Source organism: Camarhynchus parvulus, chromosome 7 (assembly GCF_901933205.1).
Source record: "Camarhynchus parvulus chromosome 7, STF_HiC, whole genome shotgun sequence".
In the NCBI taxonomy this organism is placed as follows: Eukaryota; Metazoa; Chordata; class Aves; order Passeriformes; family Thraupidae; genus Camarhynchus; species Camarhynchus parvulus.
In genome coordinates, this window is record NC_044577.1 from 19,334,908 (window position 1) to 19,471,223 (window position 136,316).

Here is a 136,316-nt window from a genome sequence, read left to right on the forward strand (position 1 = left end):
CTCTCCCCAAATTACTTGGTGTCATTAGGGACATGTTTTTGGGGGGGAGGTCTATGCTGTAGATAATAAAAATACCCACACATAGGCAGCACCTGTTTTTCATTGTTACACTCAATTACTTGGCTAACTTGAGATTTTCTTGCATAGCCAGCTGGGCAGGAATAAGAGTTCAGTCAGCTGTGGTGTGCCATGTTTGGTTTTCTTTGATTTACACTAGTTTTTCTTTCTTTAGTGTAGTTGAACCTTTTTTGACTTTCAGGCTAAAGCTCCTTGTCCAATAGAAGTTTAAAGGACTCTTCAGTGAAGTAAAGGGTACACTAAGGTACCCTCTCATTCCACTCTTGTGCCACATTTTTTGTAATTCATAAAAATGATAAGAAATCTTACTTTAAAAACAGAAGACCATAGAATGTACAAAGTAACAAATTTCTCTAAAATATTTTAGAACTCTCAGTTTTCCCCCATACCTTTGAAATAGTGATAAAACCTACTATGCTACAAGTTGATTATATGTGACTTATGCTTCAGTCTAGTGTTTAATGAGAAGTGGGTAAAAATCTCTGCACAGAATCTCTTCTATCCTGCCCTTGCAGTTATATTTACTTCTTTGTAGTTAGTACACAGACTTGCCAAATCACTGTGCAGGTTTTTTCCGTCTCTCAAGTTTGATCATGGCTAAATGACTACAAGGCAACAGGGAATTGTTGTTTCATGATGTGTCTTAAACAGAAAGTTCAGAAAGCTCATGGCAAATATTGCTGAGCGTGAAATCCCTGCTCTGAGGATCATCCATCTCATTGCTGCACCTCCATAATTTCCACACAGTCCACCAGGTCTGTCCTTGTGAGCTGGTAGAATGCTTCTATATACTTTTAAAGCTCCTGTAACTGAGCAGCCTAACTGGAGCTACTGAGGAACTTAAGCAATTTATTGCATTTAGCTTTTGCTTAAGAAAATCTATTTAATATCTTAAATTTTTTAACAATAGGATTATGTTTTAAAATAAGTATTTTCTTGATTGATATCAGCTTTCTGTCATTCCTGATAAGTCTTCTAGCACAGTCATTGTGAGGCTATTTTATGTGCATTTCAGTCCTCTGAAAGTGGCTTTCTTTGTTAACCTGTTCTTAGCAAAAGTGAAAGTGGAAAGAAATCCTACACAGATCTCTTTGCTTTTATAGAGAACAAGGAACAGAAATCTATAACGACATAACCTGGATTACAGCAACTTGTTCCTCATGGTTATGATAAAAGGTGACCCAGAGATGCACATTACCTGTCTACTTTAGGGTACCATATGTTCTCCATTTGTATTTGGCTGACAGTTCATAAATGTCCTTGGGAATATATTGCAGGAGGAGGGTGCGCCAAAAAAAAGTTTTAATGTTGAGTTTTAACAAAAAATCCCTTAAACTTGAGTTTAAATAAGAAGTTTTGAGTTACATGAAAATCTCATTACTGTAGGCAGTGTTTTGGGAGCTCTGATTTGCAGCCACATATAACTGTTACAGCTTCAGCTTGGCAGGGATATATGAATCAGCACACAAAGCAGTATCATTTTGTGAACTTGTGAGCAGAGCAAGCCTTGGCAACATGTGTTACATATCTGGGTGGGATTCCCAGTATTATGGTGTGATTCACTCAAATGGGATAACTCTTTAATTGGTCAGTTATTAAAAGCACAGCTGGTGACAGTGGATGACCACCCCTCAAACTCTAGAGGCCAGAGCTCACTGTTCTTGCTCACTTACCCTCCATTATAGAGAAAAAGATTTAGGATGCCTTAATTTTGCCTTTTACATCTCTCAGGAATGGCTGGTGAAATGATGTATGACATTTTTTTCAGCATGAGGGATTTTATCCATTATACTGCTGCATCTAAGTTAGAAGGGAGTTCCATACTGAGGGATCTTGAAACAAGTATACTGTAGTTATCTCAACCATCTTTTTGAGACTGTCATGAGAAGGATTTCTGGTTAAGTTTTCCACATGAAAGACAGTATTACTAGTATTTATTGTTTACATTATTACTGTTCTTTTAATAGTTATTGCCATGTGCCTTCAAAAGGGAAAACAAAGGAGCAGTTATTACTCTTTTGAATATATTAATATTTATTATTATTGCATCAAATAATTATTATGATGAGCATGTGACTATCTCCTGGAGGTAAATGCATTTTGTATTTAATCTTCCTGTAGTTCAGCAGATGGGAGCTTCAGTGTGTTATAGTCTGGTATGCTGGGATCAGTCAACACAAGTGTAGCCTTGGTTGTCAGTTTTGACAATATTAAACAATTTGAAAATGGGTGGATGATTTAAAATTGATACTGTGTATGAAAAAGATTAAAAAGATCCCACTTTTTTGAGGGAAGCAGAAATCAATGTGGACAAGCCTTGAGCTGGCCTAAGCAGTTCACCAAAGCTCAGTACAAAGACTAAGACAGGCTAGTCCGAGCGCATTGGGTAACATCTGTGCAATAAAATTGTGATCTGAATGAGGTATTAGTATCAAGACAGACCTTAAAGACAAAGTCAAGAAAGAAAACAAAGTCAAAAAATGGCATAAGGCATCTAGTTTAATTTGCTTCATTACTGAAAATCTTTCAATGGAAGGGACAGGGTTTGTGCACCTTCTAGGTGGTCATGGTGGGGAGCATATTTGCTCATGGGGTCTTTCCATTAAACTTTTGTAAAGATATTTGGATTGAAATGTCACTGAATTCGCTTTCCTGCCTCTGAGGTAATTTGCCTCCTTTCACCTTCTTCCTCATTGAATAATTTCATCATAAGTCACAGTATATTTGTATGCTGGCGATGCTCTAACAGAGGACCTGTTTTCCAGTATATGCAATGATGTACAACGTTTTTTCTGAATAAGATTAATTTACAACTTCAGAGGCTGCTTTACTCCTGTCAATTAAGCCTGGTATGTCCTTATTGTCAAGAAAGGCAGTCATAATTTTTGTAATCTAATTCATAATCTTAATTTATATTTCCAATTTATAATTTTTTGTAATTTAATTTATAGGGACAGTTAGTTCTTTCTTCTTAAGAAAGCTAATTATTTTGTGATTACTAATCAAAGTTATGGCTAATTGATTTTGGTTAGCTCACCAGTGAAATATTAATTCTGTATAACCACAAGACAATTAAGGTGCTAGGAAGGGAGAAGGAGATCTGTGAGCTCTTAAAGAAAAGCCTCCTTAGACAAAGACAGTGTTAACTCGAGGTGGTAGTCCTTGGGCATTAAATGTGTTTAGGGCCTGCTGCAGAAGACATGAAAGTGCTCTCTGGTCTCTGCTTATACAGAATGAATATTTCTTTTAGAGCTGGAGGTAGAGGGAATACTGAGCCTTACTTTTTAGCAGCATTTAGTTATACTCTTTTAAGCAGGTCATGAAATAATATCCACAGTCTCATTAATTTTCTGTAAGACCTCCCACCTCATAGAGTCAGTGTGGTGACTGTATAGGCTTGAGTTAAAATTGATTGGATGAGTGAACTCATTTGTAAGGCCTCACAATTTTTCTACTTTGTCATTTTTACTGCCAGTCCATGGTATTTTTGCTTTCAACTCCCCTTCTGTATTGGAGGAATAGGATTTTTACAAGAATGTGATGAGTTTTCTGCATTGTGTTAATAACCCCAGTGCAGCCAGTGGTCCTGCTGGGATTCAGGATTTTTTTAAAATGTGAGGGCTGTTATTTAGAGTGCATGGGGACGTCATTTCAGACATTAGCATTACTTTTGGTATGAAAAGGAAACCTTAAAAGTAATCCAAGAAGAGTTTGATATCAGGATTGGGATTTTCAGCATGCATCAAGGCCTCCCTTCTTGCTCTTCCTTGCTTTCCCAAACCATGCAGATTGGCAGCAATGCTGTTCTGAGGCAGCTGTGCTTTGAGTGTGTCTCCTAATCCTTGTCAGCTGTGGCAGGCAGTCCCCACCACAGTGCCTATTTTATTTATTTATTGCTGCACTCTCTCTTTCTTTAATTAGAAAAACAAAATGTTTGGATTCACAAAAACCTATTACAGATTTCCTTGTTTTCTCTAATAAGGTTTAAGTTGAGAGTGGTTTTTCAACAAGGAGAGTAATAGGGAGAATACTAAATAAGGAAAAAGTAATAATTCTGTGAGTATGGCTTTCCTTTCAGCTCAAGTTGTTCACAGGCTGGGGTAAGCAGCTACCTGAGAATTGTGGCAGGGAGAATACACCAGAGCATTTATCTTAAGAATTAAAAAATAATAATCTGGCTTGCATAATACAATAAAGCTTTTAAAAGTGAAAGATACCTAAGGCATTAATTTTTAATATTTTCAAGTGAATTTTGTAATTTTTATCATATATATCTAGTCCTGTATTTGTGTGACACCCATTTGTCCTATTAGGGGCTGTTGTGCTTTGACCCCAGCCAGCAGCCAAGCCCCTGACAGTCACTTGCTCACTGCCCACCAGCAGGATCAGGGAAAGAACTGAAGGATAAAAGATACAGAACTCAGGGGTTGAAGTACAGGCAGTTTAATGTGTACCAGAAAAGCTGTGCACACAAACAAAGCCAAACAAGGCATCCATCCAGCAGCTCCCATGGGCAGGCTGGCGCTCGGCCACCTCCAGGACAGCCAGGGCTGCACCACACATAACAGGACTTGGGAAACAAACACTGTCAGTCCAAACATCTCCCTTCTTCCCCAGGTTTGTATGCTGAGCATGACACCCTATGGTGTGGGATGTCCCTGTGGTCAGCCCAGTCCTGGCTGTGTCCCCTCCCAGCCTCCCATGAGCCCTCAACTTCCTCTCCAGCACGCCCTATGAAAAGCAGAGAAGGCCTTGTCTCTGTGCAAGCCCTGCTCAGCAATAACAAAACATCTCTAATTATCAACCCCACGTTCAGCACAAACCAAAATACAGCTCCCTACCAGCTGTTGCGACAAAAATTAACTCTGCCCCATCTGAAACCAGCACAAGGGCATGGACATAGTATCTAGCAACAATCGAGGATGTGCAGCTTTTTCAAGTGAAAAAACCCCTACCAACTTGCCCAGAGGTTGCTGGATGTGAAAGGCCCTTCCCCTCCTCACACATATGAGGCTGTCTTTGTGTGGCAGTGCTGCTGTTGTGTGCAGATTCCAGCGTGAGGGGCACGACTGGCCACCCCCACCCACAAAGGCAGCAGCACATCAGGAGGGGAGCCCCCATCCCAGCAAACGGGGAGGCTGACACCTCTGACTACGTCATTCCCTCATGGGAAACCGGAAACCTTTTTCTGTAAGGATTTTTTGTTTTTAGTGTACGTTATCCAGACTAGGATGGAGGGTGATTTGGTGTTTGGCTAAGGACTTTGATATAAATGACATATCCTGCACTGTAAGAAGGCCCCTCATCCCCCCCCAATCTGTGCAGGTCCCAGCACCTCATGCTAAGGCCATTCTGTCACAAGTGACTCCCGAAATAGCCACATCTGCAGAGCTATTGGGAAGTTGGGACTGTTGTCAGCCCAGAAGTTCTGTGCTTTTAAATGCAGAGTGTTTAAGTGGTTTAAAATTAGTTCAGTAGAACTGTAATCAGAAGCATTTATATCTATGTGAATAAGTACTTTGCAACGCTTGACAGCAGTCGGGCCACTCAGAGTGTGTGTGCCCAGATCCTCTAGGAGCAGAGTGTCCTTTTGTAAGCTCCCTGCCCTGGAGACTGTGTCCCTAATGTTTGTAAAGAGCCTGGTGTAAAACTGCCATGAGCCTCCTTGGAGCTCCTCTGATTTGCTGATGCTTTTGTAAAAAAAATGAAGCCATAAAATGAGACCGATGGCATGTAACCTGGGGACCAGTCTTTTACAGGCATTGTGATTTAACTTAGTATTCATAAAGTAAACATGTCATTAGCATGAGACTGTGAAAAAATTCTGGTTGGCTTCATATGAGAGAGATGCAGAAACATAAAAAAAACTGCCTAGGGTGTCTGTTTTCCATTTTATCAATGGATAGGTAATGTTTTTCTTCTTTTTTGCTGCATTAGGAAATTGATATGTAAAAGAAAAAACTGAAAGCTGGTTATGTCCACAGTCTTTTGGAAAAAAAAAATCTCAATTTAAACTCCTATATTTAGATAATTTATAGGGAGAGGGAGACATCATAGCATAAATTCAAAATTTGACTTTAATATGCCTAAGGGGAAAAGACACTGATGAAGAGTGCAGCTTTTAGTCAAGAAGTAGATGTTGTAGGATTCAGTGTGCCAAAGCAACATTTTTCAGTAATGCTGCTGTTACTGAAATTAGTAACTGCTGTGCAGTGATAGAAATACAGTGGTATGGTCTGTAGAGTTTTGCATGTCAGGTAGCTTTCTCTGTGGTGTGTTATTATATAAAATATATTAATATATAAAATAATATTGGTGTGTTATTTTGCTGGACTTGTTGATGTTCCTAGCTGCAGGTTTATGTTAAAGATGTGAGCTGTAATGGATGCTTTTTAAAGTAAAATTTATAAAATTGTTTTTTCTAAATCAGACAAATTCTCTGATACAGCTTCTGGAGTTGTTGAAAGTGAGAGACACCCTTCAGGCAACAATATTGCAGTACAGATTTCTGGGTGTCTTTGAGCTGTACCATGAGCAAATTGCATGCCGTGTCAGCAATACGTATGTATTCTGTGTGAGACTCCAGGATGTCAGGACTTTGAGCTTCTTGAATGCCTGAAATTTAACTCTATTAGTAAAATGTTGATCCAGTTATGTGTGCAATAAAAGTGTTGCTGGAATCTACTTAGCTGCAACTCTTCACTGCTTTCCTCTTGCTAAACCTTCAGTGATGAGGTGCAGCCTTCTTGCTAAAGAACATTCACGTTTCAGCCTGATTAACATTTTTAAAATATTCATGAAAGAGACCCAGAAATTTTGCTGACACTGTTTTTAGAAGAACTAAATGCTCTGGAGCACATATTGAATTGTATGTGGCTGCTGTAGTAGAAAAAAATACCCTGGAGATGTCTTTTTTTCTGGGCTCCATGACAAGTCTTACGTCCATCTGCACTTTAGTTTCACAAGAACATAAATATCAAACTATTTTAACTTGCACCCATCTGGAAAGTATATACTTTATGAGAGGAATGACATTTTTTAACGGTACTGTATTCATAGGTTATGGATCTCATGTGGATAATAAACTTGAACCCTACACTGTATCTAGTATTACATTATGGAAAAACTTGTCGTTCAGGAAAGTTTTTAGATTGTGTCCTTGCTTTATGAAGAACTCAAAAAAAGGACAAAGTTCACCTTGCTTGTAGTTAATACTTAAAAGCCATCTGAATTTAGAAATTATGTTGATGTTTTCCTATGGAACTATGAATTATCTGTTTATACACATAGAACTGGTTGCATCTTCAGATGGGAGAGAAGAAAGCATTCTCTGTGCCCTTCTCTGTGCTGGTTGGAGTGAATTCTCCCCACTTCACCAAGAGAGTAATTAGCTCTGGGGTTGCCAACAAAAATACAAAAAATTATTGTTTGCTCCAAAATAATACAAAGTAAAAAGTATAATACAAATGCAAAGTATTGCAAAGTAACTTGGTGATTATAAATTTGGACTTGATGATCTTTAATATTGACATGGCAGTAGAAGCACCAAGGTTGTGGATATAGTCCCTGTATGGGCCATTCACTTAAGAGTTGGGCTTGATGATCCTTGTGAATCCCTTCCAGCTCGGACCAGTCTTTGCTTCTGTGACCTTGAGGGTCTTTTCCAACCTTAATGATTCTATGATTCTATGAGAAAGTGATGCCAAATTATCTTGTCTGGCAAAATGAAGTATCAGTAAGTTAGGAGAATACACCTTAACAAATAGGAAAAAAAAAGAAAATAGCAGGTTAAAAAATAACAGTGAAAAAGACAGGAGGAATTTTAAATATGGAGAACAGGAACCAAGAAGAGGAAGTCAATTAATGAGTTAAGAGACTGGCAGGTGTCCTTGCTATGGAATTCCATGACTTCTCTCATAGACTAGCTTTCTTGTGAACAGAAAAAAATGGTAGAGCTAAAGTATATGCCTGTTTAGGAAACTGAATAAATTTTCAATACAGTGATAAAATATCCATTTATTTTGTCTCCCCACTTCCCCCAAGGCAAAACAAACAATAAATTACAGAAATGCCTCTAGCAGAATTTTCCTGTCAGCATTCTAGGAGTCAAGCCTTCTGCAGACAGGTTGTGCTCCTCTTGCAATTCAGACTTTTACCTATGGTACTCATTGCCTAGGGAAAATACTGTGTGTCAGTCGATTTGGTTTTTGTGTAGTCTCTTCACCTTTCAGATGTTCCTATCTACCTCCATGCTCATCTTAAAATCCTCCTCTCCAGCTCTGGTTGCATTTTGCTTTTGCTGACAACAAGCTGAGTAGTTCTTCTCTAGCCTTTGATTCTATAGGAAAGACTCTTCTGAGTCTACTCTGAATGTATTTTAACTATCTTTAAAAAACAGAAAACATGGTTTTTGTCTCTTCAAATGTAGTTGACAATATTTCCTTCATTCTGGTCTAAAGAAGATAAAAATTAATGGAGTCTGAAGTCTCTATCAATGCACTGGTAAGGACTCAGATTTCCCTTGAGAGCCAGAGAGTTCAATGTGTGTGATTCTTAGGATAGTAATGTTATTACATATGTAAAGGTAGAGTTGATCACACAGCAAAAAGTAATGTCATGTCAAGGTCGTTGGAGTGTATATGTGAGAAGTAAGTATTTCTGATCTATCTCTTATAACTCTGTGGTCTTAATGTATCATTAATACAGATTTCCACATGTAAGATCTCTGAGTTTTAATAAAAAGTGGGAAAGGGCTTGAAGATGACATTAAGTTTCATGAAGGGCTTAGGGCAGGCATAAATGTGTGTATGGAATTAAGTATAGAAGAAACTAATTTTATCTTTCCTTATTAAGTATTTCTAATGGATTTTCCAGTCTAATATGAACCAGTGTGATTAGATAACATTAATAATGTCTTATAGGGTCTTTTTTCCTTTCTTGCTGTTCTTTGATATCAGATCATCTATATACTAAGAATACTGCATGAGTAGGTATTTCAAACACTGTCTCTTTTATGCCCATTATCCTTTCTATTTGTCTTTCACGTTAGCAAAAAAATATTCTGAAAACCTGATTTGGTTTATATTAGCCCTATTTAATGTAACCCTCTTGTAAGGGTTTCAGGCCGCTGGGCTTGTGGCAGCTCGCCTCCCCTTGCACAGCAGCTGCCCCTCAGTTAACCAGTTAATATTTCTACAATCCTCTGATATTGCGGGGAAAAACATTTGTGCATAATGTTGCTGGTTGATAGGTGTGATTCCAATCCATGACTAAGGGCAAAGCACAGTTGTTATTCCCACATTGCCATTAGGGATTAATATATTATTTTAACATGTTCTCCACCCACAGAAGTTTCTCAGTCTCTTCTAATTTGCATGGCATTTTATAAACAGCTTTTTAGGAAAATTGAGAGCATTGAGGAAAAAGAAGCCTGGTGCAAAAGGCTCATATCATGTTGCCTGCCACACACAACAAAAATTGCAAGTTAGAAACCAGCCTAGCTGTTAAGGAATTAAAAGTAAAGGTAAGCATCTATTTGAGGGGTGTAGTGCATCCCATAATCATTATACATAACTGCCACTCTGTGAGCCAAGCAGTGTTCCAGCAGAAAGAAAGGGAACAGTTCAGTATGTAGAGACAGAATCTGGGAAAATACATAGGGGTTATTAAAACTAGCTAAAGAAAGTATTTTCTAAGTCTGCCTGGTTTGTTTGAGATTAAATCTCGAATGTGATGATTTCGGGGGGCACCTAATCTCTTTTCCCTATTAATATTTTTGCTTTGAATTAAGATAACTCGAGAATTCACAGTAATTAAGACCTCCTTTATTAATGCCATTGTTAAATTTTCATATTCAGAGGGCTGGGAAGAACTTGGAAATTGCAACAGGAAGAGAGGTTGAGTGAGCAAGAAGTAGAATACCTGGTAACTAATGGGTGAAAACTGAGAAAAAAAAATTGGAGTATTTGAATTTTGCAGTCCCATTTGATTTCCAGACTAGATTTATGCCAACTCAGTGCAGTTTAGAGCAGCCTTGGAGATAATCTAAAGTCTTTCAACTGTCCTCTAAATAACAGCCTGCCAACAGAGAAGACAGAAAGTCCAGCAGTGCCCCTTGTGCTTCTGTTCTGAGGCTGGAAGCTGGAATAGAAGTGCCAGCATTGTGTCTGCCAGAGGGACTGTGTATGAGTTCTGCAACCACAGGGAAGTTTTTTGGCTGGGGAAATTGAGTTTGTTTCTGATCTCTATGTGGCTAGAGCAACACAAAGGGATTGTGACTCACTTGAGGGACTGAGATTTTCAGTTTCTTATGTATATTTGATACATTTTGTGCTGTCTTATTTGGAAATAAATCCAGGCATGTACAGAAAGGAGCTGTTCAACATTACTTTATTGCCAGAGCTCCAGCAGCTTTCTTAATACTGTGCAATATTTTATGAGTTACCGACAAATTCACGGGCAGGCTTGTCGGGCTGACCATATGGTTGGCTATAGACAAACCTACCAGTTTATTTGCTGGGTCAGTTTTTTGATTGATTAAGGTAGTATCAGTTAGCTGAACTTCAAGGTCAGTTATCTCAGAAAACACTATTTTCTGGTGGAGCCTCCAGGCTGGCAGTGACAAACACCTGAATTGAACCAAAGTTCAGCAATTTACCTGGAAAGTGTCAAGTGAACAGCTGTACTAGGGCGCTGTGGAGATTTCCCTCATCTCCCTAGTGAATATGGCAAGTGGGACAATATTGTGTTATACTCCAGAGAAATAACACTTGGCATCAGGTTTGGCTTGTTTTTCTTTATCCTATTTCTGTGGTAGTACATAAGAGGACATAATTTATGCAGTGTGTCAAAACATAGTGGATTTATTTTGACTGTCTGATGTGATGCCTCTGTAGTTGCTCCAACTTAGCAGCATTAGTGTTCTGACTGTCAATTGAGATTCCTAGTAGGAAAAGAGGATCAAAGACTTCTACACCATAGCTTTTCTTCTTGGTCCCTACCCTTTCTGACACTCAGACTATAAGTGAAAATGGGAGCGATTAAGAACTTGCACTTGTTCTGTGGCTTGACTTTTATCCTCCCTCTTCTCTCCCCTCTGTTTTGTGAATACTTGAGGCCTACTGCAAATTGTATTACTTTTCCCTAGCCTATTGGACCCCAAAGGAAGGAGGACACCATCTGTATGGTAGCTACCAAGAATCATTTTTGCATAATTTGAGACCCTTGTGCTATCTGATATGAATGGCCTGAGTGAACCTGTTCTCCAGCTGTCTGGGAAAGGCTTTAATTTTATGATTTTGTGAGCAGCAACAGCTTTTCCATCAGTTATGATGTTCTGTAAAGTCAGTGCCTAGTGCCTTCATGTCATCTCAGAAAATGTGCACATAGCCTAGGGTTCTATATAAGGATGTTTTGAGCTCCAATGCTGATTTATTGTAGGCAGGTACTACTTGAATATCAAAAGGATGATAATGAAAATTAAAGGTATTATTACAAGATTAGATGGGAATGGTCTTGGACAGCTGAGTCATATTTGAGATAGAAGGTGACTTGAGCTGGTTACAGTAGAGGTACTCTTGGAAACTACTAAAGAAGAAAATACTATTAATATGAGTGAACTATTGCTTCCTTTTGGCAATTCAAGAACATCAGTAACGTGTATTGTGAAGTTAGATACTATGTCACTTGCCAAGTGTCACTTAGCACTCTTGGAAATACTGCTGATTTATTAATATATTGTCTGCTGCTGTTTATATGATCAGTCATCTGCTCTCCTTGAATGTCTTACATCCCTCTGGGAATTAAAGCTGTTTTTCTACTCATGCTAATCAGAAGTTGGTATACAAAGTATTGCTGCTGTCAGGGGAACTATAGTGAACAAGAAACACTGAACATGATCTGTCTGTGAATCAGCTCCTACATGTCATCTCCTTTTTTGCTTTTTCATCTTTATTTTCTCCCTCTTAAATAGTAATCATCACAAAGTAGTTCTTCAATCAATTATTATTTTAAAGGAAACAGGAAATAAATGTGCATTTTTAAAGCAAGATCAAGAGGCACTTGTCTCTAATTCATCAGAAATTTTGACACTTTCTGGTTGGGACACTTTTATAAGCACACAGCACACTGCAGTGATTTTGTCTATGGAGAATTCGCTCCCAATGCCCTGCTTCATGGTGCTACTTATAAGGCCCAAGTGCTGCTTTTTTACTTTTTAGACATTTCTTGCAGTAGTTAGCATATGCATTCTGAAATAGTGATCATTTCTCTAGTGTCAATGTTCTTGCCTACAGTGCATTATAGATACCCTTACTCAAACGATTTCAGTCACCCTCAGTTAGTAACTATTCAAAATACTGGTTTGGTTTCTGCTATGGTGTTGTCTTAGTGACAGTAACTTTTCTCTGCAAGGATTCATTAAATTTCTTAAATATGTTCTTTTTTATTCTGATCAAATATATAGTAGTAAAAATATAATTACTTTTGGTATTAAAATAGTAAAATAATAAATTACTGTGAAATTTTTTAATGTCAGTTACACAGAAGCATGTTCAGCATAACATGGATTATATATGTTGTTTCTCTTGCATTTTAAGATCAGTTCTTAAAGCCTTATGGTGTCTTAAAGTAGACATCACTTTTCTTTTAGTACTATCCAATGTTTGGCATTGGCTCAGTGATAAACCTATCACTTATGTGTCTTTAGAAGCACTTCTCTATTACAACACAGTCCAACCAGGTGTTTTGTTATTTGGAGTTATTTAGCCATACCAATGGAATATTAGTTCCCTACATGAAGGTGCAATTAAAAAAGTGGTTAGCAAAATTTACTGTTTTTCCATCTTTATCACATATATTTTTAGCTGTTGCTAGTAACTGCACAAAGCAAATGTTCTATCTAAAGCTTCAGGCTAAATTTTGACACTGGCTCTTCAGATTCCAGTCTTAAATTTTGACCCACATATGACTCAGAAAATTATTTCAAACTATAGCTAAGCAGCTGAATAAATTTTTTATGTTAAATGGATTCAATTATTGCTGAGATTATTTTTTTCGGTACCTTTAAAGACTGTTTTATTCTTTCTCTCCAATCTTCCTTAGTTGTCTTTTGGCCACTATGCAGGGCAAAAAAGTAGGCTTGACAGACTTTTCATTTATCCAGGACAGCTCTAAGATTTGCCTGTGCTCTGGATCTTTCTGCTGTCTTTGACAAATTGTAGGTTTTTTGCTGCTTTTTCAGCATTACTTTACTCATTGAATGTTGGGAATGCCTGTAAAGCATGTTGTGCATGAAGTGAGGAGGTGTTCAATGATCGTATTGCCCAACATTTTAATACCCATTTTCTATTTCAAGAGCTGATCTTAAAACAGCTCCAGCTTGTTCTGAAGACCCTCACAAGTTACAAGTAAACAGCAAGTAATTGGCCTTTGAAGGTATAGTTGGTTTTGTATTTATAAGATCCAGTCAGTATTTTTGGTTCAGTAACAATGTAGTCAACTTTCTATCAGTAAATAAATGTAGAAGAGTTTCTCATTTGTTAAACAAAACCTGTAATTTCCTTTGTAAGTTAGGAGCCTCCTGGATTCTGTATAGGGGTGTCATTAACTTTGACCAATATGGAATTAGACCTTGATGTGTTATTTTTTTGTATTTATTGGTCAGTAATAAATTTGGGAAATAAATCAGAAGAGGGTTTATGAATGTTGTGAAATAGGCTAAGAGGGTGAAGAGACTTCAATGTCTTGCATCAGGACAGAGCTTGCTAAAATGAAATAGATTTGGTTTAGGAGAGAAGCTGAAAATCAAACCACACATGGATCTTGCAATAAATAATAGTAAATTTACTAATGTGCTGTGTATGTGATTGAGTTATCTGCCTTGTACTTGATTTTGAATTCGTGGTTAATTCATCTATAGAACTACTTTTAGATTTAAAAAACAGGTGCACAATTATTTTATCTTGTCTCTGCCTGCTGGGAAGAGAACTGAGCGCTGCACAGGACCTTGTTTATACTAGAGCATGTGCAGCTGAGCCGGTTTTAGAAGACCAACGTTTTTGGCCAAGGTTGGCTTGGATGTTAGCAATCAGGCCACTTGACAGAAATTTGCAATGATTCATACTAAATGCTTGAAAAACAATTGTTTGAAAAAGGCATACTGAACAGAAGGAAATGGCCACTTGGTAAGTCCACAACAATTGAGTTCAGAGATTTAAAACAAAGAAAATGTTATCAGCTTTAACAAGAATCAGAAAGTAGAAACACTGCACTGTAGTGATAGAGATAAGTATAAATGTTTAAACTCAACCATTATAAAGAAATGGAACATTGTTTAGATGATGAAGCAGAAATAGTTCTGTGAGTAATGCATTTTACAGCAAGGACCTTTGTAACACTGACCACTGACATCGTACTCATTGAAACAATAGTTGTTACAGAAAGAAATTACATAAAATGGCACCAAAAAAATGTTTATGCCCCAAAGGAATAAAATTGAGTTACAGTCTGTTTTAGACCATAGACAACATGTACACCTATGGAAAAAAACACTTAATTTATCTGGTCTAAACAGCAGACATAAAATAGAATGCATCAAAGCATCATACAGTTTTCCCATCTAATTAATCTAGAAATCAGAGAGATCTTCAAACTAAATTTTCAGGGGACCATGAGATCCTGACAAGAAAAGAAAGTAATGGTTGTAATTGCTGCTTCTGTTGAATCTCTAAAGATTACTTATATCTTCTTGAGGTGTACTTTTGTATATACAGTGCCAATTTCAGAAAAATTGGTGCATCAGAATATATGTATTGTATTGTACCCAAAGATGTACATGCTATATTGGAAATTTTCTGCCCTCCAATTTTTTTCTTGTTGAAGAAGTTCCTGTTCTTTTGTACTTAAACAATATTATATTAGAAGCTGAGTTTCATTTCTATGTAATTTTTATTCATAGCAAAGAAAGTGTTCAAGGTTCTCTTGCTGAATGTAAGAGAACCATAATTTTCTTTTTAAGGTTTTCATTTTCTTCTCTTTTTCAGAGAGAGTTGAGATATAAAAATAGAAATGCATTTAATGGCGCAAAGTGCCAAGGGGCTTACAGCCTGCAATTTAATGTTTTATTCATAATTTTCCACAATAATTGTAGTTATTTGTTGATCTTCATACAATTCTTTTCAATATCGCTTTGAATTTAAAATTAATGACATGAGGTTTTTTCCTGGAGTTTCAAGATCAGTTTTCCAGTCATAAAACCAGATATCCATATGCAATTCACAGTGAGCACTTTTTGCAAAGTGCTCAACTACATGAATTATTTAATACTTTACTTCATGTGTTTTGTTTGCGAGGACTGCTTCCTTTCTGTAGACAGTAATAACCTTGATTTCCTTTTCATATGTATTAAGTCTAACTTAGTACTGGTTTTGTGAGCTACCTTAGGTTGAATGACTAAATAATTGTGAAGGTCATAAAGCAGAATCACACTTTGCAACTTAACCTGCTCTGCAATACTTACAGTGTTCTTGGGGTTACACTGAGTGATAACTTTTCAAGAACACTAAAACTAGGAATCCATTACTTTATTATGGGAAAGATTGCATATGTACAATTAAAGACTATCCAGACTTAGTCTCCTCCTAGAGCTGCAACTGAATGAGGATTCAGAGGAAGGACTTCTGGATGATGATGTAAAAAATCACTCACACCACAGGAAGACTGGGATGAAAAAAACTTACATAGTTCTATTTAAAGCATGTTATGCTTTGATGGGATCAGGTAATTGGGATATCAACTCTCCCTTTCCCTGCCTTTAATGTTTAGGTAAACAGAATACACTGTTAGCAGTTAGCCCTGATTGACTTATTCTAGTTGGTTTTTATTCATCTTCAGTGAACTATTCTTAATGTTGGAGATTTTAAGGAGAGACCATGATGGTCATTTTCTGCGATGTCTTGTTTAACACAATGTGTATTTTCTCCATGAATACCACTAAACTGTAGCCAAAAAAGCTGTGCAGTTACTTTGAACAGTCCTGTTTATCTTAATGTTGACATCAAATTGTCTTATTTCCATCCCTTATGAACTAATGTGTCCATTATTAACAACTATAGAGAATTTGTCAAAAAGTTGCGTGGGCACAATTTATCTGAAGGAGTAAAATTATCTGTATCAGTTGGAGGTATACTGCAATGGTAGAAAGAACTGTCCAGGGATAAGAAGAAATTGATAGAATATTGTATATGAGATCTAACATTAAGTAAAAATGGAATTATTATTAATTATTATATGGGTGTTTAATTTTTTTTATCTTCCTCCTTTTCCTCTCTCCCTCCTCCCCATCCTTTTCCAAATGTGATAAATTTTGCATTGAGATGCTGAGGATGCTAAAGCTGATGTGGCTCAATGATTAACATTTCAGTGAATAAAGTATGGCTTTAATTGTTGTGTTTATAGTATTGTTTTAGGTCTGTGCTAAGTGTATAATTCTTGTATTTCCTCCATTCCTGAATGGAGGAAATTAAGGCAGAAGAATAATCCTTCTTTCTGTCTCAAGCAGTGAAGTGCATCCTGGGTTCTGGGGTTTCAGGTAAATATGTGGGTGTTAATCTTGTTTTGTCATACCCAATTCCTGGCTCATAACTGGAAGTCAGAAAGTGATGTTAAAGGTCTTCCCTACCTGGAAAACAAATTAGTTAAACTAATAAACCTTCTGCATACAAGTACTTCATGCAAAACCAGTTATGAAATCATCTAAGGTTAAGCTGAGCCATATAATATACATTGAGTGTGGAAAGCAATCTAATCAATGACCTGTTCCTTCCCTGAGACAATGATCAGGGAACATAAGAACACATAACTCTTTCCTGAATTAGATGCTCAGTCAAAGAATGCATTTCAAAATACATTTAACAGTTGAGTAATAGTGAACATATGGTAAAAAAAAAATACTCTTAGCAAGAGTAAGTATTGAGAACAGAGATTGGCAGATAATTTGAAAATGGCACTCAAAACCAGAATATATCTTAAAGCCTCAGCAAGAGAACTAAATTGGATGTAAAATAAAATTTTCTCCATTTCCCACAGAGAATTATAAAAAATACTGAAATCAGTGACACATTTTATTAAAATGCAGCAAATGCCTCTTGAATTAAATTTTAGCATAGGAGAAATGTCATTGTGAACTTTATATGTGAAATCTTACTCCTAAATAATTTCTGTCAGTGCTATAAGACATTCTAATATCAGATTCTTTGTGTTAGCAGTGCAGCTTTCGAAATGGACAAAACACACCATACTACATAATTTTAAAATTAATGGAAGATCTTTGTGTTGTCTTTTGCACAAATACTTTCAGAAAAAAAAGAGTTATTATGTAAAATAAGATGGTTTGGGAAGATCTTGTAGGTGTATGCTTACATGGTAGAGCAATGCCAATTTCTGCTCTACTCTACATTCTTTTTGATAAAGTCCCAAGTGTTGAGACAGATGTGTGAGGGCTGTTTCCTGTCCTGTGTTATATTTGTACCATGACTATATTGAATAAGTGTGCAATGTTTTTTTGCCACCCGTTTTATAGGGGAAGGACAGAGCAAGCAAATGTAGCAAATGTAGCAAATGTAAGAGAGAATTTGGTTATCTTTCTATGCAGAAGAGAAACTTCTGCCCATATGAAATTGTATGTGCCAATGCAGCTTCAGTTTATATTCCGGGCAAAATCCTTAAGTTCTTACATCTACAGCAGAGGTGCTTTTGGTAACCAGAGGAGGTGTTTGAACTTTCTGCTTCTGTTCAGATTCCTAAAGCTTAGGGTATTTTTACACTTTTTTCCCAGACTTGCAAAGACTAACATTTTGGATGTTCGGGAATTCAGAGTTTGTAGCCTAGCTGAAGATTTAAAAAGTTAGCATTGGCTCATTTTTTGTTTTTTTCTCTCGGAGCCTGCTATTAGTGAAAACGTGGTAACTGCATTGTCCCTGTAGTGTGAAATAAATGGAACACTCCAAAAAGCATTAAAATAACCCAATGACCTTAAGGATGTATGCAGAAAGAAGCCTATTTAAATGTCTGTAGAGCACATTTATATTTTGGGGGGTTTTGGTTGTTCTGTTTGTTTGTTTTTTGTTTGGGTAGAAATTTGACATTTTATTTCCTTTGGGCTTCCCTATAGTCTTTGACCTTCAAGCTTCTATTCTTTCTTTCTGGTAACAATTATATGTATGCAAAAGGAACTGATGTATTGATGAGAACAAGCAACCAACCTATATTTTTTGGTTGTTTTACCAGTAGTAAGGGATGGAATTTTAAAAAATCTATTCCCATTATGAATTAGTTACTAAAAATTACTAATGGCAAAATGGCTTTAGGAAAACTTAAATACACATATCTCTAATGGTTTGCTGAAGTACTTTCTTGCAGCCACAAGCTGCAACATCATCAGGTCAGGTGGGCATTTCCTCCCTCAACTTAGTGGGTAGCTTTGAAGTCAAATTGTCATGTACAATGGTCTGTAATATTCATAGAAATATGAAAGGAATAATAAACTCTGACTTAATTGAGCACTAGAATTTGAATTAGGCACTTTAGCAGAAGAGCTGAGATGGCTCTTGTGACCCTTCAGTGCTGTAGCACATCTGATCTGTTATCATATTCAACTTCATCCTTAGTCTGTGCTGCATTTCTTAAAATCTGTATTTTGTATTTATCCTGAGGAAGGGGAAAGAGAAAAAAAATCCATGTGTTTTGTCTTGTAGTAAGAAAATTGCTTTGATATATCTTGCTAGATAGAAGCTGTCAAATGGAGTTATCGAGCAATGAGTAAACATTCATTTGGCTGAAATCTCTATTGGAAATTAATAGCAAAAGACTGGAAATTAACAGTGAAAAATGTAGTAATCAAAGTAAAAAAAACTAGCAAAGTCTTTATTTGGTATTTTGTTAATTCTTTTATGAATTAAAAAACATTATTATTCCTTTTAAAATGCTGCTACTACAGGTATTAAAAATCAGCATAAATTGGAGTTATTGTAAGGTAGATAAATTACATGATCAGTGGCCTGCCCAAGATCAAGATTGTGGTAGAGACTGATCAGGCCTAAAATCCTCCCCAGGTCCCCTGTAAACTGTTCAGCAATTAGTTGGCACTGACATAAGCAGACTCTGTAGTTACTGGGGATTGTTATTGGAATGGGGATCTTTTCATGCTAGACAGCATAATTTTTTTTCCTCAACAGAACATAACATCTCTAGTATATCTGCAAATTTGTCACATTTTTGTTGGCGCTTTTTTATTCTTTATTTTCTTGGGTAATATAGCTATTTGTTGGAGCTTGTTGTGTCAGTAGGAGCTTAGATGATTTATTAATAATTTTAATGGTACTTACAGATTTTTAATAAATTATGAAATAATAAACCCTTAAAATATAATTTCAGGAAAGGTCATTTTTAAAGAAAATATTATTTTCACTAGATTTTGCTGAAAACACAGGAAAACAAACCAATTTTGAAATCCTAAAAGATTTGAGACTAAATTAGAACAGTGTGTAGAATAAACCTCTATGTGTACTTTAGGTCTAATTTATCAAATCATACCATAACCTTAAATGGGAATAAAGAGATCTCATTTATTTTGCTGGCAGATTACACATAAACTACTTATGCTCTTAAGTAATGCATTACTGTTGATAATGGGTATATAAGCATGTGACTCTTGGGGATGGTACCCTGCAGGGAATTGGACTTGGGGGTCCCTTCCAACTCAGCTTATTCTGTGATATATGTGATACTAAGGTAACACATAGCTACTTAAAATCTGTGTCCCAACAATTACTAAAACTTCAGTGGGCTAAACTGGAAAGGGAAGCACAGATAAAGCACCTGGTTAATAGTATTTAAAATGGCAGCCAAACAGTTGTGCGTCTTCCTGCACAGTGTAAGCAGTGGTTTTCATAGGCTTTAGAAGGCTGAACTTAACCTCATGTATGGGAGGGGCAACATAACCCTTTGGAGGATGTTAATATACTATACAGAAGTACTTCAATGAGTCTGTTTGTCTTTTAAGTTCAGTAAATAGTCATAAAACTGTGGAATTATGTTAAAATATATTTTTTTAGGGACACGCGTATAGATAATGTACAGTGATGTAGTTTCAGTCCAGTATAATGAAAGTTTGACAAGGTCAGGGAGTCTTAGGAGTCCAGGCATGGGTGTGGTTTGAAGCCTGCTGAGTATGAGGCATCACAATGTCAGAATACCTACAGCTTTCACAGCAATCAAAGCTAACCATTCTTTTTGTTATTGTTTCTCAAAAGAACTGACCTAAAATTTAAAAGCTCAGTTGTAAATATTATCTGCTACTTCTTCTGTGAAAGAATGAGGGTGGATTACTCTCCTCTTTAAAACCTAATTTAGCATCAATGCATTTCCCTGACCACATGCTCTCTGTTCTTCTTGCTCTGGTAAGCTTGCCTAGAAGCTGATCTGCATTGGAGCTAATCAAAATGCTTTACTTCACCTCGCCTTTGTCAGCATACAAAAGCTTATGTCAGGAAAGCTTTCAGAGGTAATCAATCCAGAAAAATAGATCAGCAAAAGGAAAACATGGTGAATAAATATTTCATTGCACTATGTAAACCTGTTGTTTTAAATAGCAAAACAAACAGCTTAGGCTGTTTTCTTTACATATTTTAATTATTCATTTATTTTGTATACAGGCAATTGATGTGTTCATATGCAAGTATCATTCCAACAATTGGGATGATTTGTGCAGTGTTCAAAAGCATTAAATTCCTTGACCTCTGTCATATTTTGGTAACTGCTTCCCAGAATGGAGTGATATGTCCTCTCACTAGAGCATCCTTTTTCGTTAATGATTATTATGGCCATTGCAATTTGTCTCACGTTACTACATTTAGATGGGCCATGGGCTTGGCACCAAAGATGATACAATCTTGGCATCCTAAACACTATGGATTTATGCTTGAAACAGTATTTCCCTGTCTTACACTATTAGGAATATCATTGTCAAATGGGGAATCAATGGTGGACATGCACACATATGTCCAATGGTGGAAACACATGCCTGATGTTTAGTGTAGAAGTTTCTATGGCCTGTCAAAATTATTGTGTGGGTCTGCAGCTAACAGGAACATATATTTTCCAAGAACTTTTCAGTGGTGCCCAGCAGAACAATGAGGAGCAATACCCGTAAACTAAAACACAAGAAATTCCACCTCAACATGTGGAAGAACTTTTTCACATTGTGTGTGGCAGAGCACTGGAACAGGCTGCTCCGGGAGAACATGGAGCCTCCCTCTCTGGAGACATTCAAAACCCACCTGACCATGTTCCTGTATAACCTGTTTTAGGTGACCCTGCCTTGGCAGCAGGGGGTTGGAATAGATAATGCCCAGAGTTCCCTTCCAGCCTTGATGGTTCTGTGATTCTTGGAAAGCACCCAGTACATCAGCACAAAAGTGTGTTTGTCCACTGGATTTAGTCATCCTGATCTTACCATATCAACAGTTGTAGTTTCTATCTTCTGCCGTTCTCATACTCTTCTCTTTTACTTCCAGTTGTAGCCCAGTGCATTGGCTATATAGAAAGTCTTGAATTAAAGGAGCTAAGATATTCCATACAAGCTGTCATTCTTGTCCTGAAGGTTATCTTGCACATTATTCCCTCTTAAAAAAAAATAATCTCTGGGAATTACTCCCTCTTCTGGACCTTCTAGGGCTTTACAGATTTTAGGTTAGAGTTCTATCTACTCTGCCATGCAGATTAATTTTAAATCACTTCAGGAAGGGTTAAGGAACATAAAAGAGTCTTATTGTCAGTGGATTTCAGTGATTTGGGCTTTAGTGATTTGCACTAATTAGAATCCTTATGTGAGTAAGCAGTTAAATGAAAATGTTTGTGAACTCTCAATTATTTACATATTTTCTCTGAGAATATGTCTAACTTCAACATGACAAATTATTCTGCTCAAAATTTTATTTTGACACTGAGTCAGTTAGAATCTCTCCAGAGGACATTAATGCATTTGTCCCCTAGCAATACTGAGAGAAAAAAAAAAAAGATGTAGAAACCTCAACCAGAAACTCATATCCATGGTTAAATGATGGGATTTACTCTCCTAACCAAAGGGTTATCCATTCAAAATTCTCTACTTAGTGACTATGGACTGGCTAATCACCCTAAATCACAGGAATTTAAATTCTGTCAGGTACAGAAAGTGAGCTGTCCCCAGCACTGGGGAGGTATTGACTTAACTCTTAGAGTCAGTTGCTGAGGTGTGGTGATCAATTTGAGACTTAGATCAAGTATTGTCTGAACGAGGACTCTATGCTCGTTATCAATTGTCTACAGGCCACATTTGAGGTTGAGTCTCCAAATTCCAGAGGATGTAATTGCCAAATGTAGTTAAGTGTTTTCAAAGCCCTAGCAGACACTTCTGTGCATCTATGTGGCTCTAGATGAAGTTGAGGGCAGAACTGGGAATGGATCCAAGATCATTCAATGCCTAGTCCAGCCCATCAGCACAAATCATCTTCCTCCTGAAATTTGCTTCAGCTGTGCCACAATTCTGTGCTCAATTCATTAATTTTTAAAAACAGGTACTATATACCTTAGAGTGAGTTTAAGATTTAATATCTTATTATTTATTGATTACATTGAAATCTTCATAAAAAACCCTATATGGCCATGAATGTGCCCTTAAACTTACTTGAAACCAACGTATGACTTTGCATAGTTGCTCCTGTTTTCTCCAGTGAGAGAGCAGTTTCATATTCAGTATGTCCACAGTGTTATTCAAGCATTCTACTGACTCCACAAACAACATTTGTAAACAAAACAGTACAGGAGAGAGCACTTTTTCAGACAAGACAGTCTAGTGAAACCAGTAATAATTTTCAACAAGTGCACATTGTAAGGCAGAGCAGACATATACAGAGGACATCCATATTTTGTTTTAAATCTGATCCCACCCTGTTTCTACAAGTGATACCAAGTGTTTTGCCTCCCATTTTCATGCTTTTAGAATTAATTAGAATGCCCCTGATAGTCCTTTCAGTATTTTAAACCTTCTAAAAAGTGTAAGTGTATGAAAGAGTATAGTTTACATTACTATATTTTTCTCAGGAAAAGCCTTCTGTTTAGAGAAAATTGATAGAAGGTACTGACTGTATACAATCCATGATAAGTGTTGCTGAAACTGCAATAAACATTGCAGATTGATTTATTGTGATAATAGCAATCTGAGAGCTGGATAAAAATGAATAACTTTTGCTGTCAAGGTCAGGTGATAGCCCAGATTCTATTTTTATTAATTATTTAGTCTGAATGCCTAAAGACAGTGTGTCCCTGGAGAATTAAAAATTCTGGACTGAATTCTCCAGGGCAAAGTTTCAGTCCTGTTGCTCCAGGGATAGAGAAAGTTTTACACTTGGGATCTTTCTCATTCTCAGAAGAAAATATGGTAATTCCACAGTATTGGAATTACCTTCTTAGAAAGCATTAATAAATACCTTAATTAGATTCATGAAATTGTGGAAGGAATCATGTAAAGTTCTGCACAACAAGACATTAAAATATACCTGAGATTGGGAGAAAATTCTTATTCAGAAAAAGACATACATTGCAAAGGAATAAAATATGGGAAATTTGAGTAAGTTTGTAATGATCCCCACAGCTTAATGGAGAGGACACATTCATCCAATCATGGCTTTATTTGAGGTCACATGCTTCTGATATATATAAATATTTTAATATATTTTACTAAGTCTATATAAGCTGTGTATTATTCTAGGTTATATCTTTGGAAGTCTGAAGGAGTAGTACTGTAAAATTTTACTTATATACAGTTGAGTAGAGCTTAATAGACTAAGTTGTGTGTGGAAGATTTCCTTCAGCATTAAAAGGAGTTGTGATTTCATTGTTCATCTCAGATGGAATTGGGTTAAGACTTCATTTATCATAAGTGTCTGTTCCCTGCTCTCATGTTCCTCAGTACGTCTGTGTCACAGGAGATGTTGCCTGACAATTGCCTGACAATTGCAGAGTTTGAGGCTCCTAGGACCATGTAAAACTTTTTTTCAACCTTGACAAAAGCTGCTCAGCTTGCTAACACATTATATTTCTTTTTCTCTTTTCTTTTCTTTTTTCCCTTTGGATCCTGGCCTGATTAAGAGGGTGGTTTTATCACACAGGATTTTGTAGTTAGGTCGAATTGGAATTCTCCCTTGTGGAGAATGTGAACATTTGATTCTTCTTTGATTCAAAACTCTCCCTTAAATTCCTTTTATTCCTTTTGTGGTATGGCTGAACAATAACATTGGTTTGAAAGTGTGTGGCTTTCTTTAAACTAATATTTCCTTTCTTGCCCTTCCTGTTTTCACATATATTCAAAACCCAAAACCAAGACAAACCTGGTTATTTTTAGAGCCAACTTTTTAATCATAAGTAGGATGTTCTGGAATTTCAGTGCACTTCAAGGAATTGCAGAAGCATAGACTGGATAGTGCTGAATTAAAGTGTCAGCTCTATTGTCTTCTGATCAATAAGATCCCTTAAAGAACCCAGAGACACTGACAAAAGAAGAAAAGTGAGTCATTTAGAGAGAACACTGTAAATGCAGCAGTCATGATGGTTTGAGCGCAAAGCTGTGAGTAGAGCTTCAGTAAAAGAAATGGAGGCAAACACAGCCCCAAAATAAATAAAATATCCAGAAGATGTTGGAGGTTTTTTTATTGACTGTGTCATGTACCACACAAAATAGCAATAAATTGTTTTTTCTGGGTATCCTAATTATGATATGAAACAGGAAGTAAGGCTGAATGGTTTGATAGATGTGAAACACATGTTTAGCGAGACAAAGGATAGTAATGAAGGATAGTAAATTACACTGCTGTTTTAATAGCCTGTCACCAATGGGATATACTAAGGCCACAGGAAGTATTTGCGGGTGAATGCTTTTTCTTTTTTAGGAAAGAGAATGTAGTTGGATGACTCCTGGCTAAACTTGTCATTACTTAGCTGTGAGCCTTTTCTATGTATCATTAACAAAACTCTCCGTCCTTGACCTTTCTGTATATTTTCATTTCACATTTTTGCAGAAGAAAGGGGTGGGAGGGAGTGACAGGAGAGAACAGAAATAGAAGGGGAAGATAACAGTAAAGGAGATGGTATTTAACAGGTATTGAGAAAACAGATATATTTGCTGTTTCTGCCACTAAATTTAAGTATGACTGGACTAGTAAGATACTGTTTTGGGCTCTAATATGCTGGAGTCTATGTCTCTAGGGTTATTTGTCTCTAGGTACATGAAGAACAGAACAGATGTAAATACATTAAATCTCTTGTTTGCAAGTAGCTTAGACTAGCCACCTTTTTAATGGCTGCTCTTGTTGATAGAAATGAACCTCATTTGGGTTCTGATCCGGCAAGGTCCTGAATTTCATTGTTATCTTCAAGCAAGAGCTGGGTTCAGCGGGTCCATGTGCAAAATTAGAGGTATGCCCAAATGAGTGATTGAATGACAGCCTCATTAGCAGTATTTTGAAGTGCTTAAGACCTTGAGTATTTCATGAGTCACATTTTGAATAGCTATGTTTATTAGAATTAAAGAATTTTGTTCCATCTTGCATGTAAAAAAGAAAATAGACTCCTAATACTATGCAAATACACGTTATGATTCATATCTGCAACAATACCAGCAAGGAAAAAAAAAGACTGTGTAAAATGAAAGAGACAATAAGATATGTCAGATAAGATTTTAAAAGCTTTGCCAGTGAGGAAGAACTGAAAACCCTACACTTGAAACCTAATGATAGAATATTGGCTCAAGTGTTGTAATTACTTTTGCAGCATATTTGTCAAGACGTTACTAGAAAAAATGGCTGCTATTCTTCCTAGAATCTGCATTACCTTGGTGGTTTTCTCTGTTCTACATATAGGACCATGCTGAATTTTAAGAGATCTGAATTTGGCTGAGGATGAGCAAGCAGCTGTTACCTTCAAACATTCTTCTTGAGAATTCAACAGGAGGTCTGAGCAAAAGAGAATATCTGATTAATCACCTTATCCCAGATCAGCCACAGGAAATCATTGCTTCTGGTATGTCTGGGCTTGACAGATGTCTGTTGGATTATTGTGCATTACTGTTCGAACATCTCTAAAATTTCCAAGATACAGATGTAAGAAGCAGCATAAAATGTCAAAGTCACACTTTTTTGTAAGAAACAGAATAACTGAGAAAGTGACATGAGACAAGATCCTTCAATATGTTAAAAATTTTCTTGAATATATAACTTTTTCACATGTTACAAACCAACAGCATGAGACACTGCTTGATGTTGGCTACACAGGGCAAACTTGGAAAGCACAGCACAACAGCAAAGATCCTTATCTGACTTTATGGGACACAAACCTCATTTTTAAAGAACTGGCTCTGTAGCCTATCTACATCTTGACAAATGATTAAAATGAACCAGCTGCTGGTTTCAGATACTTCTTTCCATGCTTTAATAAATTGTACAGTTGCTGTTCAGAAGCTTTATGCAACCCAATGTATTTTTCAAAGTCTAGAAAGAAGGCTGGTCTTGATGTGCAGGATGGGTCTGACTTTTGTAATATTGTAGGGATCAAAAGCAGTGGTGCCAGTCACAGCTGAGCCAAGAGGGAGCCTGGCTGAGCCCAAAGGTGCCCAGGGGAGTGATAGGAAAATGGCAACCCCACAGCGCTTTTGTTCCCAGTGGTGAACATCTTTTGCGGGTGAAATACCTCCTCTTTTTGTAAGGTTTTGCCGTTAATGTTGCTGTTGTTATTGTGCATGTCTTATCCTTGCTTTGTGCTTTCAGTAAATTGTGACCCCTACCCATATTCTCTGCTTTACCAGAAAGGGCGAGAGAAGGGGAGTGGTTTATTTGGAGTTTAATTTCTGTCTGATGCTAAAGCCAGCACAAAATGTCAAGCACTACTATGGATTCACGTGGACTTTTAGTAGCCTTTCCATTGGCCAGTGGGCTTAAAGTATGAGTATGACAGAGAGAAATAACTGTTTTTTCTTTTGCAGTCTCCAGTGTGAATCTTTTGGAAGAGGAAGGAGACAACTAATTTCAATCTAAATAGCAATTCATTTATTAAAAATTATATTACTCTCAATTTTAGAAGGCCTAATGAGCATGGATATTTTTTCCTTAATATATAGCCTTAGAAATGTTTGATCTATTCTTTCCCACTCTCCCTCTTAGACAGTACATGGAATAGGTTAAGGCTAGATTAAGAATTTGGACAAATCCTTTGCTTTCACTAAAAGCCCTATAGATTTTTCCATTATTTTTGTTTCCCTGCCATCCCTTTTCTACTTGTGATGAATGTTGGTTTGTAAAGAGCTTTTCTACTATGCTTTGTTTGTAAAGAACCTTTCTACTAGGCTTGATCTATTCTGTGTAATGAATGAATTTATCAGATAGGATATTGTAAAATAGTCCTGAGCAATGTTTATTCAGTGAGATCCCTAGAGGAATATTCTTGGGGCAAGAATAGGGCCAGAACTGTTCAAGGAGGGTATCAAAGGAAACAGTAAGAACTCAGACCCAGCACACTTTGCAGTTTGAATTTAGATAAATACTGAAACAACTACAAGAAACAGTTTGGTAAAATCAATTTATAATTAAAATATAAATTAGTAGTAGGTAATTTGCTGGTTTGTATTTAGGGTTTTTTTTTTCCCTAAAGCTTTCTTATTAGCATTTTTTTCAAGCTCAGGATTAATTTCTGTTCAAGCAAGAATTCACAAGAATAGTTTTGATGTTGTCCAGCTTTTTGCAGTAAACATTACATATTTTTATCCAAACATCCTTTGTTTATATTTTCTGTGCTTTTTTCTCAGTTCAACACAGAAATACCTATGTTCAAGGTAGTCAGTATTGAAGTGGTGGCTCTTGTTTTGAGAATCCTTTGGACTGACCCTCTGGTAAAATCATGGTTTGTTCATTATGGGCAAATACTCTTTTATGAACAAGATATTGTGTTAAGCATTTAAGATCTTAGTTAGCAATGTACACAAAGTTCTCTTTATGGCACTCCTTTATTCAGGCATGTGATATTTCAAGCCTGTAATTCAGTACTGAATCTTGATTAGCCCTGGATTCACATCTGGTTTTGTAGATGGGTCTGAGGCCACCCGTAATATTTAACTTATTTTTATGTCAGTCTGTATTAGGGATCAAAACAAATTCAAGCAGATCTCAAAAGAATGAGATAAGGTGATCCTCTGATCAGTTTAAATCATATTTTAACTTTAAAAAAATCACTGGCACAATTTGTGATGCAGATACATGCTCCCCATGTCCTTACAAACAAAAGTCCTATTGGCTTCAGTTGCAAAAGAAATGCTGAAGGGTGAAAATCTTTGTGTGAATACAGAAATGTAGGAAAAGAATGCTTCTGGGAGTCTTGAGGATTATAAGAAACAATGTATAACAGAAAAACAAAATTTAGGGGGCAGATATTGTAAATGTGTTCTTTTGAGATTTGGACCATAGCAGGAATGTTTCCTGGGAGGCTCTAAATGTCAGTGTTACTCATCAGTTTATGAAAAATTACAGTTTATGAAAAATTAAAAAGCCCAGCTGCTTTTTAAAGATATCTAAGGCCAGAAAATCAATTAGTGAATCAAGATAAGTAAGCATCATCAGCCTGGCACTTTGTTGGAACTTCAGTTTTTTTTACCTATGTTTACAGCAGAGACAGTAATCTCAAGTTCATAATCTTTATTTAGAAGTAGACATTACATATCTGTAAAACCCAGAAAGAGCACTTCTGCCCAGGTTGTTTGACTGGGGGAAATTAATCCAAACAAATAGATTAACATTACACTCCCATGGCAGTGGATGTAGTTAATGAATATGACAATAAGCTGAAGCACATCTAATCAAATTGAAATTAAATCATTATAACCAAATGATAGTGTATAACTCCAAATTTTAAATGGAATTACATCAAATAATGATTTAACATGAAATACAAGAGTAATTTCTCTTGAACCATAGTCAAAGATGAAAGTTTTCTGGTGTATTATTCACTTTCACAAGAAGAGTGTCAAAATTCAATCACCCTTTTGTTTTATTGATAGCCAGAATTCCATTAGACCTGGCCAGAGTAGAGGGAAGATGAAACATGCCAGCTTTTTATCTCTGTGTTCATACTTCTTGCAAGTAAAAGCATAAAATGGGATTCTGCAAACTTCCTTGCTGTCAGGATTCTAGTGTGCCTTTCTACAGTTTAACTGCTAATCTAATCTATGTGATAGCTACAGTTACAAATTATTGTTTCCATGTTTTGCTATCCTAGGTCGACTGCACCGGTACATACAGAATTTTTTGCCCAATATTTGGCATGATTCTCTCCTGAAAAATTCAGCATTTCATTGGGAAGAACAAGAATTCGAATCCTGATATAATCAGGCTGTTCAGGTAAAAATCTCCTTTTCAGCTCTGGTGTCTTCTGATGGCAGCACTGAACCAGTAATTTCTGATATACTTGGGACAAGAATAGATATGTTAGTAATGCTGCTGAGGGTCAGTGTAGTCAAAGAATTCAGTGCTCTGATGCTATTGAGCACTTGTTTTATTGTATAGCATAGTTTAGGATCAGTCAGTCTTCTCTGTGACATCAAAGCTTTATCTGATTGCTTGCATTCTCTTTAGATGGTTAAAATGTAACTAAAAATATTTTGCCGTTTGGACTGTGTAGTATGTTATATAGTTTTATCAATATATCAATCTTTGCCAAAGATACTGAGATATCAATTCTCAGCAAATGCCTTTATAAAAATTTCCATGTAAATGCCAGTTTTATATATAGACACATGAAGTCACAGGGCTCATCTTAATCATAAACCCCATACTTTGATATCATCCCTTTCTCTCTCTTTTTTTTTTTTTTCTGTGTGTATTTTTGGCAATCTTCTTTGTAATTAGACGTTTTAGTTAGTAGAACACAATGCCACATGAAGTGGAACCTTCTGAAATGCAGTACAATTAATGCAGGCACATATGAGTATAAGGATCCAATGGCCCAGAAGCACCTTAAGGCAAAGTGCTTTAATGGATATATATCAGGTAGTAACATTGAATCAACTTGAGATTCTTTTTTTTTCCATAATTTGTGTATTTGGTGCTCATGTTGCGATAGAGAGTGTGCAGTAGGACCATGCTGACATGGAAGAGGGGGATACTGGTGCTTCATTGGTACAGCCCTGCTTCTGGCTCTGCAACACTGACATCACACAATGGGCTGAAGGAAAGAATTCATGAAAAAGCATTTTTGTCTGCTCTAGATCTCTTATTTCTTACTTAGTGTTAGATTTATTTTTACTTAACATCCTTATTTACTATATGCAGAAGAGGGATTGAATGATTATTTATTTAAGAACTGAAAATATTTTCTATATGTGATTTCTAGAAGAGTATTTAAAGAATTTTCAGGCTTAAAAAAATTTTAGATTTTTAATCTTCACACCACTGCACAATCAAATATATGAATACATAATTACTGAAACTTGGATATGCTTTTCTGTATGTATCTATACAGTGTTACAAAGGAAACCTCAACTCAGGGGGTTGCTTTCACGTGATTTGGACAGAGATTTCTTTGTGCCTAGCAAGAGCCCTTATGTATGTTAAAGAAACAACAGCTATATAGAGCTTATCTAAAAGATTTTTAATAGACAAAAACTGATATTTTTCATCTTTCATATAGTTTCCAAATGAATAATCAAGAACAATGTGAAGCAAAGGGCAGTGGGTGAAATTCTTAAACATCTAAAGTCACTGGGAATTGTATTATTGATTTTAATGGAACCAATATTTTAACTTATCCATTGAAGTTCCAACCCTTATGAAAATGCCACAGACAGGTCATTAATCATAACCATGTAGGGTTACACTAGTACAAAACTGTACTTTGACTTCTGATATGAAAAGTTATTGTTTTATTTGTACCTGTGGGAGGGTCTGGTAACAGTACTCACAAAAAAGTTAAATTAAAATGGGGCTTCTTATTCAGGATGGAAAATACATGGCGATTGCAGCAAGAAGTACTTCTTTTTTTGCCTTTTTTCAAGAAATACAGCCTAAGCCTGAACCTAAAAACATTAGCTTATTTCTTCATATGTCCTACAGCTCTTGTATCAACAGCCATTACTTTGAGGTTAAGAAACATATCATGCTAAATATGAAATTAATATGGATTATTTGAAACAAAAAGGTTATTTTAAATTGCCACTGTTGACAAATATGTTAAATCTTTAAAACTGAAAGTATGCACTTTTTTAAAACAACTATGAAATGCCATTAGTTATTTGGAAACATTTCCTGCTGATAGCCAAAATAACATAAGGGAATATTAAATAACTTCTGAATCATGGGGTTCATTCTTTATTTTCCATTGTAAATTTCTGAGGCACAAACTAGATGATTTTCAGTTTTATGAAAGTACTTTAAAATGTTTTATTGGATGCTAATAGTAATTACACTATTTCTGTAACTGCCAAGCTATAAAGCTAGGACAATAATAATTATGAAAATAAATGCATAGAAAATTAGGAGAGTATCTCAATTTTTCAAACTGGATTTTTACTATGCTGTTTTTCTAATGAGTTGTCTATTACTGCTTTCAATATTAAACAGATTCTTAGAAAGTATGATGATTGCAATGATATAATTATCCAGGATAACAGACTGAACTTTGAAAGATAAGGATGGCTTACATAGTATTATTTGCTTCCAAACTTGAAAAAAGAAACAATCTTGAATATGCTTTGCAGGCTAAAAAGATATATCCTAGGGAAAATATTTCTCCATTAAACAGTGATGGAGTAAGTGTTCTGGGATAGAAAAAGAAGTTATTCTTCACCAAATTGTAAGTATTTACAGCATTCTAAATTTCATTTATACCATTCAAATAAAATCATCTTCTTCACTGCAAAAGTACTCAAATATGCAAAATTTTGTCATATATCTTGAAAATTTTAGGTCAGTTTTGAACTGTTCCAAAAACATGGGGAGACTGTGTCAACTTATTGTAGGAAGGCAGATAGAAAAAAGTCTAGTGTAGCTATATGAAACCCTTTGAGGGGATATAAATAAAATATAGCCAAATAATACTGGTGACTTAGTCAGGAAAAATGCATTTATCTTATTCAGTCTACAGATTCATCTACAATCTTCATCACTCAACCTTTTCACTTAGACACAGTTGTAAAAATAGCTTTCAGTCTGAAACACTGAAAAAGCTGACACAGCCAGAAGAAAACCTTTCTCAGTGATTCTATGATTTTAAAAGGATATTATGTAAAATTTCCAACAGCAGTGGAAGCAATCTTCATTCTGTCCCACTTCCTTCAGGCACTAATGAGTGTTGTAATTGATTTTGTCCTTAGTTTACTAATAATCCTTTCTGCTCCAAAAAAAAGAGAAGTAAATGGTGACAGAGATACTATACCATTGTGTTTAATTCATGAGTATAGATGCAGGACTCTACTATTATTCAAGTACAAAATGCCATGAACCAATAGTGGAAGATTCCTGCAGTGAAGAAAATTTCAACCCATGGCAGCAGGGTTTCACTATGGCCAGGCAGATAATGAAATGTCACCAAGTAGGAATAGTAAGAAGCAAATAAGATATGTTCAAGTACCCAAAACAACTGTGGGACAAAAGTTCTTTTCTGTATATGTAATGTTGCTTCTCTCCAAAAATATTTCTCCTCTTAAAAAGTGGCCACGGGGGAAAAAAATCAGGCAGAAAGCACCATTTTAATTTTGGTGCAGGTGACCTAGTGCTTCCAAGATGTGTTTCTGCTCCAGTTGAACTCCCTCTTTGGAATGCTGCTCAGGCAGCTGGTGTATCCTGCCACTGCAGCCATGCTCATCCATCAAACTCAAGGAAAAGGCCTCTGAGATTTCAGTCTGGTTGCTTAGGTGCAGACCCAGCATCATGGATTTGATACAGTTCTTAGGTAGTGTTACTTCCCAGTCTGACACATCAGCACAATTACTTTAAAATACACTTTATTTGAACATTTTTATGGCTGGCCATAGAAGTTAAGCAAAGACACTGCAGTGTTATCATTCTGAACCATGGCATTGCCCTTCTAGGAGAAGGGCAATTAGGCTGATTCACATAACAGAGCATATAGAGGCTGCTTCAATCTTCATGCAGGAATTACATGATAGTTACACCATAAAAAATTGCTTTTGTAGTTTTTCAATATTGTGTTACAAAATAGTCTCTTGTGAAATAGTCTTTCTGTGCTGTTACTTACTTGATAGTTTTCTGATTGCTATGGTAAACAAAAAATAGGCATCAGCAAGATGCACAATTAAAATGAACACATAAAAGGGGATTACTTTAAAGCAGGATTAAGAGAGGGGGATTCTAAGTCTAGCTATATAAATAAGGACTACAAATGTAACCACATGCATTCATTTATCTGATTGGCAGAAATAATGTAGCAGCCAGCTGAGTAGTGTTGAAATGTTTTCTCATATTGTGCACTTTATCAGATGTATGCTAAAGAATTCAATTTCTATCCGGTGTTTCCTTATGCACTATGTTGCTGCAACTAGCCTGAAGAAAGGGTATTTGGGAAGTGAATCTATAAGCTTTGTTTTAAAAAAATCTCAGCATCTTTCTGCCCTTCGTTTACACGGATATACTGATTGAAATAGGACAGACTGTGAGTAATTTTGGTTACTAATTCAACTAATGCTCTACTAGCTTTAGATTTCTTTCTGTTCTGTCACATTATTTCACCTCTGTGTATGGCCATGCCGTCTCCTCTGCAATTCTGGACATACAGGTGGCTTCCCTACCACTCTACCTTGCCTGCCTTATCTCCCCAAGGTTGTGACAATATTAAAAGGCAAGAATTCTCAAAGATACAATTACTTCTAATGGAGAAATAGACATAGAAGAAGTCAATCTGTGTAACAGTTTTGGAGAGTGTGCTACTATGTCGTAAATGGCTCAGTATTATCTCTTTAAGGTAGTACTGGAAAAAGTGTAGCTACATTCTTACTGCTGTCTAAACCCACATCTCTGTGTATGTGAATTGCCTCTCCTGCTGTTCAGAATTTCTGTCTATGTAAAAGATGCAAGAGAAGTCACAGTGATTTGAGAGGCTTATTCTATTATCAGAATAGAACTGACCACCCATATCCAATCTGGAAACCGGGCTAGCCACAAAGATTGATTTCTTCCAAGCATGCATCTGTCAGTAGGAGAAGGCAGCCTGAAAAACACTACCCTGCTATTTGTGAAGAGCTTTCAGAGCCCCATGCTCGGCTGAAGAAGCTTTGAAAAGCAAACTAGCTGTGCTACATGTCAGAGGGAAGCAACAGCAGTTACCTTCGAAAATTTTGACCCTAGAAGGGCAACTTTAAAAGCAGAATTCTGAAACAAAGTACTTGATGAAATACTCTGATTCACCTTTTGCTTTGTCCTTTGATTCCTATAATGTAAATGATAAGATAAAAGAATGAACTAAAGGATATAACCAGCCCATCAATAAATGAGATACAGAAATCCAGCTGCTTGCTACCTATGTTTTGCCTCTGTTCTGGCAAACAGATTGGCAAGGTCTTTAGTTAGCATTAAATTCAACTGGATAGTTTAAAAGACTCCATGACGACTAATTAGCTGAGGATCCATTCCCAATCTATGCAAGCATGAAACAGTTGCACAGTGTCTAAGAATGAAGATTCCTAAAACAATAAAAGTAATTTAATCCTGACATTCAAAAAACATGGAATGGGTTTATTCCCAAAGACAATTTCCTTAATAGCCCAGTATCTGTAAACCGCTGTAGTCTGTGGATTTGAAAGCCAATTTTCTTCCTTTTAATTGTTACACAGCTGTAGCAACAGGTCATACGGTCTTTCTTCTCTTTTCTTCCATGGTCAGTAAACCAGAATACATTTAAAATGATGACTTAAGTGCCTTAAGTAACACCCAAGTCACTTGGCTGAAACCAGAATCGATGGAAGATGGAACTGAAAATAGCACTTCTAGTTGTCTTTCTTTTTGTGAAGTTTCCTTTCAGAAGAGGGATATCAGGCTGTTTCTTCTTGCACTCTATGTGTACCAATCTGAGTTATCTGAAAAATTATCGTATGCTTATTTTATGTGAATACTTAGCTGCCTATTGTCATGTAAAACCATGCTCAATATATAAAAGAGTTTGTATAGCATTACAAGAGCATTTTCAGTGCGGTTTTTTAATACTGGAAATAACAGACCTTAACAATTATGCCTTTCTATATTATTTTCTCCTTTGAATGACATACAAACTTCAAGTATTTCTAACAGTTCTGTCCCATCTGGATGCTCTGGTGACCAATGACTCCTGCACTCAGGCTCTGGTCTTTCCATTTCTGAGGGCACTAATATCATCTAGACCCTCTGCAATTAGTTGCCTGGAACTTTTAGATTCTTAATAGCTGACAGATTTACTTTTATCAAATCTGGCCAAGATTAGTCTTTCTATTTAAAAAATCATTGTGAGGAGGGCAGGGAAGCAAAACCTATAGTGCATAATTTTTCTTGATATCCTTAAGAAATAAGTCCTAAAACAATGATGCTAGTGCTATATTTCCATATTTCTATCTTAACATATGGTGATTGACTTGTGGACCTTCTTTTTTCTTGGTGTCTTTGAAAACCTTTCATATTTTCATATTCTGGTGACAACAGGGATCTTTTCTGTTGACTTGCTAGCGAGAAGCTGTGCATCCAACACTTAGGAAGTGCAAACTTGGGAATTTCTTTCCCCTCCTTACTCTTTCTGTACCTTACAGCTTCTTCTGGGAAACCCTTGGTGCAGAGATCCTTCCTGTCTGATTACATCAACATAAACTTAGGCAGGTCAGAAGGGAGCAATCTTTCAGTTTAGTGGTGATTCATGAAGTGATATATTTCCTTTGTGTATGGGGCTGTGACCTAAATTTTGCCATTTTGATTTTTTACTATTCATCTGTTTTACATGTGAAGCTTGTGTATTCAAATGATTTCTAAACAACGTGGGTTCTGATGTTGGAATGAAACAAAAATGTTGTGGTTTTGTTCATTAAGTATTGTTTCTGCTCATATAGCAGTTATCAATATTTTTTGTGATATGTTCTTTCCAAAATTTTACTGGAGATTGACATTCTTGCATGATGTTCCTAAACGTGGTTAACGTGTCCTTCTTGTTTGGAAAATCACCAGCATGAACATAATTTCTAATTTGGATATGTGATGTGCTGAAGTTAGTGGAAAGCTGTTTGTGTTTTGCAACACTCAAAAGTCTTAAAATATGCCTTTAATGTATCCCTTTAAAATAACTCTTTAAGTATCAATTCAAACTAAAACCATATGCTAGTCTATCTTTGTAACTGTTTTTCATAAGACCATATGCAGAGAGATATTCTGCTAAAAAATGTAACAACAAATATATCTGTGTGCTTAGTTGCTGGGGTATTAGAAACAGCATTTTTGGTTTATGTCAGTTTAGCATTTATTCTTGCAGTCTCTTGTCTGTTTACATGTATTTTTTCCACAAAAGGTACCAGTAAAGACAGTGAACACTACTTTTTTTGTTACTTTTTTTCACCCTGTAAGTGGCCCATGAAGCTTTGGTGAGACAACCAAATCTTGTATAGAATTTTTGTGAGCCCCTGGTTCAGAAGGTCAGTGTTGAAATTCTACTCCATTTTGCAAATGTATGGCTGTATGCTGCCATCTGTCTGTCCTGCAGCTGGGAGTTAATAGTGCACCATTAATGTTATGTACCAAATTGCAGCTATTTTTCGTGTTTCTGAAAAGCTGTACAGACTTCTGGTTTATTATTTTATCCTATTTCAAAGCAGGTTTTTGGTCTGCTTTGGCTCTTTGCGGGAAAGCAAATTGCAAGGCTGAAAGGTTTGACATTTCTAAACAGGTAATTTTTTCTCTCCAAAAGGGTGTAATTTTTCTAATTTTTATAGAATGCAAGAACTACTGAATTAGTATTGTCTGTGATATCTGTCATACTCACAACTATTATTGTGTCACCAAATTCAAAAAATTGGTACCAAATTTGTGTACCACCAAATTCAACATACTATGAAATGTTAATTCAAGCCAAAGCCAGTGATGTACTTGTTATTAACTAATTTATTGTAAAATTCTTGAGACTGAATTGGGACTGACTAGCAACCTACTAATTCTGTACATTAGAGACTATTACGTATTATTGTTGTGACAAAGATTGTAAAGCAAGAAAGAAATGGTATGTTTTAGTTTAAACCCAGCTGGAAACTAAATACCATGCAGATGCCCACTCACTCCCCTCCGTGCCTGCCCCCTTTGTGGGGAGAAGAACTGGGGGGAAAAAGCAAAACTCATGGGTTAGACAAGAATAGTTTACTAAGGGGAAAAATTATAATAGCGTGAATTATAATAATAACAATCTTAACAACAATAATATTACTTAACTGATATTAATTGATAATTATTAATAATAATTGTCATGAAAATGAGAGAGAGAGAAATAAAACCAAAAAGAAACAGGACACAGCCGCTCACCACCCTCTGATGGATGCCCAGCCCACCCCGAGCAGTGATGGGCCCCTCCCAGCTGACTCCCCCAGTTTCTGTGCTGGGTGTGCCCTCCATGCTGTGGAATATCCCTTTGTTCTGTATTGTTATGTTCCTGTGAGGAATATGAAGGTAATAAAATCAACATTTGTTCTGACATTTTTTAGGGACATATGCTCTTAATAGTATTGCTAAATTTAATTTACACAGGCTGTTTTTAATTAGAAAACTAAACAGAGGTTTAAATTTTGATTTTTAAAAAATGAGAATTATCAATTAACATGAATGCTTTTCAGTGAAGACTGGTTTTGTTTCAAAACAGTTCCACTTCCTGCAAATAACACAACCAGGTTGTCAAAGCACCTTGATTATTACTGGTTTAGAAGAAGGTACTTTATTGAATATAGGACTAAATATAGTAGGTTTATTGTTGTTGTTAATATCCTTTTTTCTTTCCAAGTAGATCGTGTTCCTTGTGTTTCCAATATAGACATTATGAAAAATTCACAACAGGGACCTGTAAACCCTGGGGAAATGTTATTCAAAACGGACTTAAATGGTGTAATTTTAAGTAATTTTTTTACAAACCATATTTTTAGTGATACTCACCCAGTAACTCTGTCTCAGTGTATTTTTTCATGAAAATCATGTGAAAGGTATTTCTTTCCTAGTTAGAGCTTGATTCAGAATGCAGTACCTCTGGCAATAATAGCTCAAGCAGTCGCTTGAGTGCCTTCAGTGTTTAAACAGCTGCACAGTCAATTTCACTCAGTATAAAAGTATCCATCATCAGCTAGTCCATTTTGGTTAAACAGACAGTGGATGTTACACAGCCTAAATAGCTGGGAGGGTAAATCACATAATCAAAACGTGATTCTAAATAACATGGCTCATCTGAAACTGTTTAATCCTATCTTCGGAGGCCATTGTAACAAAAATGATGATTATATTGTATTTATCAAAGCCACTGAGAGTTGTACTACTTTCTGTGGAGACCACATGCTTTTCCTTTGTTTCAGATCTTGTTTGGGTAAAATTGCATGCTTTCTGCCCAGTAGATTCTGTATGTAGCACTACTTAAAGTTACTGTAAAAACTCAAGAACATATCCAGCATAAGAGTCTGAATGAGAACTTCTAGTGCTTGAAGGATTCCAAGGAGATCATCTGCCGTGATCTCCGTGAAGCTTCTTGCATCCTTAGCCTTATCTTTATCTGTTCTTCATTTCTAGATTGCCTTCTTCACAGCAGCTGTCTAAGCATTCTTGTTCATAATGTTGTTGTAGTTATCAATGCAGTGTTCTGTTTAAGGATCACAGCTGTACTAAGAGATCAATAGTGGATTTTTTGGTTTTTTCCTGGGATCACAAACTCTGCTAGTAGATTTTCATCAGTGCTAGCAATTAAGTCAGTAGAAGGAGTTACAAAGATGAATGAAATAAAATGAAATGAAACTAAATGAAACAAGACAGATTTAATTTCATACCCATGGGGGAGCTTCACAGTTTCTGGATTTTCTTTTTGATTGAGAGTGAAAACCTTCCCAGCAGAATGAAATCTGAAAAGTCTGACCAGATCTATTTTGAAGTCATCTTGAACTGTGTTCTCTAAAAGGCTCCCGATTACATAGATATTTTTTTCCTCCTCATATCTTCTATTTCCAATGCAAAAATTGTGTATTATTCTTTAATTTTCCTTCCAGTCTTCCTTCTGGTTTGTTTGCTCAAACTGGCTCTACAGACTTTTCCTTCTGCCTGAGTACTACAACTTGTTCTTTCTTTCAAGATGCACTCAACTACTCATGCTGTATTGAAAGCACGATGAGTAAATGATACTGTTTAAGGTTCTTGTAAATGTGTATAATTTTATCTGTGAAAATAAAGCAATTTCACTGATCAGCAATTTATCTTCTAGTACCAGGAACTCTGATTTGTGCATGACAGAAGTCCACAGAACAGATCAAAGTGCTGTTTTTTTCAGAATGCTTGAATGTATCTTTTTGCACAAGAAAAGAAAGAAAAAAATAGAAAAAGGATCTGTTTTCAGCTAACTGTATTTCAGCAATCATAATCCTTTGATATTAATCTGGATGCTCAGGCTCTCCAGCAACACAGCAATCCTCTTTGAGGATCTAACTGTCCTCATAACACAAATGCTCCATTTATTTTTGTTTGGTTTCAGCCTCTGAAACAAAAGCTAGCCTAGGCAGCCCTTGCTAGAAAGAATATTCCTGCTGGAGAGGGACTGCTAGGAAATAGTGTCTCATTAAGTTTTCCCAAGACTTTCATCTTGCAATTACTAGAAGAAAACTCAAACCAGCTCACAACTCTCTTACACATAAGCCTTTTAAAGTGTAATCCATTTATAAAGCATTCCTGGTTGCTGCTGTTTTCTTTAATGTGGGAACCCTCTTTGTCTCATGACCTGTGAGTCTGCTTTCCATCTATTTCTGTGCCTCTCTCTGAAAGTGTGAGACCAGTTTAATCATAAATGAGTGTTCTTGTCAGGCTTTCCAGTTGCTGAGCACTCATTAAAGCAAGGCGAGGTGCTGTACAGATGAAAGTTCTGTTATATGAAGGTTAGTACTCTGGCCTGATAATATTGGATAGGCTGCAGTAATTAGTGCAACTAACAAACAAAAGTATTAAAATGTTTAACCTTACTGGAACCAACCAGTAAGGTTGTACCATGGATGTGAGTTATCTTGTGGTGTGATTTAGCCAATCTCCTGCCACATGCCTTCCTGTCCTACTGCCTGAACTGAGTGAAACTAAGTGAGAATTTTGAATGTTCAGTGCTGGAGAGAGGAAAGGCATAAGCCAAGACAGGGGCTATCTCTTCCCTGTCTTCCTTCTCTCACATTCCTCCAAAGTCAAATTTTATAGCAGTCCTTTCAGCTCACCTGTCAAATTCCTGTTATTTTTATCTTTCATGTTTATATAGATAAGGTGTGTAATCCACCTCTGCTGCTTGAAAATGAGATGCTACTCATGTCTGGGTAAGTAGGTCAAATTCATCTTTTTACGATCACTAACAATGTCTTCATGGCCCTGGTTGTACTCCTGTCAGCTGTAATGCACACGTGGAAGCACTCAAGGTAACATTAAAGATAGATGGGATAATCACTGCAGCCTGCTGCTGCACTGAGATATAGTGCTGATGTCCCAGGTTTAGCTTTTGTATTTCTCAGATTCTGTGCTGCTTTAATGTGTGGGTTTGGGCTTCATATTTGGGGATAGTAAGCTCTCTTCACAGAATGGGTAGACAAAACAAGTCCTTCTCTAGCTGGGGACCCAAGGACAGCCAATCCAGATCTCAGGCCCAAGAGCATAAACAATGCTGGACTGAAGAGAGAAAAACAAGAAGGATGGGACTTCATGGGCTGGAGCTGTAATTGAACAATTAGCTCCAATATGCAAATGGACCAGAACTTATAAAAGTGTGAGACTCCATGACCATTTGTCCATTTTGTCACCCTTTTGGGTTCACCTGGGGTGTAGCCCTGGCTGGGCTCTTGTGCTGCCCAAGGTGTATCCATTGAGGCCTCCTAATCAATACCTGTTTTATTCTTTAGCTCTGTCTAGTCTCTGTTCTGAGTCAGCCTTCACAAGGCACCAGTGCCTTTTCAGTGCAGGTCAGCTTGCAGTGGGCAACAAGCATCGTCACCATTCCTGTCTTTGATCTCAGGTGTGAATGAGTAAGTATTGAGACTGAACTATCTGTCTGCCCAAGGTTCCTCCTTGTCCTGGAGATAAGGAAAGCTTGCTTTGCTCTAAATCAGAGTTATCCATCTTCAGGAAAATCAGTGCAATGCCTTGCAAGACAAAGAAGAGCTCTGTGGAAGTACATGAAGTAACTGTACTTCATAAAAGGACAGGAATTAAGTACATTATCAATTGCTGGGTTTTTGGCTTCATGGGTAACCTAAGGGTTTTGCATGTTCTTCTTGAGGAAAAGGGAAAAATCCAACACCATGAAACAAATAATTTGTTTCATATTTATAATAATAATAGTTGTAAGTTTCTTAGGCTACTAGTATTTTTGTCCTTTTAATTTAAATGCTGTATTACACATGTGGTTATCTACCAGGTGTTAATAGTCATATTTTTTAACAAAGTTGTTACAAGGATGATGATGGAAACAAAATACACAGAAGGAAACAAAACACAGAGTGTCATCTATTACAAATTTTTGAGTCTCAGGTGGCAATTGCTGCTGGTCTTACTCATCGTAGATAAATTTTCCTGTTTTAAATACTCCTAAAATACTCAAGGTTCCCTAAAACTTACTTATTTTTGGTCCTGAAAGAAGAGCTGCAGCTAGTTGTTTTTTATTCCTATAGCAAGAAGGAAACTTATCAAGGAGTCTAGAAAAGGTGATGGTCTTAGAATTATAAATATTAGTATAGTAAGTATTGTTAGTAAATAAATACCATTTTTTGCTACTGGATATGTTTCTAAGTTGTTCTAATTTCCACTTCTATTTGATTTGGGCCATTTAAATAACTGTGTGCACCTTGGTCTAATGAGAGCAGAATGTGGAGAAGAAATCAGGCTAAATAAATATTAAGACTGAGAAAAGTAATTAACAGTACTCTGCTAAAAAAAAGTGAGAAAAGGTAAAACAAGCATCTGAAGAAACTGTTATCCAGCTTAACACATCAGGACATGAATTTCCTTTCATTTGACACATTTTCTGACAGCAAATGGCAGCAATTGGAATTAATAATCTTTAATAGGTTATTAGCTTGGATGAAAATAATTTTCCATTAAAAATTGGTAATTATATCCCTAAAATTCATCAGAGACAACCTGCATCTTCTGGAAACAATACAAAACAATCTCTGACATTAAAAGTTATGATTAAAAATTAATGAACAGTTCAAGATCAAGTAAATAAGTTTCATTCTTATGTTAAAAAATTTTCAATACATTTACTATTCTATTCACATATTTAAAGTTTTCTATTTATTATGTCTGTGATTCAAGGCATGGAAATGACTGTCAGTTTTTTCATTTTTTTCTTAAATCAGTGATTTTTTTGTTTGAACTACTGCTATTCAATAGAAGTGCATCAGGGAGTGATTAAGAGAGGCTCCCTTTGGTATTTCATAGAAATGGCAGAAGTCTCTTCTCAAAAGTTAGCTACAGTACATAAATCAGGAGTAATCATGTACTCCTCAGTGCAACTACATCTGTAAGTAAGATCAAATTCTAAATGTACAGGGACCTAGACAAGGCAATGGCTACAGATCAGACTTCATTTTAAGGAAAGAAAGAGAGCGAATGCAGTATCTCTGTAGATCTCTCTAACTACAGACTGGTGAAATCAGAAAAAACAGTGGAACCTTTTGAAATTCAACAAAAGCAAATCCAGAGCCCTGCACCCAGGAAGGAGTAACTCCACACAACGGCACGGGCTGGGGGCTGACCAGCTGGGAAGCAGCTCTGAGGAGAAGGACAGCCAGCTGTCCATGAGCCAGCAGGGCCCTTGTGGCCAAGAGGTCAGTGGTGTCCCGGGGTGCATTAGCAAGAGCGTTGCCAGCAGTTCAAGAGAGCTGATCCTGCCCCTCTACTCTGCCCTGCTGAGGCACATCTGAAGTGCTGTGTCCAGTTCTGGGCTCCTCAGGACCAGAGAGACATGGAGGTTCTGGAGCAGGTCCAGCAAAGGGATACCAAGGTGAGTAGGGATCTGGGGCACCTCACTCAAGGGAAGGCTGAGGAAGCTGGGCCTGTTCAGCCTGAACAAGACTGAGAGGAGCCTCATCAGTGTTGGTAAATGTCTGAAGAGAGGCTGTCAGGAGGATGGATCCAAGCCCTGCTTGGCACTTCCCATCAGTAAGGGGCAGTGGGCAGAAACTGATGCACAGGAAGTTCCACCTGAACACAAGGAGGAACTTCATTGTGAGGGTGGCTGTGCATGGAAACAGCTGCCCAGAGAGATTGTGGAGTCTCCTTCTCTAGAGATATTCAAGAGCTGTCTGGACACAATCCTAGCACTGTGCTCTGGGGCACCCTGCTTGAGCAGGCAGGTTGAGCTCAGGAATAGATGACCTCCAGGGTCCCTTCCAGCCTTACCCATTCTGAGATCCACAGTGGACTTGGCAATGTGTTTACTGGTTTGCTACAAAGGAAAGGTACATATTGTCTTACCTTCAGTGTAATGTATAGAAAATGCTGGTAAATACTTTCCATAGAATCACAGTCACAGAATTGTAGAATGGTTTGCATTTAAGATCATACAGTTCCAATCCCCTCTGCCATGGGCAGGGACACCTCTTGCTAGACCAGGTCAGAGCCCCATCCAGCCTGGCCTTGAACATTGCCAGGGATGGGGCATTTAGTGACTTTTTCTCTCACTGTAGTCTCCAGAGGGTTTTCTTCCCTCCTGGAGCTTTTAGACAGGCCTTTCTTAAAATACGTTCTGCTGTTAGGTGAGGGTGCCCTCTGATGGACACTGTTAGCACACAGTCCTGGTGATTGCAAGATGATTTAGTGGGCTTAGTAGACTTGGTTTATTTTGCAAAACAGCACAGTGGGCACACTAACTGCAGCAGGTAGACAAGTAACAAAAATCTTTAATTTAGAAAATAGACACTTTCTTTGAAGTAATAATTTTGTTTCTTCATAGTATGGTCCTCTGAAAATCTTTCTCTTTATGGAAATTTTGCTTTGATTTCAATAACAAATTTCTCTTTAATTTTCAGGTATAAATTGTGAAAGTACAATTAAAACTGATGGAGACAAAAATTAGTCAACATATAGGGAAAAAGACAGTAAATATGAATAGCTAGGGTAAGACTTGGTTTAAACAAATGAGTTTTGAAAAGCACCTAATCTCTGCCCACATTAATTTTCAATATTAATTTATTAGCATTTATTTAGATTTTAAGTCAGAATACATATATGCGTTTCATATGTGTTAAGTATATTCAACTTCATCTGCATTACTATGTGTGTTTTCTTGTTCAAAAATGAGATAAATGCTTACATTGGTGGGGCTGTGAAATGGAGATTTCTACAAACCCATTTTAAGAGTAGAAGTATTTACTTAATTTCCTGGTAAAATTTATTTATTATTAAATACATCTTTATTTTACTTTCTACTCTAAAAGTGCTTATAAAATGACAACTAAAATGTGAATAATATTTTTCATTGATCCACACTTTTCTGGTCTTTTATATCCCTTCCTCTCAAATGTTACAGATGTCACAGACATACACAGCAATGCAGAAGATTTTTCTGCTGGACATATCAGGATAATGTGACTGGAAAGATACATGAAAAATCCGTGTCACATCCAGGTGAGATTTTATGCTGTAATTCAGGACAAACTAATCAGTTATGATACTGAAATACTGTATCAATATTTCTTTTAATATTCAGAATTAAGCAGATTTGCTTAGATATTAGTGTGTAAATGAATTGCTTAGCCAAAGTTTGAACAAAGTACGTTTTTCTGCAAAATACTTTTTTTCATCCACTTTGTGCCTTGTCTTGTTTTATTGTGAAATGGCAAAGGAATGTGTTTCAAAAGTGAAATCAGTGATCAAATGCTGCAAGCATCAAGTTATCCAGTGATGTTTTGCACTAAATGCTTAATTTGATCTCTCTACAGTGTTGGCTTAGTCACTCATATTGAAACCAAACATCCAGCAATACAAAAGATGTTCTAAAAATACTAATTTTCTTTAAAACTTCTTATAGTCAACAAGAAGTCAAGAAGTTCAATTCAGCCTTCTGTAAACAAGATGCATTTGTGGATGGAAATTCCATTAAAATAAGATGAATAAACAAATATGCAAGTATTGAGCACGAAGTTGGAGACCACTGTTGGTGGGCAGGTGAAAGAATGAAAGCAGTACATTAATTCCCTTGATTCAAAGCATTGTCTTGAAACAGTGCTTTCTGTTCATCCTCTGAGGCCACTGACACTGCAGCCCAGTGAGACCTTTCAGATACTGCTTCCACATTGCTTTGGAATGGGTGTACTACAGGAAAATGTGTAATTGGAAGTTTTGCCTGCTGCTTAATTTTTCACTTTTTTGGTTTTTTTAATAGTTAGATAATTTCATAGCCACATTTTAATTCATTAGTAGATTTTAAAAGATCTTAATATGTGGCTGATAATAGTCCACTATTTCTTTAGTTCAAGCCACTGGTAGATAAACTATGGAAGAGCACAGGAATCATACAGACAAGCATATTACTTTCTGTAATTAATAAGCAGGTTGGTGAAACAGCACTTCAGAACACTGTGATTTTGGCTTTATGGATAATTATTTACATACTGTGTATTTTGGGACATATATTGTCTATTATAATATTGACTCATTGCATGGAGAAACATCTTGCAAATGGCTTATCTTAAAATACAGAATATATGGTAAAGGAAAGTCAGGTGAAGATAGACAATATAATGCCAGAAACAAACACGTAACTGGACAATGTCAGTTGTGAAATCTGATAGTGCAATTTTTGTAGAAAAATGTAAAACTACTAATTAAGAGGAAGGGAAGATTAAAATAAATACATGTTAAAATTTTCCAATGAAAATCTTCTCCAGACTGTTGAGGAAGTTGCTGATCTTGGCGCACTGCAGAGACATCAGTGAAGCAGCTCTGAGACAGCAATATTTCATTACTGACAGAAAAAAGGATTGCTGGAGAAGAAAATAGGATAATTTTAATTTCCCAGATATCCAATCCTTGTGAGGAGACCATGACATCAATACAAGTATTGTGACTTTAACATGGCTGAATGCCAAGGCAAGACTTTCTGAAACCAATTACTGACCATCTCCTTTTGCTGATCATGGTCATGAATAAAAGGTTAGCAGATTATGTGGTATAATATTCTTCAGTGGGAAGTGTGGACAGAGGGTAAATCTGTTCTGTTCTTCAGGGTGATCTATTGTAAGTGGCAAAGTAGAAAAGGAACTAAAGGACTAAACTTGCCAAAAATTGTGTCTTAGCTTTTGAAGAAAAGATGCTGGTAAGAAACTGCAGTGATTGCCATCCTGTAAATACTCCCATATGGGTCATTTATATCAAGATAAGTATTAAACATTCTTCTTTCAATAGCTTTATGTTCAGCACATTTGTATCCATGCTTTACTTCTCTCATGTATAAGATTAATGAGATTATAAATAGTGTCATCACTGTTTTTCTTCAGGTGGCAATGCAGCTGTTTAGAAAAGTACTGATTACAAAGCCATATCCACTTTGAACACTAAGTGGTGCTATCATATTAAATATTGCAATTCACTCTTCTCCCTTGGAAACAGGTTGTACCACCTGATAAACCCCATCACTTTTCAGTTATTAGATTGCAATTATAGTTATGGTCCTAGTAACTTTTACTGTCATTATTATGGAATTGTGCATCACTAAAACTTTGTGAAACCAGAGACCAAAGAAGTAAAGTAGCTGTAGTGTGCTTATTGTCTGTGCAACTCTAGCATTAAGAGCAGCCAAGTAATGAATTGAAGTAGATGTTTTTCTGTAAACAGATGGAAAACAAGACTGCTGTGTAGGGATGCTTTTGAATGACCTATTTCAATTTAATATAACAAATTACAAATTTAGTATTAATTTAGCATTCTGTGTTGAAAGAAAATCTATTGTTTGTATAATGCGTATTAGTTTTAAAAGCACTGTCATTATTTACTGACTACATAATATTCATTCTATGGAATGTCACAGGGCTGTCTGTCCCTAAGATAGACATAACTATTCAATATATGTAATATATATGGAATCTAAAGGATTTCATTTGTAGACACCGAAATCAGGTGTCTCCTGTACTAAATTGCAGCTTCGTAGAATATATGTTATCAAATAGTGTTACAATAACAATACTGCAGGGAATGAGTGACTTTTTTGTTTTAATTTACACAGATGTAGTCAAGGAGCGGGCTTCTTGCAGCCAGTCAGGAATAATATGGATACTGTTTCAAGCAGGTTCCATGTGGCTGGGTGCTGCTCCAAATCAGGTAATGGGGAAATGGCTTCAGTGTGCTATAGAAACTCATGACCTGCTGTCTCTGCTAAAATAAAAGAAGTGAAGAGGAGAATGCCTTCTTAGCATCTCCTCCTCCCTGTCATGGTATGCTAGTGCTGCATCCACAAAAGTGAGATTTTGGGTGAGAAAACATGAGCACAGAAATCAGATCACATAAGAACATTTTCAGAAATGCTTGTGAGTTTTGATAATTTATTGTTCTAACGGAGGTGAGGATTTATTTCTAAAGATTGGAAGAACAATTGGTATTACAGAATTGGCATTCTGTTTTGACAGATATGGTATATATGGAATTTTCATACTCTGTTGACAAAGCTATCTTGTGTTTCCCTTCCCTGCTCTGCAAACAGCGGGGAATTCAAGGTATTTCCAGTGACTTGAATGGTTTTACCATATGACCACAGACAAAACCTACAGCTGTGACCTATTTATGCAGCCCTGAGGATGCACCAAACCTTTATGAACATTGGAAGAAGGGAATCGATGCAATGTGCCCAGGCCACAGCAGGAGACCTTCAGGAATAGAAGCCCTGATTGTGAAAAGTGCTGGAAAGCAGTGATAGGCTGGCACTTTACCTGAGGGACTAAGCACTTTAACTTAGGCTTAGCTGTGGCTTTAGTTGCAGCTGGTGATCTCTAAGGGGTTTAAATACACATTGTGAAAATGGTGCTCTATGGCTCTCATGCTTAGAGCTCTTCAGGTGCTGATGTTCCCCTAAAATCTGCACAGAGTTCTTGTCTGTTGTCCACATCCAGAAGCAAGGGGGACATATTCTCTAAACAAGAACGTAACTCCTCTGAGACACTTCCTTAAGTAAAGTGTCACATAAAACACCTCTTGTCTCACTGAGCTGCAAACTAGCTTGGTTTTCATTGCAAGTTTCCAAGAGATTCAGGAGATATTAGAGTTAGTCATCAGTAGAAAAAACACACATACATGCTTTTAAAAGCTCATAAGGCAAATTGTATTATGTTACTACCTTGAATTACAGCCAAGGACACCATGACTTCCTCTCGGAAACCCGTTTAGCATTGGACGTGAATGGATGGCAGAGGGAAGTGTGGCTGTGCGCTTACTGGAACGGACCCACGCCGCCACGGGAAGGGGCTCCAGCAGAGGTAGCGGCCGGGAGGCGCTGCGGGCAGGAGCGGGGGACGCGGCCGCCCCTCGCTCTCCGTCGTCCCGGCCCTGCCCCCGCCCGGCTCCCGCTGTCGCCGCGCCCCGGGCTGCCGCCTCCGCCTGTCCCCGGCGGTAGGACCTCGCTCTGACTCCCCCTGGGACTGGAGGTCGGGGCGGGCGGCCGCGGGATGGCCTCCCGGAGGGAAGGCGCTGTCCAACCCTCACGTTTCTGTCTGGCCGGCAGCAGCATCCCACCCTCCGCAGCAGCATCCCACCCTCCGCAGCAGCATCCCACCCTCCGCAGCAGCATCCCGCCCGCAGCAGCGTCCCGGCGGCGCGCTCCCGGCGGTGCCCGCGGGCTCCGCGAGGGGGCGCTGCGGCGCCGGCGGCGGGGCCGGGCGGGGGCCGGGCGGGGCTGCCCGCGAGCCAGCGGAGCCCGGAGCGGAGCGGGCGGCGCTCGGAGCGGAGCGGCGGCGCCCGGACCGCACCTACCTGTGGCATGGGAGAGGTGAGTGGGGCATTCCGCCGGCGGGTTGGCGGGGGTCTTGCCCGGACTTGGGTCTAAGCTGCCTGAGCTCTCCCTGGAGCTGGGCTGGAGCGCTTGAGTAGAAGTAGGTAGGGTGTTCTGTTGAGTCTCTTGTCTTTGCTTTTGTCTTTGCCATCCCCGCGGTATCGGAGCTTTCTCTTTTTTTTTTTTCTTTTCCTCATATTTACTTATGTATTTATTTACCTGGCATTAGTATTTGGGGAGCTCTTTTACCGACAAGTTTCAGGTTCTCCTCCAGCTTGTTAAGTTCTCTCCTGTTCATCCACTAAGGAAAGAAAATTTGTATCACATGAAGCTACATACACTTGGGTACCTCTGCAGTAACAAAGAAACATATTTCTCCTAAATTGCTGTGAAAGGTAGTTTGCTGCTTTGTAGGTGGAGCAGGGTGAGCTCTAGATGGAGGATTTTCCTCTGTCATCATGTCCCCTTGGTTGCTAAGCAGTGATGACCACATCTGTGAAAAGATGGAAGAAGCACAGAGGAGAAAGCAACAGAGAAAGCCAGGAAGAACAGCACAGTCTCCTCTCGGGCAGCCTTATCTGCTGGGTATTCTTGTAGAGAATTAAAACAGGTGCATTAATCCTTCTTTTATGCCTGTTTCCTTAACTCTAAACTTCTGGCATTCCAGCTTATAGTTCAGGTGCATCAACGTTATTTTGTTCAACCAAATTGGTTTGACTTTTATACAAAGAGAAGTCATTTATAAATAAGTGCACTTTGTGCTTCCCGTAAGTGGCACTGCTTCAGCCTCAAAAAAAAAAAAGTCTTGATAGGAAAACAAATGATGGGAATAATCCTTACATGAAACTGTAAGGTGATTTATAAAAAGGAAGCTTTTAGTTGCAACAATTAATTTCAGTGCCCTTTCCCTGTCCTTTTGTGAAATCAGATTGTGCTGTTGAACTTGAGGACTCCAATGTATTCCAGGTTTCTTTGTTCACCAAAATATCTCATAGTTTCTGGATTAAAATAAAAAAACTTCTAGTCTGAGTGGGATGTAAAAAGAAAAGTTAAGTGGTGGAAGGGTAGATTTAATGTTATTTTTCCCAGTTGAACTTGTTGAGCTTGAACAAAAATGTGCATATGAGTTATTAACAACAAAAATCCCTCTACAAACAATAACAACAACAACAAAACAACAAAAAAACCCAGCAATCAATGAAAACCCCAAACCAAAACAAAACCACCCACCACCCCACCATCTCCCCCCCCCCGAAATCAGTGTTACTGTGTGACATGTTTACGATTTGATGCATAGCACCACAGCACCGTTTAAGGTGAGAATTTTCATATGGAATGAAAGGCAGTTCTGACACTGCCATTTTCATGTCAGTTGTATGTTTGTCTAAACGTTTTTCAGCTTTTAAGTGGACTGAAAATTTACTTTATTAGAACCGGATCAGTTGCTGCGTTGTTGTTGTCTGCCAAGCACAGCTGTTGTGGGCAAACAGGAGGAATCCACCCTGGCTCTGATCTCCCTGTGAGAGACACAGCGGCTGCTCGGCTGCTCCTGATGGAAGGAAGGGTGTGTCAGGGTGGGAGCAGAGCTCTGGGTGTGCATCACACATGGAGGGTGAGGATGGTCAGAGCTGTGTACAAGATGCTGCAAGATTTGCCAATGGCCGTGCTGGCCACTAGCCACTCCAAGGGCTTTGATGTCACCCACCTCTTCACCCCTACTCCATCCCTGCCCTTTCCCTGTGTAGGGAATTCAAGAGGATAGTTCCATGTAGGCTCTTGTTTTTTTCTTCTTTCTTATCTATATTTAAAAATACTGTGACTTTTAACTGGCCCTGTAAAGGTGTATTTAGCTAAAGTTTATACAAGTGCAGATTTGATGAAAATACAATTTTTGTGTAAATCTTAGGCATTGATAATTTTATGTTTTTCCTAAGAGACACAAAAGCAAGCATTGCTCTTTCCATATTTAAAACATTTTTCAGTGTTTGCAGATGAAATTCAATAGAGAGAAATGGAAGTGGGTAAAACAGGTTGTTGATTTTAAAACTGCATAAATTAAAAGAAATACTAAGTGCAGATAAATAGTATGAGACATTAACAATTTTCTGGGCTTCTAAACAGATCTTGTTAGCCTAAGGTTTTATTACCAGCAGTGCAGTATTGACATTGACAACTTTTGCCTTCAATATTTTATCATAAACCTTGTTTCTCTTATTTGAGGCAAGGATGAAGCTTTGAGATAATGTTGAAAAACACTTTTTTTTCTTCATATAAGTAAATTTCATTTCTTGTTAATACATCCTCACTGCTAATAAGTGGTGATAGCATGTAGAAGACATCCCATCTTACACCAGTCCAAAGAAAAATACTGTACCTGGATGTAATCCTTCAAGAATATGTGTTCTCATTTAACTATTTTATAGGGACACTGAGTTAGGTCCCTTCTGCAGCATGTCCTTTGGAACTGCGCAAGTGCACATAATCCAGAACACATGGAGACACAACTGGTATAATTTAATCTTCAAAAATGTTTTCCTTTCCTGTTGAAATAAATTGTAAACTCAGCCCAGGACAAGGATGTATTTATCAATAATAATCACAGATGTCATGCTCCATAGAGAGGGTTGAGTCATTCTCAGTAATGAGTGATTGCACTGGTTGAAGCAATTGTGTTCAAAGCACACTGTCTACTACCAGGGAAGATTTTCCATTAATTGTCTTGTTACTCTTGTAAAGGTTTCTGTCACCATTAACTAGTTGATGTCTAACAGGAAAACTAACTCTTTCTCAAATTTTTAAGTACAGGTTGCATTTTCCCCTGTGATGTAATAAGTTCAGTATAAATAGTATTCTTAAATTTGTGGAAGAAATCCATTCTAGAAGTTTAGTATCAAAGCAAAAGTTTAAAAGAAAAATTACATGATTTTGGATGCAGTTGTGTACTAAACAAAGCCCCTTAAGCACCCCAACAGAAATTTGAATATATTTTCATATGTTAAAAGATAGATTTAATACAGTTATTTCCATAGAAGCTCTATCATGTTTTCTGTGAGGACTGGGCTCTCTTTGAAAATCTCACCATGAAATTCGATTCAACAAGTTAAGTAAGGAAATTCAACAGTAATGCTCCAGCAAGCCTCTTTTGTGCCCTTTTGTAATGTATTTGTGGCATATTTTAAATTGGAGTCCCTTCTGTATGTAAAGTTTTAATTTATTCTTGAGTTCTTACTGTGTTGATGAAACCAGTGATGTATAGATCTAGCCTGGGGTTTCTTTAGCTTGAAACTACAGCTTTCTCAGATGATGCGTTTGCAGAATCATTATCCAGTGTTATCCTGTAAAATTCTTGTTTGAAGTTGCCATATCTGAGTGGGGCCTGAGTGGCCAAGAGACCTAAAGTGTCCCTGTGTGTCCTTGCAGTGTCACCTGCTGCTGCAGAGGGGCTGGAGCAGTGTCCTCTAGCAGCTGTGCCCTGCGCGCACGCGGGGCTGGGCAGTGCTGGGGTCCCTCAGGACTGGTGCTGTGCCCAGGTGCTTGCCAGCAGGCAGAGAGATGATGCCATTTATGCTGCACCCAAAGACCTGGCAAGTCATGTCTAGTTTTGTTTTTTTTTTTTGTCTTGGGTGCTCCCAAGACCCCACCATGTTCTGGGACAAAACGGGCAACCCCTTTGCATTTGTCTCCCTGTTTGGCTTTGTGTCTGGACAGCTGTGATTCACTGAAACGTTATCCTGGTATGAAAATGAGTAGATATTCAGTGATGATATACTACAGAGGAGAAATAACCAAATACAAGCACAATCTTGACACTCTGATTTAAAGTGCATGTAACTTTACAATGTTTTTATAGATACTGATTTACCTTGCAACAGTATCATTGATAAGGTTTTGGGGTTTTTTGTGTGCCTTAAGTGGGATATATGAAATCCTGCTGTGTTCATTATTACATCTTCAGGTTTCCTGAATGTATAATATGTGTATTAGAATATTTACAACATCCCTGGGAAGTATTTTGCTGAACTATTTTTACTATGCATGAAAATCTTATATACCAGTGTTTAGGCTATTACAGGTTGTATAAAGGCTGCATCTTTCCCTTTCTCCTGCCTTTGTTGTATTTCTTTTCTTCCCACAATTTCTTTTGTAATTCTTGACTGTTTCACACCTCACCTCCCTTACCATAGCCACCCTCTCCTGATGTACTCCCGCAACTGCCTCCACCCACTGCACTGATTTCCCTCCCAGGTGAGACCCAGTTGTTCTGTTCTTATGCTACATGTGTAGAGGAAATGTTTGATATTTGATCAAACAGCAGCCAGGAAGGAGCTTTCTGTTTCTAGTACCCAAATAATTAATGTGAATATGCTTCTTAACCATCTGGCTTGCTCAGCTAGCATGCAAATTCTTTATAATAATGAGAAATGTGCTGCCTTGTGAGCAGCTGGCCAGCCAGTGAGGAGATGTTTATTTTCAAGGTGTGCCACCTAGCAGGGACCTGTCCTTCTTTGCCCTTAATCCATCAATTCTCTGGGACCTGCTGCCTGGGAGCTGCACGTTTGCTCAGCGTTGGGATTGTGGTTGTTCAACAAGAGGTGTGTTTTTATGTGCTGGCTCAGCTTTTGTATCTCCACCCTGATTCTGTCTGGGAACCCTTCTCTTACAGCAAGATTTACATTGAAGAGAAAACATCAAAGGAAATTAAATAACTCAATTATTTGAAAATATGCAGTACCTTCAGTGTTTTTAGGATGTATAACCAGATTAATTGGTACAATAAGAACAGAAGAAAGCATTTAGAATGTGTTTATCTACAATTTGTTTATAAAGGCTTTGCTGCATTCTGTTGAAAAAAACCCCAAACCTTCTGATTTGCTACAAGCTTTTCTGGATTGATTCATCTGGTGCACAGGATATTTTGAGGTTTTGAGGTTTTTTCCTACCTAGATGGTGGGGGAAAGAGAGGGTCATTACCTGAGAGCTGAATTACTGGACAGACTATTTCTAGTGTTGGTTGTCTTTGATTACATACAGGCCAACCAAGACAGGAGGAAGGAGAGAGGAGGGGTCAAACAAGAGGCTCAGTGAGGTTGTACTTAATAAGGAAAATAACGTGTGAAGGCACTGCTTAGGCAAACGTGTCCATAGAAGGTCCAGTGGAAACAAAGGAACTTCATGTTTGGAATCACCTCATATTAAGGGTAACATGAAGGTGACTGCTTTCCATATAAATCCATCAAAATCTGTTAAGTCTTTATGACGATTGAGACCTCAGGTTCAGCAGTCAGAGGGATCTCAACCAGGAATAGAGCTCCTTACTGGCTATGACATACCAATTTTCATGGTGTATGTTTTTCTTCTATCCCAATCAAAAGACAGTTTCTTTTCTGTTAGAGTATTTCTGCTTTGGGACTTGGGCTCCAGCTTTTGTGTAGAGCAGTGGTGGTACTGAGTTGTGTTGAACTTCTGTTGATCTCCTGGTCTGTCCTAGAGGATATAAGAGAGCAGCTTGCTTGACCTCTTCCTTCAGGCAATCCTGTTATGTACAATAGCCTTGATCAACACAGCCTGGATTTCTTACAGAGCCTCCACAAGAGATTTCCAGGCTTGTAAATACATGACATAGTGGGCTACTGTGTTAGATAAATTTGAGTTCTGTGTTGTATACCACTTCTGTTAAGAAAAATATATTAATTAACTTACATTTGCATTCAGATCCTATTTCTTGGAAGCTTAGTTTTCTTTTTGCAGGTCAACTGATGTATTTTTAAGGAGTTACTACATTTTTCCCTTGTTAAAAAGATTATACAAGTCTTTTTATAAACAGAGGTCTTGACTTACTCTCAAGTTATTCACTTCATTAATAATATGAACCTCAGTTTTGGTGGGAAAACATAATTCAAAATTGGACTGATACCTTGCATGACTTTTAAAGAATTTATAAGGAAGTAAAACCAATAAGAATTTTTAATTTTCTTTTACGATCTTAAGGATTTAAAATCTTGTTTTATCTCTTTCAAGTGATGTATCAATTACCAGTTCTTTTTGTTAGACAAAGACTGTCATAGGCAAGAAGAGGTTTAAAATGTTTTAGAGATAATATTTGACAATATTATGTAGAGGTTTCTGTGACCTAATAAAGATTATATTTTTAATTAGATTAAATAAATTGAATGAAAAAAGAGGCCATTTGTCTCGAACACCTAATAACCATGATCACCTATTTTGTCTTTCCTTCATTCTCCTTCCATCTGGTCACTGGAGGCATATTTTATTTTCTTGTTATATCTTTGTCCTTTCACTAAATTCAATCAGAGTTCTCTCCTTTGTAGTGAAGATACTACTTCATGAATGATGAAAAATAAAATTACAGCCTTCAGAAAATAAAAAATAAGGATGTTTTTAAGTTTTTTTGTTAAAAATCTGTTCTCAGGCAGATTGAGGACAATGCTCCTTCCATCTTTGGACAAATATATCAAGTGACAGTAGTTTAATACTTTACAAGTAATTTAAGAGATGTAAATGTGTTTACCAGCAAATCAACTAGACACAAAATCCTTTTTCATGGTTTTTGCATCATGGTGATGGTCATGTGTGCTTGCTGGAATCTTTTAGATGGAGATGGGTGTTTAATTGAAGAAGTCTTTAGCAACTGTTTTTCCAAAAATTGTGTTTTAGTGCCGTTCCTCGGTTTCTTTTGCATTGTGAATTTTCTGGCTCTTTTCTAAAAGTTGTAACATTATGTTTATAATGGGTATGTATTCACTTCTAGCTTTAGAAAGTTGTACATGAATTTGCAGATACTCTTTTTTTCTTAAACTAATAGAGCTTTCGTTTTGGCTAAGCCAAAAAGAATTATGTACTCTTCTGGAAATCTAAGTGATGCAAAGAAGAGAGGGGGAAGGAATGCAGGCACTGACTAATAGGATATTCCCCTCTCCTGATGAATCCTTGATTAAATTATTGATTCCTACTCTATGACTGGGAAGGAAGAAACACAGAAGGTTTTGAAGCTGAATGTCATTCCACAGTGCTGACAAAGTACAGTGGCTCTGGTGGTCTGGACTGAAACAGCTGCTTTCCTTTTGTCTGAGATAGAAAATGGCAGCATATTATGTAAAAAAAAAAAGACAATTACTTTTTTAAAACTAACTGCTGCACTTTATATCCTGCTCTTTTAATGACTGTTTTCTGTGAATGCCTTGCAATTCTGTTTTGTGTTGCACAACCACAATATAAATAATCACTGCAGTTCAGGCAGGGATTCCCTTGTTGTAGAGGACTGTGTACTATGGCACATGTATTAAGAAGAGTTGTGTGCCTACAGTGAGGAACAAGATTAGAGTAGTTTTGGTTGGGTTTTATGGGTTTTTGGGGCCGGTGGGGGAGGGAGGATTTTTTCACTCTCTGTCCCCTATATGCTCATGACTACTTCTAGTCACTGTTGCTGTAGGTAAATTTTCAAACATCTGCCTGTAGATGCCACCAGATATTCATCTGGTGCTTTTTTGTGCAAAGTAAATGATTATAAATTGTCATTTCTGAAAGGATTCCTAATGGCTCTAGATTTGATGATGAACAAACACTGATAACTATCAGGTCATCTTCGGATGTTCCCTGTGCTGATCTTGCAGTAGTAAGAAAAGTGAGACTCTCAGCAAGTGCTTTGATGTGTGGGAGGTGGGGCCTTTGCTGGTCAGAAGGGTATTTAACTCTCTGTGCTGGGGACAGGCCTGTCATCGGGGGCACGTAGGGACATCTTCCACCCCATCAGGCTGCTCAAAGCCCTGTCCAGCCTGATGTGCTGAACCATCCCCAGGGTCCAGGTGGGATTGTTCAGAAGGGTTATGAATCACTGAGTTCAAGGCAGGTGATTCCAAGCCAGTAGACGGTTCTGTGACTTCAGAATAAATATTACTGGCAGACACTTTTCTATGCAGTTCTTTTTCTTTTACCAAGTGGCACACCCTGATAAGGCAGTGTGAACTTGGCAGATTTTTTTTTTAATATAGTCATGCTGCTAATAAAATGATTGCAAGCAATTTGAATATTTCACAATTTACAAAACCTAGGGCAATAAAATGACCAACTTTGCCTCCTTATTCTTAATCACTGAATTTTTAAGCATGCTTCAGGAAAATACGGATATCTGGCATTCTAACCTGAGGCGAAAAAGATTTTTTTTCAGTTGTTCAATATGTTAGTGACCAGAAGAGGAGATTGAACCAGAACACTACATTTATCTTTGTCTAAAGATTATAATGAAAAAGGTCATAGAAGTCTATCTTTTTCTTTCTGATCTTCAAGAATCTTTTATACTTAATTGCTGAACAACACTTCTCATTGTACAAGCAGTGAAATCCTTTAAAATGGATTTTCAATCAGACAAATTGGTTGTAAAATGTATTTCCCTGGCTAGATTCTAGTACTATTAATGGTAATACTTCATTAATAATTGTCAATATTTCAGTATTTTTCAATAATCCAGTGTGATATAGTGTTTTACTGCTGCCTCTTATTCAATTTTCAGCTGGCAATTGGTATCAGCCAGTGCAGTCTTGATTTTAAAAATCTAAATTTAAATGCAGAAGGTAGAACATGTTCAGTGGAGAAAAAAAGGCTAAAACAGGTTCAGTGGGGAAAAAAACAACTATGAAATTAGATTGATATTTCAGAATTTTCTTTCCTTTTTTCATTCAGCAGGTTTTGTTTTCTTTTGGAGGATGCTGTTATATCTGTTTATTTATTCATCATTTCCTTTGCAGGCACAAGAGTAGCAATAACTGTTTGGTTTTGTTGTTTTTTTTTTTATAATAGCTTAATCTAATCCAGTTCATTTTTCTTGTCCATAATATTTGTTTACACAATATAGAACAGGAGTAATTTTCAAAAGCAAGTAAATATGGAAAGTAAATGCAAACATGAGATGTGTTTCCAGCTGTCCTTCAGTCTCCAGTGATGAGGGTTTTGTATGAGAAAGTCTCCTGTTGAATTCTTGCCAACTGGATGTAATGTCAGATACATTTGAATGCAGACCTGTCTCACAATATAAAGCCAAGAATAAAAGGGAATGAAGGAGGACAAATACTTCAGAAAATGTTAAGACTTTTGGATTCAGGCCCCAGAAAAAACTACTGCCAAATTTGCCTTGAAGTTCCTTTGTTCTGGCTTATGATCACATGAATGTCTGAAAATGACTGATAAAGACTAAGAGAATTACCATTGTTTATAGGAAAGACTCAGTGCTCATAAGAGAAAATTTCCTTTTAAAAATAATTACGCCTCTGAACACAACTGAGCAGAACAGACAGTGTAGTAAATCCAGGGCTTATTTGTTTGTGAAAGAGGCCTGTGCTTATCAAACTAGTTTCACCTTGACACTTTCTAACACTTTAAATTCAAGTAACCTGTTTTCCGAGTTTCTTTCACAATCTCTTTTGCATTTGTCTCTTTCACTTGTGATAGGAAGCAATTCTGTATTAAACTAGTTCTGATTGTCAGAACATGGAGAAAAACCAAAGGAAATGCTCTCTAGCTCTTTACTTCAGCCCCTGGCATAGCTGTGGATTTAGTTTGGTTAACATTTGGCTTAAAATGATGATGATGAAGGTGCCTGGTTTGTTTAGGGTTTTTGGGATGAACCTTGGCATGAGGAAAAAGGCCTCTTCTCCTAATTCTGTTATGTCCACTCTAAGTGCTGTGCTATTTGTAATTTTACCATGTTCTGCAAGTTCCTACAGTGCTGTTGATATGTACATATTTTGTGTATATATTTTCTGCTTCAGCTAGAGGAGTTTCTTTGGCTCTCCAAACCACTTTGATTTGTCTATACCCCCCTGGCACCTTTGCTTGATGATTATTCCTGTGGCTATTCCACAGCTAACATGTCCAAGAGAAGACATGCTCTTACATTAGTCTTCATATTTATAAAAAACAGTGTTTTTTGTAAACTCACGGAAATGCACAGTAAGTGAAATTTTAATATTAAGTGAAGTTTGGATAATGTCAGTTTTTAATATTAATGTGCCATATAAATGGAATTGGTTAGGACAGAATATGTAGGTGACAAGTAACAAGGTACGAACTAGTAACATGCTATGGAACACAAGTCACAGGAGGTAAGGACCAAAGCAGACATGTAAGAGAAACTTCTTCTGTGACAAAGGCTTGACAGTGGACTTCCATTTAAAAGTTCTGTTCACAGGAATGAATATTTTGGAGTGATGCTAATGCCATTGTTTATACTGCACCCAGTCACAGAATCACAGAATAGGTCAGGTTAGAAGGGACCACAGTGGGTCATCATGTCCAACCTCCCTGCTCAAGTAGAGTCATCCCAGAGCACATGGCAGTCTGTACCAAAAAAAGCTTTTCTTTGTAAATAATTGAATCTCCACTAAAACAAAAACCAAACCAACCAAAAAAATGAGCAAATGCACTTTTGAATGCCATCATGGTGTCAAGTGTTCTAGCATATTCTTGCTTTCCTTCTCATGCTCTCATGTTCATTGGGAAGCAGATGGTGAACTTTGTCAATGAGGCAGACAGCCTGAAATTCTCTTGTACCAACACAGCATTGTTGAACTAAACAGAATAATTGGTATTGAACTCTCAGTTTTACTGGCTTATTCTGCTTCTGTGGCTTTTTTAATGGATGTCATTAGTAAACAATTTTTTTCTGATGCATACAAAAATTCAGTGATATACTGGAAGGAGCAAAATCCTTTTTGAACCTAAGAGGTGGACCTTTTCAAGAACATCCTACCATAAATCTCTGTATTGATGCTGATGCCAGTTTCCACTTTTGGTGTGTTTGCAGGAAGCCCTAGAATGGATGTGGGAATTTTGCCCCCACATTGCTATAAACTGAGCCAGGTTTTACCAATGATCCCAGCCTGTATCCATTTGCAGAACAGTAGCTGAGTCTTTCTAGGAAATCAGACCAGCACAGAAAGTAGACTCAGATTACACTAATGAGGCCATTAAATGAGATATAGGGAGCCTGTCTGGCCAGAAAGAGGAATGGAAAGAGGTTTGGCTGTACTCCTTGCTTTCTCTCTTTTACATTCTGCAGCCAGTTTTCACATTCTGTGTGTTTACTTTGGTGGGAGAGTTGCTTTCTTCCTCCCCCTGCCCCCAAATCCCAGCCCACGATCTTTTTTCCTGTGTTCTCTTATTTGCCAAAAGGAAAAAAAAAGTATTCAAAAATTTGAGGGAGAAGACCTGACATCAGTAGGTTCGCTGAACTGATGTCACCAGATGAAAATTCTGAGATGATTTTTTATTATAAATACATGAAAGTAAGAAGCACTGGTGGGCTACTGAAGTGAATAACAGCCTTAGTGTAGGAGCAAATCTGATATAAACTTGTCTTTAGATTGTAAGGGGAGTTAACAGGCTGAGGAAGCTTTAAATTAGGCTTGTTATGCAGAGAGTTGGCTACATGTCTTATTTGGACCTAACTAGACACAGAGTCTTGATGTTTTGAGCGGTGTTCCTCTGGTCTGGAAAAATGTCCAAGTAGTCATGCAAATAACAGAAATATCATCGTACGTGCATGTCACATTTGTGGCAATGTATCATGTTTTTCACAGTTCTTCCATGCCTTGCCAATAGTGAAATCTCTTATGGTTTTTTGCTTGCTGTGTATTGGCTCTGTTCCAAGGTGGCTGCTTGATACATGGGGATTGAATTGCTTGTTTGTGAGGACTGAGTTTCCTAGATCTGCACCCAATTAATGCATTTTCTGACATAAAGGAAAGGCAAACTGATCTGCCTCTAAGTGGTTGCAGATTCTAAAAATGGACTTATATTAGAGAATTCTTATTTTTTAAGATCAGCTGTAGCATCCTGTATCTTTTAAGCATTTTTCATTCCTGCAATATTAATATTTTTGATGTCTTCTGTGTTCTACCATAAGTTCATAAATTGAAATCAGAGGCTATTGAATTGAAAATATCTAGTTAAGAATACCTTTGGAAGTAATACAGGTCATGTAAGGCAATTTTCATATAAGGAGTAGAATCAATTTAACTGAACAGAAATTCATTTTGTCCTCCATAAGAATTTATTTTGGGTTTTAAAATTATTTTCATGGACAAGTTATAGAGAATGAAATTCCTTACAGACAAAAGAATGACATGGTAAAATATTTTCTTTAAAAATCAGCTGTCCCACTTAGTGCTGTTGCATTAGCACAGTCTTTTTGTTGAGAAGTATCAGGGGTGAAATATAGCATAGGGCTAATCTATTCAGTCTCAAAGCAATAAATAATTCAGAAACCTTTTAGTTCTGAATGTGTTTAGGAACAGATGCTTTCTAGATTAAACCACTGTACTAAGAATTTTCTGGATTTGTCTTATAGCCTCCTGCTTGTTTTGCAGTCACAGATTGTGAATTTCACACAATTTGCGATTGACATAGCATTAATAAACTCATCTTATTTTCTGTAGAAATTGAAGGCTGCATCACTGCTCAATGACAATATATTAGTTAATAGAGTAAGTCTTAATTTATGTAGTAGAATTAAGTCTGTGGAAAAAAACACCTTATTTTGTTGTATACAGAAATATACAAAAAAGAGTGTAGCAAAATAAAAAATCAGGAAATTTGTTTATGACTTGTCAGATTTGATCACTTGCCTAAATGAAATTCACTGAATGTCTTTACCTGACTGCCTTATTTTTAATGAAATTTCATACATGTGAGGCTAAGATTTTTTTGAGGCGTAGTAATTTCAGTAGTATGGCTTCTTTCGTGCACTGAAAGTTTGATTCAAGTTACTCAAACTATGAAATGTACCATAGCAGAGAGAACATTGGAAACAATACTGTAAAAAAATTGGTCATTATGTAGTATAATATATAGTAGGAAGAGCAGATGTCTTATTTCTGCATTTGAAAAATGTTAAGATAAAAATGCTGCATTAGGGAAACACATTTTGTAAGTATTGAGGGTTTGTTGCTGACTGGTTTGGTTTTAAGCTTGACCATTATTTTTGCAAATATTAAAAGTAATATATAGAAATAAATACATATATATATTTTAAATTTTTATATATATGGAAACAATAAAAAGTATACGTTCATGCTTTTTTTAATATCCTGGTGACTCAAGCTTAAAACTCCTGACTTAATATAAATGACCCCGATGCTTTTCTTTGTATATGTATTAAGAATATTTTCTAAAAGATCTTTTGAAAATTATTCTTGCTCACTCAACCATATTCTATAAGAATATATTTATCTTAACATTAGTATCAGGTTGTTAACTGGCTCATTTCTGCCCCAGGAGTTACCTCCTAGTACCATGCTACTACAGAGTCTGTGGTTTGTAGCAGTTTTCTGTAATCTTTCCTTTGTAATTTGAATTTTCTGTCCTGCTTGATGGACAGTCTCCAATCAGCCTTACATGCACAACGTAGCCATGAAAGATTAGAAGCCTGTTTATTAATAGTAAGCTGAGAAAATGAGGATTTATATGTTGGTTTTTGTTTTTACTGATGTTGATTTTTTTAATGTTGGCCTTTCAGAAGGACCTTTGTGGCATTTTTGGATGGAAGGGTAACAGTTTCTTCAGGATTCACATTAAATATGGTTTTCTGGTTTGATGGTTATTACCTTAGTTTGTAATAAAAATGCTGTTGAAATTGCAGGAAAGAGACACATTTAAGTCATTAAACCAATCCATCCTGCTTTATCTTTTTTTTTTTCTTTTTCATTCCATTTCTTTCTTGGGTAAAGTGATTTTCATGAGATAACAGTATAAGCAGCATCACTTTCTTCCACAGTGCTACAACATTTATATATTTGCAGTACTTTAAAAAAGCCATGAAAAGAAAATAGTCACTGAACTGAAACTCAAGAAGTATTTAATAGGTGTGGGGTTTTTTTCCAAGCATGGGCTGTGATTAGACTGCTAGAATAAGGCATTCACAGAAGAGATTGTCATGTAGTGGAAAATAACTTTTTTGTTTTGTGTTTACATTGGGAATTGTGCTGCAGACATTGGCTGTAGTGTCTCTAGAGAGAAATGCTGGAGTTCATCTCAGCCCTGAGGGTCCCACTTCAACCTTGCTGAATAAACCAGCTGAATATGAACATGCAAGTGGAAAGGTTGGCTTTCATTCTGATAACAGCTGCAATAAAACTGCCATAAGGCTGTAGTGGTATTTGCTAAAATGAACAGTCATGAACTTTTAGTTTTATGTATTATAAACCTTTAAAGAGTAAATTTAGACAAAATGCATAGACAGACATAAGTGACATTTTCAAGTCCATGTTTGATTTGAGCAGTTTCTGTGGGCATCACATTTGTCGCTTTCCAAGTCTATATGCCTAATGTTGACTAGAAAACTGTTTTTAAAGTTTTGTAGAGTCTTTATGCAAGTAATGAGAACATCCTCTAAAAGACTAGCTGAATGTTATGTTATATATTTGCATTCTCATCCAGTATCTCTCTTTTTTTGTTTGGTTGGTCTTTGTTGTTGACATGCTTGTTTCTGAAGATAATCATTGAAACACAAAGTTGCCTAAGTATTTCTTAGACTGCCAAGTGTACTTGTATTTGTTTATCGGCATAGTAGACTGGTCAGTGGTGTGTAGCTGAGCTGAAAAGCTTGTATTTTATTCAGCCTGTAAAGAGCACCATTCCTGTGACAGGGCAGCACCATTTGTACAGCTCCTGTTCTATTTGGTTATAAGGTAGAAGTCGGTCTAATAGCTGTAGATCTTGCTTTTTTGTCTCTTCAGCCTCTAAAAGACTTTGTGCAACCATCTAACCATTTTAGATAATAACTGAGTGTGTGTGGACTACTTAAAATGGCATTAACTGTTTGCATCATTCATGAAATACAAATTTTATTACAAGTGCTGTCCTCAGAATCTGTTACAAGACATGTAGTACCGGTATATAAAAAGTCATTCCTATATGTTACAGACTTTTTTTTTAGGAAAACATACTACTTAAGTTAATACTGCTACCACCTTGTTGTAGGAGGAAGCCCCTACTAGTAGGAACTTTCCTTGACTTCAAAAAAAAAGATATAGACTCAGCTGCTTGCACTAAGGAAATTAGTTTTCTGAATTTTCAGCTTACAAATGAAGAAGCAGATAATACCTACCCCTCCATTTTATAAAAAAAAAAAAAAACCCAGAGTTGTAAGCTAAATAAATGATCGAAAGGTCCCAAGTAATATTTGTGTTACCTTAGTTCTTAGGTGAAAATGAAGCTGAAGGAAAGAGATCTTGGTGTTCTTCATTGGAAGAAGATCTCTCTCCCTTTTTGCTGGTGAAGGTTTCCTGTGTATTTAGAGTCACATGTGTCATTCAGCTTCTGAAGGAAAAATACCTTTTGGGACACAGCTCGTTCTCAGTCCTAGTACGACTGGTTAGATCTTCACTGGCGCTAAGGATTTGGGAACGATTTGCCCAAAAAGGCTAAACAACAATCAAATCCTGCATTTGAAGAAGGTGAATTGCTTTAAGATGGAGCAGATGAGATTAGGCATTTTTAAATAAATAAGGAAAGACTTGGCATTCTCAGGCTTTCTTTTCCAGAGAAAAAAAACGTGTTTTCTTAAAGCGCTTAGCAAATGACATGAAAAATGTCTGATTCCTATAATTATTTATTAGGAAATTTCTCACCTCTTTATTAGTCGGTGTGAAGAGCCCTCTCTTTGTGTCTATTGTGGTATGTGCCAAAGGCTTGGAACCTGTTGTGGCTCAGCTGAAAAAGCAGGGATTTGAAGCCTGTCCATAACCTCAACTGACTAATTTTGAAGAAGAGATGGCTTGCATCATGGGTTGTCTGTCTGTCTATGGCAATGTAGTTCCTGCTGTAAAATTGTTAGAAATAGAAAATTTCCTCAACAAACACTAAGTTGACCTAAAAGTTGACACAGAAGAGGCAGCTATCTGGGATTCACCGTGTCATGGGTTATTTGACTTCGGAGCTGTTACACTTCATGAAAAAGTCTGCTATCAGTATTTTTCCTTCCCAGTGCATCCTCCCTGCACACACTGGGGTCAGGAGAACTGGCTCGTTCTGTGGCTTTTGTGGTGGCAGGAACCTATAGCATTTGCCATCACCTCAATCTGCTTTAAGTTTTTTCCAGTGAGGCCTGTGTTTTTGACACTGAGGCCTGTGGTGACTCTGAGCAGTGGCCACGGTGTTTCAGGGCTGCCAGGCAGGCTCTGTGTGGAGAGCCCAGGGCTGCCCTGTGCCCAGCTCAGGCAGGAGGGGAAAACACCCCTGGAAAAGAGCAAAATGCCACAGGTCAGTGTGAGGAGCCTCTGTGAGAGGATGTGAGAAACAGCTCTGGCTCCAGGGCCAGGGGAACAGGAGTGCTGCAGGCTGGAGCAGAAGCTCCCTGGAAGCTGTGGGACAGGCCATGCTGGAGCAGGTGTTTCCCTGCAGTCCATAGAGGAGGAGAATGCCAGAGCAGATACCCAGCCTGCAGCTCTGGGGGACTCCAGCCTGGAGAAAGTGAATGTTCCTTGAGGGAGAGGCACTGCAAAGGCCACACTGGAGCAACCTTATCCCGAAGCTTCACAGCCTGTGTGAGGGACACATGCTGGTGCAAGGGAAAAACAGGAGGAAGAAGTGGCAAAGAACAGCAATGATCAGATGCCAGGCCCATTCCCCACCCTCCCCATCCCCTTGTTGGGGGAGGAGGTGTAGGAGTTAAGCGTGAACAGTGAAGCTGAGCCTGGAGCAAACAGGCAGAGGGAGAATTATTCTAGGATTTATGTTTTTTACCTTCCAATTCTGTTTTAATTGGCAGTAAGTTATTTTTCCCAAAGTGAGTCTGTTTTGCCCATGCCAGTAATTTGTAAATTATCTGCTTGTCTTTAATACCTGGGCTCTTTCACTTCCTTCTCCCCTGTGCAGTTCCTTTTGTGGAACGTGAGTGGGAGAGCAGCCAGCCAAGGTCAGCTCACCACAATGTTGTGTTGACAAAGGCCTCAACACTTAATGACTGTCAGCAAGTGGGACTGGATTCCATCTTGTGTCTGTTAAAAAAAAATTGATTTATTCTGAAGATACTGCACCCTTAGGTGCTAACTGTACACTCACTGTGGAAAATATAACCTAGAAAGAAATGATCAATTAATGAATTTAATGAATTTATTATTTTTAAGTATTTTGAAAAGATCCTTGTTCTCAAAGAGAATACTGTACTTTTGATTGTGCTGTGCTTTTTGTATAAATCTAAAACACTTCATCCATCATAACTTCCTTAATTACAGAGGGATAGCACAATCAAAGTTACAGTTGAAAATCAGGTAGATATGAATCAGAAAGCCTAAAAGGGAAAGACTGAATTTCCGGCCAGTTGCTTTCTGCCTGTGAATATGGCTTTATAGGTACAATGTGTTTGTGTAGTACCTGATAGTATAATATAAACATTAGTTTGGCAGTCATAGTATAAGCCACCAGATGGAGCAATGTTGCCATAAGAAATTGACAGTAATAAAAATAGCATGATTTTTCTTTCTACTTTTGTAATAAAAATGCAAAGTTTTTTAAGATGGTGTGCCAAAAATATATAGATCAGTATGGCAGAAGTTGTGACCATTGGCTGCAATACTTAGCTATGCTGAAACATTTTTTACTTTTTCGCAATAAGGTAACTCAATGTCAGGCTAGGGAAAGTTAGAATTTTTTTTCCTCTTTTGTTGTGAGGTATTAACCTGAGTTGACAAACTGTAAGAGAATTTGATCTTTGTCTTTTAGTATTTTTTTCTTTACTTCTTAACTTCTATCTCTTTGCCATAAGTAGCTAATTTTCTATTAAATATCTGACTGTTAATTGAAATATTTCTTGCTCCAGGGCTTTATAAAGAGAAAACAGGCCGATTCTGACTATGCCAAAAGCTTATATTTGGCAATTTTGTTGGTGGTGTGACCTTCTGTTTCTTCTTTCTTTCTCCTACATGTCCTCCTAGGATCTTCTTACACAAGAGCCTAAAATCATTTAAAATTTGCAGAATGAGAAGATGGCACGGGCAATGCTGGTACCACCAGGACCTGACAGCTTCTTCTATTTCACTGAAGAATCTCTCGCAGCCATTGAAAAACGTATTGCTGATGAAAAATTTCATTGCCACCAAGAGGAGCCTACAGATGATGCTGGTCATGAAGCAGATCACCTAGAGCCAAATAATGACTTAGAGGCAGGAAAGACACTGCCATTTATTTATGGTGATATTCCTCCAGGAATGGTGTCTGAACCCCTGGAGGACCTGGACCCATATTACATCAATAAAAAAGTAAGTTTTGTAAGTTTTGTATTAAGAATGTAATTAGAGCCCTCCTGTTTTACTATAACCTGATAAATGCTCTGCTGGGAAGTTGGTCAGAAGCACTGGTTGGAAGTATTATGCAGTAGGTGCTATCATGTTAGTTATTTTGATTTCTCTATAAAGACAATTGTAACTCTTGGTAAAGTTGTGCTTTTTAAAGCAAGAAAAGAAAAGGCACTTTTCTTTTAGTGTCTCATATTATGGTATTTTAGTTAATGGATTTTAATGTCCTGTTAATGTCCTGTAATCTCTTCAGATCTGATTTAATGCTGAACCATTTGAAAACTTTCCAACTCTCTGGCTGCTCTCTGGGTTTTTGTAAGAAACATAATGCCTGAGATCTAGTTCATTACAGACATCTTTAGACAAAATCCTCACTCAGTGATATGACAGAACAATCACTGTCAAACATTCCTGAAAATATCATAAAAATATTTGTTTTACAAAATTAAAAAAAAAAGACTAAACCAGTCTTTGCGTTTTGGTATTGGGTCTGTGTTACAGGCAAAGACAAAATCTAAATTGATATATACAGATTCAGTTTCATTTATAGATACACTGACAAAAAGGAAGAAAAGAGCAAGGTGTTTACTTCGGCAAGTACAGATGAAGGAAAGTTATTTTTATATATGCATGTGAAGTGAAATGATGTCAAGAAGGAATACAAAACTGAGTTTACATTAAAAACGCAGTAAAAAATAAACAGCATGTGGCTATTTTATTGTATAATAAATAAAAGACTTGTTGAATTAAAACCATAGAACAGGTTTTTGAAATTAAGTACTCAATAATCAACAAAATAGTGTCTTGCAAAATAAGAATTTAACAAAAGAGCTGTATTATATCAGTAATAACAACCTAATTAAAGCAGTTTTTTTCTAGTATAAAATGTTGAAGACTAATAATCATGCAGATTTTTTAGTTATTTTAGGTTTTGTTCTCTTAACTTCACAAACACTATTGACAAATGACCTGTTTCTTTTATAGAAAAATGTCAGTGGAAAACAGAAATATTCAGTGTTATAACCTGTTTATTTCCAGATAATGGATTTTGGGAGAATAATCATTAAATGTAGATTGAATTAAGATTTCATTAGATGAAATTTTCATTGTGTCTCCTATTTAAAATCAAAATTGATTACATTTATGGTAGTGATGGTTGCACAAGCAATAAAGCCAAGGATTTTAAAAGTCAAGGATGTCTCCCCCAAAAGCAGTTTTAACATGCTGAAATTGTTAAATAGTTCTTTGTGACGTCCCAAAAATGGTTACTTAGGTGCTTTGTTTTGCATTGCCAATTTTCTTCTGAAATGCAAGTAAAAGAGCTTCATTAAATTTAAATTTAAAAAGTCATATTTTTAATTATAGTTTTAATGTAATTACTTAATTCTAGAAAATCTGAAATGCAGACTTTAAGAGCACAGAGACAAAGAATGTGTGGTGCAGCATTTTCTTTGCTCATATGAAAATTTACAATCTGTTATTTCCTTCTGCAATTCTACTGAAAATAAATGTAGCTACTTAGATGTGTGTAAGCAACCTGTACTATGGCAAGGTTTCTAAAATGTATCCTTAATTTCCTAACCCCCCTACCCTCATGCCCTTTTTGTCTATTTTTTAAAGACATTTATAGTACTGGATAAAGCGAAGACAATCCACAGGTTCAGTGCCACACCTGCCTTGTACCTTTTATCTCCTTTCAATATCACTAGAAGACTAGCTATTAAGATTTTGGTTCATTCATATCCTTTTCAAGTGGTTTGTTTAAAATGGTTACTGATTAATATTACTAATGTTAACACTAGGAGTTTTGATTTAGTGTTTGAATGTGTTCCTGCCAAAAAAAAAAAAGATTCTTTCAAAATCAATCTAAGATTAGTCACTTAACCTGCTGATTAAATTCAGAAGAAGAGAAGTCATTAGTAGAGTTCCCTAAGATGCAGTATTGAACCCAGCCCTGTCTAAAATCTTTATGGATGATCTGGATGAAGGGGGTGAGTGTACCCTTGGTAAGTTTGTGTATATCACCAAGTTGTGTGGGAGTGTTGATCTGCTGGAGGGCAGGAAAGCCCTGAGGAGGGACCTGGGCAGGCTGGATGGATGGGCCAGACGCAAGAGCATGAGGTTCAGCATGACCAAGTGCTGGATCCTACAAATTGGCCTCAACAGCCCCATGCAGTGCTACAGGCTGGGGGCAGAGTGGCTGGAAAGTGGCCCAGTGGGAAAGGGCTTGGGACGCTCGCAGACAGCGGCTGAACATGAGCCAGTGTATGCCCAGGTGGCCAAGAAAGCCAGGGGCAATCCTGGCCTGTATCAGGAATAGCGTGACCAGCAAAGCTGGGACAATGACTGTCCTGTACTCGGCACTGGTGAGGTCACACCTTGGGTGCTGTGTCCAGTTCTGGGCATCTCAATTCAGAGAGGACATTAAGGTGTTGGAACAGGTCCAGAGAAGGGCAGCAAAGCTGGTGAAGGGTGTGAGTCCTGTGAGGAGCTGCTGAGAGAGCTGGGGGTGTTTATCCTGGAGGAGGCTCAGAGGGACCTTACTGCTGTCTACAACTCGCTGGAAGGAGGATATAGCCAAGTGGGGGGCAGGCTCTTCTCCCAGGTAACCAGTGACAGGACAAGAGGAAATGGCCTCAAGCTGCACCAGAGGAAGTTATGGTTAGACATCAAGAGGAATTTCTTCACAAAAGAGGTTGTCAAGCATTGGAATTGACTTCCAAGGGAAGTGGTAGACTCAATATCCCTGGAGGTGTTCCGTAAATGACTGGATGTGGCACGTAGTGCCATGGTATAGTTGACAAGTCAAGAGTCAAAAGCTGGATTTGGTGACCTCAGCAGTCTTTTCCAACCTAAATGATTCTGTGATAGGTGTATAACCATCATTCTTGTGAAATATCTTTACATTATTTATGACATTGCTGGTGATAGTAAACTGATTCGTATCATATATGTTGTCAGTATTCTATGTCCTGGTCAATTCCTCGTATATTGTGTTATGCAAATTTGGCTTTTATAAGGGGTATGTTCCTTAACTATGGTCAACATTGTTCAACAAGGTCATTATGCTCACTATTTTGGCAAATTGTGTATTAATGACATGGAGGAATCTTCCAGAATGGGCAAAGTATATAGAGTAAGTATACTTAGATAGGCTAGTAATTTTTAAAATGCTTTAAAAATGAAAAGCAAATTAAGAGCTAGACCATGCAGTTTTACTTACTTGTGTAATACCAGTATTCTCCTTTTTCCTGCTTGGAGTTTGATCATCCCAAAGCAGCATAGTCCTGCAAGCTCTGTGAAGGAAGGAAGCTGTGACATTGTTAACCTTTTTCTCTGAACGAAATGCTAATAAATACATTTCCTCAGAATGTTAGTACAAGCAGTGTTTTCATGCATTCTCCTTCCTGAGCTGTTCTTTATCATTAAAAAAGGAAAAAAAATTGGTCATTCCACCCAAAACTACTGGTTTTCAGTGTGGAAGATGCTTTCCATAGCCCCTCCGAAATACCTTCATTTTGTGCAGCAAAATCTAATTATGGGACATTCCCACTCTTTAAAGAAAATACTTCTACTGAGGATTATTGTTTATCATTCTTGAGTCTACGTGGTCAACTGTCAAGTACCTTCAGTAAGTACTAGGTTTTACTTACCCATGGACTTTATTTCTGATGTGGCAACCATGCTCAAATGTTATTTGAACAAAATTTTTTTTCCATGTTATTCATGGCTATCATTATTAGTGCTGAAATTAAAAAATCTTATGTGCTAGAAGCGGCAGAAGTATTTTTCAGACAAAATAGAAAAGTATAATCCCATTATCTCACAAAAAATGGTGGAAAACCAGTCATACTTTATGTGAGTTTATAACTTGTGTTCAGTGCATGTACTAATTATTGGGTTTGAGTTATTTTCCTGTGTGCTCATGGTGTATCACTGAACAACACAACAATCTTTAATTTTTGCTTGAATGTTTTCTCATAGGTACACTTTCACTGGAATTTATACTTTTGAATTTCTAGTCAAAGTCTTTGCAAGAGGCTTCTGTATAAATGATTTTACGTGCCTTCGTGACCCCTGGAACTGGCTTGATTTTGTTGTCATTTCCTTTGCGTAAGTATATAATATTTTTTTAAGTAAAATAACCAAGCTTTTTAAACCTGTAATAGTTTGGTTGGCTTGCATTAGTTCATATTAAATTAATTGTAGCTGGATTGTGCTTCAAGTTTTTCCACTAGAATATTTTACACTAATGTAGCTCACAGCAGAATTAGTGGACTATTCCACAGTACAGAGGATACCACTAACAATCAATTTAAAATAGGATTTTAAAACCAAAAGCAAGTCTATAGGTTTCATTTTAAATTTGCTGTTAATTGTAAATCTTAAGGGTGAATTTCTTAGGGAAAACTTAATTGAAACAGGAAAATATAAATGCAAGTCTTTAACTTATTACTTAAAAAAAAAAAGCACCAGGATTTCTGGATTTCAGGTCCAGGTAAGTAGTATAAGCTCTGCCTCAATTCTGAATAACTGTGATTTAATCCTACAGGTATATAACAGAGTTTGTAAACCTAGGCAATCTTTCAGCTCTTCGAACTTTCAGAGTATTGAGAGCTTTGAAAACTATTTCTGTAATTCCAGGTAAGAAGTAACTGTGTAAAATAGTAGACACTCTACATCACGTCTGTTTAATTTTGTGTGTGCTGTCATTGTGTTTGTGTGTGGAATCCCTCACTACAGATATGTGACAGAGTTTGTGGACCTGGGCAATGTCTCAGCGTTGAGAACATTCAGAGTTCTCCGAGTTTTGAAAACAATATCAGTCATTCCAGGTGAGAGCGAGGTTAAACACTGAGGCTGACTGAAACTGCACAGAAGCTGAACTCATGCTTTTAACAGAAACATCCAGGATTTTGTCTTAATTTCAATTTCATTTCCTTTTCTAATTCTGTAAAACAGTCAGCCTCAGAGTTTAATAGTCAATTGCATGAAGAACTCATTTGCATAGCCTGTATATTCCTCCATTTAATAATGTCAAATTTTCTCTCCCACCTTAAGGATCAAAATTAAGTCTTTTTAATGTGAATGTTACATATACATATTTATGAAAGACATTTGGGATTGAAAATTTTCGAGTTTTGTAAAAGCTGAATTTCTGACAGAGGAATAAGATAATAATGAGTAGCATGGGGATTGCATGATGTAGTTATTAGCTTATGATGCCTATCTTCACCAAACCCCTCCTTCAACAGAAGATGATGCATTAGAAAGCAGACATTAAAATTACTACGGAAATAAAATTGTGGTCTCTTTTTGTTTGCTGTTATAGAACCAAATGTTGTGTATTGTAATAGAATACTGGCAAAGGTTTGGAGCAAGAGGCATCAAAAAGAAAATAAAATAAACTATTTTCTTTAGATGTAGTGTACATGTATAGAGAGCATGAATTCAAAGCTCTTGATTTGAAGAGCAGGTGCTTTGGAATATATGCCATTCATTCCCACTCATATTTTTAAATTATTTTTCAGGAATGATGAAACTTATTGGTAGCTTTTTCCTTTGGAAAATGTTTTAAGACCATTTTATTTAAGCTGTGCATGGTATTTAGTAGAGTCTTGGAGACTAGATTGATTAGATTGCATTTTAGCTTAGTTAAATTTTTAATATTATAATAAAAATCTGCCTTTGTTTGCAGGCCTGAAGACTATTGTTGGAGCCTTAATTCAGTCTGTGAAGAAGCTCTCAGATGTGATGATCCTGACTGTGTTTTGCCTGAGTGTATTTGCACTGATAGGGCTGCAGCTGTTCATGGGCAACTTGAAGAATAAATGCCTATTCTGGCCATCAAAAAATTCAACAGCCTTTGAAATGCATGTAGTTCCCTTCTTTAATGATACAGAATTGAACTGGGATGCATACATTAATGACGAAAGTAAGAAATACTGTTGTAATTTGCTAAAATTCATATGTAAACCTGTTGTAGTGTGTTTTTATTTTGCAGGTTATTGTTTGATTTGTTGTTTGGTAGTTATTTGGGCTTTCCCCCCCCTGCTTTTGGAGTGACACAGATTTGTCTTTGTTATTCAATTGAGCCAGGTGTCGGTTTATCTCTTTGCTGCTTAGCTACTTTTCTGCCAAGTTTCAAACCCTTTCCTCCCACATCCAGTTGTTAACCCCTCCTGTCCCAAGCAGTTTTCTTCCCTTGTATCCCTTGCCCTTGTGTTCCACCCCCGGTTCTCCTGATTAGTTGAACATTGTATCCTCCCTTGAGACCTGCCCCTTTGTAACCTGTTGTTTGCCCCCAGCTCATTGCCTGGGACCCCGAGCCTCGGGGAGTGTAACATCAAATAAAGTAACCCAGTGCCACCCCAGGCCCGTGCTGCTGCTGTGGCCTTTTTGTCCTGTGTTGCGCCTCGCTGGTAGCTGGGATTCTGCGGAGCCCCGAAAGGGGGACTGTCGCCCCCCCACTGTCACCATCTAGCTGGGACGTGTGACATAAACCAACACACAATCACAAGATAATATGTTCTCTTTAGCCTGTTTTATTCTGGCTAAAGATGAAAAAACCCCAATGAAATTGGATGGCAAAGAATAGGAATTTGTGTATATTGCATCCCAAACTCATGCTGACATGATTGCTCTTTCCTTTAACTGCACTTAGAGATGTATGTCGTGGCTTAGGTTAGTTTTAGGGTCATGGAATCATGTGGGTTGGACAGGATCTCCACAGTCCAGACCAACTGCTGCTCGGCTGCAGGTCCAGTTAGAGCAGATTGCTCAATCCCTTGTTCCAGTCAAGTTTTTAGCATCTCTAAGGATTGAGATGCCACAGCTTCTTCTGGGCAGTGTGTGCCAGCATTCGACCAGTCTTACAGAAACTTTCTTGAAAATCATTTCAGAATTTCCCATACTCAAAGTTTGATTAGTGGCCTCTTATCTTTCAGGAGTATACTCCTGAGATGAGTCAGGCTTCATCCTCATTACAGCTTTCATGTTATACTTGCAGGTAGAGTGAAGATCTTTGCACATCCCTCCCTCCCCACCTGCTCTCTCCCTGGTCTTCTCAAGGCCTCACAAAGCAATTCTTTTAAGCTCTTTTTGTATCTTTAGGGTATAAAAAAGACATTGTTCTCGGACTTTATTTTTGCAATGTATTTTTATTTTGTTGCCCAGAGAAGCTGTGGATGCCCCATCCCTGGAAGTGTTCAAGGCCAGGTTGCATGGGGCCCCGATCTATTAAGTGGCATTCCTGCCCATGGCAGGTGTTTTGGAAACAAATCTTTGAGGTCACTTCCAACCCAAGCAGTTATATGATTCTGCCAGTGTTTAAACCCACTGTTGGGAAAACATTAATGGGAGATTATGAACATTCAAAACCTGATGACTTGAACATAGATTCATACTCACAAAAAAAAAAACCAAAAAAACAACAACAACAAAACCTCCTTTCATTTGTAAACATGTTATTTCTTTTTTTTCTTTAGGTCATTTCTATCGCCCAGAAGGAGCAAAGGATTTTCTGCTTTGTGGCAATAGCTCAGATGCAGGGTAAGGTACACTGAAAATTACATACTATCTGTCTAAACATGTAAAAAAATATCAATCTAAACTTCAAAAAGATAATTTAATTACCTAATGTCGAAGTCAATGATAATATGGTCATGGTTCCTAGCAGCTAGACACTTGAATGAATAAAAATGTTAGATGACAAAATACTTTGCTGGAAATTTGTTTTAAAAGCTCATATGTAACTGGAAAATTCCACATAGCTGGTAGACCTTGTGTTATCAAGGACTTAAGAGCATTGTTTGCCATGGGTTTCCTGCCATTTCTCAACCCTAAAATAGCAATCATATAATAACCAAATCATATTATTCTATATGCTTATGAATTATCAGTCCATCCCTTGGTTTTGGTTGGTAATAGCTTTAAAACATTCAAACTATTTTTGTAAACATTTAACTTATGTATGTAACTATGAGATAATTTTGTGTACGTGTATAAATGCACATCAAACAGGCACACATACATGAAAAGAAATCTTCACAGTGTTTTTCTATAGAGATTTTGGGGACAAGAGCCTTTTCTGTCCTAATTGACACTGTGCTTACATTTGATATCAACATTGTATCACCTACTCTCAAAACCAATATGAAAAATTTATTGAGATAAAAGTGTCCCTGTGCTGGTTATTTGCTCCTGACAAATTGGTAGAATTTGTTAATTAGGCTCATGTGAAGAAGGCAAGAAATCTGGTATGCCAACCTCACTGACAGACAAAGTTCAGCATAAAATATGTGTGCTGGCTTTTTCCTGCATGGAAGTATCCACCTATTGAAATATCTATGTTAAGTACATTTATTATTTTCATTGAAGAGATATTTTCAGAGGTAATATCAAACTGTTGATAAAAAACTTTATTTTGTTTAAAATTGTGAAAGACGATAGAAGGAAATATTGTCATCACTTGTTTGCTCTCTCTGGATTATTTTTTAAAGAACAGACTTTTAATTTCCTCACTAATCTTTGAATTGTTTTAAGCCATAAATAACAGCACCATCCACAGATGAAGCCTCATAAGAAGCTCAAGAAACAATATTTTTTTAAAAATAGTGTTATATGAAATTTGTGTATGGATTGTTTTGCCTCTTTTGTTTTGTTTTGGTTTTTTTCCCCTCTTCTAGTAAATGCCCAGAAGAATTTATCTGTGTGAAAGCTGGTAAAAACCCCAACTATGGATATACTAGCTTTGACACATTCAGTTGGGCTTTCTTGTCACTGTTTCGACTGATGACACAGGACTATTGGGAAAATCTTTATCAGTTGGTGAGTATATTTTTAAAATTGTGATCAATGTATTACTGGCCCCAAATCAATCATTCTTATTTGTATTACATACCATTGCTATTGTTAGCCATTAACATTTATCAAAGGAAGCAAATTCAGTTGCAAAACTAAGCAGAGGTTGACACTTGATACAGAATCTCACATGATTTCTGAAGAGGTGCATGAAGGGTTTTTTGGTCCTTAATTTAATTTTTGCAGTGTATATTTCATTTTGTGCCTTATGATATTTTCAAAATAGTCAATATTGAGTTTAAAAAGACTTCATGACAGCAAAACCTGAACTTTAATTTCAGTACCCTTAGTCCTGTTTTTATAACTTGGATACAAATTAACTTTCTTACAGTAGCTTTTCATTATATGGTGTGTGCAAATGTGTTAATTATAATAAATACTATCTTCTCATTATCTAGTCAATTGTGCCATTTTTAGATCATTTGGTTGTTTCAAAGGGAAAGCATGCTAATACATGGTAATCATTCTCTGATCCCACATTCTTCCCAAGATGACTGGGCATTGAAAGAGGTTTGTCACAAAGCAGCATGATCCTTACGCATGGTTTTCACCTACAAGAATGCTCCCTTTATATTGATTACTTTGTAATTCAGAAAATGTGTATGATTTTACTACAGAAGGAAAACCAACTAAGTTTTGCACTTTTCAAAGTCATTAATGCTTAGGAACTGCAGAAGTGATGCATTTCTTCACTGGCTGGTTGATTTCTCTTTTCCTCCTATAGACACTACGAGCTGTTGGCAAATCATACATGATATTTTTTGTTGTGGTGATTTTTCTGGGTTCCTTCTATTTGATTAACTTGATTTTGGCTGTGGTTGCCATGGCCTATGAAGAACAAAATCAAGCAACTATTGTTGAAGCAGAGCAGAGGGAAGCAGACTTTAAACTGAAGCTTGAACAACTGCGGAAGCAGCAAGAAGAAGCTCAGGTATTTTCTATCAAGAAAATAGGCCTTAGTGTGTTCCTTTGCATGCTATTTGTTAAAACAAAACAAATAATTAAATTTACATATTAAAAAAATCCATTCTTTAAGATAACTTGCAAATACTGTAGACTGCTTTTTCTATGCCTCTTTATTGTTTTTAAAATATATAATATCTAAAGTGTTAATGAATTTCTGAACTGAGAACAAAGAGTAGCATCCAAATCAGAATAATAGTTTTAAATGAATCTCTATTATCTTGGGATAGTAGCTAGTAAACTGTCATGATGATTTTCCAAATTCTCATCTTAGAAATAATTTCAATACTTTTCAACCCTTGATTAGACTGTAAAATATTTTCATCTATAAATTTCTGATTAATTTTTGCTACTTGTGCTGCTACTAGCGAATCAAAGACTGGAAGCAGCTTAAGGAAGCCACTTACAATAAAAGTTAGGATTAGTTTACTAAATTAATACAGACTGAAGTATGACTCTGTTTAGCTCTTTTTTTTTCTGTGGCATTCACTCTAATTAATAAATTTAATAATTTTCAAATATTTTCTAATGAACTTTGTGGCTGTAGACAGTGTGGGCTGACTCCATGACACGGATGCTAAGTAGAACTCCATTCGAATTCCATTCATACTACAGAATTTCATTTGTAGCTTTGCACAAATCCAACTACGCTGTTTACTAGAAGTAATTTGATACAAATCTTAGGAACAAGATTATCTTTCTTTAAAAATGGTGTGATTTATAAAGCATCTTGTTAAATAACTGCTGTAGCAGGCAATTGCAGCAGCTGCAGCAGAGATGACTGAGTACAGCTGTGAAAGTGGGAATGCTGCACCCTCAGATAGTTCTTCAGATGCATCCAAGCTTAGTTCAAAAAGTGCCAAAGAAAGGAGAAATAGAAGGAAGAAAAGAAGGCAGAGGGAGCTCTCTGGAGAAGAGGATGTTGTGAAGGATGAAAAGCTTCCAAAATCTGAATCAGATGGCAGTATCAAAAGGAAAGGTTTCCGTTCTTCTTTTGATGGGAACAGACTAACTTATGGGAAGCCATTTACATCACCCCTCCAGGTACTGTGAGTAATGTAATTGTAATTTTTGGAATTTGTGAGATTATTGTCATATACAACAAACTTCACTGCAACTTTGCAATGTAAGGCAACAAAGGAAAAATAATGTAGCATTCTCTTAAATACCAACTGTAAGTTGGTATTATTTTCTCGAGTGTACCTTCAAAAAGTGTTTTGTTCCCTCTCATTTTATTATTTAGGACCTTAACGTGCCCAGCAGCATTGCATTTTCCTAGTTAATCTGAGATAGAAATGCCTTCTTAATTCATAAAAGGAAAATTTAAGTATAATGTATGAATTTAGAAGACTAAAGGTATTGGTATCTTTTAACATAATGCATGATCTCTGTGGATCATTGAGAGTTTATGTAAATATTGGCTTTTCTCTTTAAAGCAGAGCATGAAACAACTATGGCCTTATATAGGTTATTGTTTTTCTCTGAAGTCATTGTTCTAGGTACACTGTAAATTTACCCATTCAGTTGACTTTCATCTGTAATGCATCTTTGAGATCAGCCTGAGGCAGTGTATTAAAGATAACACTGACAAATTCCAGGGGAATATAAATTATTATTGTTTTTCTTGTACATAGACATGAATTTTGTATGCTTATAATCTTCAGACGATTGTTTTTTATGTTTCCTTTGCAGTCTTTGCTGAGTGTTCATGGCTCCCTGTTTTCTCCCAGGCCTAGTAGCAGAACAAGTCTGTTCATTTTTAGAGACAACGGAAGAGAGAGAGACTCAGAAAATGACTTTGCTGACGATGAGCACAGCACGTTTGAGAATAACTCGAGCAGAAGAGGTTCTCTGTTTCTGCCGCGCAGGCACGCGGAACGGCGCAGCAGTAACATCAGCCAGGCCAGTTGGTCATCCAGAAGGCTGACAGTCTTCCCCTGAATGGGAAGATGCACAGCACTGTGGATTGCAATGGAGTGGTTTCCTTGGTGGATGGACCACCAGGTCTGTTGTCTCCTACTGGAGAACTTCTGCCAGAGGTGATAATAGATAAACCATCGACTGATGGCAATGTAAGAAAGTTTAAAATTACTCCAGGTTTCATGGCCATTCTTTATTGCATGGAAAATGTTTCAAAAATTATTGCTTTGAAAATGGATGGAAAGTTGTGAATGCTTTTGGAATCCTACTCTAATGAAATGGATTTGAAGTGATTCAGTCAAAAGTGAGAGGCTAAAGCATAAAAGAGAGCAAAGCAGTAAGTCGTACATACCTGCGAAGAAAAGATATACATAAATCTGCTTAATGAATCAGATTAGTAATGTTCCATTGCTAAATCTGTTTTAGAGTGCAAAATAGGATGTCCGACTCTAAGCTTCCTGTACATTGTTAGATTATTTCAATTCTTTTTTTCTTTATGGTTTTAGTCTCCTTTTAAGTGTATTTTCTTAGTAAGAAAAGTCAATAATGTGCATTATTCTGCAGTAAATATGCAGTCAGTAATATGCATTTGTTCATATATTTGGTATTGTGCAAATATAGCATAGTCTTAAAGATTATGTTGACACCTTAAAAGTCCTGAAAGCATTTTTTTCTCCTGGGTTTCAAAGACTATCTGAGTTACTCAGTGCCTAGGATCAGGGTATAATTAAAAAAAACCCCAAAAACCCCAAACCAACAAAACATTTTAATTCTGCTTTTTCCTTTTCCCTCGGTCTGCTTTGGGAATGGAGCAGAGACATCTGCATGGTTTTTCCTAAAAATATTATTTTACTAAAATTTCTTTGGTCAATTTCTATGGGTCATAGCACCTGAAAGTACATGAGCCAGCTTCCTTGCAGTTATCAGCCAGATGCCTTGCAGTTATAATTTTCTTGCAGTTTATTATACATTTATTTTCATGCATTTATTTAATGGACTGAAAAAAAGTCTACCCATCCTTATGCATTCAAAAATTCTTCATAACTGAGATGTGCTCAATACTATAGTTATAACACAGCTTTCATTTTTTAAAATTAAATCATGAAAAACAAGTATTTATTTTTGCAATCAATGAAGTCAGACCTATGCTGTTACTTCAGTTGAAATTCATAAAATAAATCAGAGTTGATAATGATTGAATTTAGAAAATATAATTTAAATAAGTTTTGAATGGGTATAGAGATCAAAACTCATCTTTAAAACTTTATTTTATGGAATAGTTGCTGCAGAATCTTCCTAGCATTAATCCCTTGTTAGAAGGGTCTTGTGAATGAACTAGTTTAGAATGGAAATATTGGTAGAATAAGTATGGAACTGGGAATTGTTTTTACATAAGTTCTGCGAGTCTTTCTTTGTTTTCTTGGCTGTAGCCCCCTCCAAAATTTGTTGGTGTCTAAAGTGGAGTAATGTTATTTGAGTATAATGCAGTGGAAGTATGGGAACTAAGTATCCAAATGTTTTTATTAACATTTTACAAGTATTAATTGTATTAGGATGTATATAATGAAAATAGTAATTTTAAAAAACCCCACAGTATTTCTAAAGTTGAATTTAATTTACACACTTTTTTTTTTTTATAGAGCACTACCACAGAAATAGGAATAAAAACCAGACGTACAAGTTCGTATCAAATACCAATGGAGTTGCTGGAGGATCCCGATTTAAGGGAAAGGGCCATGAGTCTAGCTGATGTTATCACAAATAGAATGGAAGGTGTGTTATAACTGTAGACACTTGAACTTTCTTGACCTAGTCTTAGATTGCTTGAAGGTATTATACCACAATACAAATAGAGGAGAGAAAAAATATGTAGTCATTGCAAATATGTAAACTGAATAACAGGAAAAAATTGCATGCACATAGTGAAAAAAGGAAGGAAGCAGGTAAGCAGGCTGATGTAGAAAGCTCATTGTAACTAAAATGGGTACTATGTATGTGTTTTATGTTTGTTATTCATGCTTAGCAATGCAGTTATTGGAAGAAATCCCTTGTGATACATTTGCCACTAACCATACCGTAAAGATATTAGAGAAAATTCAAGGCCTGGCTTTAGTTAATAAGGAGAAGAAAATTTGTACAAGGATTGCTTTGAACAGTGGAATGACTACTAGTGAAAATAATGAAAAAAGCTTGAATAATTTTCAAAACCCTTTTAAGGCTAAAATTAATGTTATTTTTTCCTAAAAATAAGTCCTTAGACATTTAAAAGGACTTTGAAGTTGAAAGTTTTATTGAAAAAAAGATCCCTAATCTTAAGCATAGTTCTTATGGCTTTTTGTGGTTTTTTTTAACAAGATCATATGTTATTAAAAATAGACACGTTTTGAAATTATTTGCTCAGAACACTTGAGGTTTTTCTTTAAGTCTTCTAAAACTTTTTGTGTCAGAAACAATAAATTAAGTTCCTGGAAATCTGAGGATGTTCCTCCAAGTGTCCTTAGTGGTTCTATGTATGAAGTTTAAAACCTGAAAAACCAGATAAAAAATTACCTTCACATTCTCCAAAACTTGTTCATTATAAATTTCTCTTTTTCTCCAGAACTTGAAGGATCCAGACAAAAATGTCCACCTTGCTGGGATAAGTTTGCCCACACTTTCTTGATTTGGGAGTGTTGTGAGCCCTGGTTAAAAGTGAAGAGTGTAGTTGAATTTATTGTAATGGATCCATTTGTTGATCTGGCTGTCACTGTTTGCATAGTTTTAAACACACTATTCATGGCCATGGAACATTATCCAATGACCAACCAGTTTGAGACTGTACTTACAATAGGAAATCTGGTAAGTCCTTCAATCTATAAAATTTTATACAGGTGGAACCTGATTTCTTTTTGGAATACAGTTGCTTTTATAGTTTTTGTCATCCCATAAAATAAATATTAAAGGTTTAATTGTACTGAAAATAGTCTAAAAATACCATTTGGAATATGTTGTATGTAAGAGTATTTCAGAGATGTTGCATCTTAAATTTTGTCTTCTGTATTACACCTTCTTCAATAGAGTTTCCAAAAGCCAGAGTTTGAATTACATGAAACTGAAAGAAATCTGACATGTTTTTGTTTAGTATTACAAAAATAAGTAGGAGTCAAATTAGATCCTTTTTAGTGTAAGTACCATTGACAACACAAAAAGAGCTGAATGCTAATTTGGATTACTATTTTCCACTGCTATTACTATGGGTTGATTTTCTTGAAGACCATTTATTTGATTGGACCATAACAATTTGGAAGGCAAAGAATGTGTGACTTATTCTAAGAGTATCTGTTGGTACAGCTGAGTTTTGTTCCTTAGTGGACACAGTGTGTGGGTTGGGTTTGGTGAGGTAGCTTTATTTTGGTTTATAAAAGCAATAACACAAGTATGTTATACTTCTTAACCTATGCTTATTCTAAGTGGTTATTCTGGTGATTATGGTCTAGAAAAATAATAAAACAATTTGGTTATTGGAATATGTGAAATTCTAATACATGTTGGTAACATACTCAGACTTAAAGAGTTACAGTATCAGCATTTAAATTATATGCTGATTTTTTTATCCAATACGGATATATTTCATTTTTTTCACCTTAACCTGGAATTAGAGATCATTATCTGTACAAGATAAATATCCCATGTTGCTGTTTAAAATACATGCAGGATGCCTTTGAGGAAAAGATAGAGGAGACAAATAGATGAGGATTAGTAACTGTTTCAGAGAGCTGTCTTGTGATTGTGTTTGTATGTTCTACCCAGAAAACTCCCATTCCTACCTCTCCTATGTAATGGATTAATTTAGTACGTGTGAGTGTCAGTGTTCCTTCATGCCAGGAATTTGTGTGTGTTCCCAGTCAGCCAGTATGCCACTATGACACTGGTATGGTTTCAGCAGTTGCTTTCTTCCTTTTTGGACACTGTAGCTCTACATTTTAGAGACTGTAAAATGCTCCTGAATTTTTGAACTTTTTTTCGTCTTTCTCATGAAAGATAGTAATTTATGCAGTTTTGTAGATAATGGTGATTGTACATACACAGTAAATACAGTGACTTTATTTCAGAGGTGTTGTTTGCCTGCTGCTTCAGAAGATGTCAGAGGCATTCAGAGTCAGAAAGGAGTTTTAGTTACGGAAGCCTTGGCACAATTGACCTTTTTTTTGACTGTTAGAGAAGATAAGCTTACTTGTGAGTTCTTCTATAGACTTCATTAATGGTACATCACTCCAATTTGTGACCAGTTCATGTTTTCCCACACACCTTTGTTAAAGCAGCTTCCATTCTGACAAGAGCGAGTGTATTATTTTGCTGGGGAAAGTTCCCTTAATTAGATTTAATTAGGTGGATGGCAGATAAAAGGAGCAAACTGGAGCCTGTTAGGAGTAGCTTATTCTTCAGTAGACACTAAATGTACCTTAGCTTTAACTGCTGTTACATATTTATGCTGCAGTTCATTTTGATGTTGCTACTTACCTTCTCTTTGGGGTTCAACTTGTGATAATTTTACTTAGTGACATACTGCTGTAAGAGGGATGTTACTTTCTTACTTCAGTTGTTCCTTATCAGTGGGTTCAACTTCTTCATATTCATCCATAAAGTAACAGTAATGTTTTTTTCTTCAGGTTTTTACTGGAATTTTTGCAGCAGAAATGGTTCTCAAGATAATTGCCATGCATCCTTTTAATTATTTCCAAGTTGGCTGGAATATTTTTGATAGTTTTATAGTTACTCTTAGTTTGGTGGAGCTTTTTTTGTCAAATGTGGATGGATTATCCGTTCTCCGGTCATTCCGATTGGTAAATAATACATCTGCATTAATTATGAATTATGTTTGTATTTCAACTCTGTTCATATAAATAAGACACCTTTTAGTATACTTTTTAGTAATTGACAGAGGGTATATCTGCAGGCTGTTTTAAAAATTATTTATCATTGAATACTGTGTGCCGTTTGACTGTTGAGAAGCAATTATTCTTTAAGGGGAAAGAGCTGTAATTTTATTGTAATTGTTTAAACATGAATGAGTAAAGTTCAGTGAAATGTACAATTTTTTTAGAGTATATTGAGAAGTAGAAAACTTTGTAGTCTTGTTGGCTTTCATGTCTGGAAATAGCAAGAAGGCTAGAGGTGTTCTTTTAAAATTTAGTAATTAAAAAATTCATGGGTTTAATAAATTTTAAGAAGATTGATTTTTCTTTTCCCCTTAGAAAAAAAAAATCTTTTTTATTAGAAAAATATTTTTATTTTAAATTGTTTCTACATGTAATGTCCAAGGTGTATGTATTCAGAATTCACTGTCTGAACAAATACAACTAGTGTGCTAGTGTTTATTTCATGTGGAAAAGAATAAATATGCTAAAACAAACAAATAAACAAAACACTACAAAAAAAAACACAGGGGAAAAAAAAGCAAAGTCTAAAATTTATTACATTTTAAAAGTGTGGGTTTCATGAAATGCTATGGAAGTTATGGTTGTTGGAAAAAAAGTTGAAATTTCTTCTTTTTGCTCTTGCTGAGAGTCACTAGTTTGTAACACACTGCTACCTCTATAGCATTTTTGTAACTACTGCAAATAATGCCTGTATTTTTTTTTCCAGTTGCGAGTTTTCAAATTGGCAAAATCTTGGCCAACTCTAAATATGCTGATTAAGATTATTGGCAACTCCGTGGGAGCTCTGGGGAATCTGACCCTGGTGCTGGCCATCATTGTGTTCATTTTCGCTGTGGTTGGGATGCAGCTCTTTGGGAAAAACTACAAGGAATGTGTCTGCAAGATCTCCAGTGACTGTGAACTTCCTCGCTGGCACATGCACGACTTTTTCCACTCTTTCCTGATTGTATTCCGAGTGCTGTGTGGAGAATGGATAGAAACCATGTGGGACTGCATGGAGGTTTCTGGCCAAGCCATGTGCCTTATTGTTTTCATGATGGTCATGGTGATTGGAAACCTAGTGGTATGTAGTCAAAATAATTTTACAATTCATTTAGAATATGAAAGGTAAGAGAACCAGTAATTAATTATAAAAGTATTATTAAATGTGATTTTTAAATATGATTTTATTGTCTGGATTTGTTATGAGTATGGGTTTTGAAATGGAGTTTTCTGCTTCTTAGATTTCTGATCCTATCTAGAGTCCTCGGCTTGGAGGATGACCCCCCCCCGGGTCCAGAGTGTAGTTCAGAGGATGTGGATGAGAGTGTGCAGCTCCAGGTGCTCAGGGTGTTGTGGGCCACTCCTGCTTACCTAGAGAGGGAGAGAAGAGCAAGGGCACCCTCAATGTTGGACATCCAGAGTGGAAGTTTCCTATTTGCAGAAGAGGATATAGCAGGGCCTTTTCTCCCTAACCCATTTAGTCCTTGCTTCCAATCACACTTAGGCAGGTTATTAGGCCTTTTTGTAAATCTTTTTCTGATCTCTCCTGTCTAAATGGCTGCTATTGCATTCTTACGACTCTGAAGTATATGGCATTTTGAGACCTGCTTGCTGCACCAACCAGCATTTTACACAAATGGAGTAACGAAACTTGAATTAGAAGGAAAGTTGTTATGCAGGAAAAATCCCAGCTTCAATTACTTCAGGTTTTCTTTTGCTTCTTCACTTTTTTCCTTGCTATTTCATAAGTGCTTTCTACAGATATTTTTAACATGGCCTGTATTATATCTGTATTTTTCTTTTTCAGAGGAAAGCATCAGATTGGCACTAGTTTACATAAATTTCTCTTTTTAAATGTTTTATTTTATTTTTTAGCTCACCAGTATTTAAGACATTATTTGCTCTGCCTATTGCTCCACTTTTCTCATTCCCTCTGTTATTAAACATCTCTGCTTTAAATTATTTTCTGTAGCAGAAGAGATTTTAAATTAGCCATCCTATGTGTATTCTTTAAGAATAAAATTTCTGAGGAGTCAGGTAAGTATCTTTAAGCCAGCCCTGCTTCTAGTTGCACAGCCACTTGCTTCAGGATTTTCTATAAATCTATTGTCTTATAATGAAGAGAACCGTGAAGTTGTTTGATTAAACTCCATAAGTAGTTTTCTATACCAGAAAATGGAATTTTGTGAAATGAAGTATCCGCCTATGTGAATATTTCCACAGTGTTTACTATATTGATTTTATTCCATAGCTCTGGGAAAACTTCTTACCTGAGCACACATCCCTGCTGTATGTTCATGGCTGTTTTATCCATTTGTCTTTATGTATTCCTAAAATATTCTTTTATGTTGCATTCCAAGCTGATGGGAGAGCTGATTTGAAGATTTTAAGAACTGGTACTCTGCTGCTTTGGCATTTGAGTTCCTGGTAACCTCTGGGCTTTTGTAACTGATGTGTGTTCTATGTTTTCTCTTGCTGTGGGAAAAGGATGACTTGGGGATTAAAAGACAGGGTACATTCCTCATTTTTTAAGTCGCATACAAAAAAAATTATTTGTGTGAGTTTGGACCAGCACATAGAAGATGTGTTTTCTGCACAGATCAGAGTGCTGTGATTTGCCAGAAAGGTAAACACGTTCAGACAGTACCAAAGAATCATTAATTTCTGACCTTCTACAAACATAAGCAATGTAAAGCCACAAAATCCCCTCTGTTGTGGTATACAGAAGATATTGTACTTAAATTGCATTTGCATTTTATTTACTGTGTGTTTTCAGAATCGTTACTGTAGATGAAAACACAAAGCCTGTGTTCATAATGTGTTCATAACAAGCATGTGGATGAAAATTGGGAAAAATCAGCTCTGTTGTCTTTGCTTTTTTTTTAAATTTTAATTAGGTATTGAATCTTTTTCTGGCCTTGCTGCTGAGTTCATTTAGTTCAGACAACCTCGCTGCTACAGACGATGATAATGAAATGAACAACTTGCAGATTGCTGTTGCAAGGATTCAGAAGGGAATAGATTATGTGAAGAAAAAAGCAGGTGAATGTATCCGAAGGTCTTGTTTGGGAAAACAAGCTGCTGTAAATCAAAGAACAGCAACAGATCAGTTGAATGATGAGAGAAACCCTTGCATTTCCAACTGTACTGCCGCTGAACTAAGGAAAGATACAAATTATGGCAAAACTGAAAATGGAATGGCCACTGTTATAGGTGACAATGATTATACATTCATAAACAACCCAAGCCTTACTGTTACGGTACCAATAGCTGTTGGAGAGTCTGACTTCGAACGTCTGAATACAGAAGAGTTTAGCAGTGACTCAGATTTGGATGAAAGCAAGGAGGTAAAGTTTAAAAATTTTATGTTTTAGACGAATGAATTATACTAACTGTATTGTTTCATAGTGCAATTCTTCTTGCTTAGAAATGCAAAGCAATTGTAACTCAAGATTCTTGGACTGTACAGAGTGAGTAATCTGAAGTGGGAAAGTGCAGTCCGAGAGAGTAGGAAATCCTGATAGAACTGTATAAATTTATGTGAACCCATTTATAAAGATGTTTGAAAAGCCAACTACCAAACTGTTAGTTGAATAGAGAAATTAGTATTTATGTACAGAATAGACAGTGTCAAAAGACTGGGGTTTTTTATAATTGAAATGTTTCTGTGAGCTAAATGTAAGTAAACTGCTATTTAAAAATATTAGGGAAGATAATAATAAAGAATATTAATACTCTTGAAGGAAAATCAGCTTAACAGGATAAACTTAACAGAGGTACTGACTCAGGCTGATGAGAGCAGTAGCAACAGTTTTCATGTTCTGAAATCAAAATAATGGGGGAAAGCCAAGGGAGCAATGTTTGTATTATAATGTGAATGTATCAACTAAAAACTCAAGAAAAAAACCAGAATTACTGAATGAAAAAATATTATTTTCTTTTTTTTGGGGGGAGTTTTAAACCATTTCTAAGACAACTTCCTGATTTTAAACTGGGTCATCTCTAGGACCGTAGTCGTTTGTTAGCAGCTTCAGTCTGAGGGGAAAAGCAAAATCATGGGTTTCGGCAGGATTTTGAAAGACACTAAAAATTCAGATTGCAATCTGTGGCTCGAGCAGACTGTGTCTGGTATCACCATCTCTGGCACCTGAAGACACGTGGACATCAATAGAATATCATCGCTTGTGCAGACAGCTGTACTCCAGTCTGGATTGCTTTGTCTGCATTGTGTTGGCTTTTGGGATTGGTTTGTTTTGTTTTGTTTTGTTTTGGGGTTTTTTTTTTTTTTTTTTTTTTTTTTTTTTTTGTGTGTGGTTGGTTTTTGGGCATTCATTTGATGAGTCTGAGAGATTTTTGATTGGTTGTGGGCTTTTTAGGTTTTCAGGTGTTTTGTTTTGAACGGGCAGTTAATTTGGCTGTATTACTTCCAATGTTTAGAAAATAATTTCATTCCTGGGAAATGTAGTGAAATTAAATTTAGAAAGTTGTAACAAAGTATTCTTTAGGTGTTTCTTTTATTGAAGAGTACAGTGTTCAGTAGTATTACACTTATTTTTGCTGTTTCAGTAGCTTGTTTCCTGATCCCTGATTTGTTCCATCTACTTTTTCGAGATTGTGTTACTGCAGATGTTACATTGACCACTCAGTTGAGAAGACTGTAGATTAGTAAGAGGCTTCTTTATAGCAAAGCATGAGTATTATTACCCATTTAAAACAGAAATTACTCTATGTAATGAAGCTATAATATTTGCTGAATCACTATTGCAACTTTTACATATTATTATCTGACTGAAGGATATTGGATTTCTTAGTGTTTTAATAAAACTTGGGTTTTGTGGAAGGAATATTTAATAAATCTGGGTAATTTAACTTTAAATCTACCACTTGCCTGGAAATTAGCCTTCAGTTGAAGACACCTATTTCTTCAGTATTTTATATTTTAGAATTGAGTAACAAATTCTGTGCCTTCTTACCTCTGATATTCAAAATGATACAAGCACTAGCCGTTTATAGCATACTGTATCCAGTATCAGTTTTCACTTCCTCAGATTTGGAAAACTGGCTGAGAATTGGCAACCACAGGAGATAGATAAACTAAAAAAACACCCCTTATTTGTGTACATTTGTTCATAGTCAGTAGGGAAATGGTCTTTCATCTTGTAGATTAGTTCAGCTTTTTCTTTCAGACTTCCCCTTTAAATGGAGCAGTTTGTGTTGGAGTTGTTACATAGCTACATTCTCGGATGAATCCTTGAGAAGCCATTGGTAAGAAGTGAGATCAGATTTATACCAGAAGACAAATTGAGGAACTTACAGGTTGATTGCTCAGCATGAGGTTTTGTTTTTCATTGCTATGTCTGCTACAGTCCATAATGCACCTTGAACTGTTTGAAATTTTTTTAAAAATCATTCAGTTAAATATTTAAAGATGCTGGGGAAATTATCTTATGCAGAAGTTTCCATTTTTAACATGGTATGATTTACTTTTTGTTTTGCCTGCAGCTCTTTTCTGAAAGAGAGGACCTAGATGTATCCTAATTAGCATCTAGTGAAGACCAGGAATAACCTTGAAAATGAAATGCAAGGAGAAATATGTTTCTGTTGTTTTAAATGTCTAGTTACTACCACTTAAAGGATACCTAAAGCTGAAATAGTGTGGGTGCATCTGTATTTCTTTTTTGTTTGGGCCTTTATTTTTTTTCCTGGAGGAGGAAGATTTGAGGGTGAAAGGATTTTTGGTGGTGGTTTGGCTTGTTGTTTGTTGGGTGTTATTTATGTTCAGGCCCAAGTCCAGTTTCCATCTATGAGCTTCGGATGTTCTGCTAATCTTACCTCTTCCATTATATATTTGGATATGCCTAAAGCTCTAATCCACACCTAAAAATATTATGTTTGCAAATGTGTGACATATTTTAAGTAAGTAGGAATCCACAATTCTGTTTCCAGTACTCAAACAACCTCAAGGGTACCATATTTTAATTTCATTGCGTGCCATTCTCTCACAGGAGTAAAATCAAGCTGGATCAGTCAAGACTGGTGCTTTTAAACCAGGCAGAGCAGCGTGTCAGCATGTTTTCACAGGTTACCTAAACAAATCATACATATTTGATCACTTCTGAGATTGATTGGCCTGCATGCTACTCAGCTCCAGTATCTTTTTCCCCATATGTTGCAATGTAGTGGGAACATGTGCAGCACTCTGTAAGCTGAGTCCCGTGACTCACATCACAGCATGACCGAGGGCAACACCCACACCTTCTTCTCTCCTTGTTACATCTTTGGTATTTTCTGTACTATATCCGTGGCATAACATGCATGCTTTGTAAGTTTTATTCTTGTTAACTGAATGATTAAGCATCAGCACTTTTCAAGATCAAAAGAGGTTAACAACCTATGATTTTATGACAATGGGAAGGTTGTCCTCACTTGATGTTTTCTGTTCATCTGTTGTACTATGTTTTTAGCTGTCATGTAATTATGAACATTTTCTGATCACATTCATTTGACCAATGCCTCTGTAATATTACATATATACAGTTACTTGTATGCTAGAATGTTAATATCTTTTATATAAATTGCTTTGTGTTTGTTCACAATGTTTTTGTAATTCACATTTCAGTTTTCTCATGTACGAGAAGCTAAAATATAAGATGAAAGATACACTCCTAGGAACAATCAAATGTATTTTTTTATACATATGCATACTTCCCTTGAATATGGGTGTAATGTTGTAGTTATATTCTAGTCATGAAGTTGATATATGTCTGCAAGGTTGGAATGTAGGGAATCATTTATTTAAGTTTTATTCTTCAGCATAAATGATTTTTTCTTTGTGAACATAATCCAGTTGCTTTATTTTTATCAAGACAATCATAAAAAATTAATCAAAATTTCTATGCAGGTGTCTAAATAAATCTGGATGGTTTAAAACTATATTTATAAGGATGTTCAAACGAGAAAGAAATATAAAATAGGAAAACTCAGGATGAGGATCAAATTAAGACAATTTTTAGAAAGACAAAATAGGAATTACTACACTCCCAAACCTCTAAATTCAGAAACTCTAGAACCATAAAACTTACAAAGTTTTTTATTCCGCTTAATCGTACCAAGCTATCCATTTCTTATTCCTGATGATTTCTTCTCTGTAGTTTGACAGTTCTGCTCTTTACCATTGAGATAATCCATTTGAAAATACAGCTTCTAGTTGTGTGGAAATGTTGTGGAATCATTATATTCCATCTATTCTTTTGCACTGTATTACATATTGGAAGTATTTAGGTCTCTCTTCTGTGTACAAGGGGGCACTAAACTGTTCAGATGGAATGGAAAAATATCTTTCTAGGGATTTTTTGAAGCTATTTTCAAAAATGCACTTCAGTAGGGAAGAGTGGAATCATAATATCCCATCCTACTGGTCCCAGGTATTAGGGGATGAGTCTTATTTGATGGATGTTGATTATGTGACACTGCTCCTAACTCAAGCTTCTGCTTACATGAGTCTGGACCAGTGTAGAGCAGCATGGAAACCAGTAAACTGGGAGCTTCCAGTCATTTGACTGAAAAATACACAAATCTTTTTCATTTAGATATCACTTTGTCTTACTTACCCTTCCCTGCATAATAAGGCAATGCTTTTTTCTTATAGATAAGTGTGGCAGTTTTTTCTAAGTTAATCCATTCAATCCAGTGTTTAGTGTACATCTAATGTGGCCTTCTTACCTCTGTTTAGTAAACTGAACAGCAGCTAAGGGCCTTGGAAGTTGAAGGAGGAACATTTCTGTCTTTGCTAAAAGTTCTCTTCCTGGAGTTATTCCCCAGATCAGTTAGACTTCTACAAAGACTTCTGTTGTAAATAGCAAATAAACTAGACTTCTAATTTTTAATTAGAGGGAGAAACTCTTCTATGCACATTGATTTTTATGATCACTTTTTGGTGTTGTTGTTGCTGTTGTTGTTTAATACCTGCATCTTAGTGAAAAGTATGAGCCCCTCACATAAAAAAGAGAACTAATGTTTAATTAAATCTGTAACTCTTCAACCAGTAGGATTATACTTTACACCATCTGTAGAAGAGGAGACCAGACTACCTGGTTTATATCAAAATAGTTCACAGAATCTCTAGTTTTATTTCTAGAGTAAAGAAAATTGCCTTTTGTAATTAAAAATAAATTTTTAAAAGCTCTAACCTCTGATTCCTCTACCATGAGTTATATGAAATACATAACTTCATGTTCTAAACATATTGATTCTTTTCAGTTACTTTTTTGTTTGTGGTTGTTCATCTTTTATATTTTCATTTGAATTAATGTCATCTGCTAACCTTACAGTTCAAATTACTTCACATTGCTTTCATTTTTTATTAATAATGTGACAAAAAAGTTCTTTATTCTTAAAAAGTATATATTTTAAAAGTAATAATCTGACTTAATTGTTTTAGTTTACTTGCCACCACTGCAACATTTTGCATTATATATTCTATGTCATGGAATGATGAAAGCAGCATAATATTAGAATTGTGGAGGGCATATTGTGCTATCCCTGGGTTCAGTAGAGGCAATGTTTGGTGTGAATATTGCTGGTTTGAAATTATGTTGCTGAAAAAGAAAATACATTTTTACAGTAAACATAAGTAATATGGGGATTCTATTCCAGGTAATCAGTTTGTAAAGTAATAGGAAAGTAGGCAATACAAAAAAAAATTTTTAATTTAAGTTAATGAAGAATAGTGTGTTACTTATTGTTATCATATTGTCTGTATTCTTTCACAAACATAAAAAATTATTTATTGCCAAAAATAATCATGTCCTTTCACATTTAACAATTGAGATGTAAATACAACTTGATTAGATAGTAACTTGTCTGCATTTATCTCTTGGATATCTCTTAATCATAAAAATATAGCTAAATTAGTGAAAGTGGTGTTGATTTAGCAAAACTGAGGTTGTTTTATAAAGTGTGCTTACATCATTCCCTACAGACATTTACTTGTGTGACTTCATTACAGATGTTTTATACTTCTTGATGGTAACATTGTAAAATGTCAGAGAATGCTGTGACTAAAACTACTCTGATTTAGTTTGGTACTCATACTTAAGTGTACAGGACACCACATATTCCCTTAAAATCTCCACATCTGCAGTACACAGGCAGATTACAAAATAATATATTAAGGCTTATTCTCGTCTTGGAATGGGGCTGGGGTTTTGTGTGTGTATGTTTGTTTTTATGTTTGGGGATCATTTTAATAATATGACTTACTGAATTATAATATTAATTATTAAAAAAACCCAGAAAAAAGCCAAACTTATTTCTGGGTGTTGACTGTACAGGTATGTGTACCAGAGTAATGGGTAGTTTCAGAATGCACAATGTACTACATATGTGCATTGGCAAAAAAGAATGCAAATTAATGCCAGTTGAAATGTATAAGAAAGTAATAGTAGAAAGCAAAAGAAATAGAATATGTATCAGCAAATCAACTTGGTAACCGTTAATGTTCTAGAAATTCTGAAATTCCATGAAGGATTCCATGATATGCTGTACAATCTCTAGATAGAAAGTGGCAATTTATGCACATTTCAACAGCATTGACTGCTACGTGTGGATGTTTTTTTGTATTTCTGGTGAAAAACATTGTTCTTCTTATTATCGGCACATGGTGTTGCATGCTTGGTTAATTACACTTCTAAAAATATCAATATTAATAAAGTAAACATATAACTTAATTTTATTTTCAGAAGCTAGATTTTTCCAGCTCATCAGAAGGAAGTACAGTTAATTTAACTGTCTTTGGAGAAGAAAAAAGTGAAACTGAACCAGAAAAAGCATCAGAACTACAAGCATGCTTTACAGAAGGTATGGAAATAAAATTTGGGCCTAGCAATTACATTTTGCTTGTTTGCAACAAACATTGGCTGTTCAAGGAAGCTATTTGCTACAGCAGTCCTGGGATCCTAATTCATCAAGTCTGATTAGTTTTGCCTGTTGTAGATAGCAATACTGACATCTACGAAGTACTGTTTGTTAAAGCAAAGTTCAATATGTAGTCATTTCTAATATTTTAAAATAATCGCTAGGCACAATTCTACAAACTTATTCTCAGCAGACAGTAATTCTGTTGATTTAAATTACTTTGTCAGTAGTGAAATCTGCAAGATCAAACCCTACACTAGGCTCAATTTACTAAGAAATTTAAAATGAAATCAAGTGATTGATCACTTCCTAATGCACCATCATTCAATGGAGAGTTTGACTCAAACAATAAACTTATTTTGTTGAGATGGCACCATTAATGGGGAGAGAGGATGTATAAATATACTGTGGGTTAAAACAGGTGGATGAGATCCTGTGTATCTATTTAAGTAAAAAAGTCAGAACAGCATACTTGCAGGTCCTTAAATATTTTGATTTATTTTAGTTCTGAATAGCTGCATCTTGTAGGGGACTACTGAAATTTACTATGTAGGAAAGAATTTCTGGGGTTTTTTTTGATATTATGGATCTTAATTTCCTTTTAAATCATGAGTAAAATAATTCAGAACAAAATATGGTCCAGGATTAACTCCCCTATCCTGTTCATGCTTTTTGGTTTACTGTTTTGCAGACATCTTTGATATTAGGCTAGGACTTTTGTCCTTTGAAGTATTATTTTACTCGTCTTTATATACCGGAATTGTTAGTCAGTGTGGGGATGAATTGACTATATGAAGTTCTTAATTAAAAAAAAATCCAACCAAAAAATGTACCTTTCTCAAATAATTTGACAATATATTAAAATTCTTCCTTATCCTTGTTTTATGTGATACCGACTCATTCTTGGACATAAGATTTATTTTTTTATAATATAAGCGTGTTGAGTGGTTGAAGGTAAAGTAGTTCATGTTCTTCTCAGTGATAGCCGTTTTAGCTGAGATGATGAAATACAGTGTAACTTATTTGTAACATATGAACTTAATGACAGTTAACAGGAAAACCAGAATGCCTTTCAGATCTGTTAAAGTCATGTCAACATGGTTTTGTTTCTGTGTGATTAATAATTTTTAAAGAATTAAGGAGGCTACTCTTGGCTAGGCAGTTACTGAGATTAATTACTAACAGTGCCTTGAGGCCCCATGATAAAGTTGGGAGCTCTCCAATGTGAGGCAAATTTCTGTGGACAGTTGCCACAAATCTGTATCACATTGGAAAAGCTCTCATTTTCTCCTGTTAAAACATTTGCTATGTAAAGAGTTATCCTTCATGAGCCCATGAAGCATCAGTTGTTCCTCAGCATTGTGAGAAATAGTATTAATGCCTGATCTATTTGAACCTTTTCTAAAAGGCAACAGCTCTTTTAAAAGAAGAAGCTTCTGTATTCTTGAACAAGTTCATGTGGAAGTTGCTATGTATGATTGTTGTTTCTACTCCCTGACAATTTGCATATATTCTTTAATTATCTGTATATAAACTGAATAATATAAATTTTTAAATGTGTTTGTAAATGAAAATTAGTTCCATTAGATGACTGTCCTTTACTATAAACTTGATGTAGCATCAGAGTAGAGGAAAAATTGTGTACACTCAAGTTAAAACAAAGTATAACATTGAAAAAATAATTGGGATAAGTAGCATGAAGTAACTTGAACTTTGTGAAACAGAAGCTAGCTAAGAATAATTTTATTTTTCAGGATAATGAAAATTTTACCATATAACAGTTTCTTAATGTTTGTGCTATTAGGCTGCGTACGGAAGTTTAAATGCTGTAAAGGCAGTACAGAGAGCACAAGAGGAAGAATCTGGTGGAATCTTCGGAAAACCTGTTACAGCATAGTAGAGCACAACTGGTTTGAATCATTCATTGTCTTCATGATTCTTCTCAGCAGTGGTGCTCTGGTAAGTAGAGCTTGCACCCATAGAAATAGTATGTATAAAAACGTTTTATCGAAGTGTAGTATTATACCACCTGTTTTCCTTAAGAATCAAACACGAAGTTGCCTTTGAAGAGAACTTATTCCCAGAATATTTTGGGTATTACATTTAATTTAGATTACGTTAAAATTTTGATGACTGCTAGGTGATGTATATGTTTATGAAAAGGATTATGCTAAAAAGTCTTATTTAAGAAATTACAAAAATCATGAAAAGGGAAATGTATGCATGAAAAAATTGTTCTACTTAAACTGAAAATTGTCCCCCAAAGGAGATACTGAAGTCATCATGTTCTTAGTTAATTTTTTGCTACAGTTTTAGTTGCAATATTTCTGGACTGTTACATAGGAATTCTTGAATTTCTTTTTACTATTTTAGGGACATTTAGTGCTTCACATATTTGGTTTTATTTTGGTTGTTAATTGACACAGGATTTGTTATATATTGTCTTGGTCTCTGCTCCAGCACCTAGAGCACCAGGTACTTTCCTTCCTTCTTAGCTGACCTTGGTGTTTCCAGGGTAGTTTCTCTCACTTTTTCTTTCAGTGCTCATACTGCCATGCAGTGCTTTGCCCTTTCTTAAACATGTTTTCCCAGAGGCACCATCAGCTTCATTGTTGTTCTCCGCTGTTTCGTGTGTGGGATCAATGGTGGAGCTGGCACAAAGCAGTCCCCTGACCTCTTCTCACAGTGGCCGCATCTACAGCCTCCCACTACTAAAACCTTGCCATCAGCACCTAACACAGGAATTCACTAGAGATCATCAACATAATATCTGGTCTCTTGTTAATTGAAGTTGATGTAATAATGAGAGTGGCTTCTGACAAACCTGGCTGGGCTTTTCAGGATGAAAAATTATAATTCTGTGTTGAGTATTATTGAAATTTCTAAAAATCTTTTGGGCAACCTCTGACTTTTTATTGTAATTCCATTTTCAGACAACAATAAAATCTAAAACTCAGAATGTAATTGTAATTTCTGTTATTTTGGTTTTTCAAGGTAAAACCTTGGAAAGTGATGTACTTTGCTGTTTTCATTTAGTTCTGACTTAATTTGTAATTTTCAAAGGCTTTTCAATATCTGACTTATATGTTACCCATTCTTTACAGGCTTTTGAAGATATATATATTGAACAGCGCAAGACTGTAAGAGTTCTGCTGGACTATGCTGATAAAATCTTTACTTATATCTTTATTCTGGAAATGGTGCTAAAATGGGTGGCGTATGGTTTTCAGACTTACTTCACTAATGCTTGGTGCTGGCTGGACTTCCTGATTGTCGATGTAGGTACTATCCTTTCTAAGTAGTGTTTCTGTTGTTCAGGCAGGTTGTTTTATGTAACTTTAATCTGATAGGGATACATGCAGTGAATAATATAAATTTTGTTTAAAGGAATGGAAAATTACATTCTGGTGAATAAGATCCTGCTGCAATTATCCAGTATGTAACTAAGTCTGCCTTTGTGCTGTCATTGGCACCATGTGTTCTGTGTTTTACTGTGCAGAGTCCCAGCTGGTGAGGGAGCACTATTTACAGATTTGACTTCAGTCTGCTGGATGTGGCAGCAGAGAGCAAGGACACAGACACAGGAAGGGAAATTTAAGTGAGCACTTGGGGTAGGGCGTTTGATCCCGGGCTTAATGGGGCACTGACAAAGAACTGCAGGGGAGAATTGTTTTTCACTAATAACATTAAAAACTAGTGTTGACATTGCACTCCAGAGAAACTAAATTAGTGACATGACATGTTCATTTAAAGGAGTTCTTTCTTTTTGTGAAGATGTTGGCCTAGAAATTCAACAAGTGGACAAAAGGAAACTCTATTGACTGAATGGTACCTGGAATCTAGGACAGAAATTTCATCCTCTATCAGTAGAATTGAAACTTACCTAATGTTTTTTTAAGTAGGTTTTTTAGAAGGAAAGACACAAGTGGCGTTTGTTATTTGTCTTCCTCATTTAACTGTACTTCTTTTTCCAGTGGATCCCCATTCTTAGCAAATGGACTAACTCAGTGACTTGAGAAAATATGCGATATGTTTTTTCTGGGATATGCAGTTTCCTGCTTTTTATTTTCTTGGCCTCTCTATTTCTTCTGTTGTGAACTCCCGATTAATACTTACACCAAGAATAAGGTCAACATATTCCCAAAAAATATGTACTGACCGGTAAGAAACTTAGCAAGTATAAAGGCCCTCCCCTAAGACTAAATTTTGCAAAACAAGATAACCTTAGTACATGGAAGGAAAAAAAGTTAGGACTGTCTTTGAGTGAGGCTGAATATATAATTTTTGTATATTTGCTTTCTCTGTGGATGCTGTAGCATTCTGATTTTTCTTTATTATAACTTAAGTGAAAAATTATGAAAATTTTATGATTAATGGGAAATCAGCAGCAATCATCTAGATAGATTCTGTCACCTTTGCATAAAATTGTTGATGCCATGTTTTAGACTCTTTCATATTATGAATAACCAGAAGTATGTTTCCAGAAGCTTGTGATACATAAATTTTGAGGGTTTTTTTCCATTACAATGGTCATTGGTAAAAAAGAAAGAAAAGTAAACATAAATAAATAAATCTATTACTATTTAAGGAGTATTCATATTTGGTGTCTCTGTATTGGGAAATGTTGATCTTGAATTCAGTTTTAAGATCAATTCTGATTAGGCATACCATGTATCCATGTGGATAGGTATAGGCTCTTCATTTTTTCAGCAATCTCAGTGCTTTCATGTAGCCATCTTAATCTTTTGTTTAGAGTGTCTGCATTTTGTGGTCCTACAGCAGCAGATTATATAACAATTCATGTTGGGAGGCACCATCAGAGGTTTTTAGTTAGCTCTAACCTCAAGGTTAGATTAGACAGCTCAGGCTGATGCTCTTAAATGAAGAATGCCTTACTTAGCAATGTCATTTCCAGTGTTTGGCCTCCTATATTGTAAACCCACTCCTTCCACCCCTAAAGTCATGGTGGTCTGCTTAGCTTTTTCTGACATTATTGCTAGACTTGCTATTATTTTCAGCCACTAACAAGGAATTTTAATTCTTTCTCTTCCTACTGGTTTAGCATGCAGGTGCTGCCCTCAACTGCTTAAATAGATTTTAGTTTTATCTTTCTGTCCTATGCCTTTATCCAGCTAAACATTGAACAAATTTGCCATGCCAGTACCAGTCGAGTTATCACCGTGAGACATTTTACAGAATCTTTTCAGGCAAACTGTTCTGTACCTAGCAGTCTAGGCTCTCCAACTGTTCCCTGTTTGGGAAAGAACTTATGGTATACAGACAGAAGTTCTTACCCATTGTGATGTTTACAGGTATTATTATTATTATACAAAATAATTATTATTATTATACAGTTATTATTATTACACAGTTATTATACAGAAACAAGTAATTAGCCCTGAAACAAAAAAAAATTGTCATTTTGCTCTGCTTTTCATGTGCAATTACAAATGGTATCACACAGAAGAGCAAAAATGGGATTGTATAGTAATTGGCAGCTTGCTTGAGCTACCCTTAGAGGAAAGAAATCTGCAGAAGACTTCCTTGTGTAAACACAACAGGAGATAGCTGTCTGGAGTGGGAGGTTCAGTTAGGACACAAGTCATTGACTTTCACTGGAAAACAGCTGGAAAATCAACTTTTGAGCTGTTAATCCAGCTGTACTGAAGGTTTCAAAATTCTTGTGAATTAAACCTTTTCTTTCACAAAAGTAGGCACATTAATTGTCCAAAATACAAGCAATTTCTAAAATCCAAATATTTTTCCAGCTTATGATAACAATGTACTTTTGTGCAATTATACTATTTGATAGTTACAAAAACAGAAAGTTGAAATGAAGCTGAGGTTGGGATTCTATCTCATGTGCATCATTACAGGATGCTTTGTAATATTGCCCCCTTTTTTTTTTGCAACACACCTTTTGAATTTTCTAATTTTCTAATGTTGTATTTAGGATTTCTATATATGTAGCAGCCAGTTTATAGCTGGTATCACAGGCTGTCCAAATCACAATCAAACACATGGAGGGTGAGGAAATTACTTTTTTAAAAAATAAAAATGTACATATGCACATATCCATAGATAGTATTATGGATTAATGTATGTTTTTGTTCAAAATGTTCTAAAATTTACATGCAATATTACACTATTTTTTTTCTTTATTTTCTTTTTCTTTTTTTACTTTTTCAATTTATTTTCACTGAAAGATTGGGAAACTTGTGAATTTTTTTTCCCAATATTCAGATCAAAATTTTACCCCTCAAGGTATTTCTATTTTGAAGCTACTTAGAAAAGTACTTTTGTTTTGTTTTGTTTCCTCTAGGTCTCATTGGTTAGCTTAGTAGCTACTGCCCTTGGTTTCTCAGAATTTGGTGCAATTAAATCTCTCCGAACATTAAGAGCTTTGAGACCTCTAAGAGCTTTGTCACGCTTTGAAGGCATGAGGGTAAGGAAAAAAAAAGGAAATTATGGGTAAATCTAATCCCTAAAAATATGCCAAATTATAAAAGCATGGAATAATACTAATTTAATGTCTATCAGTAAGGCCAACAGTAGCATGTTTGGTTATATGACATGCATTACTACTTTTCTATTTGCATTACTTCAGTGTAATGTAATGCTTTACATTAAATCATCTTCTAGATTAAAAAAAAATAATTAACCCTTGTGTTGTTTTTAATTTTTTTTTCTGTGTTTATTGACTAGGTGGTTGTGAATGCTCTTACTGGAGCAATCCCATCCATTATGAACGTACTTCTGGTTTGTCTTACATTCTGGCTAATTTTCAGCATCATGGGAGTAAATTTGTTTGCTGGCAAGTTCTATCACTGTGTTAACACCACAAATAATGAGATGCTCACACCAGAACAAGTCAGTAATAAAAGTATGTGTGAAAATATGAGCAGGGCTGCTGGAGGTGTTCGGTGGAAAAATGTGAAAGTAAACTTCGATAATGTTGCAATTGGTTATCTTTCTCTTCTTCAAGTGGTAAGTGCATAAATTTTCCAGTTTTAGTTTTACTTGTGGTATCATTTAATTCTATAATTTTCAATGTTATTTTAAAATAAATAAATGGATATGGATTTGACTTTATAATTTTGTTCTATGGAGCTAATTAATGTTGCTTATTGTAAAAATGTGATACATTCTCTGGCCATTTTGGAAGAGGAGGAATATCTAATATTCACCTGATGGATAAAAGGTTTCTTGGCATCCAGCTGCTAATACCTTTTCAAGTGCTATGGAAATACAGTATGTAGATAAAATATCTGATTAAGAACTGCAGCTAGGTTTCCTTTTATTTTCCTTATATCTTAAGGCATATTGACTAATAGTTTTACCATGGTTATCATAGATAGGTTCTAGGACTTATCTGATCTTCAAACAAGAAGAGAGTGTTAGATTTCAAGGCATGAGCTTTTTTTAGAGAAAGTATCTTTAAATTGCAAATAAAACAAGCATATGTTTTATAATTGGGTGCATTTGACAAGCTGCTTCTGGGAAGTTATTTGTACTCGTAAACAATTGGTAATTATTCTGCCTTTAAAAATTTCCAACTAGTAATGTTCAGTAGTTAGTGTTGTGCTAGCAGGCTACCATCTGTTTGCTTCTGGGGGTAACAGTGGCTGTTGCTAAACTGCACTGGGCAATTGCATAAACTACCAGCTTAGAGAGTGGCACTGCTTTTAGTATTTGTAGCATATATTGCACCCACAGTTGACCTGTGTTGCAGTAAACATATCATTCACACCTTTCCTGCCCTCAGAGTAAGTTTGATGAGGACCCTCTAGAAGGATTAAGAATTAGTTAGGATGGCTGTGTGGCAAGACCTACAGTCAGTGGCTTATTGTCCAAGAGGAAACCAGTACCAAGTGGTGTCTCTCAGGGATTTGCTCCAGGACCAGTACTATCTGATAGCTCCATCAATGACATCAGTAGTGGAATTGAGTGCACCCTCAGCAGTTGTCAGGTGACACCAGGCTGAGCTTTGTGATAGGCTTAGATGGCACACACTTTAAGGAGCTACTGAGTCCTTGGGCAGCTTCAGTCAGTCTCTTCTTGGAGCTCCCTGTTTCCAATGGAGTGACCCACACCATCCCTGTGCAGGGGGACTAGCTGGTCATGCAGGTTCCCTGTATCCTGACATCAGGGACTTGGCTTTACTGGGATGGCACATAGCACAGTGCCTTTCCTGTTAAGGTAATGCTTTCCAGATGGCAGCCAGCACATCACATTTCCCTGAGAGATAAATCACTGTCTCTCTGGTATGATGATATTGATTGCAACTTATCTCACAGAGAGTTTATATGAATTTCCATGAAGATTAGAATTTATTCAGTGTTTTTTAAGAAGTGGGGGGAGATATTCCGCAGTAATGAACTTCCTGTGAATACTTCAGTTGTAACACACCAGACAGAATGTTCTCAGAACTGGGGCTTTGATAGAAAATATTAACAAATTTTGTTTTTAGGCAACATTTAAAGGATGGATGGAGATTATGTATGCCGCAGTTGATTCTACAAAAGTGAGTGCAATATAAAATCTGCCGTGTAAATATAAAATTTACTGAGGGAAAACAAATCTAAGACTGATGTGAGGCTTCTTGAATGGTAGTTGAAATGATCTAAAATATAAAAAATTAAATGTAAAGTCCTGATGAATTTTCTACAATCTATGCCCACAAAGTGCTTATACTTTTATCAGGTAACAAAAATTATAGCTATAGGCTACATAAATTACTAATAATTTAATAATTCTTCTGTAAAAATCCAAAATAATGAGATCTGTTTTTCTGTTAATTTATGTCTGAGATTGTACAGATGATGAAACAAGTTTTTTCTGTGTCCTCAAAAATAACCCAAATAGTCAAGAGGCATCACTACAAAAGCTAATCCAGAGCTGCAGACTCTGATGATCTCAAAAACCAAATTTGCTAGCTTTTGCCTATTTTTCTTTTAATCTTGATATTTGTTTGCATCTCTCCTTAATCCAGCTCTTGATTTGCATATAATCTGTATGAACTGAATTGCTTTTGAGATCTGCACATTTCTGTCAAATTTAGTAGGGCCTATATGAAATGTCAAATGTCATCAAAGAGAACAGACAAGGGAGAGGGAAGGAATGGCAAGTCCTGCAATGTGTGCAGTTGCAGAAACCTGTATTAAATAGATTTTCAAGTTCAAATATGAGGCAAGTGTAGTGTATGCTCCAAAAGAGTTGGGTTTAGCCCCTGTCCATCTGGATGCAACTTCTCCTCCTGCTCAGGATCTTTGATTTGTCTTAACTGCTATTTGTGATGCTTTGCTGTTTTCCTGTGTAACATAGGCAGAGGAACAGCCCAAGTATGAAGAGAACCTGTACATGTACCTTTACTTTGTGGCCTTTATCGTCTTTGGATCATTTTTCACCCTGAACTTATTCATTGGTGTCATCATAGATAACTTCAACCAACAAAAAAAGAAGATAAGTACCACATGTTTCATTTTCACAATACTTCATTGTTATTGAGCATTCAGTAAATGTATGCAAGGATAAATAACAGTGTCTGAAATTTCTCTTAGTAATAGAAAGAAAAAAAATCAATCAGATTTTAAGATTTTTGTTTGTTAAAAATAATTAAATAACAGTCTTTTTAAGACATCTGGAGTAATTTAAAATTACACTTAGTGTTTTTCTCCACATCCCTGTACAGCCCAATGATATGTTGTCCATCAGAAAATTATGTCTTTGTTTCTCTTAACTTTGCAGTGCTGTGACTAAGCAATGTGAAAGTGCAGATGACTTAAGCAAATAAAAGGCAGGAAAGTAGGAAATATGCAAAACTATAAATTTCAAAATTGATAGTGAGGTAACATTTAGCAGTATTGTGAAGGCCTCCATTACAGAGGCTAACACAATGAATGTTGAAAATACTTCTCTATATTGTAAGATTAGAGAGGGTAGGGAAACTGTCTTGAGTTAGTGCATTTGCAAGAAAAAGAAAATGGATGTCATTTGAAAATGTGTAAGTTTTCAACTTAAGCTGTTTCTATTATTTAAATGAACACAGGATTGTGGCAAGAAGTCTAGGGACATGTAAATAGATGAAAATGCAAGCTATAATGGGAAATTAAATTGTACTTGCTATTTAAACCATAAATAATGGCATCTTCATCCTTCAAAATATTTGTACCTTCTTTGGAGTGAACTTCAGGGGCATCCAGTATATATATAGCAGGAAGGTGGATCCATTTCTCATCCTTGGAGAGCAAGACTAAGGTTATATGCATGTTATTGGCATTTTTGGCAGCTGATGTGTAACAAGGTGACTTTACTCAGTAATGAGGTAATTATAAATTTTATTAAGTTCACTTGGCAGACACTGTCCACTGGAATCATCTTGACTCAGAAGGCAGATAAGGGTTCCTGGTAAATGTTTTTTTTGGTAGTATGGTATACACCCCTTGTACATTTTGAGCTGTTGTAAGTCGCCACGAAAGTAAAATACTGGACATGCAATTAGGCTGGGGAAATTATATCTATATGGTATTCTTCAGTCTCATCTTGCAAATGAGCAAGCATCTGTCTTTTGAATTTATAGGTGTGTCTGTGTTTGTAGAAATGTGCAGATCACACAGTTCATGGCTACCTAGCAACATTTTTCTTACTATTGTTCTTTTTTAATATCACTGACACTTGGGCATGTTGGGATATGAATAGGAAAAGAGCTCGTGTTGCAGCATACTGTCTCTGTGTAGATAAACTGTCCTTTTCTGTGGTTCCTGTGTGTTATCTTGCCTTGAGGCCTTTTTTCTCCCTGGGGACAGTACACTGAAACAAGGATGGCTTGTTCTCTAATGGTAGCCATTACATCAGTGAGACGGCAGAAGAAATCCCCAACCCCTTCCCACTTTCTTTATGTCTCTCTTCTTTTATTCTTTATTTCCCACTGACTGAAATCTTCCAAAAGTCACAGCATATTTCCACCATAATTATCAAATCAACTTCTTGTTTTTCTTCCAAAACTCTTACACTCCAAGAAGTTAGTTTTACTTGAATATTTGATTTATGAGGAGAGTTTGTTAAAGATGGTCTCTTTTGCCTTCTGAATGTTCATGTCAATATATAGACACAGCTGGGAGTTAAACACCCCTTAATTCAGACTTATCATTACTTTGTCTATAAGATTGACACTACATTTCACAAATTCAGTGGGACAAAGTCACAGAATCACCCCTGACTCTGAAGTTGATTTCCAAATGCCACTGCTTTGATATCATGCATACCTGGAATACAATTACAAACAAGTGCATGAAAGGAATAAAGCAAATTACTTGAAAATATAAATTGTATTTCTGATAAGTGAATATAAATTGTATTTCTGATAAGTGTTCCATGTGTGTATTACACCAGTCTAGAAATCCTTTTATTCAGACAAGAAACCCCAAAGTAAACCCATGCTTCTAATCATTAGGTACAGTGTAGGGGGATGATCAAGCTCCATACACACTGTTCATTTATCATCTGAACTGAGATAGCTATGCTCAAATGGTAAAATGCACATCCTGAAAAGTAAAATCAGTAATTTTTTTCTCTTGGTATGTTTTACCTGAAGGCATATATGCTCACAGTGTATCTTTGTACCTTTGAAATTTTTTTCTTTTTGGTAGGTTGATTTACAATGTGGAGTTCATGATGCTAGATTTATTAAGTGTCTATGAAGTGTGTATTTTCCAAGTTGGGTTTATTTTTTAAAATTTATTTAATTGAATTAATCAGGTATGTATTTTTTTAATAAGAAATAGATAGAAGTTTTGGGGGTTTTCTTTGCTCCATAATTTCTTTCATTTTTCCTTCAAGATTCATCAGATATTTTAACAGTCTTTGAAATAATTATTATGTTTTGGTTTTGGTAACAATGTATAAGGATGACTAAAGGGCTTATTTAAACCATGTTCTGCAATGCTGTGAATTAATGGATATGAAGGCTTGTCTGTAATCAGATTTGGGGTTTCTTTTATTAATTTACCTTGGAGGCCAAGACATTTTCATGACAGAAGAGCAAAAGAAATACTACAATGCAATGAAGAAGCTGGGCTCCAAGAAACCACAAAAACCTATACCTCGACCAGTGGTAAGAATAGTGCAATTCTTCTGTCATCAGTATTTGGAGAGAAATCTTAGTGGTACATCAATTATAATAAAATTTCTCCTTTAAAACTGTTTCAGCCTAATTAGTTACCCCTTCATTCTGAATTGAAATGTACACGTGTCTGTTCTGCAGGAAAAACTCTCATATGTGTTATGCCTGAGAAAACAGAGACTCAAAGAATATGAAGAAATATAGGCTTGTTGAGTTTTGAGAGAAAAACTTTGAACTAGCATATAAGTTACTGGACAGTGGTTTACTTAGATTTTTGAGCCTTTTGCTTGGTTGTATATTTTGGGAGAGGAAGAATGAAATGGGAGGGAGGAAACAGATGTTTATTATAAAAATACTATAACCTTTTCTTTTTTCTTCCCTCAGAACAAATTGCAAGGTCTGGTGTTTGATATTGTAACCAAGCAACTATTTGACATCATCATTATGGTTCTAATCTGTCTTAACATGATCACAATGATGATAGAAACAGATGACCAGACTGAACTGATGCAAAATATTTTATATTGGATTAACTTGGTCTTTGTTATCCTTTTCACTGGTGAATGTGTCTTCAAAATATTTTCACTCCGTTATTATTACTTCACCATTGGCTGGAATATTTTTGATTTTGTGGTTGTTATTCTTTCAATAATAGGTAAGAAATTCCTATGTTCAAAATGAAATATAGTTATATGTATATTTAATGCTTTATCTCTATCAAGTTGTGCAAATTAGAAGAGTTACTTAATTTTAATTTCTCTTGATTATTTTACATTTTCTGTGGAAAATGTAATCTGTGCTAAAAACTTACTTTCTTACTTTATTTTTATGTTTCACAGGTATGTTTCTAGCTGACGTGATTGAAAAGCACTTTGTGTCACCCACTTTGTTCAGAGTTGTCCGACTTGCCAGGATCGGTCGAATCCTGCGCCTCATTAAAGGCGCTAAGGGAATCCGCACTCTGCTTTTTGCTTTGATGATGTCTCTTCCTGCTTTGTTCAACATTGGGCTGCTGCTCTTCCTGGTCATGTTCATCTATGCCATATTTGGCATGTCCAACTTTGCCTATGTCAAGAAGGAAGATGGGATTGATGACATGTTCAACTTTGAAACGTTTGGCAACAGCATGATCTGCCTGTTCCAGATCACCACATCCGCTGGCTGGAATAGTTTGCTCAACCCAATTCTAAACAGTGGGGAGCCAGACTGTGACCCCCATAAAGATCACCCAGGGAGCTCTGTGAAAGGTGACTGTGGCAACCCTTCTGTTGGGATTTTCTTCTTTGTCAGCTACATTATCATATCCTTTCTGGTAGTGGTGAACATGTACATTGCTGTGATTTTGGAGAACTTCAGTGTTGCTACTGAAGAAAGTGCTGAACCCTTGGGTGAGGATGACTTTGAGATGTTTTATGAGGTTTGGGAAAAATATGATCCTGGTGCAACACAATTCATAGAATATAGCAAACTCTCTGATTTTGCAGCTTCTCTAGATCCTCCTCTTAATATACCAAAACCAAACACAATTCATCTTATTGCAATGGATCTACCTGTGGTGAGCGGTGACAGAATTCACTGCCTTGACATCTTGTTTGCTTTCACAAAGCGAGTCTTGGGGGAAAGTGGGGAGATGGACACCCTCAGAATACAGATGGAAGATCGGTTTATGGCAGCCAATCCTTCTAAAGCTTCCTATGAACCAATTACAACCACACTGAAACGAAAGCAGGAAGAAGTTTCTGCCACTATCATTCAGCGTGCTTACAGACGTCATCTCCTGAGACAGTCAGTAAAGAAGCTTTCATTTATGTATCAGAAGGATGGGGGTGATCAGCTTATCAAAAAGGGTGTGACTGTTGGTAAGCTGAGTGAAAATTCATCTCCAGAGAAAATGGATATGTCTGCATCCACCACAGCTCCGCCTTCTTATGATAGTGTAACAAAACCAGAAAAAGAAAAATATGAAGATGACAAATCAGAGAAGGAAGACAAAGGAAAGGACAGAAGAGGAAACAAAAAGTAAAAGGCCACTTTTATCCATGATGAATGTTTGCAAGCTTGAAAATATGTTTTTGTCAGTAGCACTCTTACTGGAGGATTATGCCAAAATTATAAATTTTTACATATTTACCCACTACTGCAGACAGTGCCTGTCCAAGACAATGATCCATCACTAGTAAACTCTTGGTGTGTAACAGGGAAACAAACTTGCAGAACAATAGTTTTGATTATCAGCTGTTACTAATTGAGAGGAAACACAAAATTTCTACTTGGAATATAGGAACCCTTAAAATAAGCCTGTATTTTTGTGGAGTAAGTGTATCCACTGTGTACATCTCATCTCTTATTTGTGTTCCATGTGTGTCAATTCTTGTTCATGATTTCACTTGCTTTAATAACATACTGCTTTATTAATTCTGCTGTGCTGAGAAAAAGTCTGAATACTCTTTATTTAGATAAACACTAAATGATACTCTTAGGTGCAGGGAAACACAAATGTCAGGAATATGTAATTATGGCATCATAATATGAACATAGTTCTCTTCAAACCACTTCTAAATGCAAAAAGCCAGGATTCCAGATTATCAAACCTGAGGGTGTAGATCAAAGAAGCAGCAAACTATAAAAAAAACCAACAGAGTCCAGATAAAGAATTTGTCAGTAAATCAAACTAGGGAATAATTCTCACAGAAAAGAGGTTGGTAACTTACTCTTTTAAATTTAATGTATTTATTTTTATTATCTTTTAGTAGTTTTTAATTTATTGTACTGTCCATTTCAGATACAGTGGTTTAAATAAATGATGCTACATAGACCTCCTGTTTGGAAAATGGTGAAACTATGAAAAAATTGCTTTCATTGTACAAGATAGCTGATAATTCCTCAAACATTCAAACAATTCTTTTCACAGAAAAGCTACAAATGGGAAATTGTGCCTATAATTTTTTTTAATGGTATATTTGACCTTGTAGTATCATGAGTAGCTTCCATATTTATTCCAAAGTCTGTTGCTGCGCTTCTTATTTCTCGTGAGTGTATCCCACTTAGGCAAATAATCAAAGCTATGAGTATAAGCTGATAGCAGAGTATCTTTGGGGACAAATACTACCTTAATAGGTACCTCAGATTTCATTTTCTCTACTTTGGAAGGATGGATCATAGAAACACAAAGTATGTACATGAGAGAGGTGGTTTTGACACCCTCTTGGCAATTTAGTCAGGTTTCCACTGTAGTGTAACCTTCCATAGAGAGCTGAGATGACCAAAAAGATGTAGTGAAATCCGCTTTGTCCTGCACTGGGGTTTAGATGATTTTTTTTTGCATTCAGGCTGACACTATACATGTAAGTAAAATAACCTCTGTTATTTAATCAGTTGGTTTACACAGTGGTACCTTTTTGAACAAGGAGACAATGACCTAATTACCATATATGTGTCAAATATGTACCCTAGTAAGTCAGCTTACAATATTTCAGTAGATATTATGATATATTCTGTGATATTTCAAATAATTGGAAGCTCTAACTGATGCATGCTTACTGCTATTATCCTACAGCTGTTAAAGTTTAACATGGGAAGAAATGTGAGTGGTAAAAAGAAAAACTGTTTGACAAGACCATCATTCATCATACCAGTAAGCAATAGTTTGCTGCTGTTAAAGATTTTATTTTGTGTGAGTGTTGTAATCAGAAAATATGCAGAAAGGTAATGGACTATACAGGACAAATAGATGGCTTAAAATATGGGGCTAGAAGAAAATTATAACATATATCTATTATTTTTATTTTAAAAACAGTTTTATTTTATAACATTTTTACTCACTATAAGAAATTACACATATTTCCTGTTGTTATTAATATTTATTGCTGTCTGTCTTTGACACTTTACTGTTCAGAAACATAATATACAATGTGTAATTGAAAATTTCTGCTAATTGCTTTAAACAGCTTTTAATAAGGAATAATTTTAAAACAAATGGACAGTACAAATTTCTTTTCTGATCCATAGATAGGTCTTTTTATGTGAAACAAGATAGAAGGTCTTTTTTATGTTACAATCCTGTCTATTGATTTTCAGGGATCTTAGTCACAGGAACATTGCTTTTTCCCCAGAGTTAATCTCACACTGTCTGCTTTGCTTATTGGTGCACACTGCAGTAGAAACACTTTAAATATAATTTGTTATTCAAAAATCTTCCTTCATGAGGATGAATAGTGAACTTGTGCAGTGGACAGTGAAACACTTTGCATTTCTTACGAAAGAACTAGAATATTGATGGGCTTCTGCTTTTATGGAAATTATTTGCTCATAGTGAACTGATGAACTGCATGCAGGAAGTTGTTTTACCAAAAATTACTACGTTGCTAACAAACCAAAAGAATAAAGATAGCCTTTTTATGTAATTATTTTAGTCTTTGTCTTTTATTGTATGAATTTTATAAAGATTAACAAGTAATGTTTGGTAAAATTAAGGGGGAGCCACTTCAGCGGTGAGGTGATTTAGACATCTAGATCGTGTATTGCTTCGTGGCTTAGCTCAGTCTCAACTTGTCACCATCAAGATGAAATGAAAGGCTGATGTTGTCCTGACCAGAGGAGTTTTTCTAGAATTCAGAAAAAAATGCATTTCAACTATGTGTCTTTTTGCTAAATTTTTGAGTGGTCCAGGAAGAGCTGTGGTGGTATTCTCTGTTGGGCAAGTCCAGTGTGGGATGGCTCCACAGCTGCTCCTGCAGACACTGCTCACTCTGGGATAGGGGAGCCAGGATCTGTCACCAGAATAACCCCATGGGGGCATAATAGAGTTGCTTTAATTCCTTTCCCTCTGAAGAAATCCATGCTCGCCTAGAGGAGGGAACAGGAGGTATTAGAGGTTTTAGGGGCCGTGTCACAGCTGTCCTCAGGCAGCAAGGCTCTCAGGCTGGTCCCTGGTGAGAGGTTGCTGCACACAGGTGGCAGGATGAGGGACATGGTGTGTGTGCATTGTGAGGATAGGACCTGGGCATGGGGTGATTAATCCTTTTTTTGTTTGTTTTGGTGGGGTTTTTTGGTTTGGTTTGGTTTTTTTTTTGTGTTCTCATTTCTTTTGTGAAGAGAAGCTACTGTATGCTTGGGCCAATATAAATAACAGGAAAAAGCCCCTGCTGTGCTGTGCTTTGAAGGACAATGTGCATGTTTTTAGTAACTATACCTGATTTGAATTAATATGAATGGTTTTTTCAATCCTGAATAGCTAGTGTTTTAATATGGCAGTTGCTAATAGTTACATATTAATGTAATAATTTAAATACTTTTAAAAAATATTATACTTTATACTCTTAAGTTGCTGTTTAAAGTTAAGCCAGTGCTGGATGGGTGTGTAGGTAAATTGAAAATTCTATGTGGAATAAGCATAAAATATTTATTTAATGATTTTTCTACAAATTTAGTAGTGCACAGAAATATGTGAGGTCATTTATAAAATCATTTTACCCTATACTATTTCTATTATTTTTAAAGTTATGACTATTGAACCAATAATACAGCTGGAATCACTCCATTTTTAGTATCTTAAATACAATATCTCAGACCTTTACCGAAAAAGCAATATATTTTTGGATTCCAAGTGTATATATTTGAATAAATTTGGATACTTCTGTGTTTCTTTGAAATTATTCCAGTATACCTTGAAGGTAAAAAACTTATGGAAGACACAGTTGACTTGCAGACTTCCTCCTTAACCTGCAGGTATGAAATAAATCTGTGGTTTAGTTTTGATATAAGACAGTCGTATCAGGTAATGGGTCAGTCATAAATCATTATGCAAAACATTAAGCAAAATTCCTAGAGGAGTAGGACACTCCACTCTCTTATTGTCCCAGCTCGCAGAGAAGGAAAAATTAGTAAGAAAAGCTCCCTTAAAACTGCCTAAGAAATGAGCTGTCTCTTACTAACCCATGAATGTAGGTGTATTTTACTTTGTGAAGGTGTCATCAACCTCCAGCTCCCCTCCCCACCCTCCAAAAAAGACTCAACTATTCCCCAAACCTGTACGGGAACATAAAAGGGAAACATTTTGGGGATTTTTAAAATCCTGGCCTGGCTCAACCTTGTAACAAAAATGTTTCACTTCTAAGGACACCACTTCTAAAGACAAGTCCCGCATCCATCATATGGAATCACCTGTAAAAAGGAAAAAGGGAGAAGGTAGCAGGGGGAATAGGTAGGATATTGCTCTCTCGCTTGTTTTCATAAAGAGGCCTTAAGTAGGTTCGGGGGTAGTTGGTATTTTCAGGCAGGAATTTGCGTAGCTGGGGGCGGTGGGAGCATCTCCCGGCTGCTGCGGCGCGGATGGGGCGGATCGGAGCCACGGGCGGCACCGGTGAGCTCCGACTGCGGGCACGGGCACTGCCAGAGCCCGGCTGGCACTGAAGGGACGGGGTTCGTGCTTGGTACAACCTGATAATCGCTCTGCTGCCGTGGAGATAGTCACTGTCAGCACTTCTGTGACTGAAACAGCAGCTTCTTGGGTTTCAGTTCTGTACCCTGTAAGACATCTGGACCTATATCCAGACCTGATACCACGTCAGCTAATAACTGCCGTGCTCATCTGAGCTTACTAAACTACAGCTGAAGGGTTTTGATGCAGTGAGGAATTCCTCAAATAGCTTTAGGTTTACTTTTCTTAATAGGCATTATTCATCTAATCCCACGGTGCACCCCTGAAACAGCCCCAGCCTTCTAAAGAATCATGTATGAAAGTATCTGTGTCATTTGCACTTCATTATACATATTATATATATATATAATATGTATCATGAAGTATTATTAAAAATGCAGGGGGTTTTTTTGGACATAGAAAATCCTTACGATATTCATTCTATAGTATAGATTCAGAAAGGCTTATCTAGCTCAGTAAGGCATTAGGAGAAATAATCTGAAATCTCTGCAGTGTGGGAATATTTAATGGCTCACAAACCTCTGCATTAGCAACATCTTTTTCAGTGGGGGATGGTACCATTTCTTTCATCCTTAGAGCACAACTAGGTTTTGTCTATGTGATACAGCATGCAGGTTCTGTCACTCAGCATATTTATTTTTCCTCGCTGATCAGTGGGAGCTGTTGCACGGTGGAAAGAGACATATTCTAGTGCTTGCCTTCAAAAAAAAAAGACTGCAGTGTAACCCAAGCAAAGTAAACTGCGGCACATTCTCATCCCTCTGGAGAGGAAAAATTGCATGCTGAAGCACACATGATGTCTGCTGCAAGAAAAGCTTTTGATGAAAATAAGGAGTGGCATTTCATAAACAATTTATAACAATCAAACCCTGCAGTTCCAGACATGCTCTGCACTTTCATTTTCTATTGTCTTAAAAGCATGTTACTTTCTCGTTAACAGCAATCTTGATAATCATCTTTGTGGAATGTGACAGCTGATTAACAAACAGCACAAAATATTTTTCAAACAATATATATCTGAAATGGAATGTAATAAACTGTTTTGATTTCCAAAGTACTAAGTATCTGTAACGGTCATGTTTAAAAATGGTCAGAGAATTACATGCTGTATTGCTATTTGCAATATTGCTTTATAAAAAAGTCATGCTTGCAGATACCATAGCAACCCATCATGTGGTACTTTTCGATTGCCAAGCTGTATAGTAGCTTTATGCTCATATTCTGCAGCCATACTTGCATTAATATCTTTATATAGTGAATAATAATATCTTTATACATCTTGATATAGTGTTTAGTGAAAATTGTCGCTGTATCCACAACATAGTGGAAACTGAACTGTGCCAGCAGTGGTCTCAGGCAGGCAAAAAGTTGAAATAATCTCTCCAATAATTGACATTGTGAATACCCTTTCTCTTGTCTTAACTTCTTCATGGCCCTGATGGTTGCCAAATGTGGTCTTACAAAGAGTGCTGCAGCATTGCTGCAAATGTTAGTAAATTAATTTATACAGATGGAAAGCAGATGCTCATGCTGTAACTATATAACATTGGAAATTGGATGTGATTTATGTGATTCTGAATAGGAGGGCAGATAAATACAGGCTCCTGATGGCCTCTGTCTGGAACTGCATGTACATACAACAAAAAATATTCCAGAATAATGCTAAAGAGCACTGTGAATTCACCAGCTTTACCACTCTGACTTTCTCATTTATTTGAAAGCAGTTACTTTAAATTTCATTTACCTATGTTGCATCAATCTTTTAGAATTCTGTTATATTTATATAAAGACTGGAATGACATGGAAAGGAGAATGTTTGCTTTGAAAAGATAGTAACCAATGACATATGAAGACAAAATAATACAGTGTTGACATTATTTTTTACTTGTATTTCAGGATTAAAACAATTTTTCACAGTTAAACTCTACTACATACGAGGAGAGCATCCAACAGGAAATTTCAAAAGCTACGTAGAGGAAGTGACAGGAAAAGAAATCACAGTGCTGATATTACTTGCTGACAGGTTATTAATATAAAGTCCTTTGCAGAAGTTAATTGGAAATTGATGAACTCTGAAAATAAAAGATTGTGCCACAGAACATGGAGTAAGAAAAATCTGCAGCAGAGTGCAATTAGAAATTACTGTCTTACACATGAAACTGTTTTACTTTTGTGATTGGAGAGAATACTTCATACTAAAAGCTAGGATCAAAAAATAATTTACATATCTGTTAATATCCAAAACACATCTATGTATATGTACCCTATTTACTCACATCTATTACTATATAAATGTCTTTAATAATTTTACAGTTTAAAAATTCTCAAAACTTTCTTAAGAAAAAAAGAGAAAAGGCATAATAGGAAGGCATGGGGATTCAGTTTTTCTGTATTACTTGGTACCTATTCACATTCCAGCTTCCCTTTCCCTGTTCCACTATCAATCCCTTTCCAGGAAATGAAGGTTTCACATGGCAATTCAGACTTATGTGGTGAAATGCACTCCTTTTAAAAATCCATGACCAAGTAAAATAAAATGCCTTTTCTTCTCTGAAGAACAGAAAAAGGTTGAGTTTGCAGGTCTCCCTGGCATTGTCAGTAATATACTGTCCAAAAACCACTTGTGTAATTCTTGGATTTTTAAAAGTTCTGTATTAAGTCAAAGGAATTGCATTTGAAAGGTTTCCTCAGTGTTTCCTCAGTATTTCTTCATCATAGGACATAGAATTAAAAATTTGTTCTTCAGAGCTGCATTTAGTCTGCAATCTCTTTTGCCTCTGGTTTTATGGGAGTAAATTTATGGAAGTCCAAAGGAAGAGAATGTAAGTAGCTAGGTAAGAGCCTATACTTGTCCCTCTACACGTAGCTTCTTTCTGGCTTTAGGGCAGCTCTAGTAAAGTGTAATTGTGTCTCCTTTCCTTTTCCTTCCTGCTCTGTTCCCAGTCTGGAAGACAGAAGAGTTGCCTTTCAAGCAGGAAGACCACAAATCAATTTATTGTTGCAGATGATTCGAATGGTGGAGCTGAAGAGTAACTGGATCAGCTGCAGCAGTTTTTTCATGTATAACAGCGCCAGAAAATGATGGTAGGTAACCTCATTAGCAAATAGACCTCAGCAGCAATTAGAATGAATGTTAAAGAGTGAAGAGAGAAGATAATTGGTGTTTAAAAACAAAAATTAGAGACAAGGTCTTTTAGGTTTTATAGGTAATTTTATTCCATACAAAATTACAATTTTGTGTATGAATGCTTTAAAAAACAGGTGCACAGTACTCAGACCTCCCTTGTGAAGATAAAGGACGTTTAGAATTGATTTTAAATAATGTTGAAACATGGCAAAAATTCCACCTTAAAATGTCCCATTTAACTGCAAGCAGAGGCAGATAAAATTGGTATTTAGAGACTGATAAACTTCCTCTTTTTACTTATATTTTTCATATCGAGAACTTGGTTCTCTGTGTTTTAAGAAGTGTTCTGTCTGATGAAAGTAAGAAGTACTTTTGTAAAGTTATCTGGTTTGTTCATAACTTTGTGAGAGTTTCTTGAGGTGTGACTGCATTTTCTTAACAGTTTCAAATCTCTAGTTAAATGTTAGGACAATTTCAGCTATGAACTTCCCTAGCTCTTTAAAAATTTTCTCATGGTGCTTTAAGGCTTTTCTGATAGCTTGCTAATCTATAACTGATCTGGCAGAATGTAATATAAACTTCTACTAAATTTCTAGTCTTTCTGAGCACAACTGGAATGCTGGCCTGGAAAACCTTCCTTGAATATTACTGGCTGCTGGCCATTCTGACAGTGAAAATTTAAAAAACCAGTAGTGCCAGAAAGCCACCAGAGGTTTTCCGAAGCCAATCCAAGGTTTATCTGATTCCCAGGGTGAGAGATTGACCAACCAATTGCTTTCTGATTGTTTCCAGCCTGTTGATTGCACATGCACTGGCTAAGTCATGGTATTACCAAGCAGGAAGAAAGTTCTTTCAGCACGCCACAAACTGCTCAGCACCTTAACGCTTCAATAAGTCTGTAAAAGCACAACAACCAACGAGTCCCTTCTCTCCCCTGCACACTGTGGTGAGAGCTTTGAGTGCATGACCAGCAATCTCTCTTGTAGATGAGGCAGGGTTTCTCCATCCCTTTTTTTCTGCTCTGTTTACCAGGCTGTGAGATGAGGGAAATAAGTAAAGGTATGGAAAGGAGGAGGAGAAGCAACTCAGTTCAGAAAGCTGACAAGGAGCTGGAAGAGTGAGGATAAAGACTAAGGAAAGGAACAAAATGAAGCAGGGCAGTAACTTCTGTTCCAGACTGTCACAGACTGAACTAGTTTAACTGGTTTAATTTAGTATTAAAAAAAACCAAAAGTCATAAAATCATAAGTCCTCTGAAAATACAAACTTGTTATCAATGAGGATTCTTTAGTGTAAGAGGTATTGAGCAATTGCACAGCTTTCTTTGTGTTTATAAAACATGCATGATTAAAAGTTTCTGCCTGCTTCTGCTCAATTTATATATTAAAGGATTACTGAAAATTTGTCTGAAACCATCTAGATCTATTGCTGTCAGGTATACTGACATGTTATGAGGAATTGTTACAATCACAGATAGTTGGTGTATTTCAATTAGCATTCCATACCATTATTTTTGCCTAATCTTAGTTGTAGCAGAGGAGTTGGTTCAGCTCCTTGGTTTTATCAATGTTGACCTGATATTTTTAGAAACTGCAATTGTTTGGGACTTTGAAAGAAGTTTTAAAAACATGGGCACATTTATGTTCCCATATAACTGAAGAATACTCCAAGGGGCTCAGAAATTTGCTAGGATATGATGACAATTTAGCAGATCCTTTACAACTCAGCTGTAAAAGGCATTGGAGGAAAGCAATGTCAAAGTGTTTATAAAAATAATTTGTTACAGTGCTGTTAGGTACTTTCAGTATTCAGGGTTTATGTAAGAGATACATTAACACAGCTGCTGGGTAGGTAATGGGCAGAGGGAAGTTAGGGTCAAATCTTACCAAAAAGTGAATTTTCTTGATCTTGAGTGATTTAGAAAAAAAATGTCATTCTTTATGTATTATTAATGCAAAATAATTTTCTTATTTTATCGACTTATGTCAAATTATTTTCCAGCATTCCAGTTTCCTTCCCTAAAACACAATGCATCACTCTTGACTCTCCTAATTCAGTGTGAATACAGTAAGAGTAATACTGACAGACATAATGTTTATATATCTAGTTATCATAAAGTCAAAATTTCATTTATGTAGGTATGTTTTATCTCTGTGGCTTTCTCATTCCCTCCTTAGGATTCTAGACATCTCTGGTGAGTAAGCTCTGGTGCTGGTGCCTCACTGTGATTTTTCTTTCAGTAGCATTTCTGACAGCTGACATCTCTGAATTTGCTTATCCTTACTAATTGTCAAGTAGAAGGTCTAAATTCGGCCACAGTGTGACAAATATATTTAACTGCCATAAGGTGGCAATGTATGTGAAAGAAGTAGTCCTTTCCTCCCAGTTAGAAGAACCATTTATACTTTCCTGCAGCAGACTGGATTGGGGAACTAAAAGGGAGAACAGAAGAAGTTTATCCTTAACCTAGATAATTTTTCAATTCAATTCACAATACTTCAAGTACTATGGTGTGTTATATTTTTCTGATTCATTTGTCTCCACCATAGTTTCTGAGTTATGAAATAATACTTATTAAAAAAACACTCCAACAACAAAGAAACAAAAGAAACAAACAAAAAAACCAACCCCAAATTCCAGGAAAAAAACACCTCAAAAACCCACAAGTAAAAATGCAAGAAAATGTGTATGGAAACTCAGAAACTCAACACCATTGTATTAGAACTTTCATTCTTTATGACTAATGGAAAGCTTGTCTGTGTACACTAATATTTCAAGTTTCTATTTATTTATAATATTTTCTGCTGCTAAGAATATTTTTTAGAAAACATTGTTGTGTGGTACTGTGTTGCTCTAAGCTGTCTCAGTAGTTTGGATGTGTCACCTCATAGCAAGTCTTATGTTCTTCCCTAAGTTTAATCATAATAATTAAAACATATTCAGGACCAGCCTTATAATTCCATAGCTTTATTTTCCATGCCTCTGCTGATGATAGTTTTATAGCCTCAAAAGCTACTGATTTACCAGCCAGTCATTTCATCTGCCCACAAGAGAAGTAAAAGTTGTGTAGGTGATCAACTTCACTTCTGATTGACGATTTTTAAACCTGTATCCTTTGTAACATTTCCTGGGGGATACCTCTCATTATGGTTATTCTAGCTTCCAAAACCACTGTCTTCCACCAGTGAAAGTTGGGAGGTGTTGAGGCAGACTGTCAGCAGAGGCTACTTCCATTCCCGCACAGAAGAGGGCTGTGCTGCAGTTCTGTGTGGAGGAATTCCATCTGTTACTCTGCTGTAGTATATTCAAATGTATTTTTGTGTGACATGAAAATGTGCCTTGGCAGAGGCGCAGTGAGATGGCATCAGGGTGGGTGTGTTGAGGCAGTGCCCTGGTGAGGCAGGAGGAGGAGCCAATATCGTGGTTTGGCAGCTACCGTAGATGAGGGATGCGATAACTTCAGTGTGTGGGAATTGTATACAATGTGGGGTAAGGAGTAAAATGACATCCATTCAGTGAATTTACTTCCACTTTAAACTTGACTTTCACCTTTTGGTTCTGCATCCCTGTATTATTTATTCTGTGAAGATCTGTGAATTTTTAGACTCATAAAAAATTTTAAAATTGTTTGGTTGGGTTGCTTTCTGTATTTTGAGTATGCATAATAAATGATTAGTGAAGAATGCATAGAATCTGGGGATTAATGTAATTTCCTCTTGAGGATTTGCATAACTTGAAAGTGCTTCATGCATAACTGCCTTTCCCATAACCATGTTTTCCAAGGATCAGAAGAGATTTTTTTAAGAAGTCTTTATTCAATTAAAGATAAATCTTTGAATTCCAGAGATCTTTTTATGAAGCAAGTGGCTTCATGACTTTTTTTACAAAATAGGCTGTGTACATGTTTATTGCCATACAGTTGATTTTTTCAATTTCTATGCTAATTTTTCTCCAGGTATGCATAGTCAAAATTAGGGATTTTTATGTTGTTATTCACTTCTTCGTAAGGACATAATAATAATAATAATAATAATAATAATAATAATAATAATAATAATAATAATAATAATAAAAAGACACAATCTCCCACAAGGTAGGGTATTTTCATTCTAGCATCCTCTAATGGCTTTTTATCACTTTTGGCTGCCTCAGTTTATCAAACTGAGTCATGCCATCAGGAAGCAAACTCTACCTAAGCTGAATGGAAGGATTCCCAGATGGTGATTTTTTTAAGTCATCATGATACAGTTATTTCACATTTGTGAAAAACCTTGAGAAATTCTCTCTGTCTCAAAACCTTCATCAATCCTTAAATTTTATGAAATGCAGCTTCTAGCAGCAATATACCTTTTGATAAAGAATATACATTAATTTGCTTCTTTGAAGAACCATTTTTTCTGATATGAATATATAAACCATGCATTTGAAAATAATTGATTAACCTAATTCATACATATGTAATTATGCATGTCTCAGTAATATAAAAAAAGGATTTTTTTTTTTTAGCTTTAAAGGATTTAATCAGAGCAGGACTCCCCTACAAATGAATAGAATGATCCTTCTTCATATTTGGGCTCTCTGCCAAGATTCATGAGTATGGCAAAAAAATCAGACTGAACAGTTTAAAATTAGATCTCACCTGTCTCTTCACAAATGCTAATAAAGTGGAAGAAATAACTCACTTGTATTCCAGGCTCAGTAAATGTTCCAAGATTTTGGGGGCTAAAATGGGGAGAATGGGCTGATTCTGCAGGATGCTTGCTGAGCAGGGGGTTAGGTTTTGGAAGCAGGCTGCCAGCATGCTCTGCAGCAGTTTGCAGGTGTAAGGACAGCAACCTTTCACAGTTTGTGCTCTCAGAAATCCACTGATATTGTTAATGCCTTTAAAAGAATATTGAGAAATTCAACAAATTTCTGCTTCCTTAGAGGCTTCTGGAGTGAATTACCACTACAAAGTCCAGAGGTATGAACTGGTTAAAATGTCTTCTTCACTACATAGACTCAGGGAAACGTCTATGTACTGTAGTAACTAGTGACAAACCTGCTAGTGGTATTTCTTACGTATGTAGGAACAGATACTGATAGGGGCTTTTGTGGGGTTTGTTCCAAGTGCAGAATATAAACTAATTGAATAATGAACTTCAATAATTAAAAAGAAAAAAAAAAGCAGTAGTATTCACAGTCACAATATTTTAGGGATTAAATGGGGGCAAAAAAAGACCCTGAATAGTACCTGTGAATTTATTGTTTCAAGGTGACTGGTAGACATGTACTTATTGTGTTTTGCTGATTTTTTTTTTTTTTTTAGGGCAAAATTGAAAAGCTGATTACATGTGCCGTGCAAAGCAATGCTAGTGCGTGGTAACTGGAGGAACAGCCAGGAATGATAGCAAAAAGCTGCAGGCTGGTGGCTCCTGTAGTGGGTAACTGAGCAAAGTGTGAAGTTACTCGCCCGTATACAAAGCAGACAGACATTACTTTGAGCCGTGTTTTACTGGTAATTAAAAACCTACATCATAAATCAGCTGCAGAGATGTACATGTATACCTGCCATGTGGGTTCAGAGAGCCTGAGACTTGTGTGTTATAAAAACAGGCTGGTTCCAGAAGGTTCAGCTATGGGGAGGGACATGGAGGTGGCAGCAAGCAGTGCAACATCTGAAAAGCCAAGTGCCATCAACATTTGGTGACATAGTTACACCTAAGTGCATTTGTGTGAATCTGTGCCTGAACCCATCACACTCAGAGCACACAGACACATGGGAGCAGGTCCACAGGAGCTCATTTTGGCCAGATTGATGTTATTTACCTGCCTCAGTGCAAAACAGATGGGTACCTCTACAGAATGTTACCCTACTACTCCCATTTTTTCCATTATTTGCTTAATGAAAAAGACAGTGGTTACAAGGGAAAAAATTTCAGGTTTGGTTTTTTTTTACTTCAGCATAGAACTGAAGAAGTTCCTTCTGTCTCCTGACTTTGCCATCCTAAGAATTACTGGTAAGTACAATATTGAATGAAGCATTCCACTTTGTTCAGGTTTTCTTTTAAAAGGTTTTCATACTTTTCATTTTATTTCTGAGGTATTTTAAAGGGGAAGTTCAAAGAAGATGATATTACCTAAGCATTCTATGTACTGTCAGTCATACTATGCCTAGATTCCTCAAAATTTCAGAAAATGCAATGTTAAATGAACTAAAAATTATGGGGCTAAAATGCAATCAAGTTACTTTTAATTCACTTACTATGGCACTTAAACAGTGTTCTGGTAAATAGCATTTCCTCTAATACTATTTTTATTATTTCTTGGCATATCTTAAGAACCTTTTATTTCCTTAAGTAGTGTTAATTCCAATTAAAAATTGAGGGTACTACTTCATTCTGCTGATTGAAAATGAGATACACCCCCTGTTGTTGCTTTAGAACATGAAAGGTTCTAGGACTCTAGAAATCTCTGTAGGACTTCAGTGATTGTGAGCAGTTACCATCTGATGGTTGTTCAGCAGCCTATGTGAAATGAATTAGTAAATTTTTGGGGCAGCATAAACAAGCCTGCAATGCTGTGCTGCCTATTCTCTACATAAATAGGCAGGCCAATTCTCCAGAGATGGCAGTCTGGCACCTCTCGCAAGTTTGGAGTTTACTTACAATTCATTATTAATTGTTAAGTGCTTACAGCACACTTGATATTGTAAAAAGTACAAAGATACAGTCCCTGCCTGGAGGAGCTTACTTTAGAAGATAAGCAGAACCAACTCGGTCTTTTCCTACCCAATAAATACAGTTTTCATCGTGTTTTGTTCATATTCTCTTATACTCAGAGAATATGGGCTTCAAGGCAAGTTACATAACATTTCTTTACTGACTTTCCTATTACCCAGTTCAGAGTGAAAGGACTGTCAAAGCACGCCCGGCTGTATGCGGTGTGACAGGTTTCACTGCTCAGAACAATTGGTCCCAACTGCTCTTATTTCTTGTTTAAGGTTTCAAACCACTTTTGAAAGCTATCAAATTTCACGTTAATCTCCTCGGGAGAAGAAAGAATGAGTTTCTGGATGGGAAGACAAGAGCTGATGCATAGTGAATAGCATGAGAGGCATAACATTACTTGGAAGGATCTCTGACAAGTCTGTGCCCCCTTTCCCATAAGGCAGAAAGCTTTATGATTTTCTTTGGGGGGGTGGGGAGAGTAGGGAATTAATAGGTTAGGCAAATGTGGCATTCTCTTGAAGAAAAAAAATTTACTACCCTGCATTTTATAAATAGAATGTGTATGATTTTATTTGTATGATTTCTTCTCAGGTGAGAATTAATACATGGCATATTTGGGGTTTTATGTCCACAGCTATATTTGTTCCAATCCCTTTCATTGCAGAATCTCAAGCACATTCACCATTTTTTGGAAAGTGCAGAATCTCAAGCACATTCACCATTTTTTGGAAAGATTCATAAATAGAAACAAAGTGTTAAATGTTAAGATTTGGATGAATGAGCAAGAATTTGTAACTAAAAATAGATTATAAAATGGAAGGGAAAATAGGCAATAGGATGTGAATGACCTGAAGCATGTAGAGAAAGAAAAAGATATAAAAATATTCTGGGAAGTGTGATCAAATCATGACGAAGCACCTCTGTAACAGTTTTTGGGTAGTGTATGTTCTGCTTCTACTAGTCTGGTCTGTGAATGAGTCAGTTGCTCTAATAGGACAGCAGATTATAATGAGAAAAAAGAAAATATGATTGGAAGGCATCACTCTGGGGGCTCCTATCTGGAGGGCAGTTGAGGAACCAGGTCACAACAAGTGAGCTGGAAGATTCCTGCCTTGGCTGCCTACAGATCCCACTGGAGCTGACCTGTGAGTCGGTGCCTGGAGCTTGTCAGGACTATGGAAGTGCTGGCTGCAAGAAAGGGAACTGCCTTCTGAGAGGGCTGGTAGGTGTGAAGAGCTGCTCAGCTTCTTCCTGATCAGTGTGTAGGAACTTAGAGATCTTGAGATAATATTTTTAGCAAAACAGGTACTCCATGTATGCGGTTCTAAATATTTCCCCTTCTGTTAAATCAAAACTGTCTAGTCATGATCCTCCCATTAAATTTGCAAATGGAAGACTCACAGATGCCAGGTTCAGAAGAAATTGGGTAAGCTCAGCTCAGAAGAATTAACACACAGCCACTCAGCTCACTAAAATGTAACTTTTCACTTCAAGAAGCCAGATACTCCTCGTTGACTTTACAGCCCTTTCTGTTACTTTCAGAGCCTTTTGCCAACATATTGAAGTCTATGTATCAATAATCTGTTATAAAGAGTCTGAAAGCACCACCAGTATCAACATACACTTTGCAATAAGTGCAGTCCAAGGGGATCTTGACAAATTTGCATCTGTTTTGAGGAATACCAAGCTCATCCAAGTGTAGCTTCTTTCAAAATGTGTCTAATGGGGGGTGATCAACTGATTGAACTCAGAAAGTACATTAGAATAGGCCACAGAAGCAAATAAGAGGTCTAGGATCAATATTTCAGACACTCTTCAGCAAATTTAAGCAAAACTAGCTTAGATACTGAATACTCAAGACAACTTCAATATAATTATCAAAACATAGATAATTGAAAGAATTCTCCATGTTTGAAGCTCTTGACTGTGTAGTCAGTTCTAAAATTAAGCATCCTGGATACCATCTGAGCAACATAAATTGTAAGTGAGGGGAAAGAATGTTACTTTAGTTGTAACCATTTAGACAGAGTACTGAAAGGCAATCAACATCTACAGAGTGCTGGGGAAAGAGTTTTGAATTCTCTAAAAGGTGGTAATTTGTAAAATTATGCCTAGACTTTGTTCCAACACACAAGTATTTTTTTTTAATTCCAACTTATTTTTATATCAAAATGGTTGGGGGAAACAACTTCAGGCATGGTGATCCACCAGCCCAGCTACTTCATATTTGCTGATTGAGATTTTTCAGTAACAGGCTAAGATCTTCTGAAATTTACTTTGCTTTGCTTTTCAAGTTACTGGAATATATAATGTGTCAATCTTTTTGAAAACAGAAATGTAGATGCTAGGCATAATTGAAAGATGAAGAGATTCTTATAGTAAACATAGCAAGCATATGTGCTTTCCTCTAAAGACCCTCCTAAACATAAGCTCACACATATGCCTTTACAGCAACTATAAAAAATATCTGTGTTTCTGATCAGTCCTTATGTCTCATGATGAAAAGAGTTCCCACTGGCAGCATATTTCCCATTCTGTGTTATCTGGATTTGGCTTAGACAGGATTTTATCTCCAAATCATTTGGGTACAGGCAAGGAAACACCAAGAGACGAGGTCATAGAAAGAGAAATATTTCCAAAGTTCCTATACTGCAGCATCTGCAGGAAAATCAGACTTTGTAACCAAGAACTGCAATATGTAAGTGTAGAGTAGCAGAGAAATACCTATCTACATGTGTGTACCTGCCATAAGAAAAAAAAATGTTTTGCAAAAGTTTATTATTTGATAATTCCCTGTTAAACTGAATAATTTGGAATGCCTACTCCCAAGAACAGTAGGTTCCCAGCTATACTGGTTGAAAGAATTGGTAATGTAAGCAGGAAAGCATTCCCCCATCACTTTCATTACTGAAAATCATTGTGCTCTTTTCTGAAAAATTGCAGGAAAAAATAATATAAAAGGTTATGCTTGTAATTGTTTCAGACTTCAGCCTGCAGATGCAGTCCAGGAAGATAAATGTAGCAGGAGCAGTAGGCAGCTTCCCAGAGGTGCACACTGGGAATACCTCAGGAAGAAGTAAAACCTTCAAGACAGATGAAAAGTGAGACAAGCCCCTACAAAAACCCCATACATAGTTTTATACAATGTTTTGAATTATTTATTATTATAAAAGAAATTGGAAAAAATGCAATCCCACCAAAAAAACCAAAAAGCAATCTTTAAATTAAAAACTCAGGAATTTTAATTTACCAAAACAAGTACAATTTTAAGGCTGAAAAGTTAACACTGTTTACTATATGACATATTGCATTTTATTCAGCTACTTATTCTGGTTCTTAAATTAAGATTTATTTGGGGGAATATATTTTTTTGCTACTGGTATTCCTACTGGCCTGATAGCTTTTTAGACTAAAGTTGTTATCATCCTTCTAAAGATTATTATTTTGTTTTCTTTCAAAAATTTAATAATTTGTTCTGCACTTTGCTTGCAGGATTTCAGTTGAAAATTATCTAAAACAACTTTGGTAATTATTTTTCTAGGGATTATTATAAGCTTTAAGGTCCTATCTGAGAATGTCGAATTATATGTCTATAATTACTTTGACTCCCTCCAGTTTCTGTTCAATAAAAAATTAAGATCAATAGTTCTTGGCACACAATAGCCATGCAGAGCTCTTTGTCTCTGCAGGCAAGAAATTCCAGCCTATATAAATGATGAATTCTCTTCCCCACAAAAGCTTGCATTAAGTTGTCTGTTGTTTGCTATTCATCCATTGTGTGAATCCTCTATCTCTAAAATAATATATTTCTATCAGATAGACTGCAAAGATATTTCGAAATAGGAGAAAGCTATTCTTGGGAACATGCTGAAGGAATATTGGAAATGTTCCATGAGCTTAATACATTCTAATGGCTACTCCTAGCCAAGGGAGCTGGTGACTGTGTGTCTTCAGGCCCCTGTTGAGTGTGCAGCATGCAAAGCACACCAGATCAGCACTTGAATTAAGGTAAACATTACTGAAGCATTTGAAATCATTAGAGGAACTGTGCTTTGTAGTGTGATGCCATCTATGTGAGAACACCTTTTATACTCTTCTGGGTAGCTTCAGTGTGGATTTGGGCATTTTTGTGGCACACCCTGGTTGTGTGTTGGACTTGGGGAAATCAGCTTGCTGCTCTTTTGCACCTGCTGGGGTCCAGCAAAACCCACCACATTTATCATTTGGTTTCATTGCCAAATTTCACCACTTATTGCTTATGTTGGCAATGTCGAAAACATTTAATTACCATGTGCTTGTAATACATCCACAACAATCCCTTTGCATATTTTTTTTTCTTAGATCAGAAAAGAACTCTTCTCTACAAAAAATATTTTTAATGAAAATTTTAAAATTTAAAGCATTAGCAAAATAGCAACACAAGTATAACCAGGAGAGTAGAGAATCATTTAGTTCTGAATTATCAAAAGTCACGTCTTAGCCACATGATGACTTGCACAGGCCTGCTGCTGGTACTTGTTTCCTGCTTCAAATCTCAGTTAAAATTACAGAAAATACTTTCCTACCATTCCCATCTTAAGGAGCCACCACATTTCTCTGAAGCCAGTTGTAACATTCCTGAGGGGGCGGCATGCAGTGAGCACAGGCAGGGATGTGATCCCCAGAAGTTTATCAATAGAGGTATGTGCTCAAGTTAGAGTCAAAAAGGGTTTGAGAGCCACAAAGCATTTTGTGAGAATGTTCAGTGTGGTCCAAAGGTAAACAGGAGAACTCACATTCAGTTTTCTTGGCACTAACAGTAGTGTTTATGACTCTTAGACATAGATTGCATCTTACTGAAATAGCAGAAGAAAGATAAGCAAAACATCATTAGGATAGATGAGAAGAAAAGGAGTGAAGCAAGACATTATTTTTAATATTCTGAATGCTGTCTCGTGACATACCAGGCATGGACTCCATTTTATTACTGTGTATCAAAAGTTGAACTAAATGAGATGAATCAGTGAAGACTTAATCAACAACAGTCATATTCCCTTATTGTTAGCACAACTAACAGCAAGTTTCTGAAAATATGACATTAGGAATACTGGAGAATTTCCAATCTAACTCCAAATTTATAAACACTAGAAATGACATTTTGAAGAACTATTGATTAGTTACATGAATGTCAGTTCCAAGTAAAAGACTGAAGATATTTGGATTTGAAAAACAACAAAATAGAGGCTGAAGTGCTAATTATGGTAATGAGCACAAAGATAAATCTTGTCAAATTACTCTCTTTTTTGAAAAGATCATAAATTTATTTATAAAGGCAAGTCTAGAAGCATAGTTTCTTTTTTTATGTTGCTAAATATCATGCACTTTAAACACTTTGGATGCAAGTGATCAAATTAGGTGGGCTACAGGCTGAGCTGATAGATCTAAAAATATTACTAATGAAGAGATGTATCTGAGTGGTATTGTTTCTAGGAAGGACCCTCTAGAAATAGATTCTTTATTTGGTGTAGTTAATATTTTTGTCATTTATGCACACTATGCTGTAATGTTTTTTGATAGTAAAGTTTACAGATGACATGGAAGAAGGAACAAAGTTAATAAGGTTGGTATTTCAAGGCAAGCTGCATAGTCTGGTTTAAATACTGGAGTTGAAAACACCAAATTTGAAGGTAGTCAAATGCAAGGTACAAGAACTGGACTTCAAAGTTTATGGCCTGGGCAAGAAGGCCTTTAATTCAGATTCAGAGTAAATCAAATTTAAATTCTTCATTTCCATCATACAATTTGTTAACTTAGCAATTCCTTTTTTCCCTTCATCTTTGAAGAAGTTTTTTCCTATGATAAATAGGAACAGTTCTGATTTAAGATTAGTATTATAATCAAATTATGTCATTTAGATGTCATGAAACAACTTCTGCAAGATGCATAATTTTGTCTATATTTTGCTTATTTTTTTTTTCTCTGAATTACTTGGAGGAAGTTTAAATTAGCACTGGGAATTAGATAGCTACCAGAATACCTATAGTCTAAAGGACTCATGAGCCAATTGTATCATTCTCATGAACTCAGCTTTAAAGTGGTTGTTGAGCTTAGGGCTGCAGTTCATATCAGCAAGAAAGGAAGGGGAAAGCCCTTGAAACCTTTCTTCTGCAGCACAGGACATATTGATACATTTCATCTAGCAATCACTTGCTAGATCATTGCTTCCAATCACCATGGAAGCACTTACTGTGACTTTTTGTCTTCCTTCTATGACCTTTGTCACCCAATTATTTATTTTCATTCTGATTCCAGTCAAAATAAATAAATTATGGTTTCATTAGAAAGGTAACGGAGCTAAATCCAGTGGAATAAGGCTGAGACTAGGCATTCTAGCCCATGAGGCCTGAAGTTCTATGAAATAATGTTGGTTTTATTTTCCTTTTTTATTTCCCTAAAATTACTGCATTATCTGAATGTGCCTGCAATTGAGTAAACTTAACATGAATTAGCATTCCTTTCTATATTGGTCTTGAAAATGCTTAAGAACAGCTCTTGGCAGTGGCAGATTTTCTCATACTGCTCCAATTCTAGACTGGCATGGCTATTCCATCAGACTCAGAGGAACAAGGAGGGGGGGCACAGGCTGTAGAAATAAAATATCAATATTGCGTGACAACCAAAATCAGGGTAATCCTGCTAAAGCTCAAGCATCCTCACATAAGTGCTGTGTTTAAAAGCGAAAAATAAAAAATTACTCATCCTGTTCTCTTAGTCTTAAAGGAAGAAGTAATGAAAGTTCAATGGAAAACTCAATGTTTTCAGGAAGCTGTGAATCAAAACAGAAATCCTGGAGGAAGGTCTGAGAGCTGAAGTTATGGGCAGATTGTCCTATAAATGTTTCTCTTCTAATTTCTATTCTAATGGCACTTGGAGACATAGTTTAGTGGTGAACACAGTGGTGCTGGGTTAATGGTTGGATGCAATGTTAGAGGTCTTTTCCAGCCTAAATTATTCTGTGATTCTGTTTGAGTTCCACAGAAATTCTGATAAGTGTTGTGAGAGAGAGCTCAATCTCCTTCCCAGAGGACTCTTTTAGACCTGGAGCTTTCAGAAGGTTTCAGCCAGTTGTTCTCAGGTGAAAGAATAGAGAGATTTGCATTGCTTGATTTCCTCTGCAAGTCCACCTTTGGACACAAGGAGACCAAAATCTGCATTTTGCAAGGCAATGATTCAAAGCTGACATAAATTGAGATGCTGGTTTTGGGAGGGAGATAGTCTCTGTCAGGACTCTGATAGGCGTCCCAATACTGCACTGTAAGCAGTTGAAGAAGGAAGAGTGGAAACTTGTCTTTCTCAAGGTCACATTGCCACAGCTTCCAATAAAAGTTAAAACCTGTTAAAATAAATATGATCAAGGAAATAATTTTGCTTCATTAAAGTACCTTAAACAACAGAAATTGCTGAATTCAGCTGAGGTGACCTGTTAAAAATAGGAACAAAAAAGTATTTTCCTTTATTGACTTCTAAGGACTTAGTGATTTGAGTACATACAGCTGAATTTTGAAGAATTACCCACTAGGAATGATTGAGAAAGGGAGAATTCCTTCAGTAGATTTCTCTCAGATATCATTACTTTACAGTGTGGAATCAGTTTGAAATACATTAGCATAAAGAGCTAATATCATTTGATGATGAGACATTTTAGGCATTGCTTTTGTCTGTTTATGGCTGGTTTTATTTGTTTGTTTGATTTACTCTGCCTGGAATCAAGCCTGAGTGGCTCACAAGGACATTTAGTTTACTTTCTCACATAAGGGAAGGAAAAAAGAGACAGCTGCATCAAAAAGATGAGCAGGATAAGCAAATATTACAGACTTTCATGTCACTTTGTCCTGCAAACGTCAAAATGCTATTCTTGATTTTGCAATTATTGTGTTAATTGTTTTTATTTCAGAGTTTACTAAAATGAAAAATCAATTAATGGTAGCAAAAATAGTACTTATTCTGACAGATAAAACAAATGTTTTAAAACAAGGCATTCTAGAAGTTGCTGAATTTTCTTTAGATGATCTGGTATTAACACTTTTGTGCAGCACTACTGTCGTGGGTTTATACTAAGCTCAGCATTAGACAAAGGATCACTTAAGTGTGAAACGTGTATGCAAACCTAAGGTGCTGGCAAGGATGTATCTTGCTTTGTAAATAATAACACTGGTTATCAATCAGCAAAGGACTGGAACCTCAGAACCTGGGATTTGCAGAATATCACTGACAGCCCCTGAATCCTCCTGCTCTACATGGGACTACCCTCAAAGCACAGAGATTTGGGACACCTGGTGCATTGGACCACTGTGTCATTCAGCACTGAATGAAGGATGATGTGTTTAGTACAAAGGTATTATCCTAAAAGACTTGTCTCCTCCTTACTGAGCTTTATCTTTGGGTTGATGAAGGAGAAATGAAGACAGAAGCACACCCCAACCTAGATGCCCGAGCACCATCTGTATTTCACTCTATCTAGTTTGAAGGCTGAACAGTCTTTTGCCTATGAGAGCTTGTAGTGTGCAAGTTCCAAATTTGGATGTGGAATACATAACTCGAAGAGCTTTGATTACTGCTCAGTAAGTCCTCTGTGGAAAATACCTGCAGACATTAGAGACTTGAAAAGTTACCTGAGACACAGGCTTCATATTTACGTAATTGTGAACTCTTATAGTGTAAACTATGCCCAAGTGACTAGGAACATTTTGGAAAGAAAAGCAAAAAACCAAAAGGGAATCTGTATTATTTCCTGGAAGCATCCAAATGATGGAAATAAGAGGAACAAGAATACAGGAGCTGGAACAATTTCTTTGGTGGCAACCAAAGTGTTCTATTGAAAACATTTAACAGGTCACCCTCCCTTTTGTCACCCTGCAGTTATTAAGCATATTTCTAAAATTTGTGGTAAAGCAAAATATAAGAAGTATCACTTTTCTATAAATAACTATATCTGAATTTTTTTTTCTTCCCAAAAATATAGACATTTCAAAGACTTGAAAAGACATTAAAACTTAATGAAAGTAATATAGTTTGTTTGATTAGTCTGGGCCCATGTCAATTAAAGAAAGACAGAAATAAGGTACTTGGATCCAGAATGAAGTTGAAGTGATGAATTCATGCCTTTTAGCCAAAAGTGAGTACTGATTGTATCTTCATGTGTTGCTAGAGGGTTGAACCAGTCTTGCAAATATGCTCGCTGTAGTAGGTCCTTCAGGATTTTGTGTTAGCCAGTTCTGCATCTGTGTTAAATCAATATCACAAATGGTGCATGCTGGGGGCTATTTAGGAGGGGTTTGGGGGAAAAAATAGGAGAAAAAAAAGGCACCTTATTGCTTTTAGTGCTAATGGTACATTTATTATGCTGAACCATAAATCTGTTTTGCCTGATACTGTTCTTAGGCATCAATAACTCATGGCTTGGAGTTCAAGGTACTACCACCACAATTTCTAGAAATGCTCTGATGGATGACTGACAACTTATACTCCAAAATGAAGTGGGGTTATTTTTTTGCTCTTAGGCTCATAAAACTTAGTTTGGGGAGATGCTAAAAATAATTAAATTGTAAATTCAACATCCTGGAATCAGTGGCACAAGAAAATCCAACAGAAAAGCCTGCCAGTACTAATTATTTTCAGTTGATACAGATCATTCATTTAGTCAAAATAAATAGCCATATTTATTGAATGGTTAATTAACTGCTTTTTCATTTTCCAACTTTTTTCTTTCCTCTTATTTTTGCCATTCTCTTTCAGTATTAATATGCAAAACAGCAGATGGTTTTTTTATGAGATAAGTACAAAAATAGTCACTTGGGAAATCAGTTTATAGGCACTCTCAGAGGTATAATAGGCAACCCTATAAATCTCACAAAGAATCTTGAAAAGGAATTTAAAAGACTATGATAGCTAGTTTTATTGTAGAGGAAGAGAGGTCAAAGCAAAATGAAAGAATAGTCCATGAATATTCAGATTACTGTGACCTTGACCTATTTAATGTTCATCGTTTAATTGTAGAAGGTTTTTATGCTTAATTGGATTATAATTTTTTAGTTATTTTCTGGGGTAATGTATATTGTTAAATATCAGAAACTGCATGTGAGCACAAAATTGCAAAATTGGTGATACCCATCTGAGGAGTATCCACTGAATTCGAGTGTTCAGTGTTCACCTTTCATGACTGGAATACTTCATCATTTGGGCGAAAATCAAGGACCTTCTTGTAGATACGTAGGGCACTAAATATTGTCAAATGCTAAGGAAAGGAGGCTTGAAAACATTGACACACCTTCACATCTAAATTGTGCAATTTGTTTGGAAATATGACCGCTTTTTAAAATGCTGTTTCATTCAGCTGCAAAGTTGGTAAGGTATCATTTAAGGACAAAAGGGTATTTAGAGATGTTCTTCTTCCTATTTGAATATTGGCATTAGTCAGATAGGTGGAAGTTCAGTCAACTAAAAGAGAAAATCATTCCTCTTTGACTAGTCCTCCAGTGGTCTTCGTTGTGATGTGCCTGGGTCAAATAATAAAAAATATATGCAGAGAAAATTGAGGTCTTGAGCTGCTAGATAATATTTGAAGAAAGAAATCAAAAGGTTTTGCTACCTGTTTCAAAAAGGAGGTATGTGTTTTGCTTACAGAATTAGTACATGCAGAGAAATGGCCAAAGTCTTCAGAGAGACATGGGTAGAGGACTCCTGTAAGGAATCCCCCTCCTCCTCCATTTACAGGACTATGTGTTATCAGGTCTAAATGCAGGAGTTTATTTTTTGAAGACTTTGAGCCATTGTTTACACTTTTCAGCATGACTCACTTGTGCAGGTTGTTCAGGAGCACAAGTGATAAATTATTTTGAGAAAAGAAAGAAAGGTCACAGAGAAGGACAGAAAAAACACCAAAAACCTGCACCACAAGATATTGTAGTTGCCTTTCCAGTCACTGATACCAGAGCATTTTAGTGTTTCAGCAGATCCCAAATGGAATCTATATTAGTATGAGCAAACCTCAAGTAATGATTTATTTATGTGCAAGGCATCTTAAGAGCAAGGTGTCTAAAAAAACATTGTCCTGTTTACTCAAGGTTGTTGGCAGGAGTAAGGTCTATGAGATACTGCTTCCTTCATTTCAGCATGGAATAGAAAGGACCCTGTGGAGATAAACTCAGCAAGTAAGGGCAATTTAGTGACAAGCACTGCAAACCTCTATTGCCATATTTGCCATAAAAGAACAATTCCAGAATTTGTTTCATAGGCTTACAGTCTTCTGTAATAGTGACTAGCATTATCTTCCTAATGTGTGTAGCAAGAGTTTAGGTAGTTTTTAACTCCTCACATTAAGCCTCCAAACATTCATATTTTCAACTCCATCCTCATGAGGGGTTGTTTAGTCCATTCTTCTTTTCCAATCAGCAGATTTTTCTGCAGTAATTTTTCAAAAGACTACAGTTTTTAAAAGGGTTTTTTTCAAACTGTATTTAATATATTTACTTTGACCATCTATCTGCTGAAGCATCCGAATAATTAATATGCTAGTTGAGTATTATATAAACTTGACTTATTTTCTTACCACTGTCAAGCATTAGCCATTAATACTCACATTAATATAGTGCAGCTGGTTCAAAAAGAGTCTTTTGCTGAAAGTTCTACATGTCAGCAATTTCTGTATCAATTTGTGTCTAGATAGTCTTGACTTGCCAGCAGATTTGACCAAGGAAAAAATGCTTATAGGAGTTACTGTAAACTGAAAAGTACTGTGGCTCAATGGAAGAGCAATTTGGCTACCACCTGGGAGAAGTAAATAGTATTTATACTCCAGACAAAAGCTGTGGCTTTCAGGTGTATGTTGAATGATAAAACTTAATGTTTGCAAACTATTACACTGGATTTACTTATCCAGACTGTGATGAGGTTGTTCTCTGGTTGGATACACAGTTGTAGGAAACATCATAGAAAATAAGACTGGAAAACTTTGAAGGAATATCTGATTCATCATTTAGCCCGAAGATGGAATCAGCTGTATCAAACTTAGACAAGTTTACCTGAACTGCAACATCAAGCAAACTGTATATTGCCTTTGCAATGCTGCCAACCAAATTTGCATTCTGTTCATTTAGGTTGCCTTTTCTACTCAATTTTTGTGGGTTGGGTTGGGTAACCTGTAGTTTAACAGTGAAATTTCTTTATTTTTCTACCTGATGCAGTCAACATTTGGTTTTCTCTAGTTGGACTGTCCTGTCCAGTGCCATGGCTGTGGAGGCACCTGAGCTTCCTTTAGGTGAGTACTTTGTCTGCTTTGCTCTCTGGAGTGACCAACAGAATTGCTGGTTTTGCACCTTAATTAAACTGTTTGTGTATTTTTCCAAAGCTTAATACAGGTCATGATATTTTCAACTCTTGATTAACCCAGGCCAAGTATGTAAACAGATTTTTTTCTAAAGCAAGCATTTTTACTTAACACTTGAAACACACCAAAAGTAGAGGTTGGTAAATACAAATTATGTAAAGTTTAAATAGATACTCCTTATTAGCGGTCTAAACCAATACGTAAAAAAATGATTACTCCAAGGTATTTTTAATGTTATTTTCTGAAGATTGGAAAAAGAGTTACTGACTTCAGTAATATAGATATAAAATACAGAAATAATTCGTTTTTAAAAATAATTCTCAAATTATATTTTTCTTGTTTTTTTATTTTTTCCCCATTCTACTTAACTCAGGGTATGCTAGCTGTAGGTCTTATTAGGAATCTGCCTTTTATATCAAATGCTTCTGATTTTATTCTTTTTTTCCTTTTTTTTTTTTGATTCTCAGGAAAGGAAAAAAGGAAAGCATTCAAAAAGAGACAATGAAAATACATGTTTCAAAACCAGTGAAAACCAAGCATTTATTTTGCCTGATGAAATTTAATAGAAAAGTCATTGTAAGTTTATCTCAAAAGAAGAAATATAGATTAAATAGATTTGGAAGACAAAAATTTGTATTATTTTTATCTCTTTCACATTGATTTTCCCTTTTGAGATCAGAGCTCAAGTCATGTTTAGTCTGGTAAGGACATAACTAATAATAATAGAGTCAGCACCAAACCTGACTTCTGTAAATCCCAGTCAATGTTCTGCATTGAGACTTAAAACTTTTCTTGACCTGTCTTTGATGTTGCCACGGGATTTTGTGTCCAGCTGCATTTACTCTTGATTATGTCTAATCAAGCAGTCTCAAGTATAACCACGAAACATCTTAGTGAAACCTTTACCTTCTTTTGTAAAGAGAAACTTTATCAAAATATTAATTCAAGAATAATTTGTATATGCATTGTATGTATTTAAGACTCTTTAGTTACTATTGAAGCATTAAAATAAATTGTGGAACACAAGTTATATGCAGTAGTTTTAATTTATATAAACTTTTGTAAACAAGGTTATGTAGGTTTTAATGGCTAGTTAAGCCTGAATACTTGTTTCTCCTGTTGTGCCCTGCACAGAAGTGCTGATATGACCCAAACAACAATAAACTATGAAATATACCAAGGCTTCTCTCAAGAAAAAAGAGAAAAAAAGCAGAGAAACACCAGAAATTACTGTAAATATCTTCACAACAGATAATATATCTTACCCATCATTTTCTTGAAAAATCAAACCTCTGTAATAGAAGCAGTTTAACCCCTGTAACACCACATACAACAGGTA

General features: G+C 36.3%; 1 protein-coding gene across 1 annotated transcript; it reads left to right on the plus strand.

Moving 5' to 3' along the window:
• The first annotated feature begins 49,248 nt into the window (after positions 1 to 49,248).
• LOC115905605 (sodium channel protein type 2 subunit alpha-like) lies at positions 49,249 to 110,740 on the plus strand. The gene is given in 28 exon segments (XM_030952017.1): positions 49,249 to 49,347; positions 67,338 to 67,619; positions 69,276 to 69,394; positions 70,702 to 70,791; positions 71,640 to 71,768; positions 72,399 to 72,490; positions 73,354 to 73,590; positions 75,143 to 75,206; positions 76,343 to 76,484; positions 77,242 to 77,448; positions 78,231 to 78,524; positions 79,173 to 79,388; positions 79,391 to 79,552; positions 81,041 to 81,173; positions 82,000 to 82,238; positions 84,050 to 84,223; positions 85,026 to 85,382; positions 87,199 to 87,648; positions 94,042 to 94,159; positions 96,021 to 96,175; positions 97,321 to 97,494; positions 100,539 to 100,661; positions 100,922 to 101,203; positions 102,687 to 102,740; positions 103,541 to 103,678; positions 106,224 to 106,328; positions 106,722 to 106,992; positions 107,177 to 110,740. Coding segments are annotated over 28 exon segments (6,000 nt in total). The 5' UTR covers positions 49,249 to 49,338; the 3' UTR covers positions 108,361 to 110,740.
• Positions 110,741 to 136,316: the final 25,576 nt, after the last annotated feature.